Source organism: Canis lupus, chromosome X (genome assembly GCF_048164855.1).
Source record: "Canis lupus baileyi chromosome X, mCanLup2.hap1, whole genome shotgun sequence".
In the NCBI taxonomy this organism is placed as follows: Eukaryota; Metazoa; Chordata; class Mammalia; order Carnivora; family Canidae; genus Canis; species Canis lupus.
In genome coordinates this window covers 4,938,116-5,081,719 of record NC_132876.1, presented here as the reverse complement: position 1 = coordinate 5,081,719, position 143,604 = coordinate 4,938,116, and the positions used below count along the sequence as shown (strand labels likewise).

At 46.3% G+C, this 143,604-nt stretch overlaps 1 protein-coding gene and 1 non-coding gene across 6 annotated transcripts; one reads left to right on the top strand and one right to left on the bottom strand.

The window, feature by feature from the left end:
* The first annotated feature begins 44,947 nt into the window (after positions 1-44,947).
* On the top strand, positions 44,948-141,699 carry MTM1 (myotubularin 1). Of its 5 annotated transcripts, none has more exons than XM_072817842.1 (15): positions 44,948-45,025; positions 68,356-68,426; positions 70,616-70,688; positions 72,447-72,541; positions 85,113-85,223; positions 89,282-89,383; positions 109,391-109,474; positions 111,618-111,767; positions 115,765-115,953; positions 120,042-120,227; positions 125,701-125,907; positions 127,294-127,386; positions 127,981-128,094; positions 133,088-133,264; positions 139,948-141,699. In XM_072817842.1, exons 2-15 carry the CDS (start codon positions 68,364-68,366, stop codon positions 140,110-140,112), a joined length of 1,809 nt encoding a protein of 602 aa, XP_072673943.1. In that variant the 5' UTR covers positions 44,948-45,025; positions 68,356-68,363; the 3' UTR covers positions 140,113-141,699. The 5 variants fall into 5 exon arrangements, with proteins under 5 accessions (XP_072673943.1, XP_072673940.1, XP_072673942.1 ...); XM_072817839.1 differs by having other exon boundaries at positions 139,945-141,699; XM_072817841.1 differs by lacking the exon at positions 44,948-45,025 and adding an exon at positions 51,927-51,980 and having other exon boundaries at positions 139,945-141,699.
* Positions 53,774-53,880, bottom strand: LOC140628879 (U6 spliceosomal RNA). Its single transcript, XR_012026811.1, has one exon. It is a non-coding gene; the product is annotated as a U6 spliceosomal RNA (small nuclear RNA).
* Positions 141,700-143,604: the final 1,905 nt, after the last annotated feature.

Genomic DNA, 143,604 nt, shown 5'->3' with positions numbered 1-143,604 from the left:
GGGAGTGCTTAGGCGTGAAGTGTACTCATGTCTGGAACTTACTTGGAAACACACACAAAGCGATGATTGATGGATGGATAGAGGGAAGGGTAGAGAGATGTGGTAAAGCAAATAGAGGAGCGTGTTAATAATAGAATCTGGGAGGCGGTCTGTGAAGATTCAATGTACATTTCTTCAGACTTTCCTGATTGCTTGAAAATCTCCACACTAAAAAATTGGGGGGAAAATATTTTTTAAGTGCAGAGTTGTTTTTCAAGCACAAGCACAGCAATTTTAGGTGGAAGGAGAAGGCCACAGAGACCAAGTGTACGCTTGGGAGGAGGAAGGGGAATGGAGCCTGATTTTCCCACAGTCTCTTTTCCAGAAGCCAGTGTAGCTTAATACAAAACCACAGGGAGCTCATAGCCACTCGCTACGTGCAACGACCAGACAGCTTGGTCTTATCTCACCCTATTCTGACAACATTTTGCAGAGACTGCTTGCTCAAACCGTGGTTCGCCTGTTTTACTCACCTCCATCGTCTGTTTTCTCAGTATTTTGAAACTGTTCTTTGTAAAATTTTCCACTTGCATCCCTCTTAGTTCTTTGCCTTCTGTAGGTGCTCCAGAAAAAAATAAAATAAAATGAAAATAGAGCTCTTTCAAATCAGGCAGAAAATAATTAAGTCCCCGATGAGGAGGAAATTAGCATAAGGCATCCAAGTTGCCAGTGATCACCGATGACGCTCTGTCGTTTCTATCAGATTGACCCCAGATGTGCCAGGTGGTGGCAGCCGGTAGAGATGGAGCAGGGGCACGCAGGCCCTCTCTCTCCTTCACGGGGTGGGGGGCATGTGCACACCATGGCTGTGGGGACACTTGGCGATTCTCAGGCAGAGTTTCCACTTGGGCCACGAGTCAACCACCTGGAGGTCTTGAAGAAATACATCGACATGGGCCCTGACCTCGAGAACAGCATCGAGAGGGGCGAGAGCCCGGGAATCTGCATTTGACGCTCCAGGGTGGAGGTTAACCAGCTGGGCCCTCAACAGGAGGGGACTCTGTTACCGAGAAAACTTGCAAGAGCGTCAAAGATGTGTGCGCAGAATGGCTGATTGCAGCATTGTTTGACCGAACTGAAATTAGAAACGACCCAAGTGTCCAAAATAGAGGCTGGCTAAAGCCAGTCAGTGATGTTGCCGTGGAAAGGCACACAGGCTTCCTATGCATCCCGAGTGTGGACTCCTCTGCCCAAACGAGCCTGGACTCCTTTCCGGGCCAACTTATACCAACTTGAGAGCCTCGAGCGTCACTCTCCTGGCCAGCCCCAGTGATCCAAGACGAGCTTCAGGCTGTGACCAGACCTCCAGGGGGCCACCACAGACGTGCAACCCAAGCTCGGGTCCTCAGTCTTCCCAGATGCCTTCCAAAGAAAATGCCAGGAAGACACAGCGGCCTCTCATCATTCCTCCCCAGAAATGCAGATAGACGGCTCCAATAAGTTGCCCCTCGGTCCTGGTACCAACTACCCAGTGCCCCCACCACCACCAGACTGCCCCCCCACCAAGCACAGGATGGTAAAGAAGAGACCCAACGAGAAGGGCCGTGAAAGCCAACACGGTTGCTTTGGATGTTGAAAAACTAATGAGACAGCCCTTGCTCAGCCTTGGCCCTCCCTCGGCGTTTTCGGTGCTTCATCAGTTGCAGATAACACCCAGCGCTCGGCACATCCGGTGCCCTCCTCGATGCTCACCACCCGGTTACCCCAGCCCCCCACCCGCCTCCCCTCCAGCGACCCTCAGCTTGTTCCTTATAGTTCAGTCTCTTATGGTTTGTCTCCCCCTCTATTTTGATCTTATTTTATTTTTCCTTCCCTTCCACTGTGTTCATCTGTTTAGTTGCTTAAATTCCACATGTGAGTCAAGACATATGGTATTTATCTTTCTCTGCCTGACTTACTTCACTTAGCATTACACCCTCTAGTTCCCTCCACATCATTGCAAATGGCAAGATTTCATTCTTTTTGATGGTCGAGTAATATTCCATCATATATATACACACACCACCGCTTCTTTACCCATTCCTCTGTCGATGGACATCTCAACTCTTTCCGGTTTGGCTATTGCGGACACTGCTGCCATAAACATTGGGGTGCATGTGCCCCTTTGAATCACTGTGTTTGAATCCTTAGGATAAATACCCGGTAGTGCAATTGCTGGACCATAGGGTAGCTTCTGGAGGAACCTCCATACTGCTTTCCAGAGTGGCTGCACCAGCTGGCATTCCCACCAACAGTGCAAGGGGGTTCCCCTTTCTCCGCATCCTCACCAACATCTCTTGTTTCCTCAGTTGTTCATTTTAGCCATTCTGACCAGTGTGAGGTAGCATCTCACTGTGGTTTTGAGTCATATTTCCCTGATGCCAAGGGACATGAAACATTTCTTCATGGGTCTGTTGGCCATGTGTACGTCATCTTTGAAGAAATGTCTGCTCATGTCTTCTGCTCATTTCTTGACTAGATTTTTTGTTTTTTGGGTGTTGAGTTTGATAAGTTCTTTATAGGTTTTGGATACTAGCCCTTTATCTGATAAGACATTTATAAATAATCTTCTCCCATTCTGTAGGTTGCCTTTTGGCTTTGTTGACTGTTTGCTGTGCAAAAGCTTTTTATCTTGATGGAGTCCCAACAGTTCATTCTTGCCTTTGTTTCCCTTGCCTTGGGAGACGTGTCTAGCAAGAAGTTGCTGTGGCTGAGGTCACAGAGGTTGCTGCCTGTGTTCTCCTCCAGGATTTTGATAGATTCTTGTCTCGCATTTAGGTCTTTCATCCATTTTGAGCTTATTTTTGTGTCTGGTGTGAGAAAGTGGTCCAGTTTTATTCCTTAGCATGTTGCTGTCTGGTTTCCCCAACACCATTGGTTGAAGAGACTGTCTCTTTTCCAGTGGATAGTCTTTCCTACTCTGTCAAAGATCAGTTGACCATAGAGTCTAGGGAACATTTCTGGGTTCTCTATTCTGCTCCATGGATCTATGTGTCTGGTTTTGTGCCAAGACCATACTGTCTTGATGATCACAGCTTTGTAATAAAGCTTGAAGACAGGCATTGTGATGCTTCCAGCTTTGGTTTCCTTTTTCAACATTCCCCTGGCTATTTGGGATCTTTTCTGGTTCCACACAAATTTTAGGATTGTTTGTTCCAGCTCTGCTAAAAATGCTGATGGTATTTTGATAGGGATGGCATTGAAGTGTAGATTGCTGTGGGGAGCATAGACATTTTAACAAAATTTGTTCTTCCAATCCACGAGCATGGAATGTTTTTCCATTTCTTTGTCTCTTCCTCAATTTCTTTCACAAGCATTCTATAGTTTTCAGAGGACAGATCTTTTACTACTTTGGTTAAGTTTATTCACATTTAAAAGCTTATCTTGGGGCACCTGGGTGGCTTGGTCGGTTAAGTGTCTGACTTTTGATTTCAGGTCAGGATCTCAGGGTCATAAGATCAAGCCCAGCATCAGGCTCCATGATGAGTGTGGAGCCTGCTTAAGATTCTCTCTCCCTCTCCCTCTGTCCCTCCCCACTCTACTCACACACTCTCGCTCTCTCTCTAAAATAATAATAATAATAATAATAATAATAATAATAAGTAATAATAAATAATAAAGGCTTTTCTTACATGGGATGGAATCCAGTTGGGTACAGGTGTGAATGTCCATGTTGCCTTGCAGAGAGCCTTTCTGGGAGTTGAAAACAGAGGGAAATGGAAGGGTAGCAACAAGATGCAGAATTATGCTAAGGAATCATGATTATCAGCATAATTGGACCTTCCTTTGGCGCATCGCATGTGCATGTGTGTCTTCAGCTTCTAAAGTCGATAACAAGATGCAACCCAGTATTAAAGGTTTGAAGGAAGCCAAAGGCTGTTGGGGCAAAGGACGTGGAAGTAGACACTGGTGGTTTTACATTGTGTTGTTTTGGCAAAACACAATTGCAATAGGGTAAATATTTTTCTGCTCCACATCAATTATCTCAATTTTCAGTGCCAAATCAATGTGTTTAAAAGAGACTACTGTCAAAATTCAGTTTTGCTTTTAAGAAGTGTGCAGCAGGCCAGACCCACCCCCCTTCGCATGCCTGACACTCAGGGCAGTAAAGCTGTCTCCCCGACTCCTCTCCCCACTCTATCTGCCCCCATATCTTGCACCAGCTCCTCACTTTGGTTCTTTTTTCTTTTTTTTCTTTTCTTTCTTTCTTTCTTTCTTTCTTTCTTTCTTTCTTTCTTTCTTCTTTCTTTCTTTTTCTTTCTTTCTTCTTTCTTTCTTTCTTTCTTTCTCTTTCTTTCTTTCTCTTTCTTTCTTTCTTCTTTCTTTCTTTCTTTCTTTCTTTCTTTCTTTCTTTCTTTCTTTCCTTCTTTCTTTCTTTTCTTTAAGTAAGCTCAACGCCTCACATGGGGCTCAGTCTCATGACCCTGAGACCAAGAGTCAGTCACACGCTCCACCCACTGAGCCAGCCAGGGGTCCCGTTGCTTTTCAAATGATAGGAAGGAAAGCGGGCTTCACAGGACTACTGCCTGTCCTCTAGCCTCCCCAAGGTGGGGTGCCTGATGAAGCCAGGCCAGGGTCCTGCTGGGGATAGGAGCATTGTAAGAACACATACACACACACACACACACACACACACACACACACACGCACAGTGATATTTTCATGAGAGTTCTTGCCACCTGCAGTAGCCCCGTCTGCCCATTGGAGGAAGGCACTCAAAGATGTTGCCAGAGGCCATCCCCGGGACAGGGACAAAGGGGGCATCCTGCTTTTTGCTGCTGTGGTTTCTGATGTGGGGGAGCTCTGCCCCCAGCAGGTTGAATTTGTCCCTGAGTCACTGAGCCCACACTTGAAAGGGGTTCAGCCTGAGACAGCACTGGGCTGTTGATTCAGGCACAAGTCTTTCCCAATCTCAGATCACAGAAGGCTCTTTCTCCGGCCCCATCTGCCCTGCTTGGGCTCCAGCCCCCAGGCCACCTCTGTGGGCATGGGCAAGCTCCATTTATTTTCTTCTAAACTTGGATTTTCCTTCTCTTTGCAACGCCCTCCTCCAGGGTGGCCATAGGTGGAGGCTTCTCCTTTACAAGATCTGGAGCCTCATCATGGCCACTGAAGCATCTGTTGGTTGTCCATAAACAGAATTCTTCTGGTCATTAAAGATGCAAGGTATGGGGCATGGAGCCTTCATGGAAGCACAGCATCCTCATTCCTATTCTCTGGATTGCTTTGCCTTCGGATTTGATAAATTAATCTCCTTGGGCTTAATAACATGGCCCACAGTCAGCAAAAATGAGGAAATGTGTGGGCTTTTCACAGCACTGCCCAGAAGCCGGCCTCCTTCTAAGTGGCCGTGGCTGCAAAGCTCCTCTGGGAACAAAGGGAACAGGCTTGGCACACTGACCACCCTGGCCTGCAAGCAGCAGTGGGAGGACTTGGCAAGAACGGATGCCGGCCAAAGTCAAAGACTGGCTGCCCGAGAGCCTCATGGGACTTGGACATAGTCTGTGAGCCAAGGGGCAGCAAAGGGCAGCCATCAGCCCCGCAACTCTGGCGCCAGAGCCCCTGGGCTCAAATCACGGCTCTACCACTTGCTAGTTATGGGGCCCCAGGCAGTTCAGCAAACCACTTAGCCACTCGGTACCTCAGTTTCTCCATCTGCCACATGAAGATAGTAATAATACCCACACTCCCATAGGGCTGTCATGGAGAGTAAAAGAAGCAATACGCCTCTCAAAGATTAAACGTAGAGTTACCCCATGACACTCCTGGGCAACAGCCAAGAGAAATGAAAACAAATGTCCACATGAAAACTTGTCCATAGCAGCATTATTCACCAGGGCCAAAAAGTGGAAACAACCCAGATGTCCATTGACAGATGAATGGATAAATGAGACATGGTCTCTCTGTACTATGGAATATTAGTCAACCATAAAAAGGAATCCAATTTGGATCAGTGCCACAACTTGGATGGACCTTGAAAACATTGTCACGTGAAAGAGGTTAAACAGCAAAGGTCCTATTTTTATAGGATTTAAGTCATTTGGAAGTTCAGAATAGGCAAATCCATAGAGACAGAAGGTAGATGAGTGTTTGTTAGGGACTGGAGCCATGGGGGACGATAGCTCAAGGCATGGGATTTCTCTTCCTGGTGATGAGAATTCCCTGGAACTGCCCGTAGAGATGACGTATGGATCTGTGACTAGGCTACAAGCCATCACACACTGTACGTGGGTAAAATGTGTGTCATATGAATTATATCTCAACAAAACTGGTGGGTTTTTTAAGCTTTTATGTATTTATTTGCAAGAGCGAGCATAAGCGCATGCGTGCAAGATAGCACGAGCAAGAAGACAGGCAGAGGGAGATGGAGAGGGAGAAGCAGACTCCACGCTGAGCGGGGAGCCCGATGCAGAGCTCGATCCCAGGACTCCGGGATCATGACCTGAGCGGAAAGCAGACACTCAACCAACTGAGCCACCCAGGCATCCCTCAAAAAAACTGGTTTTTAGGGATCCCTAGGTGGCGCAGCGGTTTGGCGCCTGCCTTCGGCCTAGGGCGCGATCCTGGAGACCCGGGATCGAATCCCACGTCGGGCTCCCAGTGCATGGAGCCTGCTTCTCCCTCTGCCTGTGTCTCTGCCTCTCTCTCTCTCTCTCTCTCTCTGTGACTATCATAAATAAATAAAAATTAAAAAAAAAAACTGGTTTTTAAAACACCAAAAATGTTACTTAAACTATTCATCAGAGTAAAATAAGCTGTCCTTTCCCATTGGATTCTATTGAAAGATGAAGCAACAGCGTCTGTGGGGCCTGAGCGCAGTGCTCAGGACCCCGGCCACACAGCTCACCTAGTATCCTCACTGCCTCCCAGGAGGGGCTTTGAATGCAGCCCAAGTACCTACCACCCCCGTACCTCACCCCTGGGCACGGCCTGGCATTAGCTGGGCTTTGAGAGTCAAGAGAAGAGAAGGTTGTGTAGGTCCAGGGTTGGGAAAACCTCTGTGACGTTTTCTGGAATCAAACACAAGTTTGCTGTGCCCAGATTGGCCTTCTCCCCTCTTGCTTCCGGGAGCACAGGGGCAGGAGCCAGGACTGGGCTGAGTCTGGAATCAGAAGTCCCTGCGAGATGGGGAGGGGCTGCCACTCATCCCTCTTTCTCAGGTGGCCCACACAAGGCTGGCAACAGTGTCAACTGGGCCCCTTGTGGTGTAAGATCATGTCTTGGATGAGAAGTAAATTAGTAACTGAGTTGTTCTCACTGCTTCTAGCCACTGATGCTATTAACCCTGCCTCCTAAGGCAAGAGGCCCATCCCTTCTGGGCTCACCATGTACCAGGCACCCCCTGGCTGTGTCCTTGGCACCTCCCCTGCCTTTTGCATCCTCAGCTTTGGCCTTCCTGGTGCCTTTTTCTTTAAAAAATTACTTATTTATTCCTGAGAGATGCAGAGAGAGAGAGGCAGAGACACAGGCAGAGGGAGAAGCAGGCTCCCTGCAGGGAGCCCAATGTGGGACTCGATCCCAGGATCCTAGGATCATGCCCTGAGCCAAAGGCAGATGCTCAACCACTGAGCCACCCAGGCATCCGCCTGGTGCCCACCACGTCCAGGGACAAGCCCCACCACCCGCTCTGTCCGTGCCCTTTTCAAATGGGAGCTTCCTGGTTTCATTAGTCGCTACTTGTTCTCCGATGAGATGATTTGTGGCTGTAAAGACAAAATGTCCTTCCTTGGGCAAGACGCTAAAAATTTATTAATGTGTTTTTCTCATTCACATTTCCTGTGGGCGATATCCTACCCACAATATTCCGAACACAGGAAGAACGTAACAAGAAATATAACAAGAAAGATAAAGTCAGCTTTGGATACCCAAAATAGGATTTTTGTGTTCACGACTAGACAATGGTCTTGAAAGCCAGGCTTTATCTATGGAGGAAAGATGTATCTTCTACATTCCTTTGTTTCTCTGGGGGTAGGTTTTCTGGGTCACCTTGGCTACCCTATAGTCCCCATTTCTTTCATCGAACACTATTTTGGGTGTTGCTGTGAAAGTATTTGCTGCTGTAGTTAATATCTGTAATGAGTTGACTCAAGGTCCATGAGATGACTTTTTAGCCTGCAGCTCACCCTGCAATGTTTGGAGCTGCCTAGCCACAACCCCCCATCACATAAACCCATTCTTTTTAACACACACACACACACACACATGCATGCACTTATGCGTGTGCACACACACTCCCACACATCCTATATCTTACTGATTCTGTTTCTCTGGTTGGAACCCTGACTAACAAGTTCCCACTATCATCCTATCAAGAACCAAGCCCATATTATTATATGCTAGAGGGAACAGAAACTCAAGCTGAGATGAAAAAGTGGTGGGAAGGGGCGCCCGGAGGGCTCAGTCAGTTGGGCTTCCAACTCTTGGTTTCAGCTCTGGTCATGCTCTCTGATTGTGGGATCCAGCCCCATGTCAGGCTCTGCGCTCAGCGAGGAGTCAGCTTGGGATTCTTTCTCTCCTCTCTCCCTCCATCCCTACCCTCACCCCCACTGTCTCTTTAAAATAAATAAATAAATCTTATATATAAAAAAAGAAAGGTGGAAAGTACACACACACACACACACACACAAACACATACACACTGCAGGCCAAAGAGATGGCGAGGAAAGAAAAGCAAAGGGAGACATAGGCACATGGGTCTCATCTCTCTCCTTGGGACTAGTGTCCCGAGAGGGATGTATGTGAACCAGGAGCCCATTGGAAGGTGGTTCTGGGAAGCTGAAAGCTAAGAGCCCAGTCCCATTCATGCTCTCTGAGAGCCTGGGAGGAGCCCATGGTAGTAAAGGGTAGTGAGGGTGGAGGGGGTGATACCTGGGCCTGCCTGAGACGCCATCTTGGAAAGCAGCCCTAGGAAGGAGTACAGGATGCAGTTCCTGGTAAGAGCCCCCTTCCTGACCTGCAGACGGCCGTCATCTTGTTGCGTCTTAATATGATGGAGAGAGCCCTGGCATCTCTTCCTCTCCTTATCAGGGCACCAGCCCTATCACATTAGGGTCCCACCCTTAAGACCTCATTTAACCTCTATCTTTATCTCCATATACAGTCATATTGGGGGTTAGGGCTTCAACACGTGAATTTGGGGGAACACAAGAATTCTGTTCATAGCAGCCCTTCTGTAATATCCACCTACCATTGGGATGGTCGCAGCTTGTCAGCATTCCTGTTAGAGGCCGCCCACGTAGAACACAAAGCATGGTGTGAGGTCAGGGAGATAGGGTTGCCAAGTTCCAGCAGTCCAGCTCAATCCGTTCTGTTAAATGTCTCTGCTCAAGGACATTGTTGGACAGAAATGAAACCTATCTGCATGGCCAGTGTTGATGGAGATTTGAGTCCTGTTCTAACCCTAGCAGGCATGTCCGATTGTGCCCACCATACATGTGCAGAGTGTGCTCGTAAATGTCAGCTGAACAGAATCATCATCATCAAAATGGGCTGCTACAGACCCAAAAGGTGGGCAGCAACTAGAACCCCAAAAAGACTCAAGACAGTCTCCCCAAATGCTCCTCAATGAAGCAAATCTTCAATTCACCAGTGAAGCCAACTGGACCCCTCTGTGATGACTTTGGGTTCCATGAATGCCTTAAAGATGTGGTGGCCATATTCTCCCATCGACCAACAAGACTCATGTTGTGCTAGGAAGAAGCTGTGACAAGGACAATGTCCTGGGACACTTGATGATGTGTTCCTGGCTTGATTTGATGGCCAACATTTTTTAAAATGGAATTTTACCCTAAAATTCTGAAAGATTTCATCTTAGGCCCCAAATATCTTTGCCTCTAAAGTTCCTTTTAACACCAGCCATAGTGCCTGCTATGTTTTCCCTGTGAACTGCTGGACCCAGGCCGAGCATTTATAAAGGGTGCCTGGTGGGGTGGAACTAGGGAGCCTTGCCCCTCTGCCAGTCTCTTCGAGATCCTCAGAGCATTTGTTGTGCTGCTGCTGCCGTTGCTGCTGCTGTTTAATCATCAGAGGGTTCCAGCCCCAGGTCCTCTTAGTTCTGGGAAAGTGAGAGAACGATCCCACAGAGCCTGACAAAGCCTGCCTCTCTTCAAAACTCTTGATGCACAGAGCTGAGCTGGACTGGGCGAGGCTCCAGGCCCCGAGAGAGGGGCTCGTAGGTGCCAGGGACCAGCTGCCCACGGGTTGGGGAGAGGAGAGAGGCAGAGCCTGGGAACCTGGCAGGCGGGGGCAGCCCATGGAACATTCCATGGGCTCTCAAACCCCAGCTGGAATGACCGGAAATGAGCATGCAGCAAACTTCAGGGCCCCCCAAATCACACCTTCCCAAACAATACCTGATCGGCAAAAGGGTTTGGGCTATTTTTCTCTGGTGAACAGAAGCCATATCACACAGGAGGAAGGCTGGCAGCTCTGGGTCAGAACCATAGCTTTATCAGCCTTCGGCCGTGCCATCCTGGGCGACTTTAGTGACTCAGTAAAATTTCCCCAGCTAGGAAGGGCCAATCCAAGGAGCAAACGTTCAAAGTCGGTGCTCTTACCCACGATACCACTTGTCAAGCAGTGATGCCTAGATGTGCTATTATCTCAGTCTGCCGAATTATAATAGTAACAATACCTATCACGTGGGGGCTCAATGTAGTATCCTACTACGTTCCCCGACTACAGGTGTTTTTCTACATCCCTAAACAGCTATTTCACATTTTTTCCTCCTTCCCATCCAAAAACAGAAACAATACCATACCTACCAAGGACTCACATCTGTCACCACAGAGGATACGTCCCTGTGCCCTTGTACGTGGGCCCCAGGATTTTATGTGGGGCTCACATACCTTACCTTAGCAAAGCTTTCACTCCTACAGTTGTCCCTTTTCGCCACCCTTGCATCCTCATCGCCCTTCTCTGGATCATCCGTTTTTAAAATTTTTATTTAAATTTGTATTTGTCAACATATAGTCTAACCCCCAGTGCTTATCCCATCAAGTGCCCTCCTCAGTGCTCATCACCCAGGCACCCCATCCCCTCACCCACCTCCCCTTCCGCAACCCTTTGTTTGTTTCCCAGAGTTAGGAGTCTCTCATGGTTTGTCTAATGTTTCCCCATTCAGTTTCTCTCCTTTCCCCTTTAATCCCTTTCACTATTTCTTATATTCCCCATATGAGTAAAACCATATGATGATTGTCCTCTGATTGGCTTACTTCACTCATCATAATACCCTCCAGTTCCATCCACGTCAAAGCAAATGCTGCATATTTATCCTTTCTGATTGGATCATCCTTTAAAAAAAAAAGATTTTATTTATTTGAAAGAGAGACCATGAGTTGGAGGAGGGACAGAGAGAGAATCTCAAGCAGATGCCCCACTGAATGAGGAGCCTGACATGGGGCTTGATCTCACCTACCATGAGATCATGACTTAGCCAACACCAAGAGTCAGACACTTAAGTGACTGCACCACCCAGGCGCCCAGTTCTCTGGGTCATTCCTTTTTCTTTTTTCTGTGAGAGACACAGAGAGAGGTAGAGACACAGGCAGAAGGAGAAGCAGGGAGGGGCGCCTGATGCAGGACTTGATCCCAGGACCCCACGCCCTGAGCCAAAGGCAGACGCTCAACCGCTGAGCCACCCAGGGGCCCCCAAAAGATCCTTTATCCAAATTAGATCACATTCATGTGAACTAGGCAGACATGGCAGGGAGGAGGAGGGAAGGGAGCACCACTTAACCCACTACAGCCTCCAAACTGGTCTCCCTGCTTCTACTGCTGCCCGCTTCTAGCCCCTTGTCCCCGGGCGATCTGTGTGACCCTTCCTCGAGTCACAAAGCCCCCACACCTCGCTGTGTTCATCATGGGGTAGCCACGTGGCCTTCTTTGCATCCCTCAACACACCGAGCTCATCTCCACTCGGGACCTTGCAGCCGCTGGTCACTCTGACTGGAATGTTCCTCTGTAGCCTCCCATAGCTACCTTGTGCTCAGCACTCAGATCTCAGTCCACATGGCCCCTGGGTGAGGCCAGTCTTGCTCACCCCACCTGTTGCTCTTCTTCCCTATCACGGCAGGTTGGTTCTCCATCCGGGCCTCCTATGTTTTCCCAGCTTGCTGTTGTCTCCCTACCAGCGTGTAAACCCTACGAGGGCGGAAGTTTGTGCCTGTCTCGCTCACATAAAGCCGTGGCTGGCACTTTACTAGGCATGTACTAAATACTTGAAGGGGTGCGGAAATGCACAGCCATAAAGATTGCTGTGTAGTCATTCCTGAGTAGGCCCGGGATTGATTTTTCTGAGGTTGTCTCACTTTCGAAGAAACCAAGGACCGACCTTTGAGGGGTGATTCACAAGATTCGGGACGGCTTCGAGGGCAGACAGTTCTGAGGCCAATGGGCTCTCCTTCCCATCTCTGCGGAGCTCGCCCCATGCCTCCCCCACACCCCCACTATGATGACTACTGAAATCACACTGGTCCGTGTCTCCAGCTGGTTCTATGAACTTGGGCAGGTGCCTCTCCCTCCCAGGGTATCCATCTCTCCTCCTACAGATGAAGTGGTTGAATCAAATCCTCAAATTCTTCCTAAGCCAACAACACTCTGCTCAGCAGAGTGAGTCTATCTACGGCCCTGGGGTCAGACACCGTGGGTCCTAACCCAGCCACCACCACTTACTAACTACATTCTCCCAAAGCTGCTCCCCTCTCCTGAGCCCTGATAAACTCAATCAAGCAAATGGGTGTCATAAGAAGACCTGCCCCAGAGGGTGGCGGTGAGAAGCAGGTGGCCTGGCGCCAGACACATGGTCACTGCTCCACGAGCACTAGCTGTTAGCATCTTATTACCACGAACACTTGGCTGTCCTTGAATGCACCTGCTGCCAATGTAAAACCCAGAGCTGCGGTGCAGGAGGGGCGGCCTCCTTCAGTCCATCCTTTGAGGAGGACATGACCAGAATTGATTCCTTTCTTGCCGCGGCAGGCCCCAGGGACTGGCGAGCCCACCACACACAGCTCTCCTGCGGTCCAGGGGAACGTGGCTGCAGAGGCAGGACTCTTGGTTTGTTTTTGTTTTGGGTTTTTTTTCTCAGCATCTGGGCACCTGGCTGGATCCAGCATTCCCGGGGAGGCTGTGCCTTGACACAGACTTGATTATTCTAATCAATGCCCTTTGGTGTTCACACTGTGCGATGGAAACAGGTTTGAGCAGCGTGAAACTGGGGCTGAAGGGGATTAAACGGGAGCGTGCTTTCCTGAGATGAGTCGGAAATAAATGTGCGGCCAGCATGCCGAAGTGGCCATCGGGGAAGCCCCGTGTTTGCCAAGCCCGCAGCAAGTGAGGGACCCCACTTCCAGGGAAGGCCCCACTTGGTCCCCCAAGCAAGTGCTCTTCAAGATGCAACCTAGAGGCCTCCGACAACCCTGGGAGCCTGGGCCCTAACACCATCCCTCCCAGTCTAAAGATTGCTGGAGGGGGATCCCTGGGTGGCGCAGCGGTTTGGCGCCTGCCTTTGGCCCAGGGCGCGATCCTGGAGACCCGGGATCGAATCCCACGTCGGGCTCCCGGTGCATGGAGCCTGCTTCTCCCTCTGCCTGTGTCTCTGCCTCTCTCTCTCTCTCTCTGTGACTATCATAAATAAATGAAAAAAAAAATTAAAAAAAAAAAAGATTGCTGGAAAAGGTAGGGACGATGAAATGCAGGGAGTGCGCCCTGGAGGCCTCACCTGGGAGCCACTAGGCACGTCCTCTGGGTGGTAGAACAACGGAAATCCACCCTGCCTGGAAGCCCCAGGTCTCCCCTCTGGAGGAAAGACTGGAATACGAAGATTAGGAGCCCAGAACAAATGGGGGAGTTTAAATCAACCCTGGACAGGCACCGGGAGACCAAGGTGGGTGAAATATTAGTAGGTGGCCCTGAGCAAAGATATCCTGGGAGTGCAGTGCCGGGGGTGATCACTCAAAATCCCTCTCCCCATTTCCTCCAGAAGATGCTAAGTGACACACTGCTTCTCATCCTCCTCAGCTGTTAGGGGGACTTGGTGGCCATAATCCAGAAGCACCAGCGTGTAGAGATAAAAGGTGGCCTTGGGCATCAGACGAACTCAAGTTTCCATTTCGCTTTTGCTGTGGGTTGACTTCCGTCCCTCCCTTCAGGTTTGTCTATGGAAGCCCCACACCACCCCCACCCCACCACTGCCGCTGTCCAGGTCCTCAGAATGTGATCTGACTTGGAAATGAGGCCATCGTAAATGGAATCAGCTAAGCTAGGCAGAGGTCACCCTGGAGCGGGGTGGGTTCCTAACCCAATATGACTGGGTCCTCATAAGAAGGGGACATTTGGACTCAGACATGCTCACAGGGAGAAAATGACCATGTGAAGGTGAAGGCGAGATGGAGGGATGCTTCTCAGAGCCAAGGTACACCAAAGAGGGCCAGCAAAACAGCAGATGTCAGGGCAGAGCCACTAAACAGATTCCCCCCAGCCCCCGCACAGCCCTCAGGGGGAACCAGCCTTACTCACCACCCCCCATTTCCCACATCTGGTCTCCAGAACCGGGAGACGGGACATGCCCATCATTTACAGTTTGTGCTATTTTGCTTTACCTCCCTGCCTAGCCTGACTCCACCCCACCCTCCATGAGATTGCTGACACCTTGAGCAGGTGATGCAAATACCTGGGCGCTAGGAAAGCGGGCCCTGCTCAGACCCCCAAGGGACCCAGCCATGGGTGATCTCCCCCCGCGGGGCCCCCACAGTGGCCACAGCCAAGTGAGCAGAGTGAGCTGACCGGCTGAGTCCATCTACCTCTTGGGGCCAAGGAGAGGCCAGACCAGGGAAGGCAGCCGCAGAAGCTGAGATGGCCATGGAGAGGAGGAGAGTGCCCCTCCAAGGGTGGGGGCAGTGAATCGGCCCTTGGTGTGTGAGCTAGGACCTTCCTGGGCTGCGCTGTCTCTTCTCCTCCCCAGAGCCCCAGAGGCCCCTGTCTTCTCGTGTGGCTGGCAGGAAGGTGGCAGGAATTGTGAGGCTGTCACCCAGTCCAGTGCCTGCCAGAGCGGACCCTACACACCCGTCAACGAGAGCAGCGGGGGCTTCCAATCCACCTCTGTCTCTGCAGGTGTCGGGTTCGCAGCCCCAGGCAGGGGTCTGAGCAGGCCCGCCTCCCCATCTTGGGCTCTGGGCCTCACGCCAGTCCCTGCAGCAGGTGTCATCATCCCCAGCTATCAGAATTGCTAGCTCAGGTGCCATCAACCTTATCAACAGGGAGGGCAGCCTATGGAAGGAAGTGGGATGGGATTCAAGTCCATCTAATGCCAAAGGCCACCACTTTTGGCCTCCCGACATGCTGGGTCTCTTGAGTTTTTCCACTGGGTCTTCGGAACAACCGAAGGGAATGAGGTGCAGCCCCCGAGGGTGGTCTGGAGGCACAGCGCGAAGTTGCATTCCACGGCGTCCTACAGGGGCACTGGGTGGCTCAGTGTGTTAAGCATCTGCTCTAGGCTCAGGTCATGATCCCAGGGTGCTGGGATCAAGCCTCAGGTTGGGGTCCCTGCTCAGTGGAAAGCCTGACTCTTCCTCTCCCCCTACCGCTCCCTCCAGCTCTTGCTCTCCTTCTCGCTCTGCTGTCTCTGTCTCTGTCTCTCTCTCTCTCAAATTAATAAATAAAATTGTAAAAAAAGGGATCCCTGGGTGGCGCAGCGGTTTGGCGCCTGCCTTTGGCCCAGGGCGCGATCCTGGAGACCTGGGATCGAATCCCACATCGGGCTCCCGGTGCTTGGAGCCTGCTTCTCCCTCTGCCTGTGTCTCTGCCTCTCTCTTTCTCTCCGTGTGACTATCATGAATAAATAAATTTAAAAAGAAAAAAAAAATAAAATAAAATTGTAAAAAAAAAAGGGCATACTATGTCCATGTTTGTTTACACATGATTAAATGATAACCTACATGACTTACCAGTTAAACTGATTACTTGTCCCCAGTTTGAGAGTAAAATGGACCCTCTGGGAAGAGGTCATGTGCAGTGGGGAGCTGAGATGCCAGCTGGAAAGGCCTGGTGCCCTTCCAGGTTGCCATTGGCTGCTCACAGATGTCCATGTTCTCCCTTTCCCCAGGGAGCAGGAGGTGCCTCCTTGCACCCTGCCCTCGGGACACAGGTCAAGAGGGTCACAGGCCCCCCAGCCCTCCTGGCCTGGGTCACTCCCCCTCCCGGAGCTGGTGCCTATTCCTCCAGCCAGCCCTGTGCGCCCCCCCACCCCAGCAGGCCTTGTGTATGCTCTCTGCCCCCGGGAGGGGTGTAGGCCTTGCACACCTCACCTGGCAACAGCCCAGCCTCCTACCCGCTCCCGATTCCTGGCAACAAGCTCAGCCTACCACAACTTAGATGCTGGGGATGACTAAAGGATCAGAGGCATTTGGTGGGATGTATATGGCTCGCCTCTCCTGCCCTCGAAGATATTCTTGATGGAAGATCGCTAACTCATTCATCTTCTAGAATATTCTCTGTATGGCAGCTACCTGGCCAAGAGCTGGGGTGTAAGTGACAACAGGAGATGGTCACAGAGCCATGGGGGAAAAGGACATGATAGTCTAGGATGGTAGGTCTCTTGGGCAAGGTAAGCTCAGGGGCCAGTGAAACCACAAAGGAAGAGGCCAAGGCTGGCCAGGCTTGAGGGCAGGAGGTGTCACTCCTGGAGGAAATGAGGCCCATGACGGGACATGAAAGACGCTCCTGGGCGTCTGGGGAAGGAAGAGCATTCCAGGTGACGCCAACAGCATGTGCTCCTGCCAGGGCAGACCCTCTGACCGTCAGAGAACCCACTGGCCCTTTCAGCATAGCTAACGGTCTCTAAGTGCCTCCAGCGTGTTCTGATGGTCCCGGGGCAGCCAGGCCCGGCTTGCTGGGATTAGCACTTGGCAGCACATGCCCCCACCCGGCTGCCCAGTTCTTCGCAGCAGGGCCCCACTGGCCCAACTGGAGGGGTCCGTGAGAAGAGGAGAGGCTATGGCTGTCTCACTGGGGGGCACTCCCATACTCCCCACTCCCATGCCCGTGGCAGAGGCAGGTGGCTGTTACGGACCGAATGCTCATGTCCTCTTGACTGGTATGAGGAAGCAAGGCCTTTGGGAAGTGGTTCGGGTTTGGTGAGGTCTTGAGGGTGGAGCCTCACAAGGGGATGAGTGCCCTTCTCGGAGTCAGAAGAGAGCTTCTAGAACTACAAGAAAGAAGTTTCGGGTAGTTTAAAAGCCCCATGCTGTGGTGCTTTGTCACAGCAGCCCGGAAGGGACTGGAACAGTGGCACAGCACCGAGGGCCCAGGAAGGCTCTGTTTATATGTGAGATTTAGGGAGATCACGCGCTCTCTTCCCCTCAGCCGCTGCCACTGTGATTCCAAGGGATTCTAGGCTCATAGCAGAGGGAGGGCTTCTGTGGCTGCCTGAATTGAGCCCCAAAGGGTTTACCCAGAGTGGCCCCAAGAGGGCCTCCCGGGCTTGGGACTGTCCAGCACATGTGTCCTCTCTGTGACCACACTGCTGAGGGCACCAGCTTGGCAAGCGAGGGGCAGAGACCGGCACAATTTGCCCCCTCCCAGAAGCACCCGGAGGCACCCCTGCATCCGTCCCATGGCACCAGGGGAGGGACGGTTCCCTCATCCAGTTTTCTTTTTTGTTATGTTTTGTTTTGTTTTGTTTTGAGCTCAAAAAAGTCATTTAATGATTTTTTAAATTTTTTTTCATCCTCCTCTCCTGACTCCCAATGATCGCCACTGCCCTCGGGGGCCCGGCTCAGGGCTGCTACGGAGTAGGGGACCACCAGACATTTGTCACGCAAATGAACGGCTTGCTGGATGCCAGGATGGGGGTGCACTCAGGGTGACAAAGGCCAGGTTGGGGAGCGATAGGAGAAGCTCCAGGAAGAGTGGGCTCCAGTGGAGGGAAGAGCACCTGTGTGGAGCACGGGGCAGTCCCCGCTGCCTGACGGGTGCCAAGCCCGACCCGCGCTCATGCTCCTTCACCTCTCAGCAACTCGTCCTCGAGGCCAGGACTCTCCCCGCCCTCCCCCTCCTTGCTGCAGACAAGACACTTGAGGCTCCGAGAGGCCACTCACTCACGGCACCAAGCTTCTGAGCGCCAGAGCTCGGATCTGAGCCCCGGCTGAGTCTCGGAGTCCGCAGAGCGCGAGATGGGGAGCTGCGCCAGGGGGGCTCCCGTCCCCACCGCCCAGCCCCAGGGGTTCCATTCCAATCCATCTTTTACAGGGCACCCCCTGGGGCTTCCCTTGAAAGAGGCCACTACCCCTTTCACCCCACACTGTACCCTGACGCTGGCCTCAGCGAAGGTTCTTTGTCTCCCTGCAAGCCTTCAGGCAGCACCCCGAGCCCCGGACCCTGTGGGGATCAGGGGGGTGAGGCCTACGTCCCCGCGTGGTTGGTTGGAGACCAATGCCCTATGCGGCCCCTTGCGCAGGGCCTGGCGCTGAGAAACTCCGGGAGCGGGCACGGTTACCATGGCCCTTGGGTGTCACTCACAAGCAGACGGAGGGCACCGGTGTGTGTGTGTGTGTGTGTATCAGATCCAGAGGGTGAGACAAGGACAGGCAGGAGGAGAAAGAGGGGTGAAGTCAGTGGCCAGGAAAGGCCCGGGTGGGGGAGGAAGGAGGCGCCGGGCCTGGTGTTGGCCCAGCTACTTAAAGGAGCCACAGCAGGCCCGGCCCTGGTCAGCTAGGCCTCCCGGGGCCACAGCTCCTGGCTTCCAAGTGGGAGGACAGCGCCCAGGAGCGCCAAGCTTCCCCATCCCACACACGCCCTGCTCGGGCACCGTCCCCATCCACCCACTCTTCTCTCCTTCACTCAGCAAAATGAGGCAAAGTGGCTCTCCTCGGACAGGCCCCAGGGCCCCAGAGCGCCCCGAGCCAGCCCTCTGCACCCCATCCTCTCAGAGCTAACGGTCAAAACACCTCGTTGACCACACAGTGGCAGCAGTGCCGTGACAAAGGAGGTCCGGGGGCTGGGGTGGCCCTGACAAGGGACTGCCTGGCTCTGCCTGGGAGGACGGGGCGGGGACCGGGTGGGGCCTGGTGACACATGCAGTCCCCCAGCTCCGGGTGACAGGCGAGAACTTAGGTTTCAGCCAAAAAGCACAGGGCATTTCCTCCCGGGACAGCCACTGATCCAGGGGTGGGCCTGTGAACAAAGTGAGCCCGTCGAGACCTTCCTGGCTCTCGCCCAGCGGCCGCACACAAGGAATCCCACAGGCCAGAACTGCTATTGGCAGCCGTACGAGGGACCCAGGGAACTGGCCTTTGGATGAGTGCTGTGGGTGGCAGCGGAGAGAGGCAGACAACATCTGAGCGCTTGACCATCATGGGGCCTGTTCCACCTTTGGACTTCCTGTTATGAGTTAATCATTTCTCTTATTGTTTAAAAATTTAAAAGTGGGTGTAAGGACATTGCAAGCCGAGGCGATGGATGCCGGCCAGGAAGCCGTGGTCCGGAAGGTTCCACGGGGTGGAGTTGTTAGCCGTGTGACAGGGCCTGGGTGGCAAGTTGGAGATGCTACAAAGCAAAAGCCCGGAGGCCTCTTCCCAGTCCACCAAGGGCAGCTCGAGGCAGAACTGGAGCCCCCAGCTGCAGCTTCGGGGACCCAGGGCGTTGTCCTGGGCTCCAGGCGATGTTTCCGTGTGACCGGCAGCCTCTGCCAGAAGCCTCGTGCCTTCCTGCCCCGCTGGACTCCAGCACCGGGCTCGCTGAAGCCCCCTCCAGGCTCCCCTCCACTCCAGATGTGCACATCTGGCTAGACCACTGTCAAGCTTGAGGCCGGGGAGGCGGTGGAAAAAAGGAGCGAGGCAAGGGTGTCTGGCCGGCGGTAGGGGAGGAGGCTGGAGCCCACAAGAGCCTGGCATCTACAGATGTTCTGCAGCGCCGGCTACGGAGCCTGCCTTTGATCCAGAGGCGTCGGGGGCGGCCTAAGAGAATTTTAGGCAAGAGCTAGGCTGTTCAGACCTGTATTTCCGAGGCTCTCTCTGGCAGCAGGAGGTAATGATTGAAGGCTTTGTTAATCAGTGTGTAAACTCATCCCTATGCGCTTCCAAAGGGGATTCCTAGCAGCGTTCCAGATTCACAGCAGACCTGGGCTGAGAGGGGCCGGGCAGGTGGGCAGCAGCGGCCCGGCCTTGAGACATCCCAGCTCAGGGCCGACCTGAGGATTCGGCTGGGCCTTGTGGGTTGGCCTTGAGGTCTGCAGCAGCCTATATACCCTGGGGCCTTCCCTGGGGAGGGCAGGTGGCCCCCCAAAAACCTAACTGTTCTTTCTGAGGCTTTCTCCAGGCTCCCTGCACTTCGGGAAGCATTAGGGAGAGGCAAGGCCCAGCACAGAGGCACTGCGCCTCTGAACACTTGCCCACTAGTCAAGACCATGCTTCTGGACAATTCCACATGCCGCAGGCCTGGAGCCGAGTTTGTTCTCAAAGTGACTATATTCACCACCCCACCCCACCCCAGCAGAAGTTGCCTTTGGCTATTCTCCTTTGCCAAATTGAGCGTGAGCCTTTCTATACTTTGTGTGCCAGTGCCAGAGATCCCTGGGGGGTTACCCAGATGGGACAAGCCACAGGAGTCCCTAATCTCATATTTTCCGGACCCTGGCCCATGAGGGGTACAAACGATTTGTACTGATTTGATCACCTCTCTCCCAGAGGGGGGCTATCAAGGGGAAGTCACCAGGGCAGAACAGAGGGCTCTCCCATGAACCAAGTGACACCAATGGCCCAGTGATTCCTGGCAGCAAGCCATCTACCTTCTTCTTGCTTTTGCCTGAAACTGAACCCTGAGGGGAACTCGCAGTCCTGAGGCCTAAAGGGACATCAGGCAGAGATGGCGGCTTTTTGGTTTTAAAAGAGGCGAAGTTTGCATGACATAAAATTAACCGTTGAAAGTGAACGATTCAGGGGCACCGAGCATATTCACAGTGCTGTACAACTAACATCTTGACCTATTCCCAAATCGCTTCCATCAACCCAAAAGGAAACCTTGTGCCCGTCAAGCCATTAATGCCCCAACCCCTGGCAGCTGGTAATCTGCTTCTTATCTCAATGGGTTTCCCTATTCTTAATATTTCATATAAATGGAATCGTACAATACGTGGCTTTTGTATCTCATTTCTTTCATTTAGCAGAACACTTTCAAGGTTCATCAGCACCGCAGTACGTATCAGTACTTGATTCTTTTTTTTTTTTTTTTAGACACGACTGACCTATAGCAGCACATTAGTTCCGGTGGAAAGTACAATGATTCAACACTTCGTTCCTTTTTATAATTGAATAATATCCCACTGTATGACAATGTCACATTCTCTGCATCCGCCCATTGATGGACATCCAAAGTGTTTCCACCTTTTGGCTACTGTGAAGAATGGTGCTAGGAGCATTCGAGCATCTGTTTTTAATTCTCTGGGGATTCAGACCCAGGAGTGGAATTGCCGGGTCATGTGGTGACACTGTGCGCTTAACTTTTGGAGAAACCACCAGAGTGTTTCGCGAGGACTGCCTTGGGAAGAGCCCACTGGGTGCCTGTGCCCGTGGCTGTGTCCAGGGAGCAGAGCCTCTGCAGAGTCTGTGGGCGGTGAGGGGGCAAGTGGCCCAGGATCGGCATCCTAGAGCATGTGAGAGTCAGGCCAGGCAGGATGGAAGGTGCCCCAGCAATGCCAGCTCCTTCTAAGCATCTCCTTCCCCACCAGGTTGTGTGAGGACCCCCATACCCTCACCCCTGTGGTGGCCACTAAGGGACCATTACTAGGAACTGCATCTGAAGATGTTTAGCCCTCAGGCCGTTACCCCAGAGGGGCGGCATGAAATGGGGAAGGCGAGCTGAAAGGAAGCTCCCAGGGGGCTGCGGCTGGAGGGGTTGCAAAGGGGGACTGCAGAGGAGCTGTTGGTTTGCGGGTCGGTGCTCCTGGCGGTGCTCCTGGGGTGCACCTTGGCCTTGCTTGCTCACCTCCGTCTACATTCCCACCAGAAGCAGGTGCCCCTGTTCTGTTACTGCAGATCCTGTGAGGGGAGGACTGCTGCTCTGAGCCCCAACCCACGTAGCTGGGTTCCTTCGGTCTGCATGGTCCTGAGAGCCTCTTCCCCTGCAGGCCAGGCCACATCCTTGGGCCATTGGGTCATGACATGTGACACATGGCCCCTCCAGGTCTTTGCCAGGCCAGGCCCTGGGCTAGGGGCCAAGGATTCAGGAACACAAATTCATTCATGCATTGACTCGACCTCCACGTGTTGAGAACCTACCCCATGCCAAAGGTAGGCTCTCGACACAGCAGAGAACAGGCCAGACATGATCCCTCGGCCTCCTGGGACCCACATTCAGGGAGGAAGGACAAGAAGAAATAAGAACAAATACCACAATGAGATACCACTCACACCCACTAGGATGGCTGTAATCAGGACGACGAATAAGAACAATTGTTGGGAAGGACGTGGAAAACTGGAACCGTTGCGCATTGCTGGTGGGAACATGAGAGGGTGCGGCTGCCAAAGAGAAGTTTCTGGCCATTTTTCAAAAAGGTAGACATAAAGTCATCGTTTGATCTAGCAAGTGCCCTCCTAGGTATATAACTGAGAGAAATGAAGACAACATATGCTCACACAAAAACTCGAACATGTGTGTTTTCAGCAGCATGATTCGCAACGGCCAAAAAGTGAAAACAACCCAAATGTCCGTCACCTGACAAATGAACAAATAAAATGTGGTCTATCCACACAGTGGAATACCGGTCAGCCACAAGAAACAACGAAGTACTGACACCCTGCCACAACGTCAACGAACCTCGACCACGTGACTCAGAGCGAAAGACCAGACACAAAGGCCCCGGATTGTAGGATTCTATTTGTGTGTCATGTCCAGAAGAGGCAAATCCAGGAAGCTGATTAGTGGGGTGCCAGGAGGTGACGGCTAATGGCTACGGGGTTTCCTCTGGGGGTGATGAAAATATTTCCAAACCAGATAGAGATGACGGTTGTACAGCATCATGAATGTACTAAATGTCACTGCATTGTACACTTTAAAACAGTGATTTCATATTATGTGAATTTCGTCCAGTGAAAAAACAAATATATAACTTGATTTCTGCAGTGATGAATGCTGTGTAGACACCGAAAGGGAATAACTCGGTGGTGGCAGGTGGGGGGGATTGGGGGGGAGTTAGCCAGGCAAGTTGATAAAGGCCTCTGAGGAGGTGACATTTAAGCTGAGACTCGAAAGTAATGAGCCTGTCCAGCAAGAGCTGGGACAAGACCACTCCAGGGTGACAAGATGAAAAGGCCCCGGCCTCCATCTTCACAACCCAGTGGGGGAGACAGAGGCCGAGAGGGTACCAGGTGCCGGTGTGGTGGTACTCACAGGAGGGCACTGAGCCTCCGGGGGAGCAGCCGAGGACAGGGGACCAGAAGGAGGAAACTACAAAACACGGAAGCTAGGATGCCACCCCCGCTCGGAAAGAGCATCACCTCTACTAGGTCCTCCATCCCGGTCCCCGCCAGCTCCCATCATGCCACCACTGAGTTGTGCTGGGCAGGTTCTCGGTGGTATCCATGGGGACCCTTGGCCGCCTGCTGGGTGGCTGCAGGCCTGGGAGGGGAGAGCAGAGCAAGCCTTCCAGTCTGCCTCTTCCTCTGCTCTCCTGATGTCTGGGGGAGTGTCAGGTCCGGATGCAGAGGCCGGGCCTGTGTTTCATGACTTACCAACGCATCACGTGTATTTCTGGCACGTAGCGGATCCTAACGCCCCATTCCTGCTTGGGCCTGGGGACCAAGAGCTGCACGCAGCAGCTCTTGACCCGCACAGAAAGTGCTGGAAGCCCCTGACCTCCAGTGCTTCTGTACAGCCACCGGGCGCACGCTCAGGGGAAGGGGCAGCCCACACGCTGCAGGCCAAGCTTTGCAATTTAGATGTTGGCCAGCCTTTCACTTTGAGGCAAAGAACATCCTTAAAAGTCTCTGTGCTTGCAACAAGCATATGCACGAAAACAGTGAGTGAGTTCATCGCTGTCAGAAGAGAATCACTGGGGGGCACCTGGCTGGCTCGGTCAGCAGGTAGGTCGCGACGGCACGCGGCTCTTGATCTCAGGTTTGTGAGTTTGAGCTCTATGTTGAGAGGAGAGTTTATTTAACCGGAAAGCTATTTTTTAAAAAAGAGAATCACTGGGAGAGATCTCAGGGATCACAGCGACTTCTATCCCTTCCCCCGATTGAATGACTGGGGAAACCGAGGCCCGCCAGAGCAAGGGATTGAGCAAGCTGGTGGCCACAAGGGTCACACAGCAGGACAAGAGGGACGAGCAGAGGCCCTGGATTCAGAGAGCACAGAGTGCGAACCACGGTCTCGCCACTCTCCACTCACCAAATCTTTTTCTCTGCCTCGGCCTCAGTTTGGCCATCTGTAAAGTGGGACTAAGGCGTCCTCTCCGAGTCGGGAGGATTAAACGTTGTGCCCTGCAAAGGGCCCAAGGCTTCCAAGGGGTTCTGGAAACTGGACAACCCTTCCTTTTTCATATGCGTTGCTTACTCTTGCAGTTCGGGCCTCACCTGGTGCAGCGGCCTTTGTACTCGGAGCATCAGAGGAGCCCAGCAGAACAGGAACCTCCAGAGAGGCAAAGGGCCACTGCGCATCCCACCCCAAGTGTGTGCCAAACGGGCCACAGGGGAGTGGGCACCAGCCCCTGGAAGGAGCGTTGCAGACACAAATGAAAGGGCCGCTTGTCTACCAGTCAATATCCCTTTCAGAGTCCAGGCATGTTCCCGGTCAACGTCAATAGAGCAAGGCAGAGAGCTGAAATTCACCGTTCTGTTTTCTTTTGAGTGACATGGAATGCTCTTTTTCTCTGCAAAGAAAAACAGAACAACCCATGCCATTGTTCTGACATCGATTCAAAGTGCCTTCGGTGGGAGCTGTCCCCTCCCACTCCATCCCCCCCAGCCCCCCCAAGGCTGAGTCCCTTCCAATCCCCAGCGGCTGGCCAAGCTCCAGCTAGGTTTGCCAGGGAAAATGCAGGGAGTCCAGTTACACGGGATTTGCAGATAAACAACAAATAATTTCGTAGTGTAAGTGGGTCCTAAGGATTGCGTGCAACGTAACTTCTACTACTACAGAACTATTCATTGTCGATCTGACATGGACATTGAACTGGGCGTCCTGTATTTTGATTTGCTAAAACTGGAAACCCTCACGCCAGCCAAACGGCCGGAGTTGAGGCCGGCGCCTGGCCACAAATCTAGGTCACTAGGCAAATTGCAGCGGGGGATCAAGCCCGCCTGAGATCCAGGCCCGGCTGCCCAGGCCTCCAGAAGCAGCCATGCTGTGGACAGCCCCGCGATAGGGATGCCGAAGCCCTGCTTCCAGGCCTGTCCTGTCCGGGCTGGGCCCCGGAGGCGGCTGGAGGGAGCCCAGCTCCTAGGACGGGAGCCCTCGGCACCCAGGTCCAAGAGCACTTGGTCTCGGTGCTGGAGGCTTTCGGAGCCACTGAGTCAGACTGCTCAGCCTCCGGGTCTGAGCCCCTGCAGCAAGCCTGTGAACTTGGCCTTGCCCAGTTTGGGAGCCAGTCCTGGTCAGACGAGGCGGTGCAACAGCAGACTTCCTGGGATGTCCGCTTGCCCCAGGCTGTCTGGGGGGCTGCAGAGGTAGAGAGGGCGGGGAGCCAAGAGGACACAGCCCCCACCCTCCAGGAGCCTGAAGGCCGCTGGTGGCCGAGGACCACTCCTGTGCTAGACACTCCATGGGAGGTTCTGCACCCGGGGCCTGGAATTATCCTAGGGCTGTTATGGTCATCCCATTTTACAGATACAGATGAAGAGGCTCCAAGACAAGTGAGGAAGTGGGGGTGCCAGGATATCAGCCCAGGTTTCTCAGACTCCAGGACACAGGACTGTGCCCAGAGCAGGGAACCACAGTGCAATATCTGGGGGGCCTCCTGGGGACAGAGGGGTCTGTGGCCCTGGGTAGTAGGAGGCAAGAGGCTTGGAAATGAGGAGGCCTGTTGATGCTGGCCTTGCAGGACTGGAAGCCCTTGAGGGTGAAGTGCTCCATGGAGATGGGGACCCAAGGCACCCACCCAGGGCAGGGGGACAGTGATGCTTGAAGGAGTAGACATCGAGATCTGTTTTATCACATTGCTCGGGCCTACGATGTCCTCCCAAAGCGGGCACCGTAGGTATCTGCTCAAGGTCACCCCTCCTTGGCAGGACACAACAGCAGTTTCCCCTTCCATGCCCCGTTTTACATGCTGCGCTGCACAGGACGTCAAGAGCCGTGAGATGGGGACTCCCACGTGGGGAAGCATCCCCCCCAGGGCCGGACCTCAGCCTCAGCAACAACTGCCAGGCTTCCTTCCTTCCTTCATCTCTCCATCTGTTTCTTTAGCCACAAACACTGCTGCTGAAGCACCTAGTAAGCGTGAGGGGTTAGGTGTGCGGGGACAGATCCTCAGCGGGGCTCCCGCCCTAGCCATCCTCTAGGGTTTGGGTATCCCTCCTGCCACTCTTTCAGGGCCTGGCTGGGTGAGGCAGGTAGTGTGGGGGGGTCCTGAGCATCTGCTCCCAGCACTCCCCTGTCGAGGAGGCAGGCGGGGCCTCGGCCTAGGGCGGCGAGAGGGTAGCAGGCCCGCACTACAGACCCCCCAACCCCAGGCAGGCAGGCCCGCAGACCCGCATCTGAGGGGCCACCCTCCCAGTGTCCTGTTCCCTCTGGCCTTGGCTCGAGGGGGAGTCCCCACCGGGTTTGCCCGTCCACCCCCACAGTGACCTTCCCAGGACAGGCTTGTGCCAGGTGGGTCTGGGTGCTGGGCTGAGGCCCCCACACCCCTTCCCCTGCCACAACACCTGCCCCGCACCCTGCCCTTGACCTTGGCCTCCCCAGTGGCTGGGCGGGTCATATCCTTGGCGGCTGGCCCAGCAAGCCACACAGCGAAGCCTCCCCTTGTGCGCATGGTCCGCTCTGGGGACCTGGGATTGGGACCGGAGACCCGGGTCGGGGAAGCTTCCCCAGTGCCATGGGGCCCGGATGGCTCCCTTGGGCTCAGCCACTGCCGGCTTCCCTCCCCCATGGGCCCAGCTCCTTCCCCCAGGTGGCACCCACAGTCCAGAGGGGTGCTCCCTGCCCTGCGGCCTCCTCTCCCTCTGAGCCCTCCAAAGGGGTCACTACGACCCCATCTCACTCCCGATGGGAGACAGGGTGGGCATCTGGGATGTGTTCGTGGAGGCGGGAGCGCAACTGCTGGTGGTGAATGCAACCCATAGTTTACTGAGCACCGGCTATGTGCAGGGCACCCATGCCAGGCCCTGAAGACAGAGTAGGGAGTGAACTGGTGAGCTCTTGCCCTTAGGGACGAGCCATCCTAGTGGATAAAGCAAGACGCACTGCACCAGGCATTTCTTGTCACAAGTCACCCTGCTGTGATGAGAGGCATTTATCCAAGCAGGTGTTCCACCATTAAGCCATTACTGAGCTCACCCTGCCCTGAGTCCCCAATTCTGCTGGGCATTGTGAGGAAGGGGACAGAGTGAAAGAGCAAGAGCAAGATTAACCAGTCCTCAGGAAACTCCAAGCCCAGGCGACAGTAACACAGGAAAACCCATAATTATACTGGAAGCCAGTAAGCGCTGTGCGGGAGGCATGACTCTGTGGGCACAGAGGACGGGGCAGCTTGAGGGGGCTGCCTTCTGCAGAGAGCAGGAGCAGAGCCATTTACTGAGACGGATGGGAAAGCTCATACCTGCTCATGAGTACCCCGGTCACCTCATTCCCCAGAGCAGGCCAGTGCCTGACTGGCAGCCCTGTGCTCCCGCCGCAGGAGTGGGTGTGGGTGTGGGTCACTCGGCGGCGGGATGGGGTGGGGACATGACAGGTTCCATGGAACATCCAGTCACAGTTGAATTATGAATAAGCAAACAAACAAAATTACCATCTTTGGTCGAAGTGTATTCCAAGCATCACATGGGATGTGCTTATACTAAAAATAATCATTGGGTGTGTGAAATTCAAATGTAACTAGGTGACCTGTATTTTTGTTTTCTAAATCTGGGAACTTTGGGGAATGAGGTGTGGGAATGGCCCAAAGAGACCTGGTCTGGGAATAGGGATGTTGATTGGAGTCCCCAGTCTGGTGCTCCCCTCAGTTGAAAATGTCTCCCCAGGGTCTCGGGGCCCTGGAGCAAGGGTTAATGGGTGTCCGGCCTGTGGTTTGCTCAACCCCACATGATGAAGGAGGGGCAGCCTCCAGCAGGGGAAGGAAGGAATAGAGGAAGTAGGATGAGTCCCACCTGAGGGAGGAATAAAGGCCTGAGCGCTAGATGCTTTCAGGACGATTCCACACCAGGCCCAGTGCCCTGAGAACTCCAAGGGTGGAATTCCTTATTTTCCCTCTCTGGGAAGCCACTGGCTGCCTGTCTGCTTCCCTCTTGGGGGTGAACGATGAGAAAGGGAGGGAGCCACGAATGGAGCACTAGCCGGGACAGGCTCTGGGTCCAGGATGGGAGGGGCGTGGGAACTGGTTCTGCCCCTGGGGTGCAGGTGTATCCCAGGAACCACAGCAGAGTCTGAGGAGGCCGTCCCTCTTGACACCCTAAGCCCTGCCCTTGGGTCATACTCTTGATTCCTGTGTCTCTTCTGTTCCCCTCTCTCCAAGGTTACCTCCGGAAAATCCGGCATGCTTTTCCTGCCAGCTCTCCCCTTGCCTGTTGCAGTGGAAACTAAGCATCTAGGAGACAATTGCCAGCACTTTTCCCCAGATCCGGGCTCTTTAAATGGGGATCTACCAACAACATCTGATGAAGCATAGTTACAGCCACCACATACCCAGCCCAGTAGCTGTCTAACCCCTGAAAATCGCTGGAAATGGAGAAAGGGGATATGGGGTCAGTGGGCAGCGATGGTCTCTGGACGTGGGTTATACAAGGCCCGACACACAAATGTACACAGTCCGCATAATTTGGCCTAAAATAAACATGCTAACCACTGTACACAGGAAGAAATGACAACCTAGCAGGGATTTTGTTTGTTTTTTTTTCACAAGTTCGAGGCATTGGGGGAAATTGTGGTCCAGGTCCAGATCTCTCCTGAAGCAGGCACACCCCTAAGGATAGGTGAGGCAATCAGTGGCTTCTTTTTAGGTCCCATAAATTCACTATAGAAACTGCAGGCCTTGGGAAGCAACCCATCAGTCTTAAGGGTAAACATTAAAAAGACTAAGACCAGGGATCCCTGGGTGGCGCAGCGGTTTGGTGCCTGCCTTTGGCCCAGGGCGCGATCCTGGAGACCTGGGATCGAATCCCACATCGGGCTCCCGCTGCATGGAGCCTGCTTCTCCCTCTGCCTGTGTCTCTGCCTCTCTCTTTCTCTCTCTGTGACTATCATAAATAAATAAATTGAAAAAAAAAAAAAAGACCAAGACCAGGGGCGCCTGGGTGGCTCAGTCAGTTAAGCCTTCTGACTCTTAATTTCAGATGAAGTCATAATCTCAGGGTTCTGGGATGGGGCCCCATGTAGGGATCCCAGCTCAGCAGGGAGTCTACTTGTCTCCCTCGCCCTCTGCCCTTCCTCCTGCTCTCTCTCACTCTCTCTCTTAAATAAATAAACCTAAAACAACAACAACACACCAAGATAAAACAAACAAAGGCAACTACTGAGTGCAGGTCAGGTTGGGGGGTGTGGTGGCTGCTGGAGCTTGCCCTCTAACCAGCACATCTGGATATGAGAATTGCAGAGGGACAAAGGGCAGATGCATGGGCTCCAGAGTTGATCCTCCCTGGGTTCAAATTGCTACGTGCCCCTCTTAGAGCCATGTGACCTTAGGCAGGCCTCCCCCAAGCATCGTGAACTTCCGTTTCCTCATCTCTAAAACAGGTATAATAATCATCCTAACCTTGCAGGGCAGTGGTGAAAAGTTAAGAAGATGATAAATGGGAAGTTACCTTCAGGGCTCAAGAAATGGACACTCTTGGGGCACCTGCGTGGCTCAGTGGTTGAGCGTCTGCCTTTGGCTCAGGGCATGATCCCGGGGTCCTGGGATTGAGTCCCTCATCGCGCTCCCCATGGGGAGCCTGCTTCTCCCTCTGTCAATGTCTCTGCCCCTCTCTGTGTCTCTCTTGAGTAAATAAAAAAAAAAGAAAGAAATGGGCACTCTTGTCAGAATCACAGCGAATAAATGACCCCCAGACAGGAAGCAGGGGGAGTCGGGGTAGAGGCATTTCGTTCACACAGTCATCACTCTTCACTTTTCACATATCACTGAGGCAGATTTCTCAAAAGGGGTTTCCCAACAGTGGCTCCCCAGTTAGAACTGCCCAGACCCACCTGGCATCGTGCCCCACTTCCCATTGGCCTGTTGGCGGGTGTGAGATAGAGGGTGCAGAATGGATGGTGTGGTGGGGAAAGAGGAGAATGGGGCTGCTTTGGCTCATGTTCACCCACCAAGGTCATGCTGGCCAGCCTGGGCCCGTTAGGCTGGGGTACCCAGAGGGGCCGGCCAGAGCTGCTGCTGAGATCACTGTTTTGAGACATGTTTGCCTTGAGAAAGGGGAGGAGGGGAGCAGAACCCACCCAGATTTGTTTCCCTACTCTTGTCGAGACCTCTTCCACTGGTGTTCTAGAGCTGTGGGGCTCCCAGCCCTCACAGCCAGCCCTTGCTGAGAAGCCAAGAGAAAGGATGAGGAAGGAGAAAGCAGCCAATTTCTCTGCCCCAGAAGGGCTGGTGCTAGCGTTTGTCCTGAGACTTGGGGACACTGCTGCTGCCTGTCCCTCCTCTTCTGAGAGAAGGCTAAATAAAGTGTCTGGAAAGCCTTGATAGAAAGCCTTTCTAGAGCTGTGGAAACAAGTACACAAACTGGGGGACTCAACACAGCAGAAACTTCGTGTCTCGGTTCTAGAGGCTAAAAAGTTCAAGATCAAAGTGATGGCAGGACAGTGGCATCTCTGAAGGTCCCAGAGAAGGAAACTTCCTCACTTCCTCTAGCTTCTGGAGGCCTCAGACATTCCTTGGCCAGTGTCCCCATCACTTCGATCTCCGTCTCCATCTTCACATGTTCTTCTCCGTATGTCTCTGTGTCCTCTCTGCTTCTTGTAAGAAAACCAGTTATTGGATTTGGGCCCACCCTACATCCAGGGGGATTTCATCTCAAGATCCTTAACTAATTACATCTGTCAAAACTCCTTTTCCAAATAAGGTCACATTCCGAGGTTCTGGGTGGACATGAATTTTGGGGAGACGTTATTCAACCTACTACACACTCTTAACTGAACTCTGCACCAATGTAGATATTTCAGAAATGGTCTTTATTAGATATTATTTAGAAAGATAATGTTGGTTGAGCAAAATGTGCTTCAAAGTAGCTTCCAGGGGCACCTGGGTGGCTCAGTGGGTTGAGCATCTGCCTTTGGCTCAGGTCATGATCCTGGGGTGCTAGGATCGGTGCCAGCCCCCGATGCCATCCAGGCTCCCTGCTCAATAGTGAGTCTGCTCCTCTGTCCCCTCCCCCAACTCGGGTTCTCTCTCTCTCTCTCTCTCTCTCTCTCTCTCTCAAACGAATAAATAAAATCTTTATTTAAAAAAGGAGCCTCTATTGTCACCAAATTCCCCTCCAAAGGGATAACCACTGCTCATTGCTGTATGCCAGTCCCCAAAGAGTAGCAGGTATACAGTAGGTGCTGAATAAATATTTGTTGGATGAATGAATATAATGAAATTCATTTAATGGCCAAATGGACTTGCCCTTTGGCTGAGAGAAGCTGGCTGTGAGCACAAAGTCCTAGGTTTTCCCAACTTCTTACAGAAAAAGTACGAGGCATTTTTCAGACAAATCTGACAAGTATAAGCCCTGTGGTCTGCCCTGCCCACCCTCTGGGCAGTCCCCAGGGTACTTCCCGGGGGCACCAGGAGCCACATGGAAACCCCTGTTGTAGGTCAGTAATCAAAGGCAAATGAAATTTTTAAGTGCTGGTGATACATCACACACAGCACCAAGGCATTGACAACCACCCCTAAAGTTCACTCCGGAAAATTAAACAGCTTTTTATTCCACCCCACAAGCTTTTACTGAGAGTCAGCCTACACTGCGTGTTCTAATAGAGTGCGATTGTTGTCTTGCAAGCCGGGTGGTGAAAATGGTTTGAGAGTGAGGAAATACCCTTTCTATTAAAGGGACCCCATTGTTTTGGGGATGCATATTTTGTTTTCTTTGATTTCCAAAAGGGAAGGGCAATGCTAAATAAGGTGTTTTTGGAACTGTGAGGAGGGACAAAAAAAAAAAAAGCAGAAAAGCATCATCCATGTCTAATTGGACTAAATTGACTGGGCTGACTAAAAGGCTGGGCTGCCAGGGTTACTGTTTTGAAACAGATCATGCTGCGTGCCAGCTTACCAACTGGTAGTAATTCCCCATGACCTTCAGGATAGTCTAGACCCTTTAACGTGGCATTCTTTGGCAGCTGTCACCATCTTCCTCCCCCCCGTTAAGGGCTGAATTGTGACCTTCCAAGAGATGCTGAGGTCCTAAACCCCAGTACCTGGGAATGCAACCTTATTTGGAAATAGGATCTTTTCTGATGATCGAGTTAAGAAGAGGTCATTAGAGTGGACCCTAATCCCATTTGGCTGGTGTCCCCGTTATGAAAGGGACATGTGAGCACAGAGACAGGCACATGGAGAGAACCATGTGAAGATCAGAGTTGTGCTACCACAAGCTGAGGAACTACTGGAAGCTAGTAGGGAGGCCCAGAACAGATCATTCCCTGAGACAGAGAGAGAGAGAGAGAGAGAGAGAGAGAGCTCGGCCCTGCCGACAACCTGATCTCAGATTTCTGGTCTCCAGAGCTGTGAGATGATAAATTTCTGTGGCTTAAGCAATTCAGTGCGTTGTACTTTGTAAGGGCAGCCCTAGCAAAGGGATGTGCTCACCTTCCATCCTCATCCTTCCCTCTACCCACAATCCCACGCTCCAGCTGCGCTATTCCCTAAATACTCTCTGCACACTCGCCATCATGTGCTTTGGCAAGGAGCAATCCCGCACCTGGGTTCACCAAGGACAGTCCCAGCTTGTGCTTGTTGTCCCAGCATAATAATGAATAGTGCCCCCTTCCAAAGGTATCCTGGTTTGGAATGTGGATCCCGTGGTCACCCTAGTGTCTGTCTGTGCTAACTCCAGCTGAGTGATCCTCCTCACCTTTTCTACCTGGGAAACTTCTAGTTGTTGGTCAAAGCCCAGCCTAAACACCGCTGCCTCCATGAAACACACCCCACCTCTGCCAAGATCTCATTAATTCGTCCTCTGGGATCCCAAGTAACTTGGTACGTTTCCAGACCATGCTATCCATTACCACATCATGGCAGCTCAGACATGCTCTTCTCAAGGATGCCTCCCCGACATCCTGAATGACCCAGTGCCCTGGTCACTGCTGTCACTGTCCCAGACACTCCTACCCTCATGGCTTGTACTCTGGATCTTAGGGAGCTCTTTGAGGGAGTTCCTATCCATTACAGTCACTATTACTGTTAGTGCTCCTAATCTGTGGTGGGTGGGGTGGTGGTGGAAGGAGTGCCCCCACCACCACCATGTCTGCGTCCTGGCACACAATGTGAGTGAAAAGGCACGTTCCCTTAAGTGCTTGTTGTCCCTTGTAAAGCTGTCAATCCTTGCCCATCTCAGCTGAATTCTCATCCTCCCTGTGTTGCCCTTAGCACCTCATACTGTGTTTAGAACATCAGAGGTGCTCAAAGCCTGCTTATTGAGAGACTGTTTAATTAGATTTAAGCACATCACTCAGTGGCTGTACAATACTATGAGTCAGAAAAGAATACTGTATTTGCTTCCTTCCTTGAAAGGGTAGCACATGATGTTGGAGTCTTTCTGGACAACAAACAAAACTGGGATGATGACCCTTCTCAGAGAGACTGTTCCACTGGGAAAGAGAAATGATAGAGCTACAGTAGTCTCTTGTCCCATGTAGCTGCAGCGTGAGAGAAGATGCAGGAAATGGCCCATTTCAACCTCTGATCTAGGTGATTTCAGGGGAGAGCTGTTGTAAAAATGCACGACTAATAACTCCTCGTGTGTATTCAACCATTGAGAATGTATAAAAGGTTTTTATTTCTATGAGCTACACCAAGTCTCACAACGCCTCCGTGAACTAGCTAGGACAGGGAAAGAAGTGCTGGAAGCTGCCTTTATCTAAAAGGTTCAAAAAGCATGTCTTCAAAGTCACACCAGCGACCCTCCGGAAGGGAGCTTTGTAGTTGAAGACTGAGGTCGTGTGCTCATCTCTGCCACCTACCAGCACATTGGTCTTGAACTCCCCACAGTCACTCTGAGCCTTGGTTTCCTCATCTGTAAAAGAGGGAGGATCGCTTTATTCATTTGTCTTCAAAGGTTGTTATGTAGCCCCGGTAACAAGAGGGGTTGGGAGAGGCTGTGGAACTTGAAAGCATTGGATCTACCAGGGGCCTTCCAAGATGGTCTTCCCAATAAACTCAGAGAGAAAAGAGAAGGAAAGACACTGGCATAAGATAGGCGCACGAATCCAGGAAATAGAATTGAGAGCCCAGAAATAAACACACACATAAGTTCACTGATTTTCAACAAGGGTGCCAAGACTATTTGATGGGAAGAGAACAGTCCTTTCAACAAATAGTACTGCAACAACTGGATATCCACAAGCAAAAGTACGAAGTTGGACCCCTATCTCACGCCGTACATAAAAATTACCTCAAAGTGAAACACAGACCTCATGTAAGAGCTAAAACTATAAAACCTGGAAGAAAACAATAGTGAATCTTTGTGGCCTTGGATTTGACAATTGGTTTCTTCAATTGGCATGAAGAACACAAGGAAAAAAATAGATAAATTAGACTTCAGCAAAGTGAAAAACTTTTGTGTTTCAACAGCAACCATCCGGAAAGTGAAAATACAGTCCACAGAATAGAAAATTTTTGCAAATCATATCTCTATAGTGGGCTTGAGTCCAAAATACATAAAGGATTCTTACAACTCATCGTTAGAAAGACAAATAACTCAGCTTTCAAAAATGAGCAAAAGATCCTCAGAGATAATATATGCAGATGGCGAGTGAGCTCATGAAAATATGGTCACCATCATTAAGTCATCAGGAAGTACGAACCAAAACCATCAAAATGAGGTGGTTCAAAACCAGGGTGGCGAGAATAAAAAGGACAATTGACAACTGTTGCTGAGGGTGCAGAGCCATTGGAAGACTCACCCGTGGCTGGTGGGAATGCGAAATGGTGCAGCCACTTTGGAAAAATGGTCTGGCAGTGCTTCCAAATGCCAGGCATGGAGTTACCGTTACGATCCGCCAATTCTACCGGGGTATAGCCGAGAAAAATGAAGATGTGGGTCCACCCAAAAACATGTACATGAGTTCATAGAAGCATTATTAATTCGTAAGAGCCAAAAGGTAGAAACAACCCAAATGTCCATTGATGGATAAATGGATAAACAAAATGTGGTAGGCTTATGTGTGTGTGTGTATATATATATTTGTATATATAATATATTATAGATATATATATATTTATATATATAAAATGGAGTACTGATTCATGTTACAACACAGATGAGTCTTGAAACCATTATGCTAGGTGGAAGAGGCCAGATACAAATGCCACATATTGTAGATTTCCACTTAGATGAAATGTCCAAAGTAGGCAAATCTATAGAGAAAGACACTAGATTGGTAGTTGCCCCGGGGGAGTCGGAAGGTAGAAATAGGGAACGGGGTTTCTCTGGGGAGTGGTGAGAGTTCTGGATTTAGATAGTGGTGGTGGTCGTACAGCTCTCTGAATATGCTAAAAACAGCACTAGCTTGTACACTTCACATGGGTGAATTTGACTGTGTACACATTATCTCGATAAAGAGAGAGAGAGTAGAGGAGGGGGTGAGCACAGGTACTGTTCTGTGTTGGGGGGCAGGGGCGAAGGGGGTGAAGGTCCAGGATTTGGGAGGGGGAGCTTGGGCTGAAGCGGGCTCAAGACCAGGGCTATCCTGGCAGGCCTCTGGTTCCCAAGCACTTCAGCTTTGGCTCCACGAGCTCCATGGCTGAGGAAGGGCAGGTGAGTGGTCTCGGCAGCCATCACCAGAGACACTGGTGAAGCATCGAGTTGGCTCCCTCGGGGCCTCATGGAGGCAGGGGTTAGGAGTTGGAGAAGGGGCCGAGCTCCCTCCAGAAGACTCAACAGATCAACAGGCTTCTTTGGGTGGGTGTCCGCACCTTCTCTGGGTGGAAGACCTCGTTGAAATGATCCCCGGAGGTCATAACTGGAAAGGACTCTCCCTGGGACACATCTGGAAAGAAATCCCCCCGACACCCCACCTCTGCTGGGTATGATCCTTAGGAGGCAGTTTCTTTTTTTAAAGCTATTTATTTATTTATTTATTTATTTATTTATTTATTTATGAGAGAGCAGGAACAGGGGGAGGAGCAGTGGGAGAGAGAGAAGCAGGCCCCCCACCCTGCTGAGCTGGGGGCAAATGACATGGGGCTCGACCCCAAGACCCTGGCTGGGATCATGACCTGAGCCGAAAGCAGATACTTAACCGACTGAGCCACCCAGGTGCCCCTAGGAGGCAGTTTCTAGAGCAATTCCATTGCTTCTTGCTCCCCTGCACACCCTGCCTTTGCCCTGATGTTTTCTCCTGAGCAGAGAGGAAGGGTTTAGGAAGGCAGTCTGAGAAAGGACCCTCCCCAACAACTCCCATGAGTTTTTGGCCGAGATACAAAGAGGAGGTGCCAGTTGATCTTGGAAAGGACCCGTGTTCTTGCTTCGCTCATTTTTCTAGCAGCCTGGGACTTGGGCTTTTGCTCACCTCTGGCTCCCTGGGGGAGGCTTTGTTTCTTTTTTTTTTAATAATAAGTTTATTTTTTATTAGTGTTCAATTTGCCAACATACAGAATAACACCCAGTGCTCATCCCGTCAAGTGTCCCCCTCAGTGCCCATCATCCATTCACCCCCACCCCTGCCCTCCTCCCCTTCCACCACCCCTAGTTCATTTCCCAGAGTCAGGAGTCTTTATGTTCTGTCTCCCTTTCTGATATTTCCTACCCATTTCTTCTCCCTTCCCTTATATTCCCTTTCACTATTATTTATATGGGGAGGCTTTGTTTCTAAAGTGAGACACAAGACCTTCCGTCCTAGGTTGGAGGCTGACCCCTTGCAAGGTCCAATCAGATCTGTGATGAACCACAGACTCTGGGGTTTTGGTCCTCTTAGTTCAGACTATCGCGGAGGCTCAGTTAATCTTTTTTTTAGACAAATGTGATAAAATCCACATAACCAAATGTACTGCCTTACCCAGTTTTAAGTCAATATAGTTCATTAGTGTGAAGTACACTCACATCGTTGCATGAGCAGTCTCCAGAATTCTTTCTGTCTTGAAAGACTGAAACCCTGTCCCCATTAAACAAATCCACATCCCACTTCCTCCAGCCCCTGGCAAGCACCATTCTTCTGTTTCCACGAATGTGACTCATCCAGGTGCCTCACGTAGGTGGAATCATATAATACTTGTCCTTTTGTGGCTGGTTTCTTTCACTGCACAGAGTGTCAAGATTCATCCATGTTGAAGCATGCGTCAAAATTTCCTTCCTTTCTCAGGCTGAATAACATTCCATTGTATGGATAGACCCCACTTTGTTTAGCTATTCATCCATTGATGGACACTTGGGTTGCTTCCATCTTTCGGCCTCTGTGAACAATGCTGCTGTGAACATGGGTGCACAAATACTTCTTTGCAACTCTGCTTTCGATTCCTTTGGGTATACACCCAGGAGTGGACTCGCTGGACCACATAGTCATTCTATGTTGAATTTTTTGAGGAGTCACCCTACTGTTTTCCACAGTGACCGCAACACTTTACATTCCCACCAACAGTGGACAGAGTTCTAATTCCTCCACATCCTCACCAGCCCTTGTTATTTTCTGGTTTGAGGGTTTCATTTTTTTATTATTATTACTTTTTTTGACAGTAGCCATCCTAATGGGTGTGAGGTGCTATCACACTGTAGTTCCGATTTGCATTTCCCCAATGATCAGTGACGTTGAGCACCTTTTCACGTCATTATTGGCCATTTGTGTATCTTTGGAGAAATGTCAATTTAAGTTTTTTGCTTTTTTTTTTAAACAGGAATTTTTTAAGATTTTATTTATTTATTCATGATAGACAGAGAGAGAGAGAGAGAGGCAGAGACACAGGCAGAGGGAGAAGCAGACTCCATGCTGGGAGCCTGACGCGGGACTCGATCCCGGGACTCCAGGATCGTGCCCTGGGCCAAAGGCAGGCGCCAAACCTCTGAGCCACCCAGGGATCCCCTTTGCTGTTTTTTTAAGGACTTGTTTGTTTATCTTAGACAGAGAAAGGGACATTGAGCACGGGCAGGAGAGGCAGAGGGAGAGGGAGAGAATTTCCAGCAGACTCCACACTGAGCACAGAGCCTGACGTGGGGCTCTACACTGGGCTCAATGTGGGGCTCAATCCCACAACCCTGAGATCATGACCTGAGCAGAAACCAGGATTTGAGCACTTAAGCGACTGTGCCACCCAGGTGCCCCCTTTGCTGTTTTTTTTTTTTAATTGGGTTATTTGATTTTTTTGTTATTGAGTTGTAGGACTTCTTCATACATTCTGGATATTAATCCTTCATCTGATATGTGATTTGCAAATACTATCTCCCATTCCCTAGGTTGTTTTTCACTCTGTTGGTTGTGTCCTTTGATGCACAGAAGGTTTTAATTTTGATGTAATCTAATTATCTATTTTTACATTTGTTACCTGAGCTTTGGGTGTCTTATCCAGCAAATCATTGCTAAATCCAATGCTAAGAAGCTTTCCCCCCAGCATTTTCCTAAGAGTTTTACAGTTTTAGCTCTTACATTTAGGTCTTTACACCATTTCGAGTTAATTTTTTGCATATGGTGTCAGGTAAGCACCCAACTTCATCCTTTTGCATGTGGGGATCCAGTTTTCCCAATACAATTTATTGGAAAGATTATCCTTTCTCCGTTGAATGGTCTTGGTGTCCTTATCAAAAATCATTTGACCATATATGTAAGGGTTTATTTATTCCTGGGTTCTCTATTTTGTACCATTGTTCTATATGTTTTCTTTATAACAGTACCACTCGGTTTTGTTCATGTAATATGTACAACTATATATAATAATAACTATGTAATATGTTTTGATGTAATAATAGCCATGTAATATGTTTTGAAATCAGAAAGTGTGACACCTCCAACTTTTTCTCTTTTTTCAAGATTGTTTTAGCTATTTGGGGTCCCTAGAGATGTCATATATATTTTAGGGTAGATTCTTCTATTTCTGCAAAGCAAACACCATTGGAATTTTGATAGAGATTGTATTAAATCTTTCGAGCACTTTGGGTAGTATTGATATTTTAAGAATATTAAATCTTTGAATCAATGAACATGGAACATCCTCTGATTTATTTGCATCTTTAATTGTTTTCAGCAATGTTTTGTGGTTTCCAGTGCACAAATCCCTCACCTCCTTGGTTAAGTTTATTCTTAAGTATTTTATTCTTTTTGATTAGTTAATCTAAATAACAAAATAGCATTCACGCTCGGCAAACATTTGCTGACATTCAGGTTTTCTCCTCTTTCATTTCTCCCTTTCTCATATGTTGGATCTCTAAATCTTTCAGTGTTTGCAAGGTAGCATACGATTCACCTCAACATGAATCAGGCAGTCCCCTCAAAGACCAAGATAAAGCTCTTTTTAAAAATCTATTTTGAAGGGATCCCTGGGTGGCTCAGCGGTTTGGTGACTGCTTTTGGCCCAGGGTGCAATTCTGGAGTCCCGGGATCGAGTCCCAAGTCGGTCTCCCAGCATGGGGCCTGCTTCTCCCTCTGCCTGTGTCTCTGCCTCTCTCTCTCTATGTCTATCATAAATAAATAAATAAATAAATAAATCTTTAAAAATTTTTTTAAAAATCTATTTTGAGTAAAACACACTTGAATGTATCATGAAACAGTTCCTCATAGGGCTTCCTTCCTCAAAAAAATTTTTAGTGTAGGAAACTGAGATTTTAAAAAAACCCCTCATAATTAGAAGCAGAGGGTGGGCAACTTGTGGGCTGGTCTTTCAAAGCAATTGAGTTCCTTTGGCTTGATTTGCAATGTGACTGGAGCGCTGGAACAATTTTCTCACCAGGCCGCTTGTAGACTAGACCCCAAAGCTGTCCCTAAACACCCTGCATTTGTCTAGTGATGAGCGAGACAAGCAAGGCTGGCCCTTGGAAACATCGTGATGTCATAACAATCATCTCTGCGTGTCTGGCCCCTGTGTCCAAGAAGCCCTGGGAGCCCCCCCACCCCTGCCAAAATCTATGTTTCTCTTTGTGTGTGTTTTCATGTCCCATTACTTGGTTTGAACTTCCACCCAGCACCTGGGAAAATAGACCCTGCTGACAAGCGGGACCTCTTCAAGGAGGCCCCAAACTCAACACTGAGCTCTACGGGAGAGTAGAAGGGAAAATGCTAGCAAGAGGCAATAGCGCTCTCATCTGCACGTGAACAGAGTCCGGCTTGACCCCTTGGTGATCTGGAGCCTCTCCGTGTACGTGCTCATAGGTCATTGGCAGTTCCCAGAGAGAAGATGGGGGGCAAACTTCTGGTTTCTAGAGTCCGCAAGTGTCATACTCCATCTGTCCAGACTCAGCTCCCAGGGAAGCACTCCCTATACCACCCTGATGGGGCTTGGCCACCATCTTCCCGGGGTGGGGCTTCTCACTAGCCCCAATCAATCTCGTGCCTTGTAGCACGCCCTTGCGTAGGGGAAGCTTCAGCACCCTCTCCCCTTTAAAACCCTGGGCCTCTTCAAAACAACCAACTGACCAAACAAACAAAAACAGATTGACAATTCTGGGCAGGCTCCGGAAACTTACCTAAGGCTACTTACCCTCCTGCCCCCAACCCTGTAAACCTCAGGTTTATCGAAGTATAACCCATCCAGAATGAAATTCCCTCCTTTTCATATTTAGCATTTAATGAGTTAGGGCAGTTGTATACAGTCATGTAATCCCCATCACAAAGTATAGAACATTCCCATCACCCCTAAAACTTCCCCCTTGCCCCTTTGCTTTCTATCACTATAGTTTGCCTTTTTCCAAATGTAATATAAATGAAACCACACAGTATGCAATATTTAATGTATTATTTCATTCAACATAAGATTTTTGAAGTTCATTCATGTCGTAACATGCATCAGTTGTTCTTCCTTTTTATTGCTCAGTAGTATTCCATCGTGTGCACGCATCACTGTTTACCCTTCATCAGTTGATGAGGAATTTGAGTTGTTTATCTTTTCGACGGTTATTTTAAAAGGCTGCTATGAATATTTGCATACAAGGTTTTTCGTGAACAGATGCTGTCAGGTCTCTTGGATAAACAGTTAGTAGCAGTAGTGCTGGGTCCTGTGTACTTTTAACTTTATAAATCCCTGCCAAACTGTTTTCCAAAGAGGCTGCATCATTTGGCTTGGGCTACTTTTTAAATAAAGAGTAGAGGAAAAAAAGAAGAAAGAAAGAAAGAAAGAAAGAAAGAAAGAAAGAAAGAAAGAAAGAAAGAAAGAAAAAAGAAAGAAAGAAAGAAAGAAAGAAAGAAAGAAAGAAAGAAAGAAAGAAAGAAAGAAAAAGAGGGGGTGAGGAAGAGGGAGGTAGAACCATTGACAATAAGCTTATCAAGTAGACACTAATATCCCCATTTCCTTGATGAGGAAATTGATGTACTTCCCCAAAGTCATACACCTAACAAACAAATGGAAAAGCAGGGATGATCAGGGGCTTGCTTCTTGCCCTCTCCCACCTCTCTTCCCATCAGCCAACCTGGCAGCTTAGGAACACTACTGCCTTGACATTCTAGACACCACACTCACCTCGGTCCTTACTATATGCTAGGACACCATGAGAAGTGCATTTCACTCCTTTTTTTTTTTAAGAGGCAGCAGCTAATGATTAGAAGTAACTTTTCCAAGGCCAACAGCCTTCTCCTTGTAAGGAAGCGCCTTTCTTTCCTCCTCCCAGGGTCAGTGTAATGAACCCGGTAGAAAAAGGTGGTTGCAGTCCCAGTCCAGGAGTGGGGACTGGGAGGTTAGTGCCCCAGCACTGGGCCCGTGTGTGAGGTCACTATGGGAGAGAAGCAGGAAACAGAACTTTTCCTTTCTCAGGCCTGCTTGTCACCCAGGAGGCTGGAGGTGGGGTGAGGGCACACTTGTCCAGGCCAAGGATGTAGACCCCTCCTGGTCCTGCTTGCTCCACTTGCCCTAGCTTGGGAGAATGGGAGGAAGCCCGAGAGGACAGGAGGCACCTTCAGTCTTGGCCTTAGCCAAAGTTGGAGGACCTTGCACGGGGTCGGGAGGGGGACGCATCCTGGATGTCCCACCCACAAAGGTTATGGAAGAGGCAGCATTATGTCACGTCTATTGCTGCCTTCTCCCTATTGTCCCAGAGCCAGCCATCTCCCCACAGACCCCCCTGCATTTGGTGCATGCATGCCCCTGTGTGTGTGTGCGTGTCTGTGTGTGTGTGTGTGTGTGTGTGTGTAAAAGGCAGGGAAGCCTGAAGAACCCCCAACACACACACAGGTACTCACACACATACTTCAAACTATGAGATGCAGCTCCAGCCAGAGAGAGGTCAGGAATCGGTCGAGAGTACAGCAATCTGAAGCGCCTGGGTGGTGCAGTCAATTAAGTGGTTGACTTTTGATTTCGGCTCAGGTCATGATCTCAGGGTCCTAGGATCAGGCCTTCTGTCTGTCTGTGCACTCAGAGAACAGCTTGAGATTCTCTTTCTCCCTCTGTTCCTCCAGCTTATTCTCTCTCTCTCTCTCTCTCTCAAATAAATAAAGAGGGGGTAAGCACCTGGGTGGCTCAGTTGGGTAAGTGTGCAATCCCTGATTTTGGCTCAGGTCATGGTCTCAGGGTCGTGGGATCGAGCCCTATTTCAGGCTGTGAGCTGTGTGAGCAGTCTGCTTGAGATTCTCTCCCTCTGCTCCTTCCTCCCACTCATGCAAGTGCTCACTCTCTCTCTAAATAAGTAAATAAAATCTTAAAAATAAAAGAACACAGTGACCTTACCCACGGCAAGGTGATCACTCCCATTTGTGCTCACTGTTTACAGTTTTCAAAGTGCTTTTACGTCTTCCTCCACTTGATCCTTGCACCTACATTGTGAGGCGGGGGTCACTGCACTTCACAGGCCAGAGACTGGTCTTCTTTACTGGACCTTTCTTGCCTGAGCTGTGTCCTTCAAAGCTGGAGCTGGGCTAACCTCCTTAGGATAAGAGGTGTCCCTGCTGTGTAGCCCCCATCCCCTGGTTGGGCAAAGGGCTTCAGCCTCATGCTTGAATACAGTGCCTACTGTATGCAAAGTCTCCTACCCAGCTGGTACCCTCTCTTAGTCCACATTTCCTCCCATCCCTCTGCTCCAGGACTCTCAGATTATTCAGTAGCCCACCAGGGAGCCTCTTTGGCTCGCAGTGCATGCAATCAAGAAGCATTTACTGAGCACTTTTAGCAATCCCGTACAAAAGTGAATGTGGTTCAAAGGAGTTCCCAGTCTGGGGAGGGGAGCTGGCAGGCTGACATGTAAGCAAATGATGACATCAGTGCGATGAGAAGGGCTCTGGGAGAGCTAATTCTTCCTGGCCCAGGAACAAGTGCTGTTCTGCCGCCCTTCCAGGAGTTTGGCCAATCCAGGAGAAAGAAACAGCAAGTGTAAAGGGCTGGAAGGAGAAAAGAACATGGTGCATCCAGAGAATAGAAAGGAGTTCTCTGTGATTAGACCAGAATTTGGGGCGAAGAGAGAGAAGAGGCACATTGGCAGGGTAAGTGGGTTGGAGTCTGAAGGGCCTTGTTCCTCACCTAAGAAGTTTGGACTCTTCTGTAGGTTCAGTGTGTATAGTGTGCGTATACATATAGTGATATATGATCGTATGTAAATTCATATGAACACATACATTGGTATCAGGTAAAACAATTATTTTTAGATGCTGGAGTACTAATAAATCCAAGAGTAAAAAGATGGTAAAGTGCTCCTATGCAGCATCATTTCTTTGACATGTATATGTATATATATATATAATTACTATGCAGCGCAAGGAATATTAAACCTATTTTTCTATGTGTTATGTTAAGCTTGTTTCATTCGGTTATGCACGGAATTCTCTTCCTAAAGTTGTCTTCCTTCTGGTTTTTTTCCCCCTTTTTCTTTCTTTTTACTGTATTAGTGATCGCCTTCCCCAAACCTCAAAAAAGCAGAAGGAACTTCGTCCTGAAATGTTTCCTTTCACTAAGTCTCAAGAGAGTTCTTGGAAAGATGCTGGCACCGCCCGGAGTCCACCTCAGCTGTTCATTCGGCTTGTGAATTGCAGATTCTGTGCCAGGGTCAGTGACATTTGTTCCCCCGGCCCTTGTAGCATCTCAGCGTCACGCAGCCCACCCTGTACGCGCTCAATGACAGCTCCGTTTATTGACATCGGCTAAAGTTTTATACAGAGGGGTTCTCCCTCTGGATTTCCCCTTTATTGGAGCCAAACAATGAGACGCAGAGCAGTCCTGGGACTACGCTTCCCAGCGGCCTCCGTTCGGCTGGCTCCCAGGCCAACTTCCCTTACTGGGGCGGCTCCTAGCATCTGGGCCCTGCCCACTGGCAGCGTATCTGGAACTACAACTACCAGATGCCTCCAGGCGCCGGACCTTTCAAAGGGGGCTTCCCAGCAGCCCCCCGGGGGAAGAGCCCCGCCCCTCGGGCCCGTGGCCGAGGCTTTCCCAGCGCCTTCCGCCCGCCTCGCCCATGTCACGTGATGCTCCCCCGCCAACCGGCGCGCGGAGGAGGGCGGCGGGCGGTGGCCAGAGGCGGGGCGGCCGCAGGGGGCGGGCCCTGGAGGGGGCGGAGCGGGGCCCGGGAGGCGAGCAGCCTGGCAACCGCGGTGGCGCCCGGACCCCGAGGTGGGTGCGCTCGGGCCGGCCTGGCTCTGAGCCGGGCGCTGCGGGGACCTGTGTGTGTGTGTGGGGGGGGGGCCGGGAGGAGGAAGTTGGGACTCCCCGGGCCGACGGGTCCCGCGGGTTCTCGTAGCACCCGCGGGTGTAGGTGGGGGGGTTCGCCCGAGCGCCTCGCTGTCCCTGCCGGCCGGGGCTGACGGAGGCCGGGGAGCCGCGGGGCAGGTGCCTCCGGCTTCCTCCTGTTCTCCCCGCCCAAGGTCCCGGGCCGGCGGCGGGCGAAGGTCCGGACGGGGAATCGGGGCCGCGGGGGGAACCCTGGGGGCGTCGCGGCCGCTTCCCGGACTTTGCTTCCCCGCCTGGGGCGGCGAGCGGGCTGGGCGGCCGTCCTGCCTCCCCGGCGACGCGCCGCGGCTGGTCCTCGCCTTGGCCCTCCGCCCGGGGTGGGTGCCCGCCGCATCCCCCATGGGTCCTGCGGAGCGGCCACAGCCCGGCGCTGGCCGGGAAGCCTCGGTGGGCGCTCCGAACACTTTCTGTATCACGCACGGGAGGTTTATCTGCTTTTGCAACAGTTGAGAGATCAGAGAGGGAACGGTTAGTTCCCTGATACGCAGTCGGAAGTATGCACAGGCGCGAGCAAGCGCCCTTTGCCGGGTTGCCTCCCTTCACTGTCTTCTGCTGCGCTCAGGAAGTGAAAACTAATTTTAGTTTTTGCCTAAGCAAATATGAAATGAATCTGCTGCAAAGATTATATTATGGGCCTTCTAGACGCATACTGAGTACGAAGTGGAGTGGATTGTGACTGGTTTTTAAATAGACCTAACAGACCTGCCCGAGAAAGGAATCATGGCATATTAGGATTGACTGGGACGTTGAAGTTCATAGGTAGTTCATTTCCAGGATGGGGAAACTGAGGCCCAGAGAGTGTAACGTTGTATAGTATTTAAATAATGTGACCCGGGATTTGGGACAACCGAATGGTGAAGCTAATACCATAAGTCAGGTCTCTGGGAAGTATCTAGGCATCTAACCCCGGGTGGTTTTTTTTTTTTTTTTCTAATGACAGCTTAGTTTTGTTCCTTGTTAAGTATCCACCTTAGAGTCTTGAGACTAAGCCAGTGATTTTGTTGTAGTTTGAACCATTTTGAATTTCCTTCAAAACCAGTTTACCAGCCAAAGAAGACAATTACACATCTTAATTTATAGACACGTTTTGCTTTCATCAACATATATCTTGTGCATGATCACTTATTACTCACCAGATTTGACTTGATGACGTTTGGCTGTTTCACAAAACCAAATCTATCCTTGAGAGATTCCACACCATGGAGTAGATTCAGACCAGTGGAAGTAGAGGAGATTGATTGGGGCTTTTAGATTCTAGTTATTGAACGCTATTAAACATTTGGTCCCCTTACCTTAAAGTTCTAACTTATATTTATTAAGTTGTCAGTGGCCTCATTTACCCATTAAACCCAGAACGCCCATAGTGTGCCCACTTAATCCCAAGCCCTGAGAAGACAGCCCACAGCACCATTGACGAAGTCCCTGCCTTACAAAACTTATGTGTGGGGAAGCAGATCAAGGGGAAAAAAAAAGCAATGATATATTTTCTATTGGAGATGAGCACTATGCAGAAAAATAGAGCTCTGAAACTCTATGATGTCAATAAAACAGGCTGGCATGTTTGAGAGTGACTTGGGAATTATATTGAATTGTTAGGTTTTAGAGTGTCAGCTGCTGCTCCATTAAAGCAAATAATGAAATCCAAAAGCAAATCTGTCTAAATCAAAGAGATTCTATGGAGTCATCATTTCTCCAGCAATTGCCTCTTAGATGGTAAATTCTTCCCAGCCTCATATTTACTTGCATTTCTTTTCTCTTAATGCAAACAGTAAGTGCTTTCAAGCAAGTAGGGAGGTGGTCTTCCAATCGCTCCCTGGCTCAGTGGTTCCCTTAACTAGATTTAGCTACAGAAGGCTCTGCTGAGGTCAGTATTCCCTGTTGATTTCATGCCAGTGCCTGCCTGCCTCAGGCTACCTTACAAGTGGATTTCTTTTCCAGCACTCTGGTTAGTCCTGAGAACCTACCATCTGAATCTTTGGGTTGTGTGGTTTGTAAAGAAATGAGTTCATTTTGATGTTAGCTGTAGTGTCAGGAAGCCTTGGACGTCTTAAAAACTAAAGCACTAGTAAAATGGCATGCGTGATAACTTCCTATACAAGTTCATCTGTAGTACCTTTTCAGTTCTCTCATATGCTGTACGTTCAATGGCTTCAAAGCAAATGTTTTCGTGTTTACAGGTTCTGAAAAGTGACGAAAGTTCTAAAAAAAAATACTCAAATATTCTTTGTTCCAAAATGAAAGGAGGATTAACAAAATGTAGTTACTTTAAAAACCACTGAAAGAACATGTGGTTCTTGCTGTTTTTGAGGGCTCCAAAATCAAGAGAAAAGCAGAGCCTCTTCAAGGCTTAGGAGGCAGCATTTTGAACTGGCCAAAGGATTTCAAAGGCCAGAGTTTCTTGTTATTTCTAAAGTTTTTCCCATTTTATAGAAGAATAAGAGGTTGCTTTCATTATTCTTTAGTAATTTCCCTTCCCTGCTTCTGACCTCTTTGAAGTTCTGCTTTCCTTATTTTCTAGTTTCTCAGTTCATTATTCTTTTTTGGCAGATGGGGGAGGGACAGGGGGTTGCCATTTGCCTGTAAGGTATTGCCTCTGGATTTGAATCCTGACTCTAATATTACCTGTGTGACTTTGGGTGAGTTACTTACCCCTGTGCCTCAGTGTCCTTATCTGTAAAATGAAAAAAAAATATTAATAGTGCCTACCTCAGGGGATTGTTGGCTAGACTGGGCGATAATCTATGTCAGGTGGTTAGGATTGTGTCTTGCACATAGTAGGTACTCCAGAAAAGTTGGCTGTTACTGACTAGAACTACGTGGAACTCCCTTCTTTGCTTTATTTGTTGTTTTTTTTAAAGATTTTATTTATTCATGAAAGACACAAAGAAAGAGGCAGAGACCTAGGCAGAGAGAGAAGCAGCCTCCCTGCAAGGAGCCCGATGTAGGACTCGATCCCAGGACCCCAGGATCATGACCTGAGCCGAAGGCAGATGCTCAGTCACTGAGCCACCCAGGTGCCCCCCACTGTTTGCTTTTAAAGATTTATTTATCTATCTGAGAGAGATAGAGAGGATATGAGTGGGAGGGCAGAGGGAGAAGGAGAGAGAATCCTGGAGCAGACTCCCCGCTGAGCACGAAGCCTGACTCCTGGGTCTCCATCCCACGACCCTGAGCTCATGACCTGAGCCAAAATTAAGAGTTGGACGCTTAACTGACTGAGCCAGTCAGGCTCCCCCCTCCCCCGCAAACCTTGTGTGTTTTTAAAGAAAAAGAAATACTTCTAGACACGTCCTAATACACTTTTGGACATCCAGTAAGCATGATTTTTTTTTCTAGCCATTTCTCTACATTTCATGGTTGACTCAGGCTTTTAGTCTCAGGTGACATTGGCAGCAGTGTCCACAGTTCCTGCAGTGTTGAGCTCCCTTTACTGTTTGGACTCAGAAATTACTTGAGGCCATGTTTTGTTTATTGTCCAAACATGACTAGATCAAGAGAGGCCTTTTTCCCATTCCTCCACTTTGAAGGCAGGAGGACCAGAAGGCCGGGTTGGAGTTAGTAGATGAGATCTAGTTTTGTCCTGCAGTCGGAGGACAGCTTTTCATGTTAAATGTTTACAGTTCACCTGAGCACCTGGACGACCTCATCCTTTTAAGAATGCAGCAGGCACCTCGTGAGAACATTGGTATCATCCACTAGCACTTTCTTTGTTTTTATCTAAGGAACAGTAAAGAAGCCCTCTGTGTGAGGTGGCTGAAAGCATCCTGAGTTTGGATTCCAGGAGCCGGACCCAAGTCCCACTTCTGCTTCTTCACTCTGTGACATGGAATAAGTCCTCCTACCTCACTGCTGCTGCCTCTTCCATTTTTAAGACAGAGTGGTGAGCCCCACCGAGTTCTCAGAGCTTTCCAGAGGATCACATGTACACCAGTACCCGTTGTGGGCTGTGCAGCATGATTAGTACCGCATTCATGTATCATAGAAGCTGCCGCTATTTGGAAAACTAAATATGGGAGAGCAGGGTCCTTCCTGTTCTTGGCCCACCTACCCCATAGCTGTAGGGTGGGCCTCTCCCTTGCTTTCCCTCTTCTGTCAGTATTGAAATACACGAGTGTTTTATTGCCTCTCTCGGATGGACCTGAAGTCATCAGTACCCCTCATGAGCTTCCATTTTATTGATTCCTAAAATGGTAGTATCATATAACCAACAATCATAGGGCAATAGCAAGACAATCTCTGCACCAGGGAATATTGCCTGCCTTTTCCTGAAGTGTTTCAGAATTAAAATCTTTCCTTTTTCAAATCAACACCTTGCATTAGCTCCTCAGTGCGGCTGGAGGCCCTGCCAAGCTTCACCATCCATACTGGACTGGATGTTCTCACTCAGGGGGTGAGGATGGAAAGAAATACAGAGCCTTGATTGCACTCCAGGTCTGTGCTGCCTTTCGTGTTCCTGTAGAACTAGGGCAGAGTGCTCTTTTCTTGCTATTTCAAGTCATTTCTCAGTATCTTGAAATGGCTCCATAAGTAGCTCTTTGCAATGCCCCGGACTTATGTCCTGGTCATCCAGTGTTGCTGCTCCTCAACTCTTTGTCTTGATACCAGTATTACTTGTTTTCATCTAAGCTTGTGCAGAAGGGAGCTGAGGTTGGAGATGGTTTTTTTCTTTTCCTGGGCAGGCAAAACCCAACATGGCCCTTAACACACAGCAGCCATTTAGTAAATGCTCCTTGACTTGAACTGGACAAGGAGGGGATTGCTCAGAGTTGTTTGGATGTGTTCATTTCCACGAATTCGATTGTCTGTACAGAGACCATATCCCCTGACTGCCAGATGAAACGGAGCTCATCTCATGCTAGGCCTTCCTTGTCATGGATAATTAGCAAATGAGGGGGAAAGTTCTTTGGGTCCAGTGATGGGAGAGGTCTCACACATTGCATTTCCAACCTCTGGATTTTTGGACTACTGTCATGAGCCTTTTTTATAGAATAGGTTCATTTTTTGCTTTCCTTGTTGGTGTTGTTTGGGGATGGGAAGGAGTAAGGGAAGTAGAAGGGTAATAATTGAAAGTAAAAATAAAAGTAACTTGTGTGTAACTCATTCTGTTCTTATTCCCTTGCCTGCAGACCTTGGCAGCACAGTGACGTCCTTTCTTTAGCTTGTGATGATTGTTACATATTGATATCATGCCCTTGGGCTTTCCGTGAGGAGGAAGCATTGTTTCCCAGAGCCTCTTAAAATGGAACAGAGCTGCTATGTCATGTTGCCATGCTTTTCCCTTCACGGGAGCTCTTGAGGCCGAGGTGGTCATAAAGGGGATTCATGGCATCAGAAGGTGGTGCTTGAAATACCCTCGTCTGACCATTAAGTTTCTTTATGGGCCTGAGATGATTTAGGGGGGGACTCAGGAGAACAGGGACTGTGCTGTCACTCCAGCAGTCCTGGAATTGGCCTGAGCCATTTTGCCGAAAGAAGTCATGTACCTGCATGGCAGTGACCCCCAACCATGACTTGTCAGTAGTATTGGGTCACAGTGAGAAGGACGATCCACACTTGGTTTCACGGAGACCGTAGGAGGACACTGCCATTGACATCAGTTATGTGGCAGGCAGGGTTTGAGAAACCTCAGTTGACGTTCCTTTTTGAACTTTCTTGTCCTGAAGTGTTCCTTGCCCACATTGATGGTTCCCAATCAGAGAGGAATGGAGTCCCCAGATGGAGGGCAATTGGAGCTGGCCCTCAGGTCTTTGGAGTTCTGTGAGGCATAACAACTACGTTTTTAAAGTTGAGGCTGAGTGCAACCCTGCTGGCCATTTCCTTTCTTTGCTGTTATCAACTCTGACAGGACACGGTCACTTCTCCAGAGGTTCCCGTCACTCACATTGCCACAAAACAGTTTTTCCTTGTTGATAATTGTCTTGATGCCTCTGCTTTTCCTCAGCTCCTGGGAGCTTAGGAGAAATGCAGAATCTGAGGGCCCCTCAGATCTACCCAACTAGAATCTGCATTTTAATGACATCCCTAGGTGATCTGTATGTGAAGTTTGAGAAGGCTGGTTGAAGTAGTAGTTCCCATCCTGGCTTCCCCGTGACCCTTGGAGAACTTGCGGTCCATTAGAAAGATAACTTGAGGGGATCCCTGGGTGGCGCAGCGGTTTGGCGCCTGCCTTTGGCCCAGGGCGCGATCCTGGAGACCCGGGATCGAATCCCACATCGGGCTCCCGGTGCATGGAGCCTGCTTCTCCCTCTGCCTGTGTCTCTGCCTCTCTCTCTCTCTCTCTCTCTGTGACTATCATAAATAAATAAAATTAAAAAAAAAAAGAAAGATAACTTGAGCCACATGTGTAATGCATGCTCCTAGTAGCCGCATTAGAAAAGAAACAGATGAGGTCAATTTTGATAATATATTTAACCTAGTATATCCAAAAGGTTCTCATTTCCATGTGTAATCAGTGTAATTATCAGAGAGGTGTCTCCCCTCCCCTTTTTTGGTAGGAAGTTGGCAACCTCTGGCACGTACGTTACATTTACAGCGCCCCTCAGTTTGGACTAGCCATATTTCAAGTGTTCAGGAGTTGCACGGACTAGTGGCTCCGGTTGTTGGACAGCGCAGCTTTGAAAGTTACGTTCTGGCCTTGATCTGCTGATGATGTCATCAGATTTGCTGTCCTTGCCTGAAGAGCTGTTAGAGCCGCCGTGGCCTCAGTAATAACTTGCATTAGCGATCCTGTGTAAGCTGTGGCCAGCCCTTTGCCCATTGCGATTACAGTCATCCCATTTGAATCCTCACAACGTCCCTACTTCGTTTTGCAGACCCTTCTTTTCTCCGTTCCGGTTCGGTAAGTGTGAAGAATTAGCCACCCGTCTATGTGCGACATGCAGGCTTTCTTCCTTGTGGGGTGGGCGGGGATCTTCAAAGAACTTGAGGCTCGCGCCCTTCTTCTCTGGCTCACCCAAGAGGATGCGGAGTCCCCAGAGAGAACTTTCCGCGTGCTGGCATACTGCAGAGCAGTGGTTGGCCACGCTGGCTGCTCCTTAGAATCACCTGGGAGCTTTACTGACCTGCCGCCCCACCTGGGAGCTTTACTGACCTGCCCAGGCCCCACCCACAGACGTTCATCTGAAAACTCTTAATCTCGGGGGAGAGCAAACAGGTGCATTTTGTGCAGTGCTCGGGGTGGGGCCCAGCTGGAGAGCAGCCGCTGTAGGGCCGCGTCTCCCACCTGAGTGCGCTGAGAATCACCCGCACTTCGGGTCCAGATGCACATTCTGACTCGGTGGGTTGCCAGGCGGGCGATCGGGCTGCAGTGGTGGCGGCGACAGGCTCCCCTCCGGGTGATGCCGCACCTCCGGGGCTCTGTCGCTGGCACTTGGACTTTGGGGTGGCCAGCCTCCTCAGAATCCCCTGAGGGCGTTTCCTAAATGCCAAGCTCCCTGGTGGCAAGCCTGGACTTTCTGACTTCGGGACTTTGGGGTGGGGCCCAGAAGCTGCACCTGAGAAGGCATCGTGTGTTCCACATTCCACCATAAAGTATTAGGTTTGCTTCAGGTTTCAGGTAGGCACACCATTCATTTTGGCCTAAGTGGATGGTTTTGTTTTTGTTTTTTTTTTTTTTTTCTAAGTGGATGTTGAATGTTATCAGACCCCTTTTCTGCCTTTACAGAGCTCTGTTTTTTTGGTGTTTGGTTGTGTCCCCCCCCCTTAGAACCTGTTAAGATGATGGGGTATTTTAAGGGATTTTCTAATACAACGTTGTAGCATTAACCAGGTTTGCCTGCTGGTGTGAAACCAGCCGGTTTCTTACTGCTGGATTTGATTGGCAATATTTTCTTCAGAATTTTTACATCTGTACCTGAGGGTAAGATTTGGCTTTCCTGTACAGTCTTTGCCTAGCATCCGTTTGCTAGCCTTGTAAAGTGAGTTGAGAGCATTGCCTTTTTGTGGTCACTGGAAGTTCCTGTGAGATTAGAATTACCCGTTTCTTGAATGGTTGGTACAGCTTGCCCCTAGAGCCACCTGGGCCTGGTGTATTTGGTGTGAGAATATTTTAAACTACCAGCTAATATCTGCCATTTCTGTGGTTAATATCTGTCTTTTCATTCTTTTTTAAGATTTATTTATTTGAGAGAGAGAGAGAGAGAGAGAGAAAATGAGTGGGAGGGGCAGAGGGAAAGGGAGAGAAATTTCCAAGCAGACTCTGTACTGAGCCAGACTCGGGGCTCAATCCCACGACCCCGAGGGACCTAAGCCAAAACCACGAGTCGAATGCTTAACTGACTCTGCCACCCAGGTATCCCTGTCTTTTCATTCTTAAATCTTAATATTGTTTCTGCCTTCTTTTTTTTTCCTTAGCCTTACCAGAGGTTTGTCAGTTGTGGTTATGCCATATGATGTGTGTCAGTATGTGGAAATGAATGAATATAATTATATTCTCTATTTTCTTCTTTTTGATTAATTTTAATGAATAAAGACTTTATATTATTTTAAACTCAGATTTACATCAGGGTATATTCCAAAAAGCCTTACTTCCATCCCTGTCTCTTGCTAGGCATTCTATTTCTAGCCCCCTCACCTCCCATCCCAGGTAATCAGTATTAGTAGGTGTTAGTTTCTATTTCTGTTTCTTCTTCTTTTTTGTATGAATGCTTCACAAATTTGAGTGTCATCCATGCTAAGGGGCCATGCTAATCTTCTCTGTATCATTCCAATTTTAGTATATATGCTGCCAAAGCGAGCGCTGTTTCTTCTTTTGCAAATTTGAGCAAGTGTGCACACGTGTGCACGTGCATTTGCATTTCCCCCTTTACACCAAAAAAGCATACTACATACACTATTCAGCCTCTTGTTTTTTTTTCCCCTCACTTAAAATCTATCCTGGAAATCACTGCTCATTTTCTCCTCTCTTTGGATTTATTTTGTGGTTTGGATGTTTCAACGCATAGAATTATTATTATTTAGTTCTAGTATAGTCTCATTTCTCTTGTGATTCTTTCATTCACCCTTGGGTTTAGAAGTATATTTTTAAATTTGCAGACACATTTTCTATGTATTTTTAGAACTGATTTCTGACTTCACTGCATTATGGTTAGAGACTGTGGTCTGAATACTACTACCTCTTTGAGATGTGTTGAGGGTAGGTTTATATAGTGTTTTGTGGTTGGCTTCTTTCACTTAGCGTAATGCTTTCCAGATTCATCCATATTGTCTCACGGATCCACAGTTGGTGACTTTCTGTTGTTGAGTAGTGTTCCACAGTGATTTATTTATTCACTAGTTGATGAACATTGAGTTGACTGAGTTTTTGGCTCAGTTTTGGCTCAGTGAATAAAGCTGCTATGAGCATTTGCTTAAGGGTCTTTGTGTGGACTTGTTTTTTCACTTGTGTAAATACTTAGGTGCGGCGTTGCTGGGCGTTATGCTTAGTGTATGTTTAGTTTTACAAGAAGCCATCAAACTATTTTCCAAAGTCCTTGTGCCAACCTACATTCTCACTGGCAAAATGAAGTATGAGTTCTGCTTCAGCCCATGCCCTCATCAACTCTTGTTATTGTCTCTCTGGTTAAATTGTAGCCATTCTAGTGGGTGTGTAGTGGTAGCTCGCTATGGTTTTAATTTGCATGTTCCTAATGACTAATGAAGGTGAGTATGTCTTCATGGGCTTACTGACCATTTGTTTATCATCTTTGGTGAAGCATCTGCTCAAATCTTTTGCCTGTTTCCTATTGGATTGCCTGTCTTATTATTATAAGAGTACGTTACATATTTTGATTATAAGACCTTTGTGAGATCTATGATTTGCAAGTACTTTCTCCCAAACTACAGCTTACCCTTTCATTTTCTTAATTGGGCCTTTGAAAGAGTAAGGTTTTTAATTTTGATGAAGTCAGGTTTGTCATTTTTTTTTCTCTTAAGGTTTATGCTTTTTGTGCTCTAAGAAACCTTTACCTAACCTAAGTTCACAAAGATTTTCCCTTGTGTCCTGGGACTTCGGTAGTTTTCACACTTACGTTTAGATCTCTTGTGCCCTGCCCCCCCCACCCCGCCACTCATACCCTGTATAATCCCCTTTCCTTGAGTTTCCAGCCTTGTGAGATCTTGAGGAGAGGATGCAGCTAAACTGTGCCAACTCCTGACCAATGACCCACGGAAACTGATAATTCATATGTGTTGTTTACAGTTACTAAGTTTGTGATGCTGCAATATAAAATGAATACTTTTTAAAAGATTTATTTGTGTATTAGAGAAAGATCAAGTGCATGCAAGCAGGGGAAGGGGAGGGGCAGAGGGCGAGAATCCCAAGTAGACTCCACGCTGAGTGCGGAATCTGACATGGGGCTCGATCTCATGACTCTGAGATTGCGACCTGAACCAAAATCAAGAGTCGGATGCTGAACTGGTTGAGCTGCCCAGGTGCCCTGAAAACGAATACTTCTATGCTTCATTTCGACTTGATTTTGTATATTGTGTGAAGTAAGTGTCAATATTCACTTATTTTTCCATATGGATATCAATTTGTTCCAGCATCATTGGTGGAAAAGACTATCCTTTTCCCCAGTGAATCACCTTGGTATCTTTGTTAGAAATCAATGGACTATTGCTAGGACCTCCAAAAAAATGGGTCTGATTCTGAAACCAATCTTTGGCAATTCCTTTGGATGCTTCTCTAACCATTATGGCAAACTGCCTGTTGGGCAGGCTAACTAGTCCTGCCAGAATCCCACTGTCTTGATTACTGAGGCATTTTTAGTAGTCTAGAAATTGGATAGTGTAAGTACTCCAACCTCCCCCCCTTCAAGGTGGTTTCAGCTATTTTTGGTCCTTTGGCTTTCCATATAAATTTCGGAATTGGAATTGGTTTGTCAGTTTCTGCAACACAGCCCATAGAGATTTGATAGGGATGGTATCAAATCTCTAGATCAGTATTGACATTATAATAACATTGAGTCTTCTGATCCTTGAGTGTGTGTCTAGGTCTTTTTTAATTTCTCTCAGTGTTTTATACTTTTCCATGCATGGTTCTTGTACACATTTTGTTAAATGTATCCCTAAAGATTTCATTTTTTTATATTACACACGAGTTTTTTTTACACTTTAATGTCCATTTGTTCATTGCTAGCAATACAAATCTCATTAATTTTTATGTTGATCTGCATATCCTGCAACCTTACTAAGTTTACTTACCAGTTCTGGTAGTTCTACAGTGTTCTTAGGATTTTTTTTTTTTTTTTGATACATGATCATGTTGTTTACGAATACAGTTTTACTTATTTCAATATGTTTTGACTTTCTTTCTTGTTTTTTTTTTAAGATTTTATTTATTTCTTCATGAGAGACACACAGAGAAGGGCAGAGACATAGGCAGAGGGAGAAGCAGGCTTCATGCAGGGAGCCTGATGCAGGACTTGCTCTCAGGACCCTGGGATCACGACCTGAGCCAAAGGCAGACATTCAACCACTGAGCCACCAGGCGTCCCATGACTTTTATTTCTTACCTTATGAAGCTTGCTAGTATCTTTAAGAGCTATGGAATGCAAGCATTAAGAGCAGCCATCCTTGGGGCACCTGGGTGGCTCAGTGGGTTAAGTGGCTGCTTTCAGCTCAGGTTGTGGGGTCCTGGGACAGAGCCCTGTGTTGGGCTTCTTGCTCAGCAGGGAGCCTGCTTCTCCTGATGCTGCTCCCCCTGCTTGTGCTGTCTCTGTCAAATAAATAGATAAAATCTTAAAAAAAAAAAAACAGTCATCCTTGCCTCATTTCCACACTTAGTGGCAGGTTTTTATAAGCGTGTGTTCATGTGTTCGGTCCTTTACCTTTTTGTATAGCTTGTGTGGCTTGCCACTGTACTTACGACTTAGTCCTCTACTCTGGGTCACTGCATGTCTTTCTCTTTCTGAATCCCCAAGGGTTCTAATGAAGCTAGCCTTTGGAGATCCCTTTAGACACTCGTCTTAACCGTTAGGGCAAATTACCCGTTGCAGGCTAGCTAGTCCTGCTGATCCCTGCTAACCTTCAAGGTCAACCTGCTCTTGTAAATTGGGACTAATAAAGATGTATCAGGCCCAGCATTTGCAACAGTTGGCAACATTCAAAAACCTCACTGGCTGCTTTTTCCTTCTGGCTTGTTTAGAGAAGGGGAAGGAAACCCCAAAACTATCCAGCCCATTTTTGGAACTCTTTGGAGTTGCCTTCAGGCACCTTTAAAAAAAAATCCTCAGTGGTATCAAATCTTTGAGTGAGGACTGGGCATTTGGCTTTAGGCCAAAATAATTTTGAGGCCCATCTGTTAAATAGAGTGGGCACCCATGCTGTGGGAAGCATTGTTTTTCATTGAAAAACTGAGATATGGTAAAAATTCATGAGATGAGGTCTTATGTAGCTCTACACTCTAAAGGCAGTTTCAAAAGAAGAACTTGAAGAATAATTTGAATAGTGATGGAGTACCTGGGCAGCTTAGTTGGTGAAGCGTCTGCTTTTGGCTCAGCTCATGATCCTGGGGCCCTGGGATGGAGCCCCGCATCCAACTCCCTGCTCAGCGGGGAGTCTGCTTCTCCCTCTCCCCCAACTCATGCTGTTCGTTCTCTCTCTCTCTCTCTCTCTCTCTCTCTCTCTCTCTCTCTCTCTCCCCTCCCAAATAAATAAATAAAATCTTTAAAAAAATACTTTGAATAGTGGTATTGTTACTAGAATAAGTGCACACCACCAAAAGGGACTGCTTTGAGGAAGCATTCCAGGTACGTGTGCTCTGATAAGCATTTTGACAAAAGCCTCCTTACATCACAGTTGGACCTCATGGGGTCTTTATTTTTGTCCACAATAATGAAGTTTTTCTGTCTTTTGGATATGCTTTGAAAAGACTCTTCCGTGGTACTAAGCAACATTGCAGTGGCCAAACCAGAAGGAATGTACTGGTTCAGTGCCTCCCAAACATGGATGTGGGGAGAAGAGGCACTATTTGTTTACTCGTCTGTAAAATGGAGACTGGAGTTCTGTTTGTGACCAGCCAATTTTATAACATAGAGATGGAATTCCAAGAAGACCTTTTGCATTCAACTGTGTAAGCATTCCTCCTCTTTCATTTGATCATCTACTAGAGAACCAGAGCCACAAATATGTTAGTGCTCAAGAGGGTCAGGCTGACTGGGTTTGAACTGTAACTTTGACAATTCTTAGCAGACATGTTCTTTAACCTTCCTGTTCTCTGGGGTTGTGTGTTTTCCTATGAAGATCATAATAGTAGTTGTCTTATAAGGTTGTTGGGGAGAGGGGTGGGTCGAATGAGTCGATCTGTGCTTAGAACAATGCCTGGCACATAGTGGAGGGTCAGTAAATGGAAGCCATGATCATTATCCAAAGCTACCATTGCAGTTCTCAAACAACTGTGCGTGAAGTGGGAGACATTTAAAAGATTGTTAGAGCAGAACAGAATAGTGAAACCTGGAACCAGTTCAGAAGACACAGGGTGGAACAACGGACTTCTATGCAGTGGTGAAAAAGTACAGCTCCACACGTCTACTTATATGGCTCCCCCAACCCTGCCGTGTGAGCAGAGCAGAGGGCAGAAGACTGTGGAAACATTGCATTTATGTGTAAAAGGTCAAGATCACACAAAAATGACATTATTTAGGGATATATACATTAATTAAAAATGACACAGATATGCAAAAATCAGCCCCAGGAAGGAAGAGAGGTTGGGGTACCTTCAACAGCCAAAGACTAGCCTCTCCAAAGTCAGGAAAGTTTGTGAGGGTGATGCTGTCTCCATTTATCCATAGACTGAGTTGCCTAGGCTGCTGCATGCTGGTGCCACACGGTGAAACAGCCCTCGCCCTTAGGAAGCGCAGATCGAACCACACAAAGCATCAGTGGATACGTACAGTACAGCATGAGGAGTGAAATATTAGAAATCTGTGCAATGGGCAGAGAAGCAAGGTGTGTGTGTGTGTGTGTGTGTGTGTGTGTGCGCGCGCGCGCGCGCGCGCATGCGTGCCGGGGGAGCTCAGGTAAAGCTTCCTGTGTCCAAGCAGGTAAAGATGGACCCTGGTGCTCACAAAGCTCCTGCTGCTCCTCCAGTAAAGTGCCCTGGGGAATTGGTCTGAGTGGAAGGGTGTCATCTCTGGCCTTGAATCCTGTCCCTGTTCTTCTAGAAATTGCACACCTGCCCCTTAGTTCTTATCCTCCCCTATCACCACTGACTCCAGTTGGAGGACTCTTTGTCAGGATCGCCAGTCTGAGAAGGTCCTTGGGAAGTCGGGAGATCTTCTGGACTGCACCTTCATTACTTCTGCAGTTGTGACTGTTTCCACGTCTCTACTCTCACCTTCAACAACCACTCTTACCTTTTTGCTTAAGAAGGTGCTTTTCACTTCCAGCCTAAAATATACTTTTTGCAATAGTTTCTCACAGGGAAAAATAGTTCGCGGAGATGCAGTTTTATCATGGAGCTGGGTTCATGAGTTTTGAAATTGGCAGGTGGATGGGGAACTTGATCTTGTTCCTATTTTAAAACTTTGTTTACTGCCAGGTATTTGGCTGTTACAAAATCCGTGGGTGGATTTAATGATTTGTTTAAATATCTGTAATATTACTAAGTAGCCCTTTTACATTAAGAAAGTCAAGGATGGCACTTGAGTTTTCTAAGAGTTTATATAGCATACTGATACCAATTCAGGAAGCATTTTGAAAGTTATCTTGATCCATGGCCACAGCTCATGCTGCTGAAGCCAATCAGCTGTCTTGACGATGTGCCATTTTTCATGAGGGGACCAAGGAATATGGTGAGTGGATCAATTCAAATCCATCACTAACCACTGGAAAAAAAAATGATTCAAAAAGCATTCTACACTGGATCTGAATTTTATTGCTTTTAGCCAAAGGTCTTTGCAGCATTTCCAAAGAAGTGGAAGCAAGTGTATCGTGATCTTTACAATGAAAAGTAGGGGCGCCTGGGTGGCTCAGTGGGTTAAGCATCAGACTCGTGATTTCAGCTCAGGTCACAACCTCAGGGTCATGAGATGGAGCCCCATCTCAGGCTCAGTCTGGGGTCTGCTTGTCTTTTCCCCTCCCCCTCTGCCCCTCTTCCTGCTTGAGCTCTCTCTGCTCTTTCTCTGTGTCAGACAAATAAAATCTTTTTAAAAAAATGGATAGCAAATATCAAAGTGACCCGAAGTTCAAGTTTGTAAATGAAATGCTGCTTAACATCTTATAATTTCCAAAGAAGAATCATCAAAATGAGGCCCCTTTAGTCCTGAGATTTGATGTGGCTGAGACAAATTGAGGAGCTGTGAGGCATATGTGTGACATGTTCTATTTAGACAATAAGCCACTTGCCTTGACGGGCGGGTACTGTTGTGGGATAAACACAGATTTACTCTGAAAAACCTCTAGCATATTTCTAGATTGTTGAGCCAAAATAGAAGGTAATGAGGTGAGGTCCCCATGTTAGGGATCCTGTGGAAATTTTCCTTGGGCTAGGATTCTAGTATTCTATTTTTCTTTTTCTTTTTTTTTAAATAGAAGTCAGCATGCTTTAAAGATAAACTGCTTTAAGGCTATTCAGAGCCATGCCAAGATCAGATGGATCATCTTAGAAAGTGTGTACACAGAATGGTTACCCAGTGTTAGACACCGTGTATTTTATGGACGATCCAGCCAAGTGTATTAGCACCAGTTTGAGGAATGACTTCGAGCTCATCAAAGCATCTCTTGTAGGAGGAGGGGGCTTGGTATTTGAGTGCCTCTGTGTTGCCATCTGCTGTGGAAGTATCATGCCCATTTCACAGACCAGGAACTATAGTTTGTCCAGTGGTGCATTATTATTATTATTAATCAAGCGACAACATTGGGATTTGAAGCACAGACTGTTATAAATACGGAATCCCTTTCTTTTTTCAACCATATCATACAGTTTTGCAGCTGGTCTTAGTACGCGTTTATAAGGAATAAGCTATGAATGGGCGGGGTGGCCAATAACTTACATTTTAGTTTAAGAGGACACAATAGTTATTTACTTTAGGCAAAGAAAGTTCATTTGGAAATCATTTATTTTAATATTTTTATTAGTTTATATTTAACAGTTTAAGGCGGAGAGTGACAGCCTGTCTTTGTAAATAAAATCTTACTGGAATATAGGCATACCCTTTCATTTCCGTATTGCCTTTATGTTTTTTTTTTATTAATTTAGTAAGCTCAGTGCCCAACTTGGGGCTTGAACTCCTGTCCCCAAGATCAAGAGTCGCATGCTCTACTGACTTAGCCAGTGAGGTGACTCTGCCTTTTGCTGTTTTTTTTTTAATAATAAATTTATTTTTTATTGGTGTTCAATTTGCCAACATACAGAATAACACCCAGTGCTCATCCCATCAAGTGCCCCCCTCAGTGCCCGTCACCCATTCACCCCCACTCCCCGCCCTCCTCCCCTTCCTCTACCCCTAGTTCGTTTCCCAGAGTTAGGAGTCTTCATGTTCTGTCTCCCTTTCTGATATTTCCTACCCATTTCTTCTCCCTTCCCTTCTATTCCCTTTCACTATTATTTATATTCCCCAAATGAATGAGACCATATAATGTTTGTCCTTCTCTGATTGACTTATTTCACTCAGCATAATACCCTCCAGTTCCATCCACGTTGAAGCAAATGGTGGGTATTTGTCGTTTCTAATGCATTTTGCTGTTTTAATGCTACAACACAGAGCTTAGTAGCTGTAACAGTCTGTATGGCCCACAAAGCCTAAAATATTTACTACCTGTCCCTTTATAGAAAAAGTTTGCCAACCCCTGTGCAAAGGCAGATGTATAAAAATGAAATAAACTCCTAGGGTTTTTTTTAAAAGATTTTATTTATTTATTCATGAGAGATACAGAGAGAGGCAGAGACACAGACAGAGGGAGAAGCAGGCTCCCTGCAGGGAGCCCGGTGCGGGACTCGATCCTGGGACCAGGATCATGCCCTGAGCCAAAGTCAGACGCTCAACCGCTGAGCCACCCAGGTGTCCCCAAATTCCTAGTTTTATAGACCATCATTTGTTTTCATGTGGGTTGAGCACATATGGAACTTGAATTGATGGTGTACCTGGTCTCAAAATGGCTGAGATGAACATTTCTCTCTTGTGCAGAGTGGTTTCTCAAGGCATTGTTTTCATTTTCTTGCCTCCTAGGTGGTCTGTAGTCAAAGCAACTTTAATGCAAAAATTAGAATGAGTTAACTTAGTAAATCCTGTGTGTAAAGGCGCTCCAGGTACCTAAGGGAACTCTTGAGTGCTTCTCATTGGGGGTGACACTCCCCCTAGAGGTCAAATTGGTAATGGGGGGTTGCTTTTATTTTTAGTCTAATGTATTGAAAAATACATATTAAAAATTAAAAAAAAGTTTTTTAGGGGTGCCTGGGCATCTCAGTTGGTTGAGCATCTAGCTCTTGGTTTCTGCTCAGGTTATGATCTCAGGGTCCTGGGATCGAGCCCCACATCTGCTTGTCTCCCTCTCTCTGCCCTTCCACCTGCTGGGTGCACATGTGTGCCCACAAGTGCGCGCTCTCTCTCCATCTTGAGTAAATGCATCTTTAAAAAAATAAAAAAGAAAAGAAAATTTTTAAAGAAAGATGCATTATTTTATTATAAATTGTCATTTTGTTTCTCCTTTATACTGGCCCTTAGGCACTGTATTGATTATTTCTTGAAATCGTGTTTAGGTTGATAATATCTATGATTTTCATTTCAGGCTAGGAAAGGGGTAAATCTTTACAGGAATTTGCTTTAATACCAAAGGGAGCATGGGATCTAGTGATACTGAGCAGCCCTGTCCTAAGTATTTGGCATTTTTGTTTTCAAAACAGACTTCCAAGTAAAGAGCGCTCCTTCAGGAAGATGTGTAATATTCTGGACTCAGAGGCTTCTTACGCACAACTTCTTGCTCCCTGGCAGTCTTTAGAAGTGGGTTTTCAGACTGGGTAGCTTTCCACAGCTTTCACGGGAGCCTCCAGAGAAAAGACTATCTTTAAACTTCATTTACACGTCAACATAGCATAAGAAAGCACAGTGAGTAAAACCCAGACTGAAAGCCTGCATAGCTTTTGTCGCTGTTTGTACATGGGAAGTCCGTGTCAGCTGCTAATTGAGGGCCAGTGGTCTCCAGTCAGGTGACCATGGAGACTAGGGCTTCCCTTGGAGTTTAGATTTTGCTTGCAAAGGCCCTATGAGGTGGAGGTGAAAACTTTTCTAATTCTGCTGTCTTTAGATTTACCTAATAAGAATGGCCCACAGTTCTTAGAAAGCATTTTTAGTGCTGTTTGCTGCAGGTGTTTTGTGGAATTGGGGTTTTAGCATGCAACAGGGAGGGGAACAGTTTCTTAGTCTGGAAGCAGGGCCTGGTGGAAGAGGTTTCTGCACCTGAATTTGGAAGGTCTGTTTCATGGGAAGAGTCTGCAGTGGAGGCCAGCAGTGCTCCAGTTCTCTGTGGAGCTAATTGCTTCAAAGCAGCAGAAGTTAACACTGCCCTTCTGCTGCCCAGAGCCACCCTGCCTTGAGCATCTTGATTAGCCAAGGATTTGTTCTATCATTTTCTTAAGCTTGCATGAATTCCTGGCTTAAATGAAATATCGAGCGAACAATGGTTCTGTTCTTTGGCCAGCTCCTTATTGCCCAGTTCATTTATTCATTTAACCAGCACTTACTAAGTACCTACTGGGTGCCAGGCACTGTCACAGATGCTGTAACTGCAGCAGTAAGTACATCAGACCGGAATCCCCATCTGCTGGGGGCTTGTATTCTGGTGGGGGTGAGGCAGACAGTAACAACAGATTATCTGAAATATGGCAAGTGCTAGGGAAAAGAGATGGGCACAGAGAGGCAGAGAAGGAAGGGGGGGTGGGAGACAGATGGAGATGAGGAAGAAAGGCCAGGGGGACAGCATAGGAGGGACAAAGAGAGGGACCATGAGACCTTTAAGTCTAGTTGTGTTGACTGTTAAGAGAGATCCAATTAAGGCCATGTTGTGACTTCCAGATTTGATTTATTGAAAAATGCCACCTTTATGTAGCTTTATTTGAAAGAGTTTGGGGCCCCCAGTAATTGTTTGCCTAGATGAGTTGAGTTTTCTTAACTGCTTCTTAATCTAAAACTCGTTTTGTGCTGGGAATGGCACCAGTCACATCCAACCTAGTTTCTTCAAAATAGAGACCACTTGGAAGCACTTTTCCCTAGATGGAAAGGACACTACAGTGTTAGTCCAGAGGCCAAGGCTAGAGCTGACCCTGCCACTGACTCGCACCAGGCCTTTGCCTACGCCCTCTAGGCTCTTCTGGTCACCTTCTCTGTCATAGAAAGAGGATTGGGCTGAAAGAATGGCGAAAGTTTTTTTCCAGGATCAAAAATGCGAGATGTCTACCTTTGGTTAGATTCCTGTAATGTGCGTGTGCGTGTGTGTGTGTGTGGTGTAGCTAGATATAAATAGATATAAAAATTAAGTTTCAATTTCGCTTTAAAGGCAGGGTAGCCCAAAGTCAGTGTTTTTTAAATAAAAAGGATGAAAACTTGATCTTTAGGGATCCTGGGCAAGATATAACCAAAAGGGTATTTTCGTGTACTTTTTAAAGAGAAGCTTTGTAACTAGGTCACCACTGGCCATGCACTATCCCTGTGTTCGTTAACATTCTAGCTAGTATTAAAGGGTCAGGACTAATTTGGAGAATAATTTGTTACGATGTCAGCATGTAATAAGTCTCCTTTCATAATTGAAAATATATGTGAATAATTTGCTAATGTATATACCGGAACCCTGTTTTGAGCCCGTCCTATGTATTAGTTCTTTCATTTCGCCCATCTGTGCTACAAAAATGCAGAGATAGTAGCAGCCAAAGGCCTGAATAGTGGGAAGGTTGAATCACCCGCCCAAGGTCAAATAGTGAGTTGCAGAGTCAGGATTTGAATGGAGTTGACTCTAACATCTGTGCTCTCCAACATCACGCTGTTCCAGCTTCTGTGCATTTCAGGGATCACTTGGAACCATTCAACAGAGAGGTTCACTTATGACATTTTAAAGCGAGCCTCATGGACCTGACCTCTGTTACGTGGACCCTTGGATTTCTCAGATTTGTGCTTGATCCACCTTTGAATAATAGCAGTTTCTGGTATAACTCTAAAAAAAAAAAAAGCAGGACTTTTTAGACCTATTACAGTTAACCCTTGAACAAAGACTGCATGTTACAGTTGAGCCTTGAAGGACATGCAGGTTAGGAGCATCCACCCCCCACACAGTTGAAAATACATATGTAAGTTTTGACTGCAAAAACTGAACTTCTGATAGCCTCCCGTTGACTTGGAAGCCTTACTGATAACATAAACAGTTGATTAGCACATATTTTGTGTGTGGTCTGTGTTATATACTGTATTCTTTTTTTTAAGATTTTATTTGTTTATTCACGAGAGGCACAGAGAGAGGCAGAGACATAGGCAGAGGGAGAAGCAGGCTCCCTGCAGGGAGCCTGATGCGGGACTCAATCCCAGGACCCCGGGTTCACGCCCTGAGCCAAAGGCAGATGCTCAACCACTGAGCCACCCAAGTGCCCCATACTGTATTCCTACAATAAAGTGAGCTGGAGAAAATGTTATTAAGGGGGTCCTAAGAGAAAATACACTTAGAGTACTCTACTATAAAAAAAAATCTGTGTGTGAGAGTACCCATGCAGTTCAAACCTGTGCTGATTAAAGGTGAATTGTATATGATCCCTTATATAGAATGTCCAGAATGGGTATATTTATAGACATGGAAAGCAGATTTGTGGTTGCTTAGGGGCAAGGGGCATGGGGAGTGATATGTGACTAATGGGAGCAGAGTTCTCTCTAGGGTGATGAGAATGTTCTAAAGCTGATGGTGCTGATGGAGGCACAACTCTGGGTATACTTAAAAAACCATTGTACACTTCAAAAGAGTGGCTTGTAAAAAGTGGCTTGTGTAGTGAATTATTATATCTTGGTAAGGTAGTTAGAAATAAGGGAGATGCGAGGGCTTTCCTCTGTTTTATCTAGTTCATTTTAAATTGAAGTTTCAAATTTTATTTTAAAGATTTTATTTATTTTTTTTGGAGATGAGAGGGAGAAGGGAGGGAGAGGGACAAGCTCCATGCTCAGTCCAGAGCCTGATGTGGGGCTCAATCTCATGACCCTGAGATCATGACCTGAGCCAAAATCAAGAGTTGGATGCTCAACCAACCAAGATACCCAGATGCCCCTAAATTGAAGTTTTTAAGATGAGCGTTGAAGAAAATAGGAAGACTCCTTTCTTTTATGACTTAGAAACATGAGCAAGAAAGTGAAGACTGAATTGAGTGTATAACCCAGCATTTTAAAATTCTTATAATGACTTGACAGTAGTAATTTAACATTGTTTGAAAACATTGACTTATATTATTAAAATGTTTTAAATACTACAGTATCTGATTATTAAGAAGTAATTTCATATCTGTGACTGAAGAAAATCCGCCAAGTATATAATCTTGTTTAGTGCATAGAATAATTTCAGGGCAGAAACATCTGACTTGCTCTCACTAGTCTTCCTTATCCATTCTGCTGTCTCTGAGAATAATGAGTTATTTTGCTTGGATTTGAACTTGAGGTTAGAGAGGTCTTTCAAAGCTATTTTTCCTAAGCTTTTATCTGAATTTCACTCATTTTAGAATTATTCCTTAATCTTTCTAAAAAGTTATTTCTAATTTTAGGTCGTGTTGCCTCTTAATAATTACAGGTTTAAATTTATAAAGAAGCATTTTATTTTGCCATAATTTTTAATTTTGAAGCCTCAGGGTAGCATCCTAGGTCCACCTCTCTAGGCTTTGGTGAACCAGCGTACAAGCTCGCCCCATCAGGATGTTTCACAATATTGTGTATTTTGTACATAATCCTTAACCGATCAAATAGTTATGAGTGCCAACCATGTGCCAGAATGCAACTGTGACCCATGGGCGCCCAGCCTTGCTCTTGGTGAGCTGAACTCTGCGGCGGGAAGCCCGGCAGTCCTAATCCTAATCGAATGTCCTCATGTAGCCATCCTCACCTCTTTATCCTGGTCGTTACCCTTACCTGCATCTTTGTCACCTCGCTTGGGCCTCACGATGGCCAGTGACTGGCACTGTGCAGCTATCAAATCACTAGGTTTTGTGCCAAGGTATGTTAATATTCACTGTGCCAGATTTTGTTAGTGAGTGCTTGCCTGGCAAAAAGATCCCAGAAATACCCACCCTTACCTAGTTGATGTGGTTCACTTCCCAGTGACTTCATCTGGATCTCTCCGTGTCAATAACTTGGAGAAATAAAAGAACTGAAGCATCACTTAGTTTCCTGTTGTTGCGATAGTCTTCCCAAGCCTAAACCCTTGCAATTGAAATGATATTGTGTATGTTCTGAATATGATGCTTTCATTTATGTCTGAATTGTGATGAATATGCATTATTTAAATGAAGTATAAACTTTCCCTGGAAAATACTGATCAAATCAAATCTTGCTAATTTGATTTCCATCAAGTCCATGCCACTTTAAATTTCCTCAATTTGGAGAAGACCGAATTCTGAAAGACAGAAAGACTGTGAGTTCAGTTGCCTACCTCTTTTTACCACGATGCTTGGCTGCTTCTAAGTTATCTTGAAAAATTAAGCAGTGTGGAAATCTGAGGCCTGTTGCACAATTACTGAGCAGTATGTTTTGTGAGATGATTTGAAAGCTATGAATAACTGTTGTGTAAGTATGTGTAGTGTCTCCCACTGAGCTCCCCCAGGTACACTTAGCTGCTATACCTTTGTTGGCGCTCTTTTACGTGACCTGTGCTGTGATTAGTCCCTTGTGTGTCTCGTTCCCACTGGAGATTGCTACGGAAATGGGGCCTGCAGGGGTGTAGTACTGTTTCTTCGCAGTCGCCATATTTGTTTGTTTATTTTTTAAGATTTTATTTATTCATGTGATAGAGAGAGAGAGAGAGAGAGAGAGAGAGAGAGGCAGAGAGGCAGAGACACAGGCAGAGGGAGAAGCAGGCTCCACGCAGGGAGCTGGATGCGGGACTCGATCCTGGGATTCCAGGACCACGCCCTGGGCTGAAGGCAGGTGCTAAACTGCTGAGCCACCCAGGGATCCCCCGCAGTCGCCGTATTTAAATCTCAGATGCCACATTGTTGGAAGTTGCCTACAAATTCCACTGATACTGCATATTGTCTTTTTTTTTTTTTTTTTTTTTTTTGCTAGTTTCCAGTATGGCTTCTGCACCAACTTCTAAATATAATTCACACTCCTTGGAGAACGAGTCTATTAAGAGGGTAAGTTTTCAGATTTAATTTGTACCTCTTTCTCTGCATTTCTCTTCTCATATTTGCATATTAGGTGGTCACTTCAGGCTCATTGAATTATTAATTATTCACATAATGTAAAATCTCCAACATATGTGGTTTTCTTTATTATCCTGTCTTGCTCCACAAAAGACAGAATGCCATAAATGTGTCAAGTTTTGCATTTGTAAATCCTTTCACGTAACTTCATTTTTTGAGAACCTGTTTTGCCAACTGCTGCCAGACACTATATTTAATATGGTAAGCAATCTCTCAGCCTTGGAAGCTTTCTGAAGGAGATCTTGGAAGGCCAAGGCCCACTGAGCAGGTTCTTATACCTTCCTCAATATTGACCTTATTTTCTAATTATGATGATAAAAAAATTGTATGACCAAAACGAATACAGCACTAAGAAAAGAATTATCAAAGTAGCAAGAAGAAAATTGTGTAATTAGTGGGAGATTTTGAAACATACATTGAAAGGAAGGGATGGATTTAAAATAAGCTTTATTCATGGCCCTTTGAAGCTTTGGATACATTTACCAATTACTCACCAGAAAGATTCATTTATACTCCCACCAGCAGTGTACAGAGATGCCTAAGCAATCAGAAGGGAGCCAACTAGTCTCTTTTAATCTGTAGCTCCCTGAGTACTAACAAGGGTAAGCTTTTTTTTAAAAAAAATTTTTATCCATTTGTATTTCTTTTTTGAAGTGGCTTATTGTGTTCCTTGCCTACTTTTTGGAGTGTTTGAGAGGATAATTTTCTATTGATTCATAAGTGTTCTTTACATATGATGATGATCAACTCTTTATAATATACATTACAGGTCTTTTTGTTTCTTATCATTGGCCTTTTAATTTTATTTATGGCATTTTGATTTTGAAATACAGAGGTTTAAATGTTTTATGTGATAACATATATCGGTCTTTTATATTTCATAGTTTCTGCTTTGGGTGTCATGTTACAAGGACCTTTTTTCATCCCCGAGATTATATGCTTTTATTGTATTTTGGTATCGTTATGGTATAAGGATCAGTTCTAAACACCAGAGTTACTTCATGAAGCTAATTGTAAGTCCTTGTGGAGTGTGACTCTAATATAAAATATATCCTCTGTTAATCCCATGTTATACTGTGTTAATCAGACATCTGTTTGCCTAATTTTGTAGTTGAATTGTACTTTTATTCTTCTGACCTCGAACTGTGGTCCTTAAAAGGTATACTGAATATTACATTTGCTCGTCATACTTGTTTTTAGTTAGTGAGTGGCAGCATTAAAGGATACTGAAGGGAAGGCATTCCTGGCTGGCAACAATTGGTCTTGCCCTCCTGGTTAAAATGCTCAGCTTGCAAGCACTAAAACATTGAAAACTGGCCAGGAATTTTCATTTTGTGCCTGAATAAAAATGATAAAACCATTAAAAGCCCAGCCGAGCACCCACCTCTGACAGCTTATATCTTACTTAAATACACAATTGACAGTTCTCTTATTTCATGATACTTTACATTTGCAGAGCCCTTGATAATTGACAAGAGTGTTCTGGTGCGTGTTGTTTCACTTAATATTCACAAAAACCCTTTGAGGGAAGTATATACTGACTTTACACGTAAAATGATTGGCCTCCTCGGTAAAATGCTTGATCGCCCTTTCCTCTTCTGTAGTGACCTATGTGAGGAAGGATCTCAGTAAAGTAAGAAACTTGATATGTAAGAAGTTATTTTCTGACATGGGAAGATTCTGTAATTACTGTTGTTCAGTTAAGGGCCCATTGAAATGAAGTTTCCATCTCTGCTCTTAACAAAAGATGACTAAATATTTAATATGGAAAAAAAAAGCTGCCAGAGTATCCCTGTGTCTATAGAATATGCTTAATATTGACTTTTTATCGCTTCCCTAAACACTGTTAACTGTAAAGTGGTTGGAAGGGGAGTTTAAACATTGATACTGAAAAGTGTGCTAATGCTATTTACAGACCAAAAGTTAACACAGCTAAAGGATATTGATGTAAGTTGTAATTTTTTGGTCGTTTGCTTTTTCTGCTCCACTTTTCTATAATGGTAAATATCACTGTAATTTTTTCTTTACAGAGTCTATTTCTGGTTGGTTGTGTTCCAGGTTGCTTAAAAATCTGTGCAAATGTAATGTCATTCCTTCTGACGCCCCTGTTTCATTTCCAGACTTCTAGGGATGGAGTTAATTGGGACCTGAGTGAGGCTGTTCCTCGACTTCCAGGAGAAACTCGTATCACTGGTAAGGGTCCTGTGAAGTTAGGATTCACATAACTTGATGAGAGTCCCAGCAGGATCAGGTGGCTTCCATCCCTCTTTCTCTACAGAACTCAAATTAAGAGAAACAGGCTAGCTTTGTTTAAAACTGTTAACATAAGGAGAACTCTCTCCATTAGTTTCCTGATCAGAGAGTTCTTTCAGGAGTTTCATGATATTCAGGAGGGTGATGTTTTTCCCTCTGTACCCAAGACTGACAATTATTTTGGAAAAAAAGTGGATTATCTCTTAAATGTCTCTTATTGGAGCTCTAAGCTCTCATGGTTTGAGGTTATAAGCACAAAATAATGTTAAGGTTTTCCAGCCTAGGATCTGTGATCAACCTAAAGACTTAACATCTTTGTAGTCTTTGCTTTGAAATATAGGAGACCATATTGGTTTAGAATATCTTTCATTTGTCCAATAACTGGAGTTTGTACTATTGATGCAGTATTTCAATTGTTGACGTATTTTTTTCATGGTAAATTCATATTAAGAGGAAGGGATCTACTTTAGAAGGACCAGATCATTCAGGCTTAAGAATATAGAAGCATCTGACAGCTTCTAAGCCAAATGCTAATGTTGTGGGCATTCACATTTTATATTAGGGCAGAGGACACCCTCACTTCAGATTATCACATATTTGGTAATGTGGGTGATACAGCTACCATTGTTTCAGGGAACCTTTTGGTTTGTTAACTAAGGTCTGGGTTGTTTAGCTCAAGTGGCTACAACATGCTGTTGATGAGATTAAGGCCATAAGACATGGTGCCTTTGTGAATTAGTTAGCCTTGCACCGTGAGAAACTCTTCCATGTCCATAGACTTGCACCCGATTCTGGTCTTGATGAGAAAACCAGTGGCATGCATCCATCACAATTCTGGATAAGAGCAAAGAGGATAGCTTACTTCAGGTGGCCCTCGTATATGGAATTTTGGTGCTCTGCATCATTGTCAGAAGCTTAACTGAGGTAGTCATTCATTGAATTAGCAGGATGTAGCCTTACTGGGCATTTTTCGTTTAGCACCCAAGGAGAAAGGGATTTCAAAATTGTTTTTAAAAAATTAAAAGCCATTAACACATTCAAGGACATCCTTGAAAGATAATAGGAAGATCTTTTTGTTATAATAAATTACCTCTCCTGATTGAGTCTCTCCTTATGTTTGAGTCTACTAAAGATATACCATTACCTTGGCCATCTGTTTTCTGTCCCTGAAATGATTGAAATGGATCTAACTAAAAACTCTTCTCTGGACTATTAGAAAATACTAGGAATATTTCTACCACTGACATCCATTTATTAAAAACATCACAATGTTCGTGTGATGAGAGGTTGGCAAGCCTCAGACCCTACGTGGTGGTTAGTCCACAAGATTGTCCCACCTGAACGGCCATCCTATGGTTGCAGGAGCTCCGTAGTTATCTCTAAGAACCACCTAGGAGTAGCAGCAACAGGACCCGAGTACACTTTTGCTCTCCAGTTTACCACCTTGCCCCAGGTGGTGACAGCATTTTGGTCAAGCTCAGGGAAGCCATGCCGGTGCTTGGAGGTGACCTGTGGCCCACACTTGATCTGGCACGGTAATGTAGAAACATTGCCCAGTGCCTGCTTCTCGACCTTTCTAGGGATCCTTTTTTTACTGTAGCTATTCTTAGCCACATAGTTGATATTAAATGAGTGCCATTTGTTGTGTATCTTGGTATATATTTCCATTATTTTAGGGTACTTTTTTTATCTTAATAGACAAAGAAGTTATTTACATATGTCCTTTCAATGGCCCCATTAAGGGAAGAGTTTACATCACAAATTATCGTCTTTATTTAAGAAGTTTGGAAACGGTAAGTAGAATCTAAGACCATAAAGATGACCCTAACTGTTAAAGATAATGCTAAACTATGTCTCTTCTACCTGGCAACATTGACTGTGGATCAGATTAACATGGGGGATATATTTGCTTCTCAGCTCTTAATTTTTGGCTTTTGCAAAGCTCATTTACCACTAACACCTGCATATGTAGCAAGAGCGAATCTAAAAAGTCAGAAGTTTTGGCCCTCATCACATTGGGGAAGCGTTGGTAACTGGACCCATCTGCTAGTTTGGAGGAGTTAGTGTAGAATAGTGGTTCTTTACCAGAAGCACAGATGAGAACCACTTGGGGTGCTTAACAGACACTACAGATGCCCTACAGGTGTTGTGTCAAAATGTCTGGGCCTGTGGTCCAGATACAGTTGTACATTTTAAGACTCCACAGAGGAGGATGCTGATGATATGAATCCCTCATTAAGGCCCATTGCTCTAGAACTTCCCAGGTGTTGCAAAGTACTAGGTAGTGGTTTAGCAGTAGGATGCCTGTGGTATGGCTTGTGCCACTCTACATTTTTACTCCATGGCCATGAAATGTTTGTCACAGCATTTCAAGGAATGTACCCCCGATGGAACAATGAGATGGAGACGAGATGCTCCAGAAGGGAAGGGACAAGTGAAGAGCTGCCATGGCTGTCACCGAAGGACCCACGGTAGATACAGTGGGTCACCATCATGCAGGCCAGCCTGAAGGGGCAGCTATACCTGGGGGATGGACCAAGTAGGGATGGATAGGTCCAGGGTTCGTGGAAGAGTAGCAATTTCTACACAGGAGATGTTGAGACCGTTGGGGGAATCTAGCTTTTGTTTCGTTGCTTTTACCCCATAACTTCTTCAGGACTATTGTTGCCTTGTCTTGATTAAGTCAAGGCATGTGACTAAGAAGCCATGGGCTAAATGGTGGTGGTACACCTAGGTGAGTTATAGACCGTGGATTAAAGGCTCGATGCCAACCAGGAAGGGGAGTCCCAAATGTCTCGCTGTGCAGGGCCCCTCCTCTGCAGCATTTCTAACACAATGCAGTTGAACCCTCAGAAAGCATGCATGTCCAATATGTGAGAAACCACAAACTAGCCAATGCTCTAGACTACACAGGTGTGATTTGAAACTGCCTTAATAGACTAGGATATCAGAATGAAACTAATGATACAACATTTCTTGTAGATGACATTTATTTTATACAAACCGCTGGTGCCAATGAAGGATGGAGGAGGTCTTAACAGGGGCTTGAGCTCATTTGACCCAGTAATTGGGCCTGGTTGATGTCAAAGTTAATATACCCATAGGCTCTACTCACAAAAAGTATAAGACAGTGACCAGCAAAATGAGACTGTAGTCCCACCTGGAGTGTCGTGTCATGTTCAGATCCAGGTGCCACGTTTTAAGAGGGACATTGGAACACCAGCAAGGGTTCAGACAAGGGGACCAGGTTTGTGGAGGGGCTGTAATAGAAGCAACGATTGAAGTAACTGTTGGTTTTTCATCTGAAGAAAAGACAGAAGCGAGGCACGGCAGAGCTACCCTGGAATGAATGTCTGAAGTGCCTTTTGTGGATCAGGGATCAGACTCATTCTGTCCGGCTCCCAAGGGTCAAATTGGGACAGATTGAGAGATTTGATGCTGATATATGTAAGGGTCATCAAAAATGAGAATTAAAGCAAGTGTTACGGTGCCTTACCCCTCTGAGACCCTTGGCTTGTTGGCTGGCCACGCATGCCCGGTCCCATTTTCTGCTGTCACTGATGACGAACTGGGGAAATTTTTAAGACTCTGCTGCCATGACAGGATTGTACAATCTCAGCTACACAAAACGAGTGAAAAGTATCAGTAGAAAAGAGGAAATAACATGAAGCGTTTTAGTCCTTGGGCTCTCTGGAGAGTGGAATTATGCATGCTTTATTTTTTTCCCTCCACTTGGAATGAGCATGTATGACTTTTATGATTGGGAGAGCACGTAGCAAGCTTTCGTTGGTTTTCGTGTGGCATTGTAGAAGGTGGGGATGAACACCAAAGGGGTGTATAAAAGGCCCATTTGACAGTGACTACTAACTTTTTTCTTCTTCCACTGTTTCACATAAACATTTTGACCAGTCGGCCCTAACATTTAGTATAAAAGCGAGAAGCTCATGGCAGAAAACATCATATACAGAAAGCCATGTAAGTGGTTATGCAGAAGCCTCAAAACATAGTCATCATAGTGTTTCTTAAAGTTCTAAGTAAGAACATCAGTTGTGGATTCTGCTGAAAACTGTGTGTTTGACAAAGAGCTGCCCTCTCCCTGGCATTTTGAAGCGGACACCTGTTTCAGGTAGGTAAACCCAGCAGTGGGAGTGCAGTCTGACTCGGGAGCCCGCTGTCCCACGTCATTGAGGTGTCAACGGCAAGGTGTCCCGCCCACCCCATTCCCTAGGATGGTAGCAGCACAGTGGCTGTCTCCTTAGATTGTCACTGCAGCCCCTCCTTCCTGGTCATCCGTCCTCCACTCTGCCTTGCATCCTGCCTCCAGAATGATCCTCCTTAGAACGAGGCTGGCCAGCTTACTTCTCCAGCCTAAAACTCTCGTTGGCTCCTTGGGGCTCACAGAATAAAATCCAATCTCACTTACGTGGCGTAAACATCCTCGTGACTTCTCTTGCTTCGACTCACGCCACTTCTGGCCAGGCTCTTCTGTATGGAGGCATGGCATGTGCTCTTCACCCTGGATCGGGGTGCTACTTTCAGAAGCTGCTGTCTGTCCTTCAGAACCCACCTCAGCAGTCCTGAGCCACCTCCAGCTCCTGTGAAGGGGCCCCTCTGTCTTTGTGTCCCCATAGCCTCTTCCCATGCCTCTCCCTCCCCTCTATCACCCACTGCTCATGAGCCCTCCCTTGACCATCACACCTTCTTTCCTTTCCATGTTTGTTTCTCCGGAGCCCTTGCCTCCCGCCTCTGATTTTATATATTTCACTGCTTCGTCTTGTTGCTTGGCCCTCTGAGGACAGGGATGCTCATCTGTCTGTCCCCGACCCCCACCCTGTGTCCCCTTAGTGCTGAGGGCAGAGCCTGGCACATTGAAGGGTATTCATTCAGGCTGCGCTGAGTGAAGGAAGTCTGGTCTCACTTATTTGCTGCTGTATGTCTGTGGCCTTTACTAATGCTGAGTCCTTCTGGTCCTGGGCCTAGGTAGCGCCGGGTCCAGTAGGTGGTAGACACTCAGGCAAAAGGTATTCTGTGAGTGAACTCGGGAGGAAACAGGCTTCATCACTCCAGTTTGACTGCCATGAGGACCCCACTAAATCCCAGCATCTCGAATACTGACATTGTTTCTGGGCTTTGGAAATCCCATAGCCCCCTTTTGACCTTGAGGGTGCTCAGGAATTTGGTGTGGGGTCGCTCTCATGACCACAGTGGTGGCGGGGAGGGGGGAGCAGTTCCCTTTTGGCCCATGGTGCTCTAATCCGTAGACTCCCAAGGAGAAGGAAGACTGCTTCGGCTTCCTTTCCAGGAGCACGTCAGGTTCAGGTGTGGTAGCTGGTGAGAAAGGCAAAGTAACCCCTTGGTTCATTCATGCGCTCGTGCCTGTATTCTGGAACCTTCAGTGAGCAGCACGGTGAGCTAACAGTGAGCTTGGTGAACGACACAGAGGCGAGTAATTGGGGTGTAATATGACAGAGCCTGGCGTGGTTGCATAACACTGTGAGGTTACAAGGGAGACGGCAAGTAACCCAGTGATGATGAGTCATAGCATGCTTTGTAGAGGAGGTGATATTTGAGCCGAGTCTTGAAGAATGGTAACAATTTCCTGGACAGGAGGGGAGAGAGGGGGGAGCAGTGCAGGTAGAGGGTTTCCCTACGTCACTGCATGACGATCTGGAGAAGACCACATAGTGTGGAAACGGCTGGGTGGGCTGTTGGGGCTGGAGTAGAGGGTGGAGGGGGAGTGGGGGGCAGGAGATGAAGCCAGGAGCAGGGTCCGCCCCACGAGTCTCGCGAGTCACAGGTCAGCGGCGCCGGCCTTATGGGGAGGACCACACAGTGGATGTGTGTTTCTGGAAGGGACGGCCGGTTGCAGCGTGTCTGATGGACTGGGGGCGGGGGGGGAACTGGAGGTGGGGAGAGCAGTGGGAAAGGTAGTGGTCCAGGTGAGCAGCCGGGGCCTTGCAGTCGTCGTCGCACCAGGAGGAGGGAAAAGCGCGGGAGGTTTGGGAGGACGGGGTGGCCGTTTGGAGGTGGGAGTTGGAGGAAGGACTACGAGTCGAGGGTGGTGCCTCTGATCCTTTGCTTTGACGTGGACCTCCCGGGAGAAGGAGTGTGGCAGAGATGAGCCCCCGGGGATCCTCGGAACAGGTGGACTTAATAGCCGTACAGCCACTGAGTGGCAATGTCTCCGAAGCATTTGGAAACGTGACTCCGGAGCCTGTGAAGTTGTTAGCACGTCAGTGTTGGTGGAAGCCGCATGCATCCCCGTGATTACCTGACAAGGAGATGCATGCTGTGGCCGAGGACCCTGAGGGCTCGAACATTCTCCCGGGCGGGGTTGTGGGGGGCAGCCCCAGCGCCGGAGAAGAGAAAGCAGGGGTGGTCAGAGCGGAGGCTTCGGTGGAAGTCGGTGGAAGGGAGAAGATTCGGGAAGGAAGGGAGCACACCGCTGAGGGAATGCTGCAGGGCTCTGCAGGATAAAGAACGAGCAGAGCCCAGGAGGGTAGTTGTTAGGTCACTGGGAACCCATTCTGTGGACGCACCAGTCTGGTGGTCTCCCTCCTCCTTCCGCCTCCGAGGCCTCAGCTGGCTTCTCTCTGGTCCTCGTCCTCCCCAGGGCTCCTCCGCTCCCTGGCTGCGGTCTCCTCTCTCAGGATAACGCTGCGTGCTGGCTGTGCTCCTCCCCACATGCTCTCCCCGACCAGGCCACAGCTGATGGGCAGAGCCATCCCCTCGTTGCCCCTGGGCTTGCTTTGGTTTCGAGGGCTGCCTTTCTTCTGGCCCCTTTCTCATTTTTTAAAAAAAGATGTATTTATTTTGGAGGGAGAGAGAAGGGCCAGAGGGAGAGAATCCCCAAGCAGAGCCCAACACAGGACTCGATCCCATGACCCGGGAGATCATGACCTGAGCTGAAACCAAGAGTCTGATGCTCAACTGACCGAGCCACCCCAGCACCTCCCCCTTTCCTCGTTTCTTTTCTTTTCTTTTCTTTTCTTTTCTTTTCTTTTCTTTTCTTTTCTTTTCTTTTCTTTTCTTTTCTTTTCTTTTCTTTTTTTCTTTTCTTTTCTTTCTTTTCTTTCTTTTCTTTCTTTTTAAAGATTGTATTTATTTATGAGAGACACAGAAAGAAAGAGAGAGAGAGGCAGAGACACAGGCAGAGGGAGAAGCAGACTCCATGCAGGGAGCCTGACGTGGGACTCGATACCGGGTCTCCAGGATCATGCCCTGGGCAAAAGGCAGTGCTAAACTGCTGAACCACCCAGGCTGCCCCTTTTCCTCGTTTCTTACTGCCTGCCCGAGACCCCTGGGCTTTTTGCCTGCCTCCCAGGTGCAGGGGCCAAGGCGGGAGTCTTCAGCTCTTCCTCCCTCCCCGGTGCCATCTTCTGGTGCTCTTGCTTCTCTGGCTGGTGCTGCTTCTCTTCCAGCAGCCCTGGGGTCCCTGCCCCTCTCCTCCCTCCTCCACAGTCTTCGCATGCACCCCACCCCAGTCCAGGGTCTTGTCCTGGGCCATCACAGGGGCCACATATTGGCCTCCCTGCCTCTGGCCTCTCCCCATTCCCTTCTCTCTGGCCCCTGAAGTCCTCTTTATAGTCATGCCATCCCCGTGCTCAGACACTCTCCGTGGCTCCTTTCCTCCCTCATTTCCTATGCCTTTGCCAGGAAGTTAGGGTACTGCACCTTGCCACCTGTCTCCTGCCAGCCCGGCCCATATTCCGGCTCAGGTGCCCTACCCACTGTCCCCTAACTAAGCCCTGGGCACTCTCCTCCGGACCTCCCCTCAGGCCATTTGCTTCACCTAGAGCTCACACCCATCCCTGCTCTGTGTGCAAAATCATTTTGAAATATTTAAGATAGGAAATTTATAAAGAATAACCTAAACAGCTGTGAATCTACCATCCAGCTGAAGAAGCCCCATCTCCCCTTCGCCCCAGAGGTAACCCCCTCTGAAAGTTGGTATTCCTCGCTCCTGGTCAGCCCACACACCCTTGAACCAGAATGGATCACAGCAGATGTGTGATAGCCAGAGAACGGAGGCTTTTAGGCCTGTCAACCGAGAAATGCTGATGAGATGACAAACATGTTGCACACACCTTTCATTTTCTGATGGTAAGTCAGAAGTAGGATGTTCTTCCTGGATTAAATTCCAGGAGAAATGTCTCTAAAAGATAGGAACATGATGACTCCATCCTTCAGGCAGAGTATTACCCAAAGATTCTTCACTACCATTTGAGACCCTCTATAAAGACAGAATGCACGTCTTTATAGAATGCACGTTCACCTTTAGTTGGTAAAAGGTCTTTCTCTGAGGGACTAGAAAAATGAGGTCTGCTTGCTTAGCTTTTTGATGGCTTACCAGTATATTGACAGGACTCAGAGAATTGAGATGGCTGGCTGGCTTGTGTGTCCTTCAGACTCTGTTTCTCTCAAATACTCGGTTCTGAAATGACCTTTGAGCAGGTGCTGGGTATCATACCACCCAGGAGCCAGGTGTCTAACAAGTGTAGCAGTGCTCAGCTTCCGTGGTCTCTTGTCATTGGCTGCAACTGGAGCTGTAAGCCATGAACACCACCCTCTCCTTCCATTATGGACACTTGGAGCCAGATCTGTATTCTTTCCCAGAATGAAGGCCCATCCAGTTCATCATAAGGGTGACCAACAAGGATTCCTGCAGTAGTCTTCTTTTCATGAAAATACAATGGAGACTTTCTGATAGTTTCCTTTTTTTAGGTCCTTCAGTCTAGGAGATTTAGCACCTCTTCTCATTTTAAGAGAGCTGAAATAATGTCCCAAACCCTATAATAAAACATTCTCAAGTGTCTGTAGTAGAACTTCAGTGGGGACATCGGATGTTTACTATAGGTATCCTGTTAAACTTCAGTCTTGAATCATCCCCTCCTTTTGCTGCTGCAAAATAAGTGCTGTTTCAGGATAAAACAGAGCCTGTTGAGCCCTCAGGTTCCCTTGCCCCTTGTGGCCACTTCATTCCCAATTTGCCAGCCCCCAGACTTGACAGGCCATGGACTATGGTGTGCAAGTCACATAGATTTCATTCATTAGTTCCTGTACAAGTGCAGAGTGAGAGTGCAGGCTTTCAGACCCCAGGGGCTCCCCTTGCACGGGCAGTTCTTTTTAATCTCAGGCCGACCTCTCTCTCCGACCCCCCACTGCATCCCTGCCAAACCCTCCACATTCTTCAACCCACCTTGTCCCTTGCTCTGCTGAACACTTACAAGCCCTCCTCCCTGGGCTCCCGGAGACCGCCCACTCCACCACCTGCTGCTGGCCGTCCTCACCCGTGCTCTCCTCCTCGTCTCAGCGGAAAGGACTGGTTGCCTTTTTTTCCAAAACAAACTTTCCTCCACTTGAGCCTCTTTTCCTTCCCTTAAAACCTTAGTACCCATTTGGTCTGTGCCTTCCATTGTGATTCCCATTGGCTCCTTGTGTCTTGGATCCCTGCTACCCCCTACCTGCACCCCCCCAATACTACCATCCTCTCTTTTCCCCTTCTTTACCACACTTCTTCTAGTTCGTTCTTTATTCATTGACCATTTGAGAGGCTGCTGCTGCAGGTCGAGCACTGTGCCGGGTGCTCGGATCTAGTGGTGTGCATGGCAGACCTGGCCTCTCCCTCGTGAAGCTTTAGTTGCGATGGGACCCACAGACATTAATCAGATGATCACACCAGATGTGTAACACCAGCTTGTGCCAAGTGTCAGCAGTACAGGAGTGAGTCCTACGGGAGTGCCATTGTTTGAGGAGCCTGGGAAATTGTCCTGAGAAAATGATGTTTGACCCCTGGTCTGAAGAATGAATAGGAAGGACCTAGATGCTTGGCAGGGGCTGGGGTGGGGGGAGGGACAGAGAAGCAGCTGAGATTAAGGGGAACAGGAAAGGATAAGCCAGTGGCTGGGTTGGGGGCAGGGAGAGCAGCAGAAGAATGAGCAGGAGGGAGCGGGGGTGGGGGCCAGATGACCAAGATCTCGTAGCCCCTAAGGATGGAGGTGTTTGGGGTTGAGCAGTGAGAAGCTTTGGACATGATTTAAGCCAAGGACTGATAGCATCAGATGGACTCTCGGCGATCACCTCTGCTGCTGTATGGAGGGCAGACTCTAAGGCGAGCAGCGGTCCATGAGGAGACTGCTAGGCTTGTTCCCGTGGTCCAGAGAAGTTGGAGAGGGGTTGACAGGTGCAAGATGGATTTAAGAGGAAAATGTGGGAGATTAGGTGAGGGATAACAGAGAAGGGGATGTCAGGCATGACAAACCTCCTAGGTTTCCAGCTTTTGTAATGGCGGATAGAGCACCAGCCACTGAGATTGGAAGACATGATTTGGAGAGAGAAACATCATGTTCTAGACATTTTGAGTTGGGAGGGGGTGCTTTGGAAATCTCTCCCGGTTCCATATGTCCAGCTGCCTCTTGCTTATCCGCACATGATAATTTTATCAGCCCCCAGCCCTGTGCATGTCAAAGTGACAATTTTCATTTTTCTCCAAAACCCGTTTCTGTGTCCTTTGCATCTCTTGGTGGAATCACATCTCTTGTGTGGGCCTAAATCTTGAGTCCTTGCGAGACTTCCCCCACTGGCTCATTGTCTCCTTCTTTTGCTTCCCACATGGGTCACTGTGCTCTCAGATTCTCTTACATTCCCAATTTGCCTTAAACCATTAGCTTGCAGGGTTCCAAGGAACAGGCGTAGTACACAGTGCTTAGTGCTGCCAAATGAATCTTCAGGAAGCACCGGCCTGTCATTGTGCTCTTCTTCACGAAACAGACTCCATGGATCCCAGTCATCCTGATCCAAGCCCTGGGGCACTCCCCAGGGAATTCCTCTGCCACCAGATCATAAACCTGATCCACTTGTTATATGAAATCCCCATACTTTCCCACAGGTGTAGCTGATGTCACTGTTACCTGTTTGGGGAAGGCAAATCTACAGCTGCTATTATTCCATCTTGTAAGGATCATCTTTAACATTGCCATTGCCACAGAACCTTCATGAGACCCAATCAATAGGAAATTGTTCTGCCCTCCTCTGACCTCTCATCTCATTAGTCTGGACATGGCTTTTGTTCTGTTTTGTTTTGTTTTGTTTTGCAAGCTGGCATCAGAGCTATTTGGGTACATGTGTCTTCTCTCCCAGACTGGGCCCTGAGCTCCATGAGGGCAGCATTTGCATCTTATTTATTTATCTCTAGTGGTTCCTACTATCCAGTATGATTTCTGTTACTCCATATACACTTGAGAGAGATGGTAAAAGAATGCATCTTTTTTAGATTGTTCTGTTTACTTTCTCAACTATTTTAGATCCGTAGAGGTACAGAATTCTGAGTTATAATGGACCTTGGAGAATTCTTAAATATTTAATGATACTTAGATAGTGACAACTCCAGTTTCTACAAAGTTAAGCTAATTTTCCTATTCCTGGATCTTCCAGTTTGGCCTGCTGTGTGATCTGATCTTGAATCTGTCATTGGGGGAGAACATGGCAAGTAGCCTCATTAAACTGTGGGTGCCTGTGGTCAGGAACTGGCTGCTTCTCCTCAGTTGTCCCATTTTCTGTTTTGTGTTGGGTCAGGCTGATCAGAGCTATAGAATTGCCCCCATACAAGGACAAAGAACAGTATGGTCTCATCTTTTTTGTTTATATTCTTGCTTCCATGTTGACCTTAGAGTATCAGACTTCTATTTAGTGTCTAATCTGTGTGATTTTAGGCGTAAGTTTGACACTTAGGAATATACTTAGATACTCCTAAGTCTCAGTTCAAACAGAACAGTCTGCCTGATGGTATGTTTTTAATAACTAGGTTGTATTGAGAAGGAAACACATTATAATATGCAGCTATATATGTACACAGTTCCTGAGTAGTGTATTTTTCTTCTGTAGGCATTTGGATTTTAGTCACACTGTGAGGTATCTCACCCTGTGGCGACAACTAAAAAATGCCTCCTTACGGCTATGAAGAGAAAGACCTGTTGCTGCTTGCAAGAATGTACTGATCTGCTATATTTGTAGAGCACTTACATTTTCCAAACACTAAGATGTTCTTTGTGATAATAATAACTTCCATTATTTTCTAGCTACCATGTGACAGGCACCATGCCAGGTGCTTAAGTCCATGATCTTTAATCATCCCTCCTTTACAGGTAAATGTGGCTGAGAAGTATAGTAACTTGCCAAAGTTATCCAGCTAATAAATGTCAAAACCATCTGAACCAATTTTGTCCAGCGTCAAAGCTTGTGCTTTTTTCTCTACACCATAACAACCTTGCTCTTAGGCTTTAAATTTTCATTTTGAAATATTGTGAATGATCGAACTTGGAAAACTAGGGCATTACCTATAGCTTCTCCAGTAACTATACTGCTTGATCAAAACCAGGAAATTTATGGCAACATCCAGTTAATTAAGACTTTGACTGTACTTGAATCTCACTGATATTTCATGTACTCATTTTTGTAGGTTCCCGCATACAGTCTATGACATTTGACCCCATGTGTAAAGTCACAGAACTATGCACTAGCAATCAAGATCTGCAATTATTTTACCACTGCAGAAGAACTCCCTCCTGCTGCCACTTTAGAGCCACATCTTCCTTCCCTGCACTCCCTGGCACCACTTCTCTGTTCTCCTTCTCTATAATTTTGTCACTTTAAAAATGTCATAAATGGATTCATACAGTCCGTGATATTTTGAGATTGGCCTGAGCTACTCAGCATGATGCCTTTCAGAGCCTTCCACATCATTTTGTTGGTCCATAGTTCCTTTTTTTTTGTAGCTGAGTAGTGTTCTATAGCATGGATGCACCACATTCTTATGTTTTTTGAATTTCTAGAATACCCATAAGCTATATTTATAATTTTATAAAGAAATGTTTTGTTTTTTTTATTGTATAAAGGAGAAGGATTTAAAGTAGAACTTAAACTTTATTTGTATCCCCCAAAAGGACATCTTCTAAACAATAAAAATGTAATAAGCACCTTGAAAATATTTTCTTTATTATCAAGGTAATCACAGTGTTTAAGAAAATATTGGACTTAAAAAATTTCTGTAGGCCTCCCTTTGTCCATGTAAATATATATTTTACATTACTGTACTCAGTACACTTTGTATGGTGGTGTTTTTCTCCACTGAAGCTTATTTTTCCACGTACTGTGATTATTTTAGGAGCTGCATGCTTATTCCATCAAGTTGACAAATGGTCATTTTCTCCACCCTGACGTCCACCTCTGGCTCCATTGAGCATCTTCACACACATAACCGTTCAGTCCTGTTGTGCAGTAGCTGTAAGATAAGCTCTTAAGAATCCAGTTATGGGAGCAAAAGGGTAGGACCATTTGTCTGGTTCTTCTGATGTGTGTTTCCAGACCTTGGCTCAAATCTCAACCCTTCCCCATATTTACTAAGCAAGTTACTGAAGCTTTTCAAAGCCTTGATGGCCACGTCCAGAAACAAAACTGCTACACCAACATCCGGAAAGATTGTGATGATAAAATCAGAAAGAAGAGGCGTGCAGAGCCCCTGTTGCAGCCCCTGGCACAGACGAGTTATTCCATGTGTGGCAGCTGCTGCCATCTCGTGATGATTGTGTTATGACTTCACAAATGTGATTCTGGCTTGCCAGCAGTTGTATGGAGCCCTTGCACCCAGCACTGGATAAGGAATGATGGAGAGGCATTGCTGTGCGTCCAGGCCCTTCTTGGGGAAGCGCACCCTTGCGCGTGCACCCATCCCTCAGCTAGGCACCACTTCCAGATGTTTGATTTCTGGTGTAGGGAATATAGACTGGTGAATTTCTGGCAGAGTAAAGCAAGCGATGTAGCAGCAGTCTGAATCTAGTGTTCTGGAACTTCAGAGAAGGGAGTGGTCAATTCTAATTAGGAAGCGGAGCTTTGTTAGAGGTGATGTTTGCTGAGCCAGGGCTTAAGCCACAGGGAAACATCTGGTAGCTGGGAAACCTAGATCATCCTGGGCAAAAGAAACAGCATGCACAAATCACAGAGGCCTGATTGTAGACAGTGCTTAAGGAACAGTACTTAGTTGGGAGTACAGAACAGTGTGGGAGAGGAGCCTGCGAAGACCAGCTGGAAGTGACACCACAGGGCCCTTGAATTGTGTCCCTAGGAATTTAGTCTTTTATTCTGTAGGCAGTACAGGATGACACATGTTTGGGGATGCATTTTGGTTGCATAACTGCCTATTGTCATGCTTGCTCTGTTATGTGTGATCTCTATCACAGTTTTGTTCATAGAAAGTGGCAAAATGGGCCAAGGTAAAAGTGCCCTAAAGCATTTGTGTTTTTAAAAATATTTTTGATGTTTTAATGATACTGACTGAAATATTGACTTTCGCATTTCTGTCCATTACAGGATTCTGCTCTAATACTTGATGTTCCTCTGGGTGTGATCTCCAGAATTGAAAAAATGGGAGGCGCGACAAGTAGAGGAGAAAATTCGTATGGTCTAGATATTACTTGTAAAGTAAGAGATTCAGTACTTTCTTATGTGAAAAAAGACACCATAGTGTTGAATGATGAGTAACAGTTAAGGGCGGGGCGGGGGGGGGTTACCAAAAAAAAAATTGAAGATCCTGGTTCATCTAAGGCTCAAGAATGGTTCTTCCCTCACGATCATGCTTCCAGAACCTCCTGGGGAAATAGTTCTTACTAAAGAGACCTGCAAGGACTCAGACCTGTCCTTCTGTCAGCTTGACCAGATAGGAGGAAAACTTTATAGATAGAATTTTCACACTTTTTAGTTTTTGCCTGAGTCCACTCCTGGTGTCCCTTTATGTGATGTGTTGCCAGCTAGACATCTTCACACCATGAAAGGAAAGAGAAATGCAAGAGATTTTTCCCTCTATGCATGGGATGTGCCTCTGACAACCTTTCTAACTTTAGTTTTCAAAGGTAACATTTTGCCTAACATTTTGTTTTGGCATGGGGGTGGCACAGATTTAATGATAATAAAATTTACTCAGCTGTAATAGGAACTGTTACTGAGCATCTGTGTCAGTCCAGACACGTGCTAGGTGCTTTGTGTTCAGTCCTCAGGGCAACCGTCTGAGATGGATGGTGGTGTCTCCATTTTATTGTTGCGAACCCTTGAGCCTAAGAAGAGTTAGGTCACTGAGCTAAGATTACCCAACAAATGGCAGGGTTGGGATCCAAATACAGTGAGATGATCATTTTGTAAACAATGGGATAAACCTGGCAAGAAAACTTCCTTTCCAGGTATTAAGTGTCAGACGATTACAATCCAAATAGAGTAATAATAGAATAGAATATTGTCTAAGCCCAGAAAGAGCTGGAAGGGGTTTGGAGGTCCTCTGTCTCCGTAGTTCTCATAGCTAGATCTGGGAGATGTGACCTTTGCTTAGGCACTGTGATTTCTTAAAACTAATCTCCCATAATTTTGTTTTGATTATGAATATAGTATGTTTGTTGTATTATCTCCAGTTTGCAAAAGATGAAGACTGGTATACTCTGTCACAAGGATTGTGTGGTCCTTAGGCCAGAACTGAAATTCTCCATCATTGGCCACCTTGGCTTCTTTTGGTTTTTGTTTCAATCTAAGCTACCTTAAATGCCTTCTTTATGATCCCAGCACTGTCTTCACATTGGAGCCTAGAAATACAGGGATTTACTTTTAAGGAAGCATGTTTGCATTTTGCATGAAAGGATCCATGGGAGTAGAGCCTTATATCACAGTACTCAAGGGGAAATAGGGTCTCTATATTGATGATTTTGAAAGCGACTCGGGTTCTAATAGAATTTTTTTAAAGTCCTATTTGTCACCTTGTCAATAGGAAGAACTCATTTGAGATATCAGTCCCCCCAAAGTTAATAAGATAAAGCACATTCTCACTCTTTGAGCGTTTATTGTAAAAATGAGGGACTTAGGGATGACTCACCAGGCATCACTGGCAAGTGTCACACACTTGTGTGTGACTTGTGTTTGTGTGTATATATTTTTTTCCCTGTAATTAGCATTGGGCCCAAAGATGATGGCTAGAACAGTGTTGTAGCCCAGCCTCTTCATTCCATTATCTCCCTGGGAACGGTGACATCTTGGGTGTCAAGTCACATGTTCTCAGGAACAGACTTGAAGGTAATAGAAAGGGAATGTGCCATGGGGGTAAAGGTGGGCTCTCCTGTCTGGCCTAGGTCAGCATCAGCTGGAGTCAGGAGCCCTAACACAGCTACTGCTGCACTGGGACAGGTAGCCAGAAGCCCCTACGGATTCGGTCCTACTAGCTCTGCACATGGGGATTTCTTCCCGCCTGTAGCATCTTGTACCTGGGGGATGTCAACCCCAGTGGATGTTGTCTGGCAGCAGAGAACATGGCTCTGCATATGTGAATTTCTACCCCCAGGTCCCAGACCAGCCCCTGCTGACAACTTGGAGCCTTAAAAACAAAAAAAAGGAGGAAGCCAAACCTTAACCATCACAGAACCTCCTCTCTTCTTCCATGCCTCACCCCTGTTTACTCACTTGAAAGACAGTGTGGAGTGTTGAGGTCAGCAGCCATGGGCGTTGTTTCTCTAGAGATGCGTTATAGAAGTGATGTGTCCATAAATCAGCCCTTCAGTGTTGTTGCAATGGGGGTGTGTTGACTTGGACTCGTTTATGACAGCGAGGCTTGGTGTGTCACCACATGACCCGCTTGGCAAACAGGCCGAGGAGGCTGCAAAGCTCTCCTGCCCCAGGACTCTTCCTCAAGTGCTCTTCCCTGATGGGTCCTCCTCTAAAGGGGACCAGGTAGGACTCACTACTTAGGATATACTCATATTTCTGTGGCAGATTTGGTGAGCTGCCGCCTATGAGTCATTTGCCTTTTCCGTTTCAATTTTCTCGTTGGCAAGATGAGGTAGTAATTCTTTCTGTCCTTTAATTACATGTGAATCAGATGGCAACAAGGAATTGCTTGAATCACTTGTGCTTTGGCACACTGAAAGTATTTATTGGAATCACTGATGGATCCAAATAAATGGTTACTTAGAGATGGTCTAAATTCTGGCCAGGTGGTTAAGAACAACGGTGATACGGAATTATCGGCTGACCCCAGGCTGTTAGGAGGAAAGTTCTATGCACATCCCCGAGCCCTGGCCCCGCACATCCTCAGCTATCTGGCACTGTGCTTGTGGCTGTAACCCTTTTAAGGCACAGCATGTCATTGAAATGATTATTCCCTTTTATTGGACCACTGCTTTGCATCGTGAGCCAACAACTAATATCTCCGTTTTCTTGGAATAGGTCATGAATTGGTTTTTTGGATTTTATTCCATTATGTGCTTTTCAAAAAGAAAGCACAGAATCCTAGAGCTGGCAAGGCCCCACAGTAGATGCCATCTGTATAGAGAGTGAGCAGTCTTGGGGGTCACTCAGTAGAGATCTTCAAGTCTGGTTCTTTGTACTGCCTCTGCTGCCAGTGGCATTCTAGGAGGTCCCGCATATGACGAGGCCTTTGCTCGTCCTGCACGCCGCAGACTCTGGAAGCTTGAAGTGTGCTCCTGATATAATGAATGAAAAAGCACTCTGGAAAAATAGAAAGATCGTGACACCCTAGAGGGCAGGGACCAGCTCGGCAGTCTCCCTCCTGAAGTACCCCGGGATCCAGCACGGGCTTGTTTTTCTGAATTGAAAGTGCAGGGCACAATGTGATGTCTCTAGTGCTCAGCCACTCGGTCACAGCACCGTGATGGATTTCAGAGACAACCCAAAACACTCACGCTTTGAAAATAAGACAGGATGTCATGTATTTTGATACGTGACACAACTTGACATTTAAGGGAGCTCTTTTTGGTTTGGTTTCGGTGTCAGAAGGTTCTCTTGCTTAGCAAAGAGATATGTATTGAAAGCCCCTTTTAAAATCCAGTTTGGAGCATTAACGTTGTATTCCTGGAAGCCTAGGGGTACTTTGCTGTGGTTTATGTAGAACTCCGTGCAGGTAAACTTGATGGCAAGGACTTAACTTGTATGAGAACTTACAGTGCCCGTCATCTCCCGATGTGTCAGAGTGAGACTTGGGAGTAGCATGAGGCAGAGGGAGAGAGCCTCCGAATTTTCATGACATATTTGATGCTTTTGAGAGGACATCTGGTAGCAGGTACATATTTGAAAAGTGCTGGGAATAAATACTCTTTTATAGTGCCAATACCGCAGAAACCAGTCGAAGTAGAGAGACACCGTAAATGGTGCACAAAGGCAAGGTTTAATTTTTCTTGTTATCCAATGATTTTTAGTTTTGTGTGCTCTTTAGCACTAGTTGCTTTGTCTTTACATTAGTGACGATGATGGGAGTATTTTGAGGTGTTCTTAAACTGGATATTTCAAAAAGTCACACCAAACAAAGTGATTTTCTTAGTGATCTAGATTAATTAATTACCTTTCAGGTAAGTGAATCTTCTCCTTTAGTTGAAGAGGTTTTTTTTGTTTGTTTTTGTGGGGTTTTTTGTTTTGTTTTGTTTTGTTTTGCTAAGGAATGTCATTCTATTTGAAGACTGAACTGTCCAATTTCTCTGCTCCCCCCCACCCAGGACATGAGGAACTTGAGGTTCGCGCTGAAACAGGAAGGCCACAGCAGGAGGGATATGTTTGAGATCCTCACAAGATACGCCTTTCCCTTGGCCCACAGTCTGGTAAATTCCATGGTTCTCCTAGGCACTGGGAGGTCCTCGGGTGTCTCCTCTTTCATTCACTCGCTGTGCTGTGCTTCCCTGTGTGCTGTGTGTGCCAGGGTGTTCATTAAAGGTGATTGAACCCTTCCCAGGAGGAGCGGGCCCCTCCTCTACTAGGGTGTGTGGGATGGCCCACCCCAGGTGACTGAAGCATCACCTGGGGGAGCCCATGCTCTCTGTTCCCCTCACAGCCCCAGCCTCGGCTTGTCCTCTTTAAAGGTACAAGGTGGTAAGGCTGGCTGTGGGCAACTGCCTTTTGCCACCATACCTTACTTGTATCTTCTCTCCCTTTCTCTTCTCCCTTGCTCAGCTCTAAACAAACTTGGAGACAGACAACCTGATGAGCGGCAAGCAAGGAAGTAATTCTTTAAAAAATTATATATAATTGCCTTTACTGCCTTTACTGTGAGTCTAGGATGGGTATGGCACTGCATGGACTGAAGGTGATAAAGGAGACCATATGTGACGTAGACCTTCTCCCTAAGGCTTTTAGGTTTTTTGGCAATAGGGACCTGAGATTTTTTTTTTCTTTTTCTGGTGAGGCAAGTTTTCTTTCTTCCCAAATTTTACCGAGAGTTGTTCCGGCCAAAGGAAATTCATGGTTGACGGTTGGAAGGCACAATTATGCAAAGACTGGAGGTCTAGAAAGATTTATGAAGTACTCCCCATGAGTCATGCGTTGATTACAGATTCAAATGTAATGCTTAAAACAAATGTAACGATTAAGAGTGGAACACATTTTCAGCCTTTTCTCAGTTTTTGATTAAATGTGTGATGTAAAAGCTGTTTTAGGACTAAACAATTTCTTTAACGATCAGGGCAAAAAGAGTTTTATGAGAACACATCTTTGGAATATTCGTGAAAGTGAGAATGTAAGTCTAATCCACGAAAATTCACTTCGGGAATGTGTTCCATCTTGGGCTTTGTGTATCTGGCCCCAAATGATCAGAAATTTTAAGAATGGCACATGCAGTAGGGTTGAAAGAGTAGAAGCCTCTGTCCCTCTCCTATAAGATCCCCTTTCTCTGACATCTTTTGTCTCTTTTTTGAGTTTAGTCCCCTAAAAAGTCAAGTATTAGATCCACTGTCTCCTAAACTACTGGCCCATCTCTCACCTCCATCCAAACTTCTGGAAAGAACCTTCTCTTGAAGATGAGTCTGTTCTCATCTCCGGTCTGTTCTCATCTCTGGTTTATTCATTCCTCCAACCCATTTGAGTATCCAGCTTTACTGGAGGTACCTTTCTGGAACTGAGGCCCTCTTACTGACCAAACCTAGTGGCTCGCTTCAGTCTTCATTGTGTCTGCTTTCCCCCTGGCATTCAACAGTTTCGAGCACCCCATTCTAGCAAGTCCTGGTTTCTGGGTTACTCTGCCAACTTGACTATCCTTCCTGCTCTCCGCTGCCTGTGTCCTTTCCCTAGTGGACCATCTCTGTGATGGTCCCCTTTCAGCCATCTTCCCATGTTCTTTGCTTTGCCTTGATGGTTTTGTTTCATCCCATAGTATAAGCTGTTGCTGCCATATGGGTGATTTTGAAATCTAGCCACGACACTGGCCTCCAGTGAGTGTAATAAGCCTAACTCTCTAACATCTTCCTCTGGAAGTCCTTGAGAATCACAGGCCTGTTGTCTCCCCCAACCTCCCTGCAGCTCAACAGACCTGCTCTTCAGCCTATATGCCCCCAATTAGGAGGATCCTCTGGTTGCTCAGGTTTGAGAACTTGAAGTCAACTGTCATATATGTCCCATGCCTTGCCTCCCTTAGCTACATCTATTCCAAATCCTATAGGTCCTACTTATGGGTGGCTCTCTCATACTTCTTCCCGTTTCTACTTGTGCTTCCCATTTTCAGCCATGCTTCCCAACTGACTTCTCTTCTTTCAGTTTCTCCCCTTCCAGTTGATTCTACAAAGGGTGGCGCCAGTTGTTTTTTAAGTGAATGATGATCATGTCACTGTCCAACCCTCCACAAAAAAACTCCATGACTTCCTGTGGCTTATATCCTACATTCCAAGCACACAGCACCACCCTGTGCTCCTCTGATATACATAGAACTTTCTCAGAGCAGAGGCTTTGGTGTTCCTATCCTCTTTACCTGCAGGCTTCTTATCTCTTTAAAGCCCATCCTCCACCACCTTGCTCAGTCCTGAGTCCTTTTATGTACCATGTGCATCCTCCCCCCTGCCGCAGCCCCGGGGCGGGGGGGGGTTCTTGCCCCTCGCTTGTTAGACTTTGCAGATCCCTCTATTAGAGCACTTATGTCAGCCTGCCTTATGTAATAATAATTATGTAGGAGTTGCCTACCTCCTGGTAAACTATGAGCTTATCAAGGCAGGGAACAGCCATTAGTTCTCTCACCTCACCAGAATGACTTCTGCATGGGAGTTGTATAATGATGGCTTTTTAAAATTGAACTCAAGTTCAGTTGAAAGTGAAGGAAGGGGCAGCCTAGGTGGCTCAGCGGTTTAGCACTGCCTTCAGCCCGGGGCCTGATCCTGGAGACCCGGGATCAAGTCCCACATCAGGCTCCCAACAGGGAGCCTGCTTCTCCCTTTGACTGTGTCTCTGCCTTTCTCTCTCTCTCTCCCTCTGTGTCTCTCATGAATAAATAAATAAAATCTTTAAAAAAAAGAAAGTGAAGGAAAAATCCATTTAATGGAAATGTATGAGACAAGTTTCTGGGTGTTGTGGATGGATCTAGCACCAGAGCCTAGGATTCCGGGTGGCTGTCACTGGAGTCCACAGAAGGGTCCATTTTTCAAGTCTGTGGTCTTTGGCCTTAGATTTTGTACCTGCGCTAGAAATACCTGCTTTTTCCTTGGGACATCAGGCAAGTGACAAACTTACGAAAAAAATGTCAGCCGGATTGCTTATGCGAAGTTTTTGGAAAAGTACATCCCCTACGTTTTAACCACTAAAAGTCATCTTTAAAAAGGAAGTTAGGACACCTGGGGGGCTCAGTGGTTGAGTGTCTGCCTTCAGCACAGGTCCTGATCCCGGGGTTCTGGGATTGAGTCCCACATCGGGCTCCCTGCTCAGTGGAGCGTCTGCTTCTCCCTCTGCCCCTCCCCCTGCTTGTGCTCTCTTGCTATAACTCTGTCTCAGTTAAGTAAAATAAAATCTTCTTTAAAAAAGTTAAACTGGTAAAACAAAAATAAATAAATAAATTGTTTAATTAATTAATTAATTACCAAAGTAATACAAGATACAGATAAAAAAAATAGATCAGCTACTGACACGGCTTTTGGAATATCTGTTCCTGCTATTCATGTCAACATGTACAACCGTCCCATAAATCAAGTTAATTTCAAGGTAATGTGTTCGCTGGTGTCAGGGAGCAGGGAGGGCAGATGAGGAGTAGGAGTATGGGATGAATGAATGATACCTAGTCCCATTTGAGGATATGACAGAAGTAATAGGACGCATGTGGAGGGCCCTGATATGGAACAGGTACCTTCACTGCTGTCAGAGAAATGCAGGGGAAGTCCACTGGGGGTTCACAGGAAGATGAGAACAGAACACATCCAACCTATGTTGGAAAAGCCTGCATGACATTTGATAGTCATTTGGGTTGAGCCTTGAAGGATGCTTATCATTTCCGGGGGAGGAAGTGCAATTCCAGGCAGAGGCAAGACCCTGACCCTCAACACAGCAGAAGGAAAGCTGGAAGCAGTGTGGAGTGTTTATGAGGGGAGCTGGTACTGTGTGGTTGGAACGTGGGGTAGAGGAGATCTGGGGTCATGTGCCGGAGGGCTCTGCTAGGGAAGGAGCTAAAACCTGGAGAAGTAGTGGAGACCTACGGAAGGTTTTGAAATAAGTGATAGGATGGAATTACAAGGTCGTGAAGACTAGACAGCAGGAGAGAGCTCATGGAGCCTGCGAGGGGCTGTCAGAGGGCCAGGTGAGAGGGCCATGGTGCTGGAACTAAGACCCCGCAGTGCAGGTGGCTGGGGCAGGGGCAGTGGGTGACATGCTTGGGCAGCAGTCTGGTGAGAGAACAACGAGGAAGGCTGAATCATCCTTCCCTCTGGGGTTTGTGGCTTGAGTGATGAGGAGGGTGGGGTGCTGTTGACAGAGCAGGGAAGTCAGAAAAGGATTTTGTTTGGGGAAACAGGTGGAAAACAGCAAGGAGGGAGAGATGGGGAGTTCTGTTTTGTTTGTGTGGCTGTCGTTGTGGCCTTTTGAGAGAATTGACAGCAGTGATTTCAGGCCTGGCCCCAAAAAAGGATCTAGAGATGTAGATTTGGAATCGTGGGTCTTAATATGTTGGGAGCGACAGATTCCTTTGATAATATGATAGAAATGATAGTTTCTCATCCCATGAAGAGTGCACTTCTGTACAAAACTTTACATAAAATTTTAGGGTTTCAGCCCCTCTGAAGCTCGTCTGTGGCTCCCAGGTTAGTTAAGTAGCCCTGGTGTGTAATAGAGGAGTCTGAAACCAGAAGTTTGGGAGCGGCCAGTTTGCAAGGAGTGAGGATGTCCTGCATGCTGTGCCATGCCGCAGAGGGCCAAGGGGCCTGGAGGGCTGGGAAGGGTCCTGTAGATTCCATGGTAGCAAGCTCCCCGGGGGCCAGACTCCCTAACTGGGAGATTGGGACCTTGTTTCCTATCCTTTGGGTCCCCAGTACCTAGTATAGTGGCTGGCATATGGTTGTTGAACTTTTTTGAATCTAGAAAGTAACCTACGTGAGAGGACAGAAACTAGTGGGTAAGGCTCTAAAGAAAGAGTAGAGAAGAGGGTGTTTTTAAAAAGATGAAAAACATGAGCACCTGAGTGGCTCAGTGGTTGAGTGTCTGCCTTTGGCTCAGGTCATGATCCCGGGGTCCTGGGATCGAGTCCTGCATTGGGCTCCCTGCTCAGCAAGGAGTCTGCTTCTCTTTCTCCCTCTGCTCCTCTCCCTGGCTCGTGTTCACTCTATCATGCTGTTTCTCAAATAAATAAATAAAATCTTTAAAAAAAATAAAAACAAAAGAGACAAAAAAACAAAGTGGTATGAGCCAAGTGGAGGGAATGAGTATTTCACTTGGAATCTGAAAAAGGCAAATGAGTGTATTTGTGGGGGGTGAGAGGAGCCTTGCCTCTTGTCAAGGCAAGAGAGAAGGGATCTTTCCGAAGCAGGATGCTGGGAAAGATGGAGGGGGATGGGGTTAAGCCCAGTTTGTAGGGCAGTTTTAGAAAGAAGAAGGGACAATTATTTCTCTGAGACAGGAGGGAAAGAAAAGTTTTCAAACTGCCACAGTGGGGAATGTGAGAGTGTGCCAGGAAGGGATTTCCTGGAAGCCTAATCTAAGCCTGATTGCATTGAACAACACAAAGGGCCCTGCTGGAAAAATATCACTTTGTTAATATTATTGAAACTCTTAAACCAGCTGCAGATAATCTCTGTGATTTTTTTTTTATTGTAAGCATTTAAGGTCAGAAGTAAGCTTGATGTTGTATCCATGAAATGGTGTCTGAAGGCTAAGAGAGTTGGGTTCCAAATCCAGCCGGTGAACAGTGAACCAGTGGGCTTCTTGCTTTCAGACCATCCCTTTGGCTCTGCTGGCCTCCTTCTCCATTAGCATTGTCCGCACTCAGTGTGTTCAAGTTGGGACTTAAACTTTGAATTGAACTTGAGTAGTTTAGCCACACAGAGTCAACCTGTTAATTTGATTGTTTCCATATTATGTCAGTGCAGTAAGACTTGAACATTGTTCCCATAACATTTTCTACTTCAGCCAGAGTGTTTATTTTCTTGCTTTATTTTTGTTTTGCCTTGACAAATGCTAGAAATTTTACCAGTTTTGCAGACTACATTGTGACTCTTCGCTACTTCTAGGTAAATGATACGTTTTTATAAGAAGCATGATAATTTTGGGGCACCTGGGTAGCTCAGTCGATTAAGTGTCTGACTCCTGGTTTTGGCTCAGGTCATGATCTCTGGGTCCTGAGATCAAGCCCCACATTGGACTCTGCACTCAGCGGGGATTCTGCTTGAGATTCTCTCTCTCTTCCTCTGGCCCCCTCACTCTTTTTCTCTTTCTGAAAAAAAAATCTTTAAAAAAAAAGAAATGTGACAATGCTTCTGACATAATTTTTTAAAAGTAGGAACAGACATTTTAGGGGAGTGTTTAACTATTAATCCCAATGTATTATGGAGTCATAAAATTAATTTACTAGGTTGCAACCATTTTTAAATGGACTAGAAGAGAAAATATTGAGAGCATAATCCATACTACGGACACCTACGGTTCGTCAAACATTTGTTTCAGAGGTGTGTGTGTGTACAGGGATGTGGTCATGGTGCAAAGTGTATGGCTTTCTGTTAATCATAATCTAGAGAGTTGGAAAAACAACCTTTCAGATAATGGGAAAATATAGAGTCAAATGCACTTTGAGTGAATCTAGGCATTAGTAAAGTTACTTCCATCTGTCTCTACAGCAATAGGCACACGTGGACTTTCTTGAATTGTGTGTAAGCGAAGGGCCTCCGTTTTGACCAAAATCATGGAGAGTAGCCTCACATAGGAGAGTGGAGAGCTGGAAGGAGTTGAGCCTGGGATGCAGCTGCCAGGCTTATGGCAACCACTGATGAGGGAGAGCCAGAGAGAGCCTTTCTGCTATGTGGTCACGAGCACATGGTGTGCAGTCCAGAGGCCCGTATCTGAATCTGGGTCGGTCGCTTACCTGCTTGGCAACTTTGGAAGCCACATAATCTACGTATATGCTTGAGTGTTCTCATCTGTAGTGGGGAGAATCACAGTCTCTACGCCATGGAGTTTTTGTGAGAATTAAACATAAACTGTTTACAACAGTGCCTGACACGCAGTTAAGTGCCCTTTGAATGTCAGCTGTGCATTAGCACCCCATTTTCCCAGCAGGTGCAAAGAAGAAGGACAATTACCCCAACACACTTTTCCCCTGCCCAGAGTATTAATAAAGTAAATGTGATAATACGTGAGACACTTTCAGCCCCTTTAAAGAAAGATGCTGTGTGGATAAGGTTAGGATCCTTATTCACAAACCATTGGTTGTACTTTGATAAAAGATTAGTAGAAAGTCTTAAATTTCCGTGTGTTAAATCCAGAAAGCCCCCTAACTAGAAATGGGAAATAGGGAGCAGCAGTACTCTTCAGAAATGGTTTGCCCTTTTTTTTCTGTCCATCTTTTGACCCCACGCAGGCCTCCTACATCCAGGGTAGCACGGCTCCCTCAGGCGCGTGTGTCTCGGTGCTGTATACGTTCCTGCACCTTCTGGGTTAAGCTCTGTGGGCGTTGCAGCCTTTTCTGCCCCTTGTTACTCTGAGCTCCTTAGTGCTCGTGTAGTTGCAAAGGCTTTTGATGTCTTGTGTGTCCTGGTATACTTGACCTTCGCATGGGTGGTAGGAGTAGGCACCGGAGAGCGCCACTCCGCTGGCTGTGCTTTTTGAGAAGGTGAGAAACAGCTGGATTGCAAAGCCTTTTCCCTGGAGACCAGCAGCCTTCCACTTGGCACTTCCTGCCATGGGCAGCACCTTTCTGGAGGCCTGGCAGCATTTATAGCTGTTCGGGACCGCTGCCTTTGCTTCTCAGGGTCTGCGCCTGCTTCTTTCTGCCTCGCTTTGCTGAACCATTTCAAACCCCGTCATACGGCTTAAGCACTGTGTCATTTCTACCTTGTGGCTGCCCTGGCTCAAGTCCAATTGTACTTGCTTGTAAAAATGATTGCATAAAAATTACCAAAGCGGGTTACGGGGGCGCACATCCTTTTCAATTGCTTGAACGAAAGGGGTAAATGATCCTGTGAATAGGCAATTAGCAACAAAGGTACTTTTCCTGTGCCTTCATTTTTCAGCCCAGAATTGGGGAACATTTTTATAAATTGCTTGGAAATTTAAAAAATCTCGGGCTGAAATTTAGTGGACTCTCACTTCCTAGGCTGACCACGGAATAGATAAAAAAGCAAACAGCTCATTTTCAGAAGGCAGTTGAAATGAGAAGCAGTGCCATGTGTGTACAGTCTCTCTCTCTCTCTCTCTCTCTCTCTCCCCCTCCCCCTCTCTCTCTAACACACACACACCTGCTTTTCAGCCTATATGTGGCTTTAGGACTGAAGTAGGGTCTTACTTCTCTATCTTCTCTTTAGGCAGGACTCCTTTTTCTTGGATAAGCAGTAAATGTGGCCAGTGGAGGGTCTCCTCGTGCTTCCTGCCACCTCTAGGACTTGGCCCTCGGCCTTTTTCAGCCTCTCTCTTTTCCCTGCTCCCCAACTCCTAGAACTGTGCTCCTGGCAGGACTGCCCTCGCTTTGCCATCCATGTCCCGAAGCGCAGTGTGCACTGCCTGCCTGCACGTCCTCGGCAGTCACTCACTTCAGAGCTTGTCTGACTTCTCACCCTCCTGCTCCAGGGGAGCTGTTCTTTTGCATGTGACTCAAGACCCTGCAAATTCTCAAGCCACTTCTCCCTTCAAAGGTTTTTTGAACCAAGTAGCTACAAGCCAGTGTTTATAAAACACATATAAGGCATAAGGAAGTATGATATCTGGAGCATCCCCCTGGCTCCTGGGCGTCATGTCTTTGACTTCATTCACCACGGCTCTCTGCATCCGAGCCTGGTCTGCCAAGTTCTTATGTGCTGGCTCGTGGTGTCTAGTTTCCCAGGATGTTCTATGATCCTTGCTTTTGAACTCCTATTCCTCGGACCTCTGTGGGAATACTTGGAGGCCGGGGTCGAAGGCAGTTTGATGTTTCCTTCTGCTAGGCATCTTAGGGCACTCCTGGTGTGGGTCGGTTACGAATTATATTCCCTGCCTGATGTTGTTTGGACCATTCAAGCTTTAGGAGTTTGGGCTACACGCTGCTTAAGAGCTGCCTTGTGGCTAGAAATTCTTGGTGGGGGACAGCAGTAGAGACTTTTTCTTTTTCCCCTCGATCAACACCAATAATCTGGACAAGTTAAGTTCCTTGGAATCTCAGGGGGCTACTCCCTATTTGTCCTTACCCTGAGGTTGTAACACTCATTTCTACCTCTGCTGCTAGGCCAGTCTCTACCGAAGGTGATTTCCAGTCTCATGCGCATCTTGGCATCTGGGGTGGGCCCGGGCCTTTATGTCCTGTCTCCTGTACCCCAAGAGGCCATGAAAATCAATTCTGTGGGTGCCCCGAGGTAAGAGCCAGTGCTTTCCTTTTGCTCTCTACATTCCTGTTTGTGGTTAGTTTTTAACTTCTGGGTATTTGTTCCTCCCTAGCTAGCTCATTAGAGCAGTTTAAAAACGGTTTCTCTTTTATACAGCATTTATAGACGTTTTCAGTAGAAGGCTCAGTTAGGGCATCTATACCATCACACTTCCAACCCTTGGAAACTTTCCTTTTTCCTGAACATTTCCTGAATCCAGAGGATTCTTCCTCCCTAGCCTGACTTGGTTCAGGTTTTTATCTCTTCTTTTCTCCAGTGATGGAATCATCCTTGGACTGATTTTCCTGCTTCCTTTCTGCCCCCTTCCCAGTCCACCCCTGCCTGTGCCATGTATCACATTCCTCCTTCTGGGCTGGGCTCTCATTCCTCTACCCCCAAAACATCCACAGTTCTTCCCTCTGCATCAGCGTAAATGCAACCTATCTCCCCCAAAATGTGGCCTCACCTCTCAACTGGCCCTGCATTTTCCTACCCCTCCTACACTCTGGACCTGTTTGCTGGTGGCCTTGTATTCCATGACTTTGGCTGCCATTTGTGTCTTTTCATCATCACTGTGATTATCATGTCCAAAGTCAATGGACCTGGAAGTAACCTAGGCATTCTCTGGAGCCCTAGGTGCTTTACCTGTGCTCTCCTCTTTATGTGGTTAATAGTTGTGCCCTCCTTGTCACTGTCCTTTGGAGAATTTCTGACCCTTTAAACACAGTGCCTGTGTCTTATTCATCTTCTTCTCTACTTGATACCTTGTTCATAGTAGGCCCTTGGTAAATGTTGGTTGAAATAATATACTAAGGTCAATAGAGTGAATGAATTAAGAACCAGCATTGGTAAGAATATTCTGTTTAGAAAGGGCATTTATTCAACAAGCACTACTTTAAAATTTTGCAAATAGCTAACAGATATCCATAACTGAAAATTTGGGAAGTATTAAAGGTACTGTTATGGACCAAATGTCTGTGTCCTCCCAAAATCATATGCTGAAATCCTAACCCCACCCCTGCAGCGTGATGGTATTTGGAGTTGGGGCTTTTCAGAGGTGTTGTAAACCAGCCAGTCTATGGTAACTTGTTATACTGGCTGGAACTAAGACAAGTATGTAGTAAAACTATCCCGCCCCAGGCACCTTCCACCCATCCCATTCCCCACCACACAGACAACCCCTTCGGACTGTTACGAGTGATCATTTAGGCCCTATTCATGTAGCTTGTTGGTCAGATTTTCCCCCCTTTGACCCTAGTGGTGTATTGCTATATGTGCTCTTCCATACCTTGCTTTTATTTATTTTTATTTTTTAAAGATTTTATGTATTTATACATGAGAGACACAGAAAGAGGCAGAGATAAATGGGGAGGGAGAAGTAGGCTCCCTGTGGGGAGCCTGATGCTGGACTCAATCCCAGGACCTGGGGGTCACGACCTGAGCCAAAGGCAGATGCTTAACCACTGAGCCACCCAGGTGCTCCCATACCTTGCTTTTAAATTTACCAATAGATATCGCCTAATGAGTGGGTTTCTTCACCCTATTTATGACCATACAGCATTCTGTTGACCGTACCATACTTTCTTCAAACCTCAATTGATGGATATTGAGATCATTTCTGATCATTTGCTCTTATATAAACTGCAGTGAGTGTAACCTTGCACATACATCATCTTGAATGTGCTCATGTCTGTCGTAGGATACGTTTTTAGACGTAAAATTACTGCTATTACCAAATATCCCTAAGAGAAGATGTGCTAGCTTTCACTCCCACACGCAGTGTGTCAGAGTGCCTGTTTCTAGACGTCCCCTCCAACTCTATTATAGTTTCCTATAGCTTCTGTAGTACTCGACCACAAACTTGGTGCCTTATAAAAACATGAGTCTGGCATCTTACAATTCTGGAAGTCAAAAGTCCAAAATGGATCTCACTGGACTAAAGTCAGAGTATGTGTGGTGCTGTGTGTCTTCTGGGGGTTCAAGGGGAGAGTCCATTTCTTAGACTATATTTTCCAGCTTCTAGAGGTACCCACGTTCCTCGGCTCACAGCCTCTTCCATCTACAGAGCCCAAAGCAGTGGTTGAGTCCTTCAGATTACTCTGACTTTATTCCATTGTCACTGTCCTTCTCTGATTCCAGCTCTTCTGCTTCCTTCCACATCTCAGGATCCTTACAGTGACATTGGCACTCCTGGGAAGTCCAGGGTGCTCTTCCTATCTTAAAGTCAGGTGACTGGAAATCTTAATTCCATTGACAACCTAATTCCTCTTTGCCATGAATGATAATGTGACATGGGTCACAGGGTTCAGGACATGGACATATTTGAGGGACCGTTAGCCAACTGCACCAATCCAGAATGCTTTCTGATTTTTTGATCTGCACTAATCTAATAGGTAAAAATTTGGATTCATAATTTTATTTTGTATTTATCCTATTTGACTGGAATTAAATATCTTTTGGTGTGAGCTCTTTGTATTTCTATTGATTCTCTGTGGCTTCTGCCTATATTTCCTTTGGGATATTGGTCTTTTTCTTATTAATTGTAGGAGTTCTTTATGTAATAGCTACACTCATAATACAAGTTACAAATATTTTCCCCATGTCTTTTGACTATGGTGGCTTTTGCTATGGGAATTTTAAAAAAAAATCTTTGTATTTATCAATTTTTTTGTGATGGGGGTCTCTATGACCACCCTGAGTTTAACGATTCATTAGGAGAATTCAGAAGACTTAATGTATAGCCATCCTCACAAGTGTGATTTATTACAGCAAAAAGGTACAGAGGAAAAGCAGCAAAAGGAAAAGGTGCATAGGGAGAAACCAGGCACAAACTTCCAGAGTTTTCTCCCAGCAGAGTTACACAGTAGACACTTAATTCCTACAGCAACAAGTTGAGACAACACATGGGAAATATGTACCCACCAGGGAAGCTTGGCACCCACAGTTTTTATTGGAGGCTGGTTATGAGACATCCTCTGCCTGGCATGTACCCCAATCACTGCCTCTCAGAAGGAAAGTGAGGGTTAAGCATAAACCACGTTTATACATTGAGGCACCATAAACCACTCTTATCAGTTAGGGAGCGATGGGAACTCTCCTGAGACCCAGGTTCCCAGAGTCCAGCCTCACAAGCAGAGCTAAGGGGAGCAGCCGGGCCTGCTAGGTTGTTAACTCTTGTCTACAGAGTTTTCTTTTATAGCTCCTGGGTTTTATATCCCTGTTAGGGGTGATTTCTTCACTCAGAGTTATGGAAGAATTATCCCTAGAATATTCTTTTAAAACTTCGGGCTCTTTTTTTAATGTAAATATTTCATCAATTTGGAATTTATTCAGGGTTACCATGTAAAATATGGATGCAAATCTTTCTTCCACTGTTGTTGCAACACCATTTGTTGACTAACTTATTTGAAATCCCACCTTTTCATACAGCTAGGTCTCTGTGTTTGATTTCTGGGTGTTTCTTTTCTTGCATCAATCATCCTTTAGGTACCAGTAATGTTCTTTTAACCACTGAGGCTTTATAAGATGCAAGGTCAGCTAGGGCAGGCCTCTCCTCACTCCTCCTCTTTTCCATCCTTTTCCTCCCTGCTTTTCCTCTCCAGACACTTACGCAATGCCTGCCTGCCTACTGGCTAGGTTCAGGGAGCTGGGGTTCATGCCCACTTGTCCGGGAGGACAGACAAATGCATATGATACAGATGCATGTGCACAGGGTATCAGGGGAGCAGGAAGTAAGGGGCTTGGTGTCAAGGATGGCTTCCTAGAGGAGGTGAATCCTGGACAATGAGGAAGAGCGTTAGCCAGGCAGAAAGGGCTGTGGCCAAGTATGTGGAATGTGCAAATGTGAAGAGGCTGGACACAGACTGGACTCACATGTGAGTTGGTGTCCATGTGGGTGGTAGTGGTGAGAGATGATGCTAGATGAGGAGGCTGGGCCCCAGAGCTCGCAGAGCCTACCATGCCCCACCAAGAAGTTCTACTTTGTATCTGAATGGGAGGGGAGCCATTCAAAGGGTTGAAGCAGGGAAGTGACATTAAATTTCAATTTCAAAAAGACTGCTTGGGCTGTAGCATGCAGACTGGATGGTGTGGGACAGGAGTTTATTTCTGGGGATGTTTGTTCCTCCCCCAGATTCATGATAATGAGTCCTTGAAATGGGACAATGGGGAGGACAGGAGAGAATGGATTTGAGGAAGATCTAGAAGATCAGTAGAATTCGTTGATGGTGTGAACGTAGTTATGATGAGGGATGACATGATAGGGAAGGACCCAGCCTGCGAGGAAGAATCCACCCAGTGGGTGGGCAGTGGCGCCAGAGGTCAAGATGAGGAGCATAGGGGGGTAGCGAAGAAGACGCGGTGCCTTCCATTTCAGATGTGCGGAGTTGCAAGTGTCTATAGGACTAGACATAGACATCGATGTGGCAGGTGGCTGTATAGACCTGGAGCTGTCTCCAGGGTGAGGTTTATTTGCCAGGCCCAGATGTAATCGTTGGCATTTTCACAGACGTAGCCAAAATTGCCAGGAAAGACAGGTATAGTGAGAGGAGGTGTGGCATATGAACTTTGAGAAATGTCACCTTAAATGATTATGATTTTGGGCAAGTAGGAAAGAAGGCTTTTTATCCAAATGGTTTCAGCTGACGTTTCAGATGTACTTTGGGGTCTTTTCCTCCTGAATAAGTGAATATGTACATTTCTATATGAAGGCGATGGCAACCCAAAGATATGAAGCCACTTTCCCCAGGGAAGGTGGTAGAAAGAGGACTCGGGGAATTATTTAAGCAAACGGAAGTATAAATGGTAATTTATGTGCTCGGTGCTTTTGACCTATGAGACTCTTGTCAGATTTTTGGATTAACTTACTTTTGATGCAGTTACATGAAAGATGTTACTTTGAACTATAAACTTTGCCACGTTTCAGTACGTCCTGTGGTTCTTTCTTAAAAATTTTGGCTTTTTTCCAGCCAACTTTAATGAAAGGAATTTTTTTCCTTATATGAAGAGGTCTTGTTTCTTAAGTGTAACCTGAAAGATGAAAATGAGGTGATTTTACATTGCTGCACCATTAAACGGTAGATGGAAGCTTTTAAAAAGGCGGGTGTCTTCAATTTCAGAAATCAAATAAGAGGGGGAAAAAAAGCTCACTTAAATTCCTGTTGAGACACTGCAAAATTCCATCAGGAAAGAAGGAGTGAGTGAACAGTCCTCTGGATTTTTAATGCTAGGTATTCAGAGTTAGAGTTGGTTTACTTCCAAAAAAAATGTCTGCTCTTCCTAAAACTCGTGTCCATGCATGGTGGCAGCATCGTTTGAAAGCACTGTTAGGGCAGCCCAGGTGGCTCAGTGGTTTAGCGCCGCTTTCAGCCCAGGGCCTGATCCTGGAGACCCGGGATCGAGTCCCACACCAGGCTCCCTGCGTGGAGCCTGCTTCTGTCTCTGCCTCTCTCTCTCTCTTTGTGTGTCCCTCGTGAATAAATAAATAAAATCTTTTATAAAAAAGAAAGCACTGTTAAATCTACATAGCTTAACAGTTCATTTACCTGGATACTATGAAAATAGTTTGCTTCTGTAACTGCCACCCATTTGCACAATACTCAATTTTTACAAATCTGACTCCCCAGAATCCAATTCTGAGACACAGTGTGTCGAGTCTTCGAGGGAAGAGGCTGTCCGCGAGGGGCTTCATGAAATGTAGGAATTCCAATTCATGGGACAACGCTCTCACCTCAAAAGAAGGAAGGAAACTCATGAGTTGATCGACATTTATAGAGTGTATTAAATAGCAATAAATCCAGTCTAGGTGTTTTAAGTGAGTTGGTACATCTTCATATAGGTGCCATCTTAAAATAATGGGCAAATAAATGAAAGCTAAAACCTGTTGTCCTTTCAGATTTTTCCCCCCACGAGACACAACAGTGATAAATGTAGGAAAATTTAAATGACAAGTTACATTCTCTTTGTCAGAGCTGTTTTTATCCCTAGTGTGAAATCAGAGATTTTCATCTCAACTTTGTCCTTTAACATTTTTTAAATGTTACATTGTGCTATTTTTAATCCTGGAAAAAATGCACATGATTTCTTTTTTTTTTTTTTTTAAATCTCCATGCATGGTATCTCTTGACTAGTAGGAATCTGCATTGGTGACATGCCCAAATACTAATATAGAGCCAAATAAACGATAGACCTGCTCCCTTGAAGCCAGGGTAAGCATGTAAGGGTGTCTGTTTCCTGGTTTTGATACTGTACTCCAGCTATTCAAGGTACTCACATTGGGGAGGCTGAGTGCAAGGTGCATATGGGATTTCCCTGTACATTTTTGTAACTTCTTCTGAATCTGTAAGTATTTCAAAATTACTTTCTAAAAAAAGTGAAGCAGCCCCCTCCGCCCCCTGCTGACAGCCAGCACACTCAGAAGCCTGGGGCTGTGTTCTTGAGTAGTGTGGTTGTGTATTGCTGCATGTGGCCCTTCAGGATCAGGGCAGCCACCCCCATCCCTTGCCTCTGGAAATTCTGGCTCGGTGGGGTGGGGCGAGGTGGAGCCTGGGCATCCCCTAGCATCTCATCACAGGAGAGCGCCCCCCTTCTGAGACCTCTTCTCCTGACCCTAAGGCAGAGCCCGGCTGAGGGACCAGGCCCCGGGAGGAAGAAAGCTGTGGAGGGCCTCCTGAAGCCCCCATTGGGCACAACCCTAGGCTTGGAGGCTTTCCTGAGCTGGGGCTCCCCAACACACTCCTGATGCCGGGACCAGTGTGTGTGACCAACTTAATGATGGCCCGACTCCTGGCTCCATCCTCAGAAAGGGAAGTTCTCTCTGTGGCACCTGGGATTCCCAAAGACAGGGTCCCCAGCGACCCAGGGTGATAGTGAGGAATAACTGGAAATGGCTACCCGCTAAGTCCGAAAAGACTCAAAACCTTAAAAAACATATATATTGTCTGTAAGAGAAAATAAGTGACAGCTAAAAATCTCAAGGCATGTAACCCATTAATTTAAGGTATTAACAATTTTCAGACAGGACCTTTAGACAAGTCACCACTTTGTAATAATGAGGTATGGCTGAAGGTTTTTGTTGCCTTGCTTTAGTGCTTAGTGGGTTTTTTGTAATAATCCACCTTTATGTCACTCTGTTCAGAGCTTGTGTTTTAAAACTCTTGCTTCTTTCTCTTACCTGAATCTTTAAGAGGGAAAAAAAAGGTAAAAATGAAAATATCTGGGAAATAAGTCTGAGTACATCCAACTTTAGAAAATTGGTCCTTTTCGAATGCTTGCCTCTCAGTAGAGCCAAGTATCAACAACTTTGTGTTTACCTTGTGTTTTTCTTGAAAAACTAACAAGTAATGCTTTTGAAAAAATATTTTTTTCTTGGGGCACCTGGATGGTGCAGTTAAGTGGCCAACTCTTGGTTTTTGAAAGGCTCAGGTTATGATCTCGGGGTCATAGGATTGAGCCGTGTGTTGGGCTCCCTGCTCAGTGCAGAGTCTGTTTAACATTCTCTCTCCCCTCTCCTACTGCCCCTCCCCCACTTGCTCTCCGCCCCCCAATAAATAAATAAAAATTTAAATTATATTTTTTCTTGTAATTGTAAGCTATTTTACTTGGATGATTACCTTAAGCTCCAATTCCGTATTAGATGTACTCCTGTATATTTCATGTGTATCTGGCTGTTAGGTGATTCATAAACTTTTTCTGAAATATCTGAGCTCCAAGTCTGGCTCTTAGCTCTTAACCTCAGAGCTGTTTCCATTGTAGAGTTCTCAGAAGCATGTTTCAGAGGTAAAGGATGCCAGTTCATGGTCTTATCCTAGATATCTGGATGTCACTTCGAACATGAAGTGTTATTCCAGAATGATTTCTTGAGAAAGGCCACCTGAGATGTTGCAACTGTGAGGACATTGTACCCACTCTATTAATGACAATATTTTGTATATTACTTGCATTCAGAATTCCCTTAAAGCAAGCATATTAAATTATGGAGATAATTTTGGTTTGGGCTATATAACTTTCATCTTCTGATAATAATTTTGTAAACTTATTAGTAATTTTAATATAAGATACAAGAGAATATTTGGAGCAAGAAAGGAGTTGCTTTATTATTTGTGACTGAAAAATAGTTATGTTGAAAATGCTGCTGGCAAGTCAAAGGATACTGATAGCATTAACACACATGCTTTTTCTGGAGAGAAAGGTTTATCTGGCCTTTGAGTTCGTAGTCTTATTCTTTGTTTTTGAAAGGTCACCATATTTACTTGAGCTCCATGGGAAAGGTGCAAATAACTGAAAATAAACAAACAACATGAACAGAAAACAAAAAAAAAAAGTTGAGATCAGGAACTAATTTCAAGAAAGCAGCTTATATACGTCTTCTTCTAAGGGGTACGACAGCCCTATGTCTCTAAGCATCTGCCTTCTACAAGTATGTCAACAGCACAGTATTTAGCAGTATTATTTACCTGTGCCAGGTACTGATCAGTATAATATCCAGTACTCCGATGTCACCAAGAGAATGCTTTCATATGTTCTACAGATCCTGCTTAGGATGAAGAAGTACACCATATATTTTAGGGCTGTTTTCATCAAAAGTGCGCCAGTCTTTGAGTTAAACTTCAGTTAACACAGAAATCACTTGTTTCCTGCAGTGGTATGAATAATTAAGTATTGCCGTGGATTCCATGTCAGTCTAAAGCCTCAACGAATTGCTTAGCTAGATCCGTGTCACGTGCTCAGTGTGCCACCCATTGCAGAACACACAGCATTTGGGCTGACCACTGCTAGAATTGAGACCTGCTGAGGGTGCCCTGTGCTTTAGAAAGTTCAAGAAGACAGTCCAGATCTTGTTCTTGATCAGTTTTTACCTAAACCTCTTGCTTTTTATTTTTTTTAAGATTTTATTTATTGATTCATGAGACACACACACACACAGAGGCAGAGACATAGGCAGAGGGAGAAGCAGGCTCCATGCAGGGAGCCCAATGTGGGACTCGATCCTGGGTCTCCAGGATCATGCCCTGGGCCAAAGGCAGGCGCTAAACTGCTGAGCCACCCAGGGATCCCCACCCCTTGCTCTTTTTTTTTTCTCTTTTTAAATATGTAAAACCATTGCCACCAAGCAAGGCTTTTCCAGAAATTCTCTGTAGTGTAGGGGAGGGAATGCTGGCATGCTAAATTGTAGGTTGATGACAAGAAAATGGGTGGCAGGAGAGATACTAGAGGAAAAAGTGCCCAAACACAGTGCCTCCAGAGAAAGTAGTTGTACAGGGACTGTAGAAGCTTCACATTTTCACTGGGGCAACAACTACATATTCTGCCTACAATGGACCCAATACTGTTCCAGTTACTGGGGAGACAGGATGTGACCAAAGCAGGTGTCTTGTCTTTATGGAGCCCATGTTCTAGGGGAGGGGACAGTAGGAGTCCAATAGTAAGCAAGTACATATATAATCTGTCAAATGATCACAGATAATAGGGGAAAATAAAATGGGAAGGAGAATAGGGGGTGCTGTTCTAGGGGGGTAGCATGTAGTTTTTCTATAGGGTGTCAGAATAAGTCCTACTGATTAAGGTTACATTGGAGCAGGGATGTGAAAGAAGTAGAGGGGAAAGCCATGGGGGAAAAGGTTTCTGACAGCTGGACAGCAGGTGGAAAGGCCCTAATGTTGGTATGTGCTTGGTGCTTTTGGAGATGAGCACTGGAGGCCAGTGTGGCAGGAGTGGGGTGAGCAGTGGGAGGGCAGAGGCCTGGTAGGGGCTGTGGCCAGATGGTGGACAGCTCGGTGGGCAATTGGACAGACTTCCGCTTTGACCCCCAATGACATGGAAAGCCACAGAAGGATTTGGGGCAGGGGAATGACTTGAGGTGACTTGAGTTGTGACACTATTACTCTGACTTTAGAGGTGAAGAGAAAAGTAGGGGACCAGGCAGGAGGTTATTACAACGATGCACATGGACGGTGGTTGAGGCTTAGACCAGGATGATGGCTGTGAGTTGATGAGGATAACACCAAGGTTTGGGGCTCAACTAGAAGAATGGAGCTGCCATCTACTGAAATGGGGAGGCTGTGGGAGGAGCAGAATGGGGGACATTCAGGGGTTTGGCTTTGGATGTATTAACTTTGGAGTCCATCAGATGCCTCTCAGGGCAGGCTGGAGTCGTACAGTGGTCCCTTGGACAGCCAAGCCTGCAGATCCAAGTCGGGGCTGGAGAGCAATGGATACTTGGGAGTCACTAGAGTATAGATGGTATTTGAAGCCGTAAAACTCATCAATATCGCCTCCAGAGTGAGCACAGAGAGAGAAGAGAGGTCTGGGTCCTGTTATTTCACAGAGATCAGGGCATTGATTCAGAATTCACAGAGAACAGTTAATTAAGGATTTTCCTAACATCCTGTCGCTTTTAAAATAGATAAACATGTCATTATTCCCGTCAGAGACAGTTGATGGTTTAATAGTTATTCTTGAATTTCCTTTTTTTTTTTCTTTTTTAAATGGCTCTTACCTGATCAATTGCTAATACTGTTCAAAATGAGCAGGTGTGTTTTGGTCTGGAAATCTGATTTTCATGGAACTTTATCTATAAAAGAATAATTTAAAAGAGATGTTTGTAGCCATAGAAAATTGAGGTCTAAGAAGTAATTATTCCTCAAGATGGAAGGTAGCATGAAGCCTGGTGTGCATTTTCCATTCTTAATTCCTTTTTGAAAGGCTTGCTTTGGGTTGTGATTTCATGGTAGGCAAATCTGGTGGGTGAAAATGCGGAGGACATAGTATTAGTAGACTATTAGTTCCATCACGCTTAACTTTAAATTCTTTTTTTCCTTTTGCCTTTTCTAGCCAATATTTGCATTTCTAAACGAAGAAAAGTTTAACGTGGATGGGTGGACAGTTTATAATCCAGTCGAAGAATACAGAAGGCAGGTAAGTCAGTAAGCCGCGTGGGAAGCCGTGAATTGCAAACATGTATGGTGACAGTATTTTGTCGGTCATGCTCCTCGAGCATCAGTGGAATCCTTGCAAAGTACAGTGTAAATGGCAGTTATAGCTTATTTTATCTTTTACTGTGTAATTTATGAGCTCATTCTGTAGCCATATGATATGTTCATGAAATGAATCAAATACATGGAGTCTAGAAAAATCAAAGTTCTATACCTTACTATTTAGGAATTCATGTCACTATATATTTACATATCTTATCTAGGGGCTTAACTGTCACTGACAGGTAGATTCAAATTATATTTATTCTGGTTTGCAGACTGAAATGAATTAGAACCCTTTCCCTGTAATGATGACTTTTCTAAGAAAGCTTCGATAAACTTGTATTAGAATTGCTTTTTTTGCTCTCTTCTGTAAACTTCACCCACGTGCATGTTTATTTGCTGTAACAAAGGCAAGAGGCTTGGCACAATGTTGCCGTTCAGGGACAAAGGTCTCTCATGGCATTTTTGTGCAGAAGAGCCTATGCGTATTATGTACAAGAGCCACAATCTGACCTCTGGTTTAACCCGATCTTTAGGCCAGCCAGGAGTTTTGTGATGGGGTTTTTCAGAGTTCTCATCCTACACAGCTCTTAAGATAATCAGCAACTTTTATTGAGTGAGCTTTGAGAATCAGATCAAGCCCAGTTGCTTTATATGAAAAAGCAGTGAATGTAAAGTAAAATCATAGAACCCTAGACTCGAGAAGAACCTTCTAGCCACCACCTCCGCTACCAAGCACCCACACTGATTTTTGTTTGTTTGCTTTTTAGTCTTGACCAGTGGTGTGCATATTTGTAAGCAGATTCGATGCTCAGGGATGTGGATGCAGGAGTTTAGGTCACTTGTATGAGGTAGTACGTCCTACACTTCCAGAAGTCAGCTTTAGCCAGTTGAGTTTTCAAAGACTGTCTATACCTCTCCTTTTAATGACCTCTATTCTGGGTCAGCTATTAAGGCAGAAGAAAAACCATGAAAACATTTGGCATGTTTTGGAGACCTCGGTAGCATTATGTATTTAAATATCTGTAACTTAGTTTTGGAGCATTACTGACAATATGAAGACTTATTTTTTAGATCCATGTTTCTAGCTTGAAACAAGACAGTTCCTGTTTAAGATTGCATGCATGTATGAACTGTTGACGGTATCTTGTTCGAGACTGCCATTATATTTCATCTTTTCTTCTTATAACTTTTTCATGGGACTTATAACTCTCTAATTGGACTCAGCGTCAGACTCACCTGTTTGGTCCGTGGTCTATAGGACCAGACCTAAGGAAAAGGTACAATGTCTGTCCCCACAGCAAGCACCCACATAGCTCACCTTTGTGTGTGTATCTGTGTATTTGTGAGTATGGGGAGAGACTATTCCACCACCTCTGAATCTTGCCCACACTAGATGATTTTGTGGGTAGATAACAGGATGGGAGGTGTACTCCGTGACTCCCTGTCACATCAGCAGCGTGCTCAGAATGCAGATGCCTGTATTTCTCACACAACCTGTAGAGCAATCACCGATCCCAAACAACTTGATTGAAAAGACTTTTAGGAGGTGGCGAAATGAGCCTCCCCAGAGGGGTTTGCCTCTACTTCCCCTCTGTGACTTTCTTCATGAACTTAGCCTCTCTACTTTGGAGCAGACGGAAGCATTCACTCTGTTTTGAGTAGGGAGAGGAAGTCGCCCGATCTCTTTGCTACCCTCAGTTAGACACAGGTTAAAATTACATGATGCACTTTTCTTTGGGGTGGCGGTGGGGTACACAAGTGGGGGAGGAACTTGGACTTATCTTTATTGTACAAGTAGCAAGAAATAGTTTGACATGAAATAAAGGAAGACCTCAAATTCAAGAGAATCCGTATTTGCCAATGATATTTTAGAATTATGGGAACCACTAGTGTTTTGTCTTGTGTTCTTATGTTGTCTGGATTACTGATTTGGCTCCCTTTATTATAAACCCTTAGACCGTCACTACCCTGTGGTCAAAGAGGCATGTGCAGATTCTGCTAGAAAGAAGAAAGGAGACCCGAGGCCAAATCCAGAGATGGAGTCATGCGGTACTGACTCGGGACTTCCTTTTTTCCTACAGGGCTTGCCCAATCACCACTGGAGAATAACTTTTATCAACAAGTGCTATGAGCTCTGTGACACTTATCCTGCTCTCTTGGTGGTTCCATATCGTGCCTCAGATGACGATCTCAGGAGAGTTGCAACTTTTAGATCCAGAAATCGAATTCCAGTGAGTACTACAGTTAATGTTTTCCTCAAAGACTGCCTTTTATCCCATAAGAATAGTAGTCAAGTCAGAGAAACACTCTGGGAATTGCAATCCACCATATGATTTTTAAGTGCCTTCTGAGTGCAAAGTACCACGCCAAATGGGAAAAGAAGTGAGACAGCACTGGTCTTCCAGAGCTCACAATCAGGGACAGAGAACGGGCATAAAATGATTCTCATACGAGAGAGGGTATAAGTAATGCACACGTCAACCAAGTGGTAGCTGGAAGGAAAGATGAAAGGACAGGGGTTCTATGGTTTTCACCTTTGTAGTATGATACCTGACGTATGATGGGCTCTCCGTGAACATCGGCTGAATTCTACTGGAAGTGGCACGCTGTCTGTCCTGTGTTAGAGTGCAGGAGTACAGCCTTTCATGTGTGCCCGCCTTTAGTAGGTCTAGCTCATCCTCATCACATTTGCAAGCTGCCTAAATGCCGTTAGCAAACTGGAGCCAAATGCAGATTATTCCAGACAGTATACTTACAGTATCATTGGACCTAGTTCACAAAGTTCTCTTTGGCTCTTAAATATTTATGTATGAGTCATACCGTCTACTTTGTGTGCATAAATTTTATTGACTTAAAATTTAGAGAATTTTTTCCTCTCTTAATTTTCAGGACATGTCATAATAAGTACATTGTTTTGTAGTGGTTTTGCTAAATAACAGATTTTTGGAAAAACAAGGATTGAAGAAATTAAGATTTAATGTCACCTTGCCTTTAACTCCCAAGTCTAGACATTTTTTGTCCTTAAAAGGACATTTGTGTGAAACTCCGGTACAACATCGACATAATAGGAATCATAACTTTTAAAATTCACTCATTTCTCTAATCATGAGTGTCTGTTCATATGTTAATGATCTATATTGTACTTGACTATATGCTCTTTAGCTCATTTTGCTAGAATACAGTGCCAGCGAGGCTAGAGTTGCAAGTTTACTTCCTCTTCTTCTGCTCTATTGTGACATACTTTTCTGTGCCATAGCCATAAATTCCACCCCTGCCTTGGCCAGCTGTCTTGCTAATACTTGTCTCGCCCACAGGAGAACTAGGCGAGGGTAGTGTGGATTGATTTTGTTCATGCCTTCATTCCATTGAACATCTACCATGTCAGTGTGCGTGCGTGTGTGTGTGTATGTGTGTGTGTATTTCATGGGACTTGGGACAGGAGAGGAGATACAAGTGTGCCCAGTCCAGTGTGCTCCCCTGCCATCTGCCCACTAGTCTCCACCATCCTGAGTGAATGAGAGTCTACAGTAGAGCTAATAGAATGCTTAACTTTTTAGTTACATAGCCATTTTATTGATCTTCCTTACTTCATAATGGCCACGAGTCTGCCTTTATTTTTCCTAATAAAACTAAAGTTAAGCCCTCCATCCTGTCTATATCTTTATAGATTACCGTGCTGAAGAATACTTAATGGTAGATAATGTGTTCTTTCTCAAACACCTTCTAACCACCTGACTCTTGACTATACCCTAGAAAACGTATTTCCTTTTAAATGTGAAATCATTAATATTTGATATTCAGTTCTTTTTTAAAAGCCCATATAAAAATACAAAAAGAATTGATGAGAAAGCACTCTGGTTATTGTGTGCATAAATAGGAATATGAACGATTATGAGATATCACTGAAGAAAGAAATGATCCATATGCATCATCGGTGTTCCCATTAATGCATACGTATGTTCTCATATGCATTCCCATGTTCTCAAACATGTTTGTCTTAAAGTTGCAGAAGTCCTTAACATATCAGTAATACACAGCTATTTTAGGCATTTTACAAAGTGCCGATAAGCAGAAAGGAGTCTGCCACCTAGTGAGAACCACAGTTAACAATTTGGTCTGCGTCCTCCCAAACTGTCTTCTATGCAAGCACATTTTTATTTGGAAAAAAAAGAAATTATCCTGTAATTTGTGCCTCAGTCCACTTTCTCTGCATAGCATCATCTTGGAAAGAACTTTTCATGCTGATGAGCATGTGTGTGTCCGTGTGTCGGGGGCACACATTATTACCATAATGTCTTATATCCATTTTCTATTGAGACATCTCGGTTCTTTTTAATCTTTTACTCTTATCAACAACTCTATGATCAACATCTTTTGGTGGCTAAATATAGGAGTATATCCTTAATTATCTATGACTTCTAGATACTAAGCTTACTAGGAATGACCCAATATAGTACCATATACTTTGAAAGCAGTCATGCTTGGTGGTGGTGTGAAGTGACCATTATTTATACCTGTGAGCCAAGGGAGTATGCATCCTTTTAAGAAGGTGGATGAGATCCCGAAAGAAAAAGAAAGAAGCAAAACAGCTTACAAGAGTACCTGTAACATGGCATGGTGATTCCAGCCTTAATCTCCCAGGCGGACGGAAGAGGGGTCGAGGAAGGGAGGTCACTGCCAATGGTACAGGGCACTTCCTCACCTAGGACGTGATTTAAATATAAAAGTTGGTGAGGATGTTTATCAAAGAATAAGTCTTTGTATATAGTGATTTTCTCTTTTAGAAGTGATCTTGTATCAAGTCAACATGTTGTGTAGCTTAAACTGACTCAGTGTTGTATATCACTTACATTCTCAGTAAACCTGGAAAATTAAAAATACATCCATACATGCATAAAAGTGATCTCATGTCTCTTACCTGTCTTGAAGCAAGGGCCATAGGAGGCTGGCTGGGCAGGTGTCACCTCCATGGTGTTGGTTAGAAACCAGAGGTCCAGGACAGCCAGTGCTTGTCCCAGGGCTTCCTAGTTCTGAGCCTTTGGACTCTTCAGGGCCACAGTGATGTTGCATTACTGGTCTCTGGCATGGCGCAAAGACTGAACAAGGATTCATTCACGCTATCGTGTAATCTTTTCTCACTAACCCATTGTCATTATTATGCACATCGGTTTTTGTGAACATCAGTGCTTATCATTTGCCATCATGGAGGGGGTGACTTCACAGATGACAACGCATTTGGCCTTGTAGTAAGTGAGCTTCTTTGGTTCTTGTGTCTGCTTTTCACAGTTTTCCGGATCTGACTTCCCAGACCACCTGGCCTGCCCCTGGAATGTACTTTACATGTGTTCTTCGTTCATCTGCCCAGCAGGGCTGTGGAGTCATGTTCCCCCCCTACACCCCACACCCCATTTGATGAAGGAAGAGTTGGGAGAGACAGGGGCTGTGAACCCCATGTCCAGGTTACAACCACAGCAGAGATGTGCCTCCCCCAGAGCCCACCCTGTTGCCCACCACACTCACTTCCTGGCTCCGTTTTTGTTTTCTTAACAGCTTTGAGATCCAATTTGCCTACCCGATCAATTCACCCACTTAAAGTGGACAATTCTGTAGTTTCTGTTGTATTACATTGTTAGCTCCCTTTTATGGGTGTTGTTTCTCCTGCACCGTGAGCTTGGAAACCAGGTAGCACACGTACTAGGCTTGTGTGCAAAGTACGGCTCCTCAAGCCTCATTGTGGGACCTCTCGCAGCTCTTTGGACATCCTGAGAGCTTTTTTTTTCTTCCCTTGGATTTTCTCCCCACTGTGTGAGATTCTAGAATTGAGACTGTTGGGGAGATGACCTGTAGAAGTCAGTTGGTAGTATAGAAACACATTGTACCAGAGGTGATTTCCTTTATGTCTCACTTCTTGTTAAAGCTTGTTTCTGTCTGGGAAATCCAGTGCAAGCTGCAGACCTGAAGTAGTATTAGAAGCTTTTTATTTCCTTTAGGTGATAGAACTTTTTTTAGGTAAGCATTTAACGTCTATGAGACGTGGTGCTAATTAAGACTAGTAAAGCAATTGGTTATGGGCACACAAAGTGAAAATCGCAGGTGAACAAGTACTGTTTTGGCTAAATCAGATTCACTTCATCATGATTGTTAGCACTTTATTTTTTTATATGTATTTCTAACTGTTTTGAGATTTGTTTCTTTCTGGATAGCTTAAAATTTCTGGACTAACCATAGGTGCTGTCATGGATTCATCCAGAAAACAAGACGGTCATTGTGCGCTGCAGCCAGCCTCTTGTCGGAATGAGTGGTAAACGGAATAAAGATGATGAGAAGTATCTCGATGTTATCAGGGAGACTAACAGACAAATTTCTAAACTCACAATCTATGATGCCAGACCCAATGTAAATGCCGTGGCCAACAAGGTGAGTATATTTAGTGACACAATAGATCTTATCTTGTTGCATTTAGCATGCCGTATTTCACATGAATGTTTTTGCACGGTGTGCCAACATGTGGGCTTATGTGAAGTTAGACTTTAGTTGAAATGGGAAAACTGGTTTGCTGAGGGAGGAAGTAGTTTTAATCACAAAATCCATCTTGAGAGTTGAATCCATTAAGGTTCAAATGACCATAACCTTTAGGCAAATTAGGTGAGGATAGAACTGTAACGAACTTTGATTTTGGCAGAAGTTGGAGTCTCTTTGGAGCGCTTTAGGGTGTTCCTGAGCCATCTTGATATATACACTGCTGAAGCATCTGTGAGGAGTTGTGGGAAGCTGGAATTGTTAAAATCTTAAACCTGTAGCTTTATCCAGACTGTCTCTTCACTATACTCATTAATGTGTGTTCTCATTTATATAAGATAATTCAAGAAATGAGTAGATCTCTGCACATAGATTTTATAATCATGTGCACACACTGTTATTATCTTCAAGGCAAGTCTGTCTCTGTTGTCTCTTGGCCTTCTTAGGCAGAGTATACTGAGCACCCCTATAGTTGATTGGGGTCATCCTGGTGAACATCAGTGATTAGGTAGTGTTGCTTTCAGAAGATCTACAGAAGCTGCTGCAAGGTATAAGGCCATTTGCCTGTACACTGAACAGCCCCAGATTGTTAGGCTTTTTATATTAAACTTCTCTTTTCCATTTTTTTAAAGATTTTATTTATTTATTCATGAAAAACACAGAGGCAGAGGGAGAAGCAGGCTCTCTGCGGGGAGCCCGATGTGGGACTCGATCCCAGGACCCCAGGACCACAACCTGAGCCAAAGGCAGACATTCAACCACTCAGCCACCTAGGTGTCCTTTGACTTCTCCTTTTCATTTCGTTTTTTCCTTCTCCTACTATTGCCAGTTGTCACTTGCAAGTGCTCACAGTGGGCCTGCCCTAAGGTGTTCACCACCATTCCGCCTTTCCGATTTCTTGTTTCTCGTCAGCTGTAGGCTTAAATTTCATCATCTTGAATACTTTGCTTTTCCTGAGGTCACTTTTCTGGCATCTTTAATTATTCATAGCACAAGACAAGAACCTGAAAGCAAAACAAGTCCTCAAACAGCTCTGAGAGATGCAGCAGCTTTCCTAAACAGAAGGGTGTGTAAAAATGGCGTGTGGGGGGGGGGGCTCCACTCACAATTATTTGTACACAGATTGTGTGTCTTACACATTTGCATCCAGGGAGTTCCCCCCCCCCACTCCCTGTGTGCTCTTGGACCAGCTATCTGTTATTGCAGTTGATTTTTGTTTCAGTAATGGAAATGATCTTGAAATTATATGTAAAGCAATCAGGGAGTGTTGTTGACTAGTAAATTAAGAAGTAGAAGTAAAACATTTAGGAAATTAAGTCCAAAGATGAATATCTTCTTGCATTATTCGTAACATTAGATATTTCTGTTCCATCCCTCATATATAATTCAGAGTTGAAACTGTGTATAGAATGCAATGTTTGCATGTATACATTTAGCCTGAAATAGAGATGATGTAACATTAAAATGAGGTCTTTAGAAAGATTATTTTAAAATACGAAAATGTACAAAATGATTATACATTTCATCATCTTATTAACTCTAAAGCTTATTGTGATAGCAGTAGAATCTTTTTTCATTGTTGTTTTCCCCAGCTCCCCAGCAGAATTCTCGAATGCCTTTTTAACACCCAGGAAATACGCCTGTGTTACTAGTGCTCTTAGGAATGAAGGGAAGGAAAAAATTGAGGAAAAAAACTGAGGCTTTAAAGACCTGTGCAGCATTCTTTAAAAACCAAGCTTCTGTTCCCTCTTCCCTCCGCTGTGGCTCTCCCCTAGTCATCTATATCCATAGCAACAGGCCCTTGAACCTTTATGCTGTCGTACTAGCTTGTCTGGGTTGTTCCTTTTCATTAAAGAGAAGGAAACTGAAGACTTCAAAACGAACCAGAGCTGGAGAAGTTGAACTTTTGGGAACTCACTCTATGCTTGCCTCATTGATTTTTACTCTTCTGACTTCTGTTCTCTTTGGACCTAATCCTTCCTCCCCTGTGGATATTTAGAAATTTGCACTGCCCACCCTCCACGTAATAACCAACATTACACCAATTGTCAAGTAAACAGACAAAACCCAGGCGTAGATAAGACCCAGTGCCAGGCTGCTTCAGTTTTGCCGCAGTCCACTGTGATGAGTTCAAGTGGAGCTGCATTAGTGTCTGTCTTTGCTCTGGCAAGGAACAATAAGTATGTTTTGCCTTTTGTTTTTCTACGCATTGTCTTCAGTTATTTGTGAAAAAAACTCCAGCAGTGAGAATCTCTTTGGAAATCACTGTAACTGTTTCCTGTAGGGAAGCGGGTCATCTGTGGGAGGGTGACTTGTCATTGCATTATAGGCTTGCTGTTTCCTCACAGGCTGTGTGCCCGCAGTTTATGGAGGTGCCTGCCAGGTGGGTAGGAGCACCTCTGTCGAGGCCTCTGATCAGAGCCTCAAGGTGTTATACCCTGAGGCATGGATAACTGAGAAGAGGGTAACATGGCTCATCTGTCACTTTATTCATTAGCTAATGACTTCTTTAAAAACAGCCAAGTGATTGTGTACTGTCTACTTACTACTGATGCTGTCTGTAACAAGCTTTAAAAATATGTTTCTAAATAAAACCTATTTCCTTACGTAGAGTCTGTGAAGACGGAGACCTCTGGCTTGCACATAGGTCTTCAGGGTTGAAATCCAAGTGGTTACCTTGCTTCTATTGCAGGAAACCTGTGTGACTAACCCTGGCAAAAAACAAAACAAAACAAAGCACCATAGGATGCATTGGCCCTTCTGAGTTACAAGTTTTATATTCTTTCTATTGTTATAAATAAAAAGAAAAGAGGCAATACGTAGCAACAGCACATTTGTCCAATGCCTTCCCCTTCCATTTCAGCTCCTAGAACATTGCTTTCTTGGCAAGTCTCTGAATTATTTAACTTTTTCTTAAAGGGCCAGAGGCCACACGTGCTGTGAGATTTTAAAGCATTAAGCAGAATGCAGCCAGGTTCCTTTTATTACATTGCTATTTCTTTACATGGAAAGTGGGCATCTCCACCGTGCCATGAAGGGGGACGGATTGCCTGTCCTGGCAAGTTAATACTTGCAGGCGCTGCGGTAGATGGTGGCCGTCTTGTCTCCTCTTGAAACCTTTTGCTCTTTGGGGGCCTGCTCTGCGTGGTGCGGCTCTCCATCCTTGCTGTTTGCAGAGCAGATGGTCATGGTGTGCTGGAAAAGGTCTGGCTCTTGCACTCAGACGCCTTGAATTCTACCGATGACTGTGTGACTTTGGGGATAGTTAAATAGCATCTCTTCTCATTTGCAAAACGGGGATGATAATACCTCTCTTGCAGCATTGCTGTAAGAATCAGAGAAGCCGATAGAAAGCAAGAATCTTCGTATCTGGGACAATCACTGGGGTTCACCAAATGGTGGCTGGTATCAGCTGTGATAGGACATGACTGCTTTTAATCCTGTTTAACCTACCTAGTGTTATCTCCAATTCTGTGGGAGAGAACATTGAGGCTCAGAGAAATTGAGTGCCTTGCCTCAAATCAGAGCAGAGAGGGGCCGAAGCTGAATGCTGTTAGGGAGCCAGCACCCCACCTCCCCGCTCCTCCACTGCCAAAGAGTACCGCTACAAAACCGATAGCGGACAAGGACCCTTGAGAACCGCTCTTGCCTTCCCAGATCCAGAAGAAGAGCTAGTAATTATGGAACATTTTGAAGTGATTTTCTTTTCTTGCAACTACAGATCCCCCGGAAATTGCCAGCCTGCTGGGGGTTTTGTTGTTGTTGTTGTTGTTGTTGTTGTTGTTGTTCTGTTTCTTTCCTAGCTCAGAGTATAACTGAGGCTCAGTGTTGAGGCTCAGCGTTAGATGGGAAGTCAGGCCACGTCAGTCACTGCATCCAAGCCGGGGAGGTTTTATTTTGCGATTTAGAGGACTTGAAATATTTGTGTAAGTTACCGATGAAATAGAAAACCCAACTGATTGTTTTTGTGTCTTGCTGTTTCTCAGGCAACAGGAGGAGGATATGAAAGTGATGATGCATATCATAACGCCGAACTTTTCTTCTTAGACATTCATAACATTCATGTTATGCGGGAATCTTTAAAAAAAGTCAAAGACATCGTTTATCCTAATGTGGAAGAGTCTCACTGGCTGTCCAGTTTGGAGTCTACCCATTGGTTAGAACATATCAAGGCAAGTATATTTTGAAAAAAAAATGGACATATATAAGGAAGAAAGTCATTGTTTAGTGGAGCAGGAATCTTTTTAAAATTCCTTCCATTATTAAAATTGAGCAGTGAAAGATGAAATATTTGTAGTATGGAGTTCTACATTTGACAATGTTGTGTCTCTTCCTAATTTGCTTAACTAACTTAAAGATTTCACAACATTGCTCCAGAACAGTTTGAGAGTTTGTAGGGAGGTCACTTTCCATCTGGTCAATAGTAAGTTAGTTCAGTCTTTCATGCAGGTTTGTTTAAGAACAGCCAATTTGCTAGCCAAATGTTACGGGGTATGACCCACAAGGACCTAGAGAGAGGTTGTTTTTATTGAAACTAATCTCAAATTGACTGACTTTAAAGGATGAACTTTGTGCTTCGATTATATTCAATCCTTCATCCTGATAAAGGCATCAGAAACCTCCAGTCTTGAGTAAAACTACTTGAAGCTATCTGAGGGAAAGAACACCTTTAGAAGGTACCATTTTGTTGGGTAAACAAACAAAAAGCCTCCTTTAAATAGGTGCATTCTTTTTTTTTTTTTTTTTTTTTTTTTTTTTTTAAATTTTTTATTTATTTATGATAGGCACACAGTGAGAGAGAGAGAGGCAGAGACACAGGCAGAGGGAGAAGCAGGCTCCATGCACCGGGAGCCTGACGTGGGATTCGATCCCGGGTCTCCAGGATCGCGCCCTGGGCCAAAGGCAGGCGCCAAACCGCTGCGCCACCCAGGGATCCCAAATAGGTGCATTCTTAATATAGAACGTTTCTTAGCCAAATTTCACTTTCAGACTTGGTAGGAATCATATTTTCATTTGGCCTGTCTAACTTTCATTTTTTTCTTAATTTATCATTCTCAAAAACGAATCGCAAAACCAAGTAATTGTAACAGCTAAGGTAATGTGGGGTCCTGGGTGGGATCCTGGATTAGAAAAAGGACATTGGGTAAAAAAAAAACTAAGGAGACCTGAATAAAGTATGGACTCTATTAAAAATAAATGAGGAAGTTTATTAATAGGGACACCTGGGTGGCTCAGTGGTTGAGCCTTTGGCTCAGGGCGTGATCCTGGGGTCCTGGGATCGAGTCCCACATCAGGCTCCCCACAGGCAGCCTGCTTCTCCCTCTGCCTATGTCTCTGCCTCTCTCTCTGGGTCTCTCATAAATAAATAAATAACATCTTAAAAAAAGAAGTTTATTAATAACTTAATGACACATCAATATTGGTTCACAGATTGTGACAAATGTACCGTAGTATTATAGGATGTCAGTGATAGGGGAGACTGGGTCGAGTAAATGCAAACTTTCTTTTTTTTTTTAATTTTTTATTTATTTATGATAGTCACAGAGAGAGAGAGGGAGAGAGGCAGAGACACAGGCAGAGGGAGAAGCAGGCTCCATGCACCGGGAGCCCGATGTGGGATTCGATCCTGGGTCTCCAGGATCACGCCCTGGGCCAAAGGCAGGCGCCAAACCACTGCGCCACCCAGGGATCCCAAATGCAAACTTTCTGTAGTACCTTTATAACTTTTCTATAAAACTATTCTGAAAGAAAACATTTATTTTTAGAGAATATTGCACTCTCATATGCAAAGCATTGCGCTAGACCCTATGGATGGAAAAAGGGAAGAGACATACTTCCTGCCATTAGGGAGGTCCATATGGTTGAAGAGGTGGCATGCATGTGTAACAAGAAAGCTAGTACTCCCTGGTGCAGTGTGTAAAGTGCCAGCAAGCCTTCATAGCAAAGGCAGTGGAAAGAACAGGCCCTTTGGGATTTGGTGGGGCTTAAAAGTAGAAGGGACAAAGGGACCCATTCTAGAAAGAGGCGGTCTGGACAAAAGCCCAGGAACAGACCTGGGTGGGGCCTAATTGGGAAAAGTAGACTCTTACTCTGAGCTAGCTAGAATAGGGACTGGTCAGAAGCAGATCTTCTTCAGTGGCTCAGGTATCTGAGGAAGTCAGGAGTCAAGGCTGCTAAGAGGTGCATGGAAGTTAGAACCTACGGAATATGGAAAATTCTATAAAGGGCCCCTGTACATTTTTATAGTTTTGTCCAAAGAGAGGGGATAGGAAAGAAATGAAAGAAACTGTCAGTGTTCTCTAAGGAGACCAGCTGTAACTGGGGAGCCCAGATCAACGCTTGCAGTGACCTCTGACTCAGGGCTTCTCAGGCATAAGTCTCATCATGCTAGAAGACAAGGGAACAGAGATACAGGTAGCCTTGAGCCGGACCTTGAAGAGCAAGCGGGTGGGAATGGAGGGGGGCTCATTTGGACCGTGTTCCTTCTGGAAGCTCTAGGGGAGAATCTGTTCCTTGCCTCTTCTAGCTTCATGTGGCTGCTGGCATTCCCTGGCTGTGGCCAAATCGCTTCAACCTCTGCTCCCATGATCCCATTGCCTTCTCTCTGTGAAATCTCCCTCTGCTCCTTCTTATCAGGAAACAAGGGGTATAATTCAGGGCCCACCTGCATATAGTCCAGGATGATCTCCCCATCTCAGAGTCATTATCTTGATAATCACATCTGCAAAGTCTCTGTTACCATCCAAGGCAGTGTTTGCAGATTTCCAGGAGCTAGGACCTGGACATCATTGGTTGACCCATCCTGCAGCCTCCCACACTATCCTGCAGCCCCAGGACTGCTGAGAGACACATGGCATGGCCACCACTAACCTGCATCCAGACAAAATGGTCCCGCTGCTCTGTACAAAACAGGTCAAGCTGCGCAAGCGAGGAGACCACCACCAGCCTGGCGTATGTCCCATAGCCACATTCCAGTCCGTCAGCAGAGCCCCAACAGGGTGTATTGTCTCTGTGGTTTCTGGAGCTTACATGTTCTCTCTGTCCTTTCCAGTGCTCTTGCCCTATAGCCCTTCCTCTTTGAAAGTGACATGTTCTTTTGTGTCTCTTAGAAGGCAGCTAGCTGACAGCTAGCCTTCATGGAACCCATGCTTGATGTCATCACTTGATGGGGACTCTTTGTCTTAGGCCAAGACAGGCTATTAGTGGGGATCCCATTTCTCTCCTCACTTTAGAGAGAAAGGAACCACAGTTCTGCGATTGGCTAGGTATGTGCCATGTCAAAAGTGGTGGAAGGAAGTTTCAAACCCAGGCCTCAGGCCGTTGAGCCAGCACGCCACACACTGCCTCCCCATCAGTCCCAGGTCCATCTGGTGATTTAAGAGTTTCCAGTGATGGTTTTTGAAAAATCTGATTTTTGTTTCATTAGATAACTAGCAGCGTTCCCGTCAAGATGCGATGGTGGGAATTTGTACTTTATTGGAAAACATGTGATATTTTTAAAGTTAACAGGCTCTCTGTAAAAGTGTGCCAGAAGCTCAGCTTCCTTAAGTTGAATTCAAGCGATCTGCTATATTACCGTTGCTTCTCAACAGCCCTTCCTGCAGAAGTGCCTCAAGTTAAAATTGTAAACAGGATTTTGAGGAGATACTTAAAATGCTTGAAGAAATAAAGCTGCTGTAGTCATTTTAAAAGCGATTACTTTTGTACGAGTAATTGATGTGCCATCAGGTCCCCTAACCTGTCCTCAGCACAACTTTGTCCACTTATCTTTAGTAACTGTTTCTGTCAAAATAAGGAAAGTACAGATCTTCAGTAGCTCCTGGCTGGCTCAGTTGGTGGAGTATGGGACTCTCGATAGCAGGATCATGAGTTCAAGCCCCACATTAGGTGTAGACTTCCTTAAACAAGTAAATAAATAAAGTCTTAAAAAATCACAAAAGTATGGGTCTTTAAAGTTCTGTATAGCAGATCTTTCACTTAGTCTGACTTTTCCTTGAATCAGTTAAAACGACCACACTGCCTGACTGTTGCACAGCCGTTGGGATGTTGGGAGATCCAAAAATGGCATCATGTATGTGAATAGCTGATGAGCACCTGAAAAGATGGAGCTCTCGTACTCTACTGACAGCCACAGTGTGAAATGGTCCGAAACAACTCAGCAGTTTCTCAAAAAGTTAAATCAACGTACATTTACTATATAACCCAACCATTTCACTCTTCGGTATTTACCCAAGAGAGATGAAAACTGAAGTCCCCACACATAGATCTGTGGGTGCCAGAGTTCACAGCAGCATCACTCGCAGTAACCCAATGCTAGAAACAACCAACCGTCTATCAGCCCATGGGCGGACAAAGAAAATATGATCTGTCTGTACAACGGGAGACATTTGGGCCTTAAAAAGGAAGGATGATGTGGGCTGCAACACTGATGCACCTTAAACTATGACACTAAGTGAAAGAAGTCAGACATAACAGATCACCTATCATATGATTGCATTTAAGATGAAATTTCGAGTCCATGAAGAACTACAGAGATAGGAAGCAAATTGCTGGTAGCTGGGGGCTGAGGGAGGAGCAGAGATTGAGCTCAGATCGCACGAGACTTTTTGTGAGTGGTGGAAGCATTCTATGACTGGATTGTGATGATGATTGCGCCACCATATACGTTTACATGGTCTTCTCAAACTGCACCGTCATGATGGGTACATTCTGTGATTTGTAAAGGACAACTCCATAAGTACCCAAATCCTCCAAAAATGACATCATGACAGTAACTCTTTGTATACATAAGTTTAGTAGTACTTTTAAGTCTCAAACATTCACTAGAAGGCCATCACTTTATCTTTACGTAAGTATTCTACTTACGAGCCATCGAACAGTTCATATTTTGTCAACTTATAACAAAGGTGATTTCCATTGTATCGGGCCCTTAAGGTCTAGGCTGGACCTGTTGGGCCAGCGATTTTTCTAAAATGATCACTGCTATGGGTTGAATTGTGCTGTCCCCCCAAAATCTTTCATGTCTTGAAGTCCTGAGCCCCCAGTGTGACCTTTTAGAATCAGGGTCATTGCAGATGTGAGCAGTTAAGACGAGGTCATACTGGAGTAGGGTGGGCCCCTAATGCAGTAAGACTGGTGTCCTTATGCAGAGAAGAAATTTGGACACAGAGACACATGCCCAGGGAGAAGGCCATGTGAAGACTGGAATTTTGCTGCCACGGGCCAAGAAACTACCAGAAGTTATGAGAAGGCCTGGAACAGGTCCTTCCCTAGAGCCTTCAGAGGGTGCCTGGTCCTGCCCACTTTGGTCTTAGACTCGTAGCAAGATCATACGTTCCTGTCATTTAAGCCACAGTCTGTGCAACTTGGCTAGGACAGCCCTTAGTATGCTAATGTAATCACATACGCGAAAATAAACTTGAAATGCAATGTGGTTTTTTGTGCATTGGGCTGTTTTTTGTTTGATTTTTTTAAATACCCTAGTCACAGGTCCAGCAGCTCCTGGTATTTCCTTCACAGAAATCTTTCTATTCCAGACAGTAGCAGTATTTGAAAACGGGACTTTTTCTAGGGTCAAAAACTATCATTTCAAATTTCAGCAGTACCTCACAGCTACCTACCAACTCGCCTGTTCTTCTTTGGCAGCTTGTTTTGACGGGAGCCATTCAAGTAGCAGACAGAGTTTCTTCAGGGAAGAGCTCAGTGCTCGTGCACTGCAGCGATGGATGGGACAGGACTGCCCAGCTGACGTCCTTGGCCATGCTGATGCTCGACAGCTTCTATCGGAGCATCGAGGGCTTTGAAATATTGGTACAAAAGGAATGGATAAGTTTTGGACATAAGTTTGCATCTGTAAGTAAACAATAAACCTGATTTTTGAAATGTCACATCACTGCCGTTCGAGATTTAAAAGCTAGTTGTTAAACCATGTATTTGCTTTTGAAAAGGAAATCTGAGGAGTCAAATGAAAAGTACACGTTTGAAGATGTCCGACTCCTTGGGGTCAAGTTGTCATAGGATACATGTTTATACATCTGCACTATTTACAGTTTGACTTGAGGGTAATGTCAGGAACCTGCATAGAAATGTTGAAATTGTTTGAAAGGAGGAGGATAGGATGACCATTCTTTCCCAGCTATTATTATAGCCATTAGAGCCAAATACATTTTGCAGAGATGCTAGACTTTTAGTCGAGGCTATTATTATTATTATTATTATTATTATTATTATTATTCTCTGATAGCATTTTGAAAATTGAGAGAACCTATTAAAATTCCTATTTCCAGGTCTATCTCCAGATACCATTTGAAAACACCTTTTTAAAAAAAAAAAAATATTTGAGAGGGAGAAAGAATGCATGCGAGCTCGAGCAAGGGGAGGGGCAAAGAGGGAGCATCTCCAGCAGACTCCCTGCTGAGCATGGAGTTAGGGCTTTATCCCAGGACCCTGAGCTCACAACCTGAGCCGAAATCAAGAGGCGGACGCTTAACCAACTGTGCCACCTGGGCGCCCCTGAAAAAGCCTTTTAACAAGCTCCCTCAGATGATTCTTCTCCACATTTTCTAAGTAGTGTGAATAACATTTGCAAGTGGAAAGAATCATTCTAAATAAGAAGAAATGGTGAGGTTTTTGTCTTGTTTGAAGAAATAACTTCACTTCTTAATAATCACACCCTTTTGAACATGGTTTTGAGGCTTCGAACTTGAGGTTGATACCTTATAGCTGCTAACCTACCTGCAGGATGAGCTGGCCCTGTCCACCTGCAGCTGATGATAGAAATGGTTGTGACACATGTGATGATGCTTTGCCCCTCAGCATGGGTCCATTACAGATGTTTATAGACTTTATTTCCATTTTTTCTTTCCTTTTTTTAAAAAAGATTTTATGCATTTATTCATGAGAGACACACAGAGAGAGAGGCAGAGACACAGGCAGAGGGAGAATCAGGCTTCCCGCAAGGAGCCCAATGCAGGACCTGATCCCAAGACCCCAGGATCATGTCCTGAGCCAAAGGCAGACGCTCAACTGCTGAGCCACCCAGGCGCCCCTGATTTCCATTATTTCAAAACTTTAACATTTCTGTATTGCCACAGAAAAAACATATACTGTTTACTGTCTGAGAAACTTGGCATTTGGAAAGCAGATTGCTGAGTTGTATTGTCACATTGTGTGGGTTATATGCTTTCTTGGTTTTGTACCCATCAATGAAAACAAATCGTCTTCACCCATTCATTTCAGAGAATAGGTCATGGTGATAAAAACCACGCCGACGCTGACCGGTCTCCTATTTTTCTCCAGTTTATTGATTGTGTATGGCAAATGTCAAAACAGGTAAGAGTATATATATGGAATAAAAATACACTTGACTTCACATTTAAGTGTTTTGATCAAATGTCCAGGATTTGCCTTTGCCTCACAGTAATCCAGGGCAGAGCTAGAGATGAAACGCATCTGGCCATATGTAAATAATTGTTGAAGCCAAGTAATGGGTACATGGGCTTTACTGTTTTATTCTCATTACTGTTTATGTCTGAGATTTCCCATAATGTTTTAAAAAATCAGTATCTAACTGCATTCTCTTCCCTAATGGAATCGACAGTCCCAAGGCATCTTTTCCAGTCCTTCCATCTGGCATGTGTACATAGGACACGGTAAATAGGGAAGATGCCTTGTACGCCCTGTATGCTCAGGAGTACCCAGAAAATCAGTTTGCTTTTCATCTTTGGCCCTTTAATTGATGTTCTTTTAAACTCCTCAGTCCTGTGCAAAGCACCAAAACATGAGCTGTGGGAGGTGTGCCGATGGCAGCCTCTGCTGGCCTTCCTGGAAGGCGACAATGTTGCATTACTTGGGTACCTCCTTTCAGTCCTATAGAAGATCCATCCCAAGTTTTCATGCTTTGTTGCCTTATTTGTTTTTGTCTAGTTCCCTACAGCTTTTGAATTCAATGAACGATTTTTGATTACAATTTTGGATCATCTGTATAGTTGCCGGTTTGGTACCTTCTTGTACAACTGTGAATCTGCTCGGGAAAAACAGGTGAGTGGAAATGCTCATCTTTTTAGTTAAATGTGTCTAGTCTGCCATGAAATAAAAAGACTTTTGATAGCTTTGTTTGTGGGATATGCAGAGTTTCTCATTTTTCAACACTGAGCCTGGATGTTTTCACCCCAGCCAGGGTTTGTTGAGTGTCTGGTATTTACTGCAGGGGTAAGACATTGATTTTGCCTTCAGAGAGTAGGAATGACTTTAAAGGTATGCAAGGTCTTCCTCCCCAAACACCATAAAAACGTCAGGAAAGGGCATTGTTTTAATTTTTTTAATAATAAATTTATTTTTTATTGGTGTTCAATTTGCCAACATATAGAATAACACCCAGTGCTCATCCCGTCAAGTGCCCCCCTCAGTGCCCGTCACCCATTCACCCCCACCCCCGCCCTCCTCCCCTTCCACCACTCCTAGTTCGTTTCCCAGAGTTAGGAGTCTTTATGTTCTGTCTCCCTTTCTGATATTTCCCATCCATTTCTTCTCCCTTCCCTTCTATTACCTTTCACTATTATTTATATTCCCCAAATGAATGAGAACATATAATGTTTGCCCTTCTCCGATTGACTTATTTCACTCAGCATAATACTCTCCAGTTCCATCCACGACAAAGCAAATGGTGGGTATTTGTCATTTCTAATGGCTGAGTAATATTACATTGTATACATAGACCACATCTTCTTTATCCATTCATCTTTTGATGGGCACCGAGGCTCCTTCCACAGTTTGGCTATTGTGGACATTGCTGCTATGAACGTCAGGGTGCAGGTGTCCCGGCATTTCATTGCATCTGCATCTTTGGGGTAAATCCCCAGCAGTGCAATTGCTGGGTCATAGGGCAGGTCTGTTTTTAACTCTTTGAGGAACCTGCACACAGTTTTCCAGAGTGGCTGCACCAGTTCACATTCCCACCAACAGTGCAAGAGGGTTCCCTTTTCCCGCATCCTCTCCAACATTTGTGGTTTCCTGCCTTGTTAATTTTCCCCATTCTCACTGGTGTGAGGTGGTATCTCCTTGTGGTTTTGATTTGTATTTCCCTGATGGCAAGTGATGCAGAGCATTTTCTCATGTGCATGTTGGCCATGTCTATATCTTCCTCTGTGAGATTTATGTTCATGTCTTTTGCCCATTTCATGATTGGATTGTTTGTTTCTTGGACATCCACATGCAGAAGAATGAAACTAGACCACTCTCTTGCACCATACACAAAGATAAACTCAAAATGGATGAAAGATCTAAATGTGAGACAAGATTCCATCAAAATCCTAGAGGAGAACACAGGCAACAACACCCTTTTTGAACTTGGCCATAGTAACTTCTTGCAAGATACATCCACGAAGGCAAAAGAAACAAAAGCAAAAATGAACTATTGGGACTTCATCAAGATAAGAAGCTTTTGCACAGCAAAGGATACACTCAACAAAACTAAAAGACAACCTACAGAATGGGAGAAGATATTTACAAATGACATATCAGATAAAGGACTAGTTTCCAAGATCTATAAAGAACTTATTAAACTCAACACCAAGGGCATTGTTTTAAATTCATAAACCTGTGAGAACAGGGAAGATGAGAAAGAAAATGTAGCAACCAAAGTTTGGGAGCCAGAAATAGCAGTTAGCTTCCCCAGCTCCCCTCCCCTCTTGCTCTGGACCTGAGGATTCTGACACAGGTTTCTTCTCAAGAGAGCATGAGAGTGGGGTTCAGGTGACAGGAGCTGGCTGTGAGGGCCCCAGCTCACTCTCCCTAATGACTCCCAGCATTCTGGCAGCAGGTCCTTATGTTCTGGGTGGGAGCACAGGAGAACCTTCTCAGTTGGCGAGGGTGAGGGGAGAAGGTGGAGCCCTCACACATTGCTGGCAGGGATGTAAAGTGGTGCAGCTGCCTTGGAAAACCATCTGGTGGTTCCTCAAAAAGCTAAGAGTTGTCCTGTGACCTAGCAATTCCACTCCTAGGCACATACTGAAGGGAAATGAAAACAGAAGTTGAAACAAAAACTCATACATAGGTGTTCAAAGAGTTAAAAGGGGGAGCAATAGCCCCGGGTCTGTCGGCTGATGACAGGATGAACAGAATGCAGCCTAGGCGTATGCTGGACTCTTCTTTAGCCATGAAAAGGAAGGAAGGTGTGGTCCATGCTACAACATGGACAGACCTCAAAAACATGCTAATGGGGGAGCTGAACATGAGAAGGTACAGATGGCATGATTCCATTTATAAGAAATGTCCAGAATAACAAGTCCATCAGGGCAGAAAGCAGATGAGTATGTGCTAGGGGCAGGAGGGAGGGGAGAATGCGCAATGCCTGCTTAATGGGTCCGAAGCTTCCATTTGGGGTGATGAAGACCTCTCAGAACTTGATAGAAGTGGTAGTTAGACAACTTTGTGAATGTATTAAAAGCCACTGAACTGTAGACTTTAAAATGGTAAATTTATAGTACGTGGACTCCACCTCAATGAAAAAAATCACCCCTGGGGAAACTGACCAGCCCAGGAGGAAGGACCTAAAGATACCAACACCTAGGGTTGCACACAGTGAGGCTCACATTGACAAGTGTCATGATCCCAGAGCTTCCAGTCAGCTCTTCAGTGCTCTATTCTCAAATGATAGCAGAGAACCAGCCAGGAGGGAGGAAAGCAGCTTGGAAGAAATGGTTACCAGGTAGGGAGAGGAGCGACATAGACAGGCAGCTATCATTTAATATCCCTAGAAAGATGATAAAATGCTGGCACCAAGAAATAACAACAGGATATTGTTTCGAAAGAACATGCAGAGATCAGAAAACAACTTGAAATGAAAAATGTGATATCAAAAGAGGTTAAAACTCAGAAGAAGTGTTGAAAGACAAGTGGAAATCCCCCAGAAAGTCCAGCATTAGAGACAGAGGTAACAAGATGGAAACAAGATCAGCAACCTAGAAGTCCAGTCCTGGAAGTCCAAAATAGGGCTTCTTGAAAGAGAAAACAGGGAGACCATAGAACAGGAAATCACCAAAACAATCTGAGACTGTTTCCCAGAATTGAAATACGTAAGTTTCCACATCAAAAGGCCTGCCAAGTGCCCGAGCATGGTGGGCGAAAATAGGCCCATACCAAGGCCCATCTTTGGGAAGCTTCAAAACACCGAGGACAAAGAAAAGATCCTTAAGACCCTTCAAGCTTCCAGAGAGAAAAGGAAGGAGTCATTTGCAAAGAAACAGATCAAGAAGACAAAATCCTTCAATAGCAGTATTGGAAGCTGGAAGTCAATGGAACGTTGCCATCAGAATTTTAAAGGAAAATGGTTTCAACCTAGAATTCTCTAGCCACCAAACTCTCAACCAGATATTTGGGGAGACCAAAGATATTCTCATACATGCATGGCATCAAGAGTTCTGTCCCATGCCAAGCCCTTTCTCTGGAAGCTGCTGGAGGGTTGGCTACGTGCAAACAAGAAAGAGGACTGCGGAACTCAGGAAGCAGGAGCCCCAGCTCTGAGAGAGGCAACAAGGGATGCTCCGGGTGCAACAGAAAGGAAATCCTAGATGTGAGCCGGGTTCAGCTCAGGAGCAACCCACATGGCTTGCTCTCCTCCGAGGATGAAACTGGGAGCTCCGGAGGTGCTGAGTGTCTTGTCAAAGTTTTGAGACGTTGGTGGAAGAACTGGGAGTTGAAATAATAAGTACCAAGAGAAGTCAGCAAACAGAAGAGATAGTTGTTAAATCCAGGAAAGACGACAAAAATCATGCAGGAGAAGAAATCACAGAAAGTGACTGCGTAGCCTGAGAGTAGCTTTTGCTTCATCGTAGGGATCAAAACACTAAAGATCTGACTCATGAATGCTGTGCTTCGTGCCGGGAGTCCGAGGTAGTACAGAGCGAGTGATGCCTATAGCTGAAGAGCCCCCAAGCATCAGGGAAAGCATATTATTTAGAGATGTGGAGGTTAAGTACCAGATAATAAAATAAATCAGTTTAAAAAATCAAACGCAGTTGCTTGTGGGGAGGTGAGAGAGCTCTTTTTTTCATGACAAACCTGGTCAGGCTATTTGATGTTTTACACTATGGGCATGTATAAAAATAAAAACAAGCATGCAAATGAACACAACACAGTATAGCTCGTGGCATCAGAAAGGTAGAAATTAATGAAGTTTGAGGTGAATTCCAAGGAAGGCAAATTTATGCTGCCATTTTTCTTGTTCACATTACTGAAATATGCATGTTAAAGACATTTCTTCAGTCGCTTGTGTCAAGCTGTTCTTTTTAGCTTCCAGTTTTAGCTTATTGGTCCTTCCTTATTGAAGTCATTACTGGAAGAGTCTCAAATTCTGCCTTTGGTAATTTTAATAATTGTGCCTTTTATTTCCCAAGCTTGGGGTTTTTTTTCCCAGTGTACGCTCGAAATGGGTAAAAATCTATAAAAAAAAAAAAAAAAGACATTGTGAGCGTGTGTTTGAGATGGTGGACACCAAAGGACAAAGTAAAGATTCAGTGAAATCAGTTGTCCAGGTGTTTTCAAAGGTCTGGACGGTAGCATGATATAGATTGAACATCTGGCTGCTTGGTTAAAATGACTTTACCTCTAGATAGCTACTGTCAAGCAAGCAGAGGTTAAGATTTGACAGTTCTAACAAGCAGAAAAATGAAGAAGGCTGACCGGGTCTTATGATAATTTTTCTTTCTGCTGAATTTAAAAGAACATTCTGTCCATCTGTTCATAAATGTTTTACCTAGCCAGTAATAGTTGTCTTAGGTCAGTGAATTGCACTTAATGGTACAGCATCCTGTACCTCTGTCTTCTGGCAGAAATAGTAGCTCTCAAGCTAGACCATTATCTATGCAAATACCAGTAAGTGGCTGCTAAACACTCACTGGCCCATGAGGCTTTTTGAACTATTATGGGGATAATGTAAATGTGTGATTCAAGTTGAGGCTCAACTGTATTGCCACAGGCTGAAAATTGGTTTGTGTGTTTGTACTTAGGCTTTACTCTCTCTCTTTCTCTCCAGAAAGTGACGGAACGAACAGTATCTTTATGGTCACTGATAAACAGTAATAAGGACAAATTCAAAAATCCCTTCTATACTAAAGAAATCAATCGAGTTTTATATCCAGTTGCCAGTATGCGTCACTTGGAACTTTGGGTGAATTACTACATTAGATGGAACCCCAGGATCAAGCAACAAGTAAGTGAAGTGACCATGTTCAGTGGCAGCGATGTCTGTTGGTGACTTCTGGATTTAGACAATGTTACTTGGTAGTGGTTTTTTTTTTTTTTTAATAATATTATGAGGGGGAAGATGGACTAAGAAACTTACACTAGATTTCAAATGCGACTTTAATTAAAAATTGTTTTTGATTACAAACCCACTTATTTTGATTGGTGTTAAACTTATAGTCTTATAAATAATATACATACATACATACATACATATATATAATCATCTTTTTATCTTTTTACTAAAATGTAAACTGACTTGAAGCTCTGGAAAAAAAATTTTTTTGAGTTTTGATGGCCAGGGATTTCCTTCAATTAGTGGACGTTGTCATACATCATAATAAAATCCCTTCCAGTGAGTAGACTTAGATGACCCTTCAAGGAAACAAAACGTTTTCTTCTGTCTGCGTCAGGCATATGTACCAGATCAGCTAACATCAGTGTAGTGCCTTTCACTGAGAGTCCTGGCTTCTAAAATAAAGATGCTTGATCTGTCCGTGGACAGTGCATTCGGTGGGCCATTTATCAATGAGAAAGAGAAACGATGAATTTTGAAGCGAGAGACTCCACATTTTGTTGAAGACACACTCGGGCTTTCCATTCTCACCACATTCTCCCTCCAAAATCAGAAGAAAAATGCAGCCCATTTGTAAGGGCTCAGAAGTACCTCCAGTTTAAACATTCAGTATTTGTGATTGCCCTTTTGTGAAGGTTTGCACATTTTCCTGTGGTTTGGATGGTCGACTACCTGTTCTCACAGGCCAGTCTTGCGGAAGCACCAGCTTTAATCCCGCTGGAAATCGCAGGGCAGCAGCAGGGCCCGGGCGCTGCAGTCTGTCTCTTAGATTGTTTATCCCACTCAGGCAGCTGGCCGCACGCCAGGCTCTGCCCCCCTCTTCCCATTGGGGAATGCCCGCTTCAAGCTGGCACTCTCGTTTCAAGGTCTCTGCTGCTCGCATGAAAGGCTTCTGCGACTCAGTAATGGTGGAAATGTGTAATCTCTCGGCAAGTGACAGATTCCAGGGCTTGAGAACACTCACTTGTTTGGTTTGGGATTTGAGAAGCACAGTGAGGGAATTTATTTAGCGGTAGTTCCAGCACTTGGAATATCAAGTCAAGAGGAAATGGGAACTTTGCCAGGGCCCTAACTGCTGTTACAGGGGACATGTTCCTTTTCTAATTAAAAAATATCATATAGATGTGCACTGTCTCCTAGAAATTGAGCCTCTCCTGTGTTTGCCGTGCCCTTTCTGAAAAAAAAAATTAGTAATCAGAAAGTATCAACAATTTCTGTACAGATTCTCTAATCTCCCCTCGTCCATTTGTACCTGGAGAAATTCTGAAAACGCAAGGAATTTAGAGCAATTCATTTCTGAGCATATAAAGGTAAAAATTTTGTGACAAGTCAAGTAGGAAGAAACATCATTAGAATAACTTACTACCCTGTATCTACCCCTTTATTTTCATAGAGCTTAGCAAAATGGAACTGGGCCAGATAGGAACACACATTTTTTTGATAGAGGTTTCTATTTTGAGACAGTAATTGGTCTGTATTATGATCTGTGAAATTTACTCAAAAAAGAAAGTCACTTACCCTTTCTATATAGATTTTCTGAACGTGGAGGGTCCTACACATCTCTTTATGTTTCTTGAGGGGGAGGGGCATCGGGGGAAGGCACAGAGATTAGGAAGAGGTCATCTCTGGCCCCAGGAGCTCCCAGGCTGACGGGGGCGCCCAGGAACAGAAGCCGGCGATGATAGTGCTCGGGGAGAAATGTCACAATGGAAGTGTGAATTGAATGCATTACATTTCCTTGCAGAGCTCCTGTGGAACATTATTTCATACAGAAATAGATTTAAATCAGATCATGGAGGACTTTTTGAATTATAAAATGTAAACCTAAAGGAATATACTTAACTACTTAAAAGTGAAATTGTGGTTCAGTTGTGCGGCCCAGCTGGTATACAATTACCGGGTGCCGGTAGCAGTCACAGCACCGCAGTACACCAGCAGTGCTAAAAGATACAAAAACAGATAGAGCCCGTCCCTCTAATGAGCTCTAGCCTCGAAGAAGCCGGGGTTACTGTGCTTTTTCAAAGCGAGAACCACCAACCGTTGCCCCAGCACAGAAACTCAGCAGAGTTGATGGAAAGAGCAATGCTTGCATTTGAAGAGCTATCAGTCCGCCAACTTGGTACGTGCATGAACACGCGGGGATTGCTCATATCGGAAGCAGGAGTGGCCAGTGAGGCCTGTTAAGAGCCCCAGTGGGGCCTTGGGGAGCGCGCCCCCATCGCTGTTAACCAGGCCCGCGCCGGCAAGCTCACATCTTCGCACAGCCATCGCCAGAGGATGAGAACAGGGACAGTCAGCTGCGAACAGGCTGACCCGGTGGCGCTCGGGTCATCTCTGATGGGAACGCCAAAAGGAGTGAGACTCGAAAACCTGTGTGAGGGCCGAGATAGTTCCACAGCCAGCTCGTGGCCGGTCGGGTATGCTGTGCTGAGCTCCACGTCACGTCAGTCCCGAGCGAGCGGCCGGGCTGAAGTGCTTACAGCCACTTGACTTTAAACTTCATTTCCCGAGATTTTTGTCTCTGGGACGCTTTCCTGGTCTCCCCCGAAAGGTCTGTGTTTGTCTGTAGGCTCTTGCCTTCTGGATAGTTTGTGCCCATCGCTAGACTGAATTCTCTTTATTTCGAGTCCTCTTTCGTCTACACTCATGACTCTTCTAATTATACAGCCTTGTCACCTGCAAAAGTGGTTTTTGTACCTCTGGTTCCTTTTTCTTGTCTAAACGTACTTGCTAGCACGGTAACAGACTGATTCTAATAGACGTCTGCAGAAAGGGAAGTATTAAAAATAGCCACGGCAATTGTCGAGGAAGGCGAACGTCGAGGAAGAACTTGCCCTGCTCCTTGGGAGGGTCGAGCCCAGAAGCAGGTGGGGAGCCCTGGCAGGTGAGGCACAAGGGAGAGGACCGACCAGCGATCATGAACGGTCCCAGCACAGCAGATCGAAGTGGACATGTCGAAAATGGAGCTCCTGGTCCCCCAGAACCCGTTCCTGCTGCCGTCTTCCCCATTTTGGTTCTTGGCAACTCCACCCTAGTCACTGTGGCCAGAAACCAGGGAGCCCGCCTCCACTCCCTTCTTTCTTGCACCGCTTCTCCAGTCGGCAGAGCCTGCTGGACTCGGCCTTCAAAACCCGTATGACTCCAGACCCCTCATACCAGGACCCCCCTTGCCCCCCAGCTGCTGGCCCGATGCAGGCCGTGTGGTGCTGCCTAGACTTCTAGCTGGACTCCCCAGTTCCGCCTTTGCTTCCTTCTGGTCCGTGTCAACATGGTAGCCGGAGCAGTCCTTGTAAAGCACGTCCCAGATCCCGCCGCCCCTCCACTCAGAACCATCCTGGGAGCTGCTCACCTCGCCCAGCACCAAAGCCGAAGTCCATGCAGTGGCTTCCGAGGCCTGGCGTAGCGTCCCGCCAGTCCTGCCCCTCTTACCTCGCTTGGCTTTTCCATAGTGTTCCTCACCCTTGAACACCCGCTGTGACTCAGACTTGTGGTAGCCTTCATTTGTGTGTCTCCCTCTGCTGGAAGGAAAAAAAGCCATAAGAATGGGGACTTGGGCCTCCATCGTTCACTGAGGGATCCCAGGCGCCCAGAACAGTGTCTGTCCTCGGCTGAATACACAGAGAAAAATGGACAAAAGACATTACCAGGTGGCACGCAGCACCTCCTGGGTGTGACGTTCCTGTTCTAATGCCACCTGTGCCTTTCTGAGAAACCTCACATTCTGCAGTGACAGTAAAGAAACAGGGCTTTACTGGAAGAATGGGGTTAGGAGGAAGGAGGAGACCTCTCCCACGCCGTGGACCTGTGTAACCAGAGCCCTAATGGGAACACCAGTGTGTGCACCTGGCGGGCTCAGACAGTAGAGTGTGCAACTCTTGGCCTCAGGGTTGTGAGTCGGAGCCCTACGTTGGACGTAGAAATGACTTCAAAATAAAACCTGAAAAAGAAAAGGAAACCCCACCACTAGAAGCACGGGCACAGTCACATGTCTGTGGCATTTTACCTGGCCTCTGTCCACCACTCGTTGGCAGCCCGTGGCAGGTAGAATGGTCTCCCCCAAATGCTGTGTCTACTCCGAACCTGGAAACATGACCTTACTTGGGAAAAGGGTCTTTAGAGGTGTTACTAAGACCTGAGGATGCCATCCTCCTGGGTTTGGCGCGGGCCCTACATTGTGTGACAGGTGTCCTTCTAAGAAGAAACGGAGATTTGAACCACAGGTACGGGGTGACGGCCGTGTGGAAGCACAGGTGGGAGGGACGCAGCCCCGAGCCAGGGAACCTGGAGCCACCCGAAGCTGGAAGAGGCAAGGAAGGAGCCGCCCCTGGGACTTCCAGAGGGAGCCCGATTTCAGGCTCCAGCCCCAGGAGCTGTGAGAAAGTACATTTCTGTGGCCACCTTGTGTTCACTTGTCAGGGCAGCTCATCCGCAGTCTGGAACCCGGGGCTCCTGTGGCCTCCTCTGCTCCACGTCACGGACCCGGGCCAGGGTGCGGCCTGCTTGTCACCGCGCCGTTGTCACAGCGTCCATTGTTGGTGCTTCAGCCTAACGCAGTGGAAGTCGGGCTGGTTCCAGAAGCCACTAGCCCTGATGGAGTGCACTTCTCTAGGCTCTTGACCTTTTTCTTCATGTCCTCATATACTGCTCCAGCTTTCTAGGAGCTTGCCTTTGCTCACCTCAAAACACACCGGTGATGGAGTCTTCCGGAGGCCATCCTATCATGTATCTTGGCCTGAGGCGTGTGATCACAGTTGTGCACATCTGTGTAAAGGCTCACGGAGCCGAACATTTTCAGATTTTGTTTATTTATTCATGAGAGACACAGAGAGAGGCAGAGACACAGGGAGAGGGAGAAGCAGGCTCCCTGCAGGGAGCCCTGTGCGGGACTCGATCCCAGGACCCCGGGGTCACGCCCTGAGCCAAAGGCAGACGCTCAACCACTGAGCCACCCCAGGCGTCCCACGTCTTCATATTTGTATACATGCCAGCCTGTAACTTATACATCAGTGCAAAGGTTTAAAAAGTTCACCTGGGCAGCCCGGGTGGCTCAGCGGTTTAGTGCTGCCTTCAGCCCAGGGCCTGATCCTGGAGACCCGGGATCGAGTCCCATGTCAGGCTCCCTGCATGGGGCCTGCTTCTCCCTCTGCCTGTGTCTCTGCCCCTCTCTCTCTCTCTCTCTCTCTCTCTCTCTCTCTCGAATAAATAAAATCTTTTAAAAAAATAAAAAATAAAATAAAAAGTTCACCTGTTGCAGAGAATCGCTCTCCGCTCCAGCGTGACATCTAAGCTCTGTATGGCCCGAGACCCCTAGTCATCCACGAAGGACGTGGGCAGTATTGGCCAACCTTACTCTCACAGCAACCCCGGGAGGTCTGGGCCATTTTCTCCCCATTGGACTGGTAGGGAAACCGAGGCACCCGGCTTACGTCGTAGGGCAGGTGAGAGGCAGGCCCGCAATTCGCAGCGAGGCTGACGGGCTCTGGAGCTGCGCTCTCAGCTCCAAGCTCCTGTGAGCAATCGCACGTGCACAGGTGCTAGAGCAGGACAGGGCCAACCGAGACCCCTGAGACGCACCAGAGACCCACTGGATTGGGCAGAAAAAGGAAAAAATTGCCCTTGTGCTCCCAAGCGCTGCTGAGGATGCAGAGGCACAGGTGTCACTAGTGGGAGTATGAGGTCGTACCCGCCGCCTCAGAGGACAGTTGGGCAGCATGTGATAAAGCCGAAGAGACCCCACCCCCACCCCCTGGAAAGTGCTGTCCAGGAACATTCGCAGATGTGCGCGAGGAGGACCTGTGTCCAAGGACCAGGCAACGTGGCACGGGGAGCAGCGGGCATCACCGCTCACCTGTCACCGCGGGTGTGGGGACCTCACCTGTGCCGTACTCGTTCAGTGGCACTCCACGGGACTCGCACTCAGAAGCATGAGCCAGAAAGCTAGTTGATAGATGCAGAGGAGCACCAATGACGCCAACTTGCACAAGAACGAAACATGAGACTGCATCTCATGTCTAGATACCCACGGATGGGAAAAGGAGCAGAAGTGTGCCCGGGAAAGAGGGCCACAAGCCACCTTGAGAAGAGCGGTTGCCCCTGGGGACCCAAGAGGGCAGGGGGCCTGGGGATGAGGGTGAGGGAGATAGGGATGCAGGAGACCGAAGGTGCGTCTGGGTTGGCAAGCCTTAAAAAAAATGATGGTGAGAGGGGACACCTGGGTGGCTCAGCAGTTGACCACCTGCCTTCGGCTCAGGGTGTGACCCCAGGATCCAGGATCAAGTCCTACATCAGGCTCCTCGGGGGGAGGCTGCTTCTCGCTCTGCCTGTGTGTCTGTCTCTCTCTCTCTGCGTCTCTCATGAGTAAATACATAAAATGTTTTTTAAAAAATGATGGTGAGGCCTGTGCCAGGCAGTGTGTACAAGGGCGTATTTCTTGGTGGCGAAGCGCCAGACGTGGTTTCACCCCCGGGGGCCTTAGTGCATCTTGGACATGTGTGCGGTCAGGGTCAGCAGCAGGGTTTGGTGGGCCGGTGGCCGTGGAGACAAGCCCTAATGCCATGTGCACTTCTTTCCAGCAGCCCAACCCAGTGGAGCAGCGGTACGTGGAGCTGTTGGCCTTGCGTGACGAATACATACAGCGGCTCGAGGAGCTGCAGCTCGCCAGCTCGGCCAAGCTGCCCGACCCCTCGACCTCACCGGCCGGGCCCTCGCAGATGATGCCGCACGTGCGCACACACTTCTGAGCCGGGGTCCCCGGGGCCAGCGAGGACCCCGAAGAAAGGAGAGAGCCCACCCTCACTTGGGGCCTCTGTACAGAGTAGATTAAAACCTTTGCCTCCGTGTAGAACTTGAACTAACGTAATCTTAAACTCTTGAATATGTGCCTTCTAGAAAACATATTACAAGAAAACTAGTGTCTACAGGGCAATCGGAAGAAAGGAGCCAAGGTGGGGTTTTGGAAAATCCTGACAGCTTTCCAGAACCGGTTCTGAAAGATACAATTGAAATTTAATTGAGCTCTTTCGAAATAGCTGTGTGTACAATATGTATTTTGTGGGCTTCATCGGAACGACACCGTTGGTAACTCAAGGGGGAAAAATGTGTTTGTGAACTGGATCTTCTTTAGGCTGCTTATAGTCGTTGCTTTGGATTATCGGAAACGAACCCAAATGTGAAAGATGTGATTGCCAAAACCAAATCGGGCTCATCTTCTGAGGCATCATCCAAAAGCAAGGTGTTTAAATAATTGCCAAACTATATATACCATCGTTAAGTGGTGACTTAAAGAGAAATGGCCGTGTAGATGAGTTTTTCATTATTTTGAAATTTTGGAAGACGACGTGTTTCCCCCTAATTTTCAAGAGGAGCATATTTTTATATTACACCGATGTGGCCCAGTCAGATATGATTTGATTTTTTTTTATTTAACTTTTTGCCAGTTCTGTTTTTCTGAGTTGTCCCACGAGCTTGCCTCAAATTCTGACCCATTTCCAGGTTGTGGGAAACCCCTTCTAGCACTGTTTGAGGATGTCGGGGGCATTATGCTGCTTAAAGTGAATGTTTTCGCAAACGTCTCTCTAGTCTGACCAGCTTATCTGCCAAAGTGTAGGGTTGACCATCTTGGACGCATGGGCTGTTGCTAGAGCATCATTCTTTGAAACAAAAGCCACAGATGTACATTTGTTGAGCATATTCTTGAAAGTATTGTATCTCAGTTGACACGGTGTTGGATGCCCCTCCCCCCAAGCGTGCATTAAACTGGTTCTACAAATTTTTACTTGAAGTGTACCCGGCAGTTTGCTTTTTCAGGTTTTTTGGGGTTTTTTGTTGTTGTTGTTGTAGACTATAGTAGTAATAATAATGAATGAAATTTCAAATGCAGTTCTATTTGATATCTGAACTAATTAAGTATATTTGTAAAAGTTAAGGCTACAGTTAAAACAATTAATGTTTTACAGTGAATTGTAAAGGACTATTTATAGCTAATATGGTTTTGTTTTCAATGAATTAAGAGAGATTAAATATATCTTTGTAAATTATTTTCTGTCATAGCTTAATTGGTCTACCAAATAAGACATCTCAAATACAGTAGTATCATGTATAAATTTTGTATGTATAAGAAATTTTATTAGACATTCTCTTGCTTTTTGTAAACGCTGTAAATATTTCATAAATTAACAAAGTGTCACTCCATAAAAAGAAAAAAGCTAATACTAATAGCTTAAAGGATTTTGTGAAATATCATGAAAAGGTTTTCATGACAATAATGACTAAAGACCTGCTGTAATAAATGTATTAACTAAAATAGCACTCTGTTTTCAGGCCTGTAACTGCGTGTGTCTGTGTGTCTTTTCCTGGCTCCTCTTCACATGTTCTTGGTCTTACTAGTGGCCTTGCAGGACTCTCCCAAAACTGCAACAATTTGGTGCATTTCAATGTATTAGCGGTGCTTTTTTTTAGGCCTCAACTGTCTTAATTTTTTTAATGTTTTATTTAAATTCCATTTGCCAACATATAGTATGACACCCAGTGCTCATCCCATCAAGTGCCCTCCTCAGTGCCCGTCACCCAGTCACCCCAGCCCCCCACCCTCATTCAGCTGTCTTTATTAAAGTCCAGAGAGCTTCCACAAAAGAGCCAGGTGTGCATAGACACAAGACTTCAGACTCTGGATGTGGAACACAGTGACTGATGTTAAGGGAGGGTAAGACGTTGGCGGAAGTAAGTCATCCTCGGTGTCTCTTACGATAAGAATTAAAAATTGTCTTCAGATCGTCCAGCCAATTAGAAATGATGTGCATTCTAAGAATGCTAAATAGGGGACCCCCGGGTGGCTCAGTGGTTGAGCATCTGCCTTCGGCTCAGGTCTTGATCCCGGGGTCTCAGGATCGAGTCCCACATCGGGCTCCCAGCAAGGAGCCTCCTTCTCCCTCTGCCTGTGTTTCTGGCCTCTCTCTGTGTGTCTCATGAATAAATAAATAAAATCTAAAAAAGAATGCTAAATAGTTCTAGCAGTAAACTGAAATTAATCATTTTTTAAAAGTCTGAAGAGGACTTAAAAAATTAAGTGTTGTTTTTTTTTTTTTTTTTTTTTTTTTTTTAGAACTCTGAGTATTTGACTTACTCTGCAAAGGTTCTCCCCCAGACGTCACCACATTGAGTGCTCACTAGAGCCTCATGGGCTACGTGGCATTCTGTTATCCCTGTTTTCCAATGCAGGAGAGCATCGGGACTCCAGGGCGACACTGCCATGCCTGAAGTCCCACGGACGGCATCCAAACAGATGCGCACAGGTGTTACGCTGAACTCTACCTCGCTCAAGTTCCCAGTGACTAGCCTTAGCTCTGCCTTCAGGGATGACATACAACAATCTCTCTTCCTGGGACAGCCCTTCAAATAATTTGGAATCACAGATATATTTGATGATACAGTAGTTTTTCCTAAATATGGTCCTAGCACTTTCTGATGTACTTTTGATAATGCACCGAAGCTTATCCTTCTGCTTTGGGGGCAGACAATAATACCTCAAAACTCTGAAAATAAGCTGAGTAGCTCATCACCTGCAGCCCCCTCTACAGAACGCAGATTGGTAGTGTCAGTGCTTCGGGCAGCTCTTGTGGCATTTGGGGCATTAGGGCAAAAGGAAGACTATCTATAGGGAACGGTCTTAAATACAAGAATTTTTCACACAGTATCTACATCTGTCTGGAGGACGTGGCCATCACAGCAGAAGCACAGGGGACCCCCAAAGCAAATAAATGTATGCCATGTGCATCCCACAGACAAGGAGGATTAGCACGTTCACAGAAAAATGTCATGGTTGAAATAGCTTGCAATCGAGTCATTTGAGGTTCACAGAATCACTTTTTTTTTTAACAGCACGATGCTGGAATACCAATACTTGATTCTAATCCTCCCACATCTCTTGGCGGCTTTATCACTTAATTAAGGAATTATTAGCAAAGTCGTCTGTATTGAATGTATTTGGAAGATGAAAGATCGGCAAAGCAAAGAAGCATCCTCGTTTCCTTATGAGGCTTGGATTCAGATATGGATTAGTCCTTCGAGAAGGTGGTGTAACGTACTTAACCACGTCAGGGAGCTACACATGACAGGTCCTCACAGTTCGTTTTCCAGTGGCTTTGGACAACATGACTTACTCATTTCCAGCTGGTAAGACTCCTGTGCTCCAGAGATTGATCGCGTTTCCCAGTGCCTTCCTCATAAATTACCAA

What these genes read in the sequence shown, in the direction of transcription:
- MTM1 (XM_072817839.1), top strand. Translation starts at nt 68,364, where the DNA reads ATGGCTTCTGCACCAACTTCTAAATATAATTCACACTCCTTGGAGAAC. An exon ending in AGGAGAAACTCGTATCACTG is followed by an intron (nt 70,689 to 72,446) that starts GTAAGGGTCCTG and finishes TTATCTTAATAG; the next exon opens with ACAAAGAAGTTATTTACATA. An exon ending in AATCTGCTCGGGAAAAACAG is followed by an intron (nt 128,095 to 133,087) that starts GTGAGTGGAAAT and finishes CTTTCTCTCCAG; the next exon opens with AAAGTGACGGAACGAACAGT.